A 121,896-nucleotide genomic window follows, 5' to 3' on the forward strand; every position below is an offset into this window, starting at 1 on the left:
ATGGACCATAATAGAAGATCACATAATTAATACCCCTCCGTCGTTTTATTGATTTCAAAGATAATGTAAAGGGAGAAAGCAAACAAATGAGGGTTGCTCCTGGGTAGGCAAAGAGTGCCGCCGCCCAAGGCCCATTATATATAAGGGTTTAATTTCAGTGTAATTCGTGAGCTTACAGTAGAGAATTTTAGGAAGAAGTTATGTTTAACAATTGACAGAGAAGGAAGAAGATAAATCTTAAAAAACTAATTTATTTAAATATAAAGAGATTGGTCACTAATATTATCAAGTACTTTTTAAAGATCAAAATCGATCTTCTATATGAAAGATCCATATTTATTATTTTTCCTAAGGCCTATAAAATTTCAGAAAAACAATGAAACAAATAGGAGAACAAATAAGTTTAAGGATTATAAAGTAAATGACAAATCAAAATTGTTATGATCATAAGCAATTTTGCATTGTGTATTTGAGAACATTAGAAATTACATCTAAATATGAAAGATGAAAGGAAGGTAACCAAGAATATATTGCTCTATTCTAACCATTTAGCATTATTTGATTTCAAAATACACAATAAAGGATTATGTATAATATATTTAAAATTGAAATAAAAAATATAATAGTTAAAATGAAGAGTTCATATTCAAAAATTAAAAAAAAAATTTATTAGAACAAATCAAAATAAAAAAATTAGGTAAAGAAAATAGTACTTCACTATTCATTTATTTAGCATTATTTTATATTTTAAATTGTCTTATATATTTTACATTTATCCTATTTTTGAAAATATATCCTCACTTTGTTTAATCTCATACATAAATTGTGTTTTTAATGCAAATTCAATGAGATAGAAGAGTACAATACTCCATTAGTACTTCCTCTCACTATATAATGATTTATTACATTATTTATTGTTTAAGCTTATTTTATATATTGCAATTAATCTGTAAGAAAAAAACATAGTCAAGTGAGATATTATTTGAATCGTCTATCACATATTTTCATTATATCAACATTTTATAATTTTTAAATAAATAATCTAAACAACACATCGAATTGCATAAAAACTCAAATGTAATAAATATAATGAAACAAAATAAGCATACGGAAGAGCGGCACAAAGGTAATGATTTTGTCGTGTACAGATGGGAAAATCGAAGACTCTCGTCACAAGGCGGGCTAACGGCTAGTAGATTTTGTTGATGACATTTGCCACTTGAAAGTTAGTGGCCGCCGTGCTTGTTCTTGTTGACTTAGATGGGTGTAAGCTTATTTTAGTTCATTTCAACTTTGTTTAATTAGTTCTTTAAAAAAAAACTGTTTAATTAGTGTGAGATGTTTGGAAACGATTGATAGCTGGTATCTGCTAGCTCATAGTTAATTACAATGGTTGATTTGACCAGTTAATTTTATTTACGGGTTAAACTAGTTGATTTTGAACCGGCTACTATGAGTAGTTTATTCAAAAACAAATTATTCATACCAATAAGTTGTTTCAACAAGCTAATTTACCAAAAATTTTGCATTGACTTGTTTGACCACCAACTCTCTATTTATATCAAAATAAGCTAAAATTGTTTAATAAGTTATTTTGCCAAACATCTCCGGTAACTATTGAACCTAAATTTCCCTCTTTCCTTATGAAAAAGCAACTAAAGCTTATTGGTCGTAATTTGCTTATATGGTTTTACTGATTTATTTTTATTTTATAACTTATTTAATCTATAAGTTATATTTAGAAGTATTAGTAATTGCATAATAATATTATAATTATGAATTTGATTGACTATAAATTGAGATAAATATTCTAAAATGGTACTTCATTAGGAATATTGAGAAAAATTTTGTGTATGAATTACTCCCTTCAATTTATTTTAATTATCCTATTTAATTTTGGAAATATGCTAATGCATTTAGAGCTATATAAACCTTAATAGATCTAATCTAACATAATTAAAAATTATAAAAAGTCAATTTTAATAATCATTACATTGAGACGACAAATAAAATTTCATGTGACTATACTTGAACTTATAGTAAGATATAAATTAATAGCGGTTGAGTTTCAAAAAACCAAATAAGAGAATTAAATTGAATTGAAGAGAGTTCATAATTTAGAGTTGCTACGACTTATAAATTTGAAAGATATTGTAAAGAAATAATCAGATCATCAATCTGTTATATTTATAGTTATTTTGATTTTACTAGAATTGACTTAAGTACTAATTGCCTAATATATTAATAAAATAGTCTTATATTTTTATTGTTAAAAATTAATTTATCACTACAACATAATATATATTAATAGTCGATGATAAGAAAGTAACCACCAGCTACTTTACATTAATTAAGAGTATAATACTTCGTGTGTTCCATTATATTTGTTATAATTGACTTTTTACGCAATTTAATATATTATTTTGTTTATTTATATGTTGAATGATACAGATCTAAAAATTATAAAAAATTAATATTATGAAAGTATGCAATTAGACGATTCAAACAATATCTCACTTGACTATAGTTTTACTGACACATTACTTGTAATATACTCCCTCCTATTCATCTTAAGTGTCCCATTTACTTTATGCACTCTATCCAATGCACTTATTCAATCCTTAATATATCGAGTTATTTATAATTAAAAAATATAAAAAGTTGATATTAATAATCTTTACATCAAAACGAATCAAATAAGATCCTATATGACTATGTTTTAACTTATAGATTAATAATAAAATGCAATTTAAGAGTGATAAATGAATAGTATCTCAAAAGTAAATGGGACACCTAAGGTGGATAGGAGGAAGTATAAAATAAGCTTAAACGATGAATAGTGTCCATAACAAAAATATAGCAAGTATTTTAGAACGGAGGAATTACAATGTTTATTTAGGTTTTATTGTACTTTTTATACAAAAAAATGTATAAATTGTCGATAATTATTTATTCAAGCATGAAAACATTATGTTGTTATAAACAGTTTATATCGATTACTATATTTTATATGTAATTATAATAATGCTAGTATGTAATTATATCTTTTTTTTTAAATCTATATTTATATTTAATTTCATATTAACAAACTTCATACATTTTATCAGTTTTAAAATAAGACAAAAAATAAGTAGCTAGTAAAAATGAACATCTATGGTGAAGATCAGATGATATATATATATGATAAGATTAAGTTTGTGGAGTTTGCTTCAACTCCACTCAGTCACTCAGTCCTAATCGTTGTAGGAACTTCTCTTTATGAGGATTTTTCTCGATTCGAGTGATACTTTGGCATCGCTTTTCTTTATGGGTATGAGAGTGGTCTTCTTTGCATCCAAAGACCCTGATCATAATTATACATGGAGGGATACACTGAATATGATGATGATGATAAACTGAATGAGATAATTGACAAAAAATAAAATGTAAATCGAGTGGAATCGAATGAAATTAAATAGTAGGGTTGGAAGAGGTGCCATAAATTGCGCGTAATGTATGATATTTAGCGATAAAATCAGCAACAAAAGCGGTTATAAGGCCAGAGAAGTGTATGAGTGGATATACAACTAGCATTCACATTCCACCACTCCTATTACTTCATATTTAGGAGAAACGAGTAACGTTACAAAATTTAGTGAAATATGTACTCAACTATTTATTTGCCCTCGGTGAAATGAAAAAAATAAGTCTCTATATGTAAAAGATTGATTTGGTCTTTAATGAATGTTTAGAAAAATGATAAAGATGTGTTTTATATCTTATGTGATAGCATTGTAAAATTTAAACTTCTTTTTAACTTTGCGACAATTAACTACCTTATCTATGGTTAGGAACGACCTCGTACTAATTACCATATTGTGCGTTCCTCATATGAACTTCCACACCCCCATAATTGCCGGAGATGGAGGCCCACCTAGGTATGTAACCGTAGAGCACTGCGTTACTATTTTTGTTACGTTATTCTTTTTTGGCTTTTCCATATGTTAAAGGAGATTGCCAATTTATTCATACCGCTTTTATCACTAGTAGGATCTCATGTTCACACTTTGTTAAAAGAATATGACACAACGGAAAATTTACCAATTTATATGCATTTTTTTTACTTGAAATGAACATAAACGGGCCGCTTTTGGGTAGTATTGAGGTGTAATTATTTAGGGCTCAGCTCATAAAGAGGTTTAAATTAATTTGTACATAAGTACCTTTTAGCATGAATATAACCTATAACATAGGTTTATTAGTTGTATACATCACCAGTGAACTACAGAAATTCTTATAAACATAAGTTTTTTAGATAAATAATAGTCATAATTTATTTGGTTGAAATTGCAGCATAAAAGAAGAATCTGGTAGGAACATTTATGAAGCATCAAATGTTATTAACATTTTATATTTCCTTTATAATTAATTTTGTTGATTAAGAAAGTTTGCATTACTCATCATGTTTGTATTTTTATTTTTCATTTGTTAGTTCAAACATATTCAAATTAAATCATGTTTGGTTTTTCTGAATGCATATTTTATTAATATTAAATATTTTATATTCTTCTGAATATATATATATATATATATATATATATATATATATATATATATATATATATATTATAATTAATGAGTGATAGAAATGTCTTAATATAATTATTTATATTTTTTTATGTTGTCTTTAATTGTGTGTTGAGATTTGTGTATGTGTTGATACTCATATTTTGATTATTTCATTATTAAGAATAATTTGTGGTAGTATGTGTTGAATTGTAAATATTGGAAATAGAAATAATTGAATTTAAAATAAAGGAATTAAAGGAATATAAATATTTAAATGAAATAATTTTTTTTTTTTAAATTCTGAATAGTAGGTGTGCCTCGACGGCCGCGCCTCAAACCTCGATATTCGAGTGCGTTTTTTTTGTCGCTTCGTTCACCGATTGCATTATAAGTAACTTAAACGCTAAAATTAGTTAAAAATAGTTAATGGGCGTTGAAAATTTTGAAATTTGGTACGCAACATAATTGATGTCTTCCGGACGCAGTAATGAAGTGGATTTTTTGTTTGAATTTACAAAACTGTCCAAAAAGGCCAATAAAGTTTCTGGTTGCATTTTAAAATTTAGAAGTTATTGAGATTAATATTTAATCATTTAAAATTATGAATTTTAGTGACGCCTTGATAGTATAAAGTGGATTGGTGTGTAAACACGTACAAATACGTGATTTTTGTATGTGTGGTTGTGTTTAGGACCTCGATTCATAAGAGGTTGAGATTCCTTTTGTGGCGTGCTTTTTTTGTATGTGTGGTTGTGTTTAGGACCTCGATTCATAAGAGGTTGAGATTCCTTTTGTGGCGTGCTTTGATTAGTTTACCATGCTTTTAAGGTACACGCTTAGACCATACTTATTTAATTGGTTATGTACATTAATGTTGTACTCATTCTATGATGTGATTTTGTGTATCACTTAAGGCTTAGACACCAAAAATAATTGGGAAAGAGTTTAACTTGAAAATTTGAGGATGGTTATGTTGGTTACCCATTTGGGGTTATATACTGGATTGGAATTATTATTATTTATCGTTCCCATGGCAGTTTTGGATCATTACGGTCACCATAGAGGTATGCATACTTTACCTTTGACGACCCGAGTAGGACGTGCAACGTCTTAGGCCGGAGTTTGCCTTAGGATTAGCTCTCCCATGTGTATTCCTCCAAACTTTTATATTACTCTGGCGACCCAAACTGGATGGGCAACGACATGAGTTGGAAATTGAAAAGACAATAATGATATCTTAAATATTAGAGCCTTTGCATGTTAAAATTAACTCATTGTTTGTATGTAACCTGTATAATGCATTATATGAAGTCTCTGACGTGTGCTGGTTTATGTTCTTTGAACTTGCTATAATGTTGCTTTCGACAACTAGCAGGTCGATTTGCAGGCGGGAATAGTGTGTGAGGACTCCAACATTAGAACCTGTAAATGAGCTGATTGTCGTACACGATCTATGATATTTTGTGGTTGAGCTTGTTTATTTATTTTAGCAAGTGCGTTTATATTTTAAACTAGGATATGGTTTTGAAGAGGCCCTTTGGCTCTCAAGTTGTAACCTTTAAGACTTTCGCTGAATTGTTGTTGCTATCTTTATTTGCTTATTTCTTTATCACTAGAACGTCATCGATCCTATATACAGTTTAACTTAAATGTCCAAAGCATGACCCGGAATTTATATTTACATATAATTATCTGGTTCACTTTAAACCAGACTATTACACTGCTCGTCTATTAGGCGTTGCACCTCTGCCTCGTGCTTCTCCCTCTGCTGACTCACCTCCAGCCTGAGTTGGGAGCAAGTCTCTTCAAAATGATTGCATCTGCTCACCTGCTGCTCTTTCTCCTTAAGGGCACCTTCCAGAAGAGCAGCATCCTTGAGTTGAGCAGCATGCACAACCTTCAAATCAGCACTTAGCTTCGCATAAGCTTCGTCCTTGGCAGCAGCTTGAGCCTCAAGGTCCTTGATTTTCTGCGTGAGCTCAGGAGGAACTACTGCCTCAGAAAGCTTCTTTTTCAGCTCCTCAGCTTCCTCAATAACCGAGGGAAACCTGGACTTTAAGTCTTGGTATTGGGTTTCCTTGAGCTGGAGGGCAGCTTGAGTCTGAAGGTTCCTGACCCTCGACTCATTGAGCTTCTCCAGAAGGCCTAACTGTTCAGCATGAACGACTGTAACTACTAATACAAAATGACTCCGAAGAGTCTACGAGATAAAATACACTTATGTTAGGTATAGATGCCAAAACAAAAGGAACATTTGCTGACAAAAGACAAAGAAGATACCTGCTTAACAGCGTTCTCAATCTGACTAAAAGAGGGGGCAACCTACACCTCCTCTCCATCAGTCACCAGGAGCCCCATGGGCTCATAAGCCTCCTCTTCAGAAGGATTGGACCTTAAGAGGGAGGCGATTTCCTCATTAGTGACAGGCTTGGCCACTGACGGAGCGTCTATATCCCACCTTGAATCCACGTACATCCTCTTTGAGAAAAACAAAGATCAATGTAAGAAAGATGACCCCTTAAAAAAAGCACTATTTAACTAAAGCTAAGCCACGTACCTGAGTGAAGAGGAGAAGGAAGTGAAGGAGGCCTCTGCACCGCTACAGCCGAAGTCTTATCCTTACCCATTTGATTAGAGGCTCAAGAAGAAGTAGGGGCAGGGGTTTCAGCAACAACTTGTGTCGCAGGGACCATAGGGGAAACCACCACAGCTTTAGAAATTACAGCTTCAGGAGCCATGTCCCCCACTGTGACTTCCTTTAACACAGCAGCTGGCTCAGCTACTGCAAGAGGAACTGCACAACCATACAAAGAGGGATTCAATCATGAACACATTAGAAACTAAGAAAATAAACATAAACCTGGTACATGTTTTACGAACCTGCAGTAGCCAAGTCAAGGTAAAGAAATCCTTTGCCGTTATCGTCTGACACGTCACGAAGGAGTTAAAGTTGGCAAACTCATCATCAGGAAGATGCACTTCCCTAAATCAAAGACCTCAACCGAGAGGACCCCACCCTCGGTTTGAGCCTCAGGTACCAACTCTAGTTCCTCAACCGGTGGGGGAACTAAATCAACGGAGCCCTTGGCTGCACCCACCATAGCATCAGTCACCTCTGTCAAAGAAAGAGAAGTAATTAAGAGGGAACAAATCTCTTACCCTATAAAAACACAGAGATATAGTTAACAAATAAGAATGAGCCTATAGAACTCTGTAACCTGAAGAGGTAGGATTAGAAGCAGTATTTGTAAGGTGGTCACGTCTTCACTTGACCCGACGTTTCTAAGAAGGATCGATAGGAGGAAGATGAGTGACCACAGCAAAACGAGGGTTCTCCCTCTGATTCTTTTCCTCCTCGCCCTCGCCAAGGGCAGGCCTTTAAAAGGGGCCATTTCACCAGATACTGGGGCTGTGGATGGAAGAGCCCAGAAGAGGACACCCTTTAATCTTCCCTAGGCGGAGGGGGAGAGTTGGAACAGCCGGAGCAGACAATCTTAACCCTTCTCTCTCCGGTTTTGTCAAAAACTCTTGAGAGAGAAGGTTGAAATCAAGATGCACTCAGCCTGGCACATCATTGAATTCACTCTGGAAGTGGGGAACTCTACCCACTCCATAGAGCTGACGATGCTTACCAGGGGGCACCACATGATCTATATCAAAGGAGGCAACCGCCCTGTTTCCCATCAAAGGATCTTGATAGTAGTCATCAGCGAGATGTGATGGAAGTCAGCCACGGTCACGTGGGCCGGGGCCTTAGAGATCTGGTCCCAAAGTTGGTAGTCATTCGACAACCTCCTCTTCCCATCTCCAAGACACTTAGGAGGACCCGACCTGAAGAAATCCCCATAAGGGGTTATACCCAGGTTGGTGAAATGAACCTGACCCCCGAATTCCAACAGGTATAAAGAGTGAGTAAAAAGCCAAAAAACTTTCATTCCATACACTCAAATAAAACTTACCATGATTACCAGAGGTTAGGAAGCTTGAAATTCCCACCAAGGACAAGGTAGGCTCCCTGCGTAGAACAGCTTCGCGGCAGAACCACTTGTGGTCGTACTCTAGCCCGGTGAACTCATTTGTCCACCTCTGAAAATGGAGAAAAACATACCTCTCCAAACGAGTCAACTTCCTGACTTCATCCATTGTTAGGAGAGGATAAAGTACAAAGGTGGTCCTGTAAACTAGAGGGTTGTAACAATAAGGATGGTCAGTAATAAGAGGGACCCTCACCCATACAGTTCTGTCGAAGTAATACTTCGAGTCAGACAAATCAGGGATGACCACGGTCGCCCTGTTTACTATCTTCGCCGAGTAGTAAGGCTTGTTACCCCCCTGCTCAATCTTGAACAAAGACCAAAACAGGTCTAGAGTTAAAGGATAACCCAAAAACTCACAGTGTCAGATGAAAAAAATGATTTTCCTCACAGCTTAAGGCATCAACTGGTTCAAAGACAGCTGGTATATAAACACAAAATCTTCTGCAGAAACCAATGCATATGGTAACGTAGCCCAAAGACAAAGTGATACAAGTTTACAGGAATGTAAACGTTAGTAGATGGAGAAGTGGTAACAATAACTTGGGGTGCATGCATGCCAGGTTCTCCTAAACGACACTAGTACCCTTGTTCACGGGATAAACAAAATCTATCCTTTATAACAAATTATAGTCGCCCTTTTACCATGATATCCAAAATCTTCTCAGAAAGCGTAGATTGTTGCAACTTACCCTCAGACTCGTCTATGTCTAGAATGCTAAAAGTCATTGAGGACTCAGCAGATGAGTCTAACGAAGCTGAAGCTGGGAAAGCATCATCCTAGTACAGATGGTCCCACTCAGCGCGTACCCAACCAGGAGGAGCCCTTTCAAAAAACCTGCAGAATTAGACACCCCAACTCTGAATAGTACTCAAAAGAAGAACATAAACCAAAATCAGACCAGGTGACTTATTCTGCCATGACTCAACAGGCTTAAGGGGCAAATTGTATGTGCCTGAACAATCCCTTAACCCCTAGACCGTAAAAGAGGAGAAACCCCAAATCACCACCATGGACGAAAGGCGGGATGAAACGACATGGATCCCTTTAGAGGTTCCAGCTCCTTGGAAAGGATAACTTACCCCCTGGAGGACTAAACATACTCCTCAACTAAGTTGTAGGACGACAGGACTCACAGAAGCAGCAGGGTCATATCAAAAGGACCCTGACAGAGAAAGAAGAACTATACCTGTAGGATGGTTACAATAGAAACGATGATGTGTCAGGAGACAACTGCAATTATGCATAGAAAAGCTATACTAAAAGACAAGGAGGGGGGGACCATGGTGTGAGAATCAGCAAACCACCAAACGCCATGTAGACTTGCGGAATATTCTATTTTCCTTTCTACTTGCCCAAGAAAGATTCTATCAAGGTAAAAGCCTAAACTACCAATAGGGTTTTGGGGAGACCTTTCCCAAGGCCCACCACTATAAATATACGATGTCTTGCATCACCAAAGGTATGACAACTTTTTACACTGAATTCGAAGTATTATTCTCTTAGAAAAAGATAACTCAATATCCCTAAAAGCTTTACCAGCAATTCTTACATAACCCATACGGACTTAATCATCAGAGGAAGACCCCCGGAGGACCCCTCTCTGTCCCTCGTTTGCTACCTTGTGCGGGAATACGGAGTGAAACAATTGGAAAAGCAACTCAGACCTCCCCAGTAGTTCATAATCATTGTGAACCCTAAATGACATTCTCTTCAACTTTGCTGAGAGTGTTGATTGTTCTCTTCACAGCTGGAACAATTGCTATACTTAAAAATTAAGAAGTCAAGAAAGTATTAAATATGGAAACTGGGAAGGAGGATTCTTGAAAAAGAAGAAAGTAATAATCAGTTATCACTACAACATAATTTGCTTTTAGTGGGATATATTTAGTGACATTTAATTTAAATGTCACTATTTCAAATTTTTAATATTATATATAGTGAATTTAGTTACATTTATTAGACCCATTAGTTGCATAATAAAAAATCACATTAAAGCTTTTTCGCGACATAGGATCTAGTGACATTTCTCATAAATACCACTATAGACTATAGTAACAATTACATATTCCACTAAAGGTCAAAGAAAGTACCACAAAATCACTTTATAGAGGAACTTAAAATAAAAATCAACAATTATTACACTAAAAATAAAAATCAGTAGTAATTTTTTGATGCCACTAAATCTATTGTCGCGAAAAATTAAATTTGTTGTATTGTATATAACTGATCAGTAATGAAATTGGGAATTTGAAAAGTCTTTACGTACCAATATACCATTATGCCAACAACTTACCCAATGTATGTCTGCCACTCTGTCCTGTACTCCTACTCACACTTTTTACTGTTTTCTGTTTACCAACGTCAACTCGCCGGCAATATCAAGAACCAGCACTCCAGCAGGCGGCATCATGGCATCTCGCCATCTTGGCAGCATTGTATTGTAATTGGCAAACCGCAAAGGTAACGCCATTTTTAATTCATTATGTTTATTTTGTTATGCTTAGTTCATAATCATAATTCTTAAATTATTAAAATTTGATTTTAATTTTGGCAATTATACTTTGATTTTTAATTTTATGTTTAATTCATAATTAATGGTTATATCATCAATTAAAATTTGATTTGTAAGCTGAAACCTAATAATCACAACTGACCTATGTAAGTAATTTTTATTGATTAATTTGATTATTATATTAGAAAATTTTTAATTTTAATTTTGTGTTAGTGTGTTACCGTTAGATTATTAATTTATGTTATAATGTTAATACTTTTGATTTAGTAATTTTTCAATGATAAAACTTTTATTATTATGATTGAATTTCTTGATTTAGACACTATTATTATTGATTTTGTATTGAAAAATGCTTGTAGAAATTTTTGTTATTTGATTATATATTTATCGTTGATATATACATTTTTTTATTACGACAATAAATATATAATTTATTTATGTCTATATAATAGTTAAGGGCCCATAAAATCTCAGAGCTAGCCCTACCGTCCTATATTCGATTATCTTGTGATCATATTATATCACTTTATACTATAAATTTGTAATAAAGTTTGACAAATTTTAGAAAATTTAAATAATAAATCGGTCTAACTAAAAATGACCAAAATAACAATTTGGTGTTTACAGTTTTTGGACAACTATCATAATTCATAATTAAGCAGAATTGAAATGAGGCGAGGATGAATGGGTTATAATATAAGACGAAGCGTAAGATGAATATGACTTTAAATCTTTAATGGGTATACATAAATTGAATAGTAAATGTGAACGAATTTAAATATGTTTATGTGGGGATATGTAGGCATCAAACAATTATCAACATAAATTTTTATACTTTTATGAATATATAAGGGAGAGGTTTCCATTTATCGACTTTTTCAGCTCGTTTTGTAAGAAATCGTCTTAATGTGAGATCGGTCCATACAAATGTTCATTAGTTAAAAAAACATTAAAAAAACAATGAAAATTCAATTTCCAATTGTACAGAAAGTGGTTATTTTTTTAATAGTTTGGGCTGATTCAATTGAAGTCATCTCACGATAAGACAACCTCAATAAAGATTAGTGTAACTTTTTTCATCATGTTTCACACATTCACATGTGATTCATGGCTAAGGATTTTGTTGAGTAAGTTTAATCAATACATATTGAGTGCTAGTTTAGACTGGACTCAAGATCTTAATGAGTTTGGGTAGGTGCAACTTCAATAGTTTTTCCAATTTTAATTCTTTCTATTTTGAACATGGAACGAAATCAAAAAGGATAATAAGTATGGATAAATTGTAATTATTTATTGTTGGGAGTAAAGAATGGATGTTTTGAAAATCATAAATTGTAAGTTTGTAATTATAAGAAGAGTAAAAAAAAAATCTTGACATTTATTTAGAGGAGGAGAAAATCGTAAATTATGATTAATTGTTAGCAAAATCTTTCAAAATTATATATATTTCCACAAAAATTGCTACCAAAAACCTCATAGTTCATCAAAGAATGAAGAAAAAAAGATAACAAACGTATAGTGTATCCTCTATTCTAATCTAGACACTTGATTATATTTTGCAAACTTGTATTTATGTACAAATATGGAGTATCGTTCTTCCTTTTTGGACCTTTTTATGCTCCTCTTCCCATGTGGTGGTGACCCGGTGAAGGCGAATTAAGCCCATTTCTCAAATTTATTTGTACATTTGAATCGAAATTTACCTTTGGTGCCCTTAAACGACTTATGTCGTGGCGGCGACGAGGGCGTTCGCCGCCATTTTCTCTCCTTGTTGGGCCTCCCACTTGATCATGAGAAGGACTTTGTTCACTAGGTGCTGTGTAAACAAAAGGCCCAGAAGGAATATCATGGACTAAGTCCAACAAGGGTTCTAAAGTCTTAACGACGACACTCATTGTGGGCCTACTTTTGGGCCTGTGGCTCAAGCATTGATAGGCTAGTAAAGCTGCCTGTTGGGCCCCATCTTCTGAGTATTGGCCCTCTAATCTTGGGTCCATTAAACGTGCGAGCCTTCTTTGGCTTTGTAGTTGTGGTCTAGCCCATTCCGCTAGGTTTTGTTCTCTTGGTGGCCGATTTTTGTCCATTGATCGTCTTCCAGTAAGAAGTTCTAATAGTAAAACTCCGTAACTGTATACATCACTTGCTGCCGTCAAATGACCTAAATCAACAAACACATTAATTTAATATTATCTTTGTGTAATACTTACTAACTAATAATATAATTAAGAGTTATTCTTGTGAGACTATTTCTTGGTGAGACAACCTCAAACAACGAGCTTTTATTTTTATTATATATACGAGATGAGCTATTTAACCCATATATGAAGTTCAACTCTTCACAAAATTGTCTAATACAATAAGTTGTGTATAATTAAAAATGTTATTATATAGCACAAGTTTTAACATAATAACAAAAAATCAAGAGTTCCAACTCAAGTTGAATTTTTCTATATATTATCTTGCTAAATTGGATAATCTATTTTCACGCGCCAAGTTAGAGGAATATTTCTTTATTTGACTTTGAGTTATCTTTGGTTGGAAAATAACTTGTTAACTACTCCCATAACATTTCAATTTTAGAAGTTAGAAGATAATTTAATTAATTATAGCACAAGAAAAACATGGTTAAAATTAGAACTAAGATACACGAGTTGTTCTTGACTCTAGGTAAAATAGACATTTTTTTAAGGCCCAAAATTAAAAAGATGTTCAATATCTCAACTCAGCAATGTTATCACAAAAACGTAAAACACCGTTAGTAAACTGTAACTATACTTCATCTCAATGCCTCAACTATAACATGCATTTCATTATTAGATTAACTCTTTTATCAATTATGAATTACATAACACATCTATATTTATAATGATAATTAATATATAGGGGTCCCTCTAATGTTATTTCCAAGCATCCGTTAAAAAAAATCAACCCTCTATGTACTATAAGTTACTCTTGTGAGAGGCCGTTTCTCGGTGAGATGACTTCAAAACAAGGAGTCTATATGCTAAAGATTGTATTAATTGGGCTAGAGATGACTTCAAAACAAGGAGTCTATATACTAAAAATTGTATTAATTGGCATTTTAGCCCATAAATGAAAATCCTCTTAAGACCGTCTCACACTTGTATTAAAACAGTTGTCTTGTATGAGAATGTTTCACAGTAAGACGGACCCATACAAGCAGCCCAAATCATATATATTTAAAAAAAATAATTTAAAGCTAAATCTGATCCCGTTTTTTTTTTAATAAATTTAAATAGGGCCAACCCATATTAAGCCGTTTCACAATGAGAGGTTATGAATAAAAAATATGTCATAAAATATTACCTGTCATAATGTATTCAGGAGCAGCATAGCCTTGTGTACCCATAACTCTAGTAGAAACATGTGTATCATCTCCCTCAGGCCCATCTTTTGCCAACCCAAAATCAGATAGTTTAGGAGTGAAATCCTGCAAAGTAACATAACTATTAATAACATTTCTTTTTACTTTATTTTTTTAATATACTACTATATACTTTCTTTATTTTTTTGAATTTGCACTATAAAATTTAAATAATTCTGACAAATTTAAATTTTATAGTGCAAATTCAAAATACAGAGAGCCGAGAAGATGTAACAACATTATATGTAGCTACTTACTGAATCTAACAATATGTTGGAGGCCTTAAAATCGCGATAGATGATTGGTTTTTCGGCTTCATGTAGGAATGCGAGTCCTTTAGCAGCTCCAAGCGCGATTTTGAGTCTTGTTAACCATGGAAGTGATGCAGAAAATCCTGTAAATGAAGATTATTTACGTATTCATTAGATCATGAATTGTGCTTCTAATAAATAAATGGCTTATTTATTAACCACATTCGGATTATTAGTCAGGAATAATATTATGTAGACTCATAAATACAAAAATGTACTAAACAACGAGTTAGTAGTCAGATTAATTAAGGTGTCCAATTATATTGAAGATTCAGGAAATCGAGTATATTTTAATACTAATTTTAAATATCTCATCATACTAGCTAGTTGTTATATTTGTAATTTGTGCATAATTTAATGTGAAAAGGTTAATTGTAGCAACTATTAGGCGCAAATATTTAAATGTTTAATTCATATTACTATATTAAAAAATTAAAAATTAAAACTAATTAATAAATGCATTTCCTTAATTTTCTTAGAAAAGTTAAACGAAAAAACAAAACCATGAAAATGAGACATCAATGTCAACACCTAATCCTATTAGATGAGCCAAAAAAAATACATTATGATCTTAAATCTTGTTTGAACACTATTGAAAGCTAGTCACCCACCAAGAAAAAAAAAATTGGAAAAATTATAGAAGTTATAAAATCAATTGAATGAATCAAAGCAATAATGAAATTAAATCAAAAAATCAAACTTAAATTAAATTAAGAATACTCCCTAATCCCTCTATCTTATTTAGCCATATTTATTAATTTGATTCATCTCACTCATCTTACGTCATTTTTATTTTTTTACGTTGATGGCCCATCATTTTTCTTTAATTTCGTCAATACTTTTTAATTCTTCTTTAACTAAAATTTACAAAATTAAATCTTTCTTTATATATTTTTAAATATTCTAATTTTCTAAGACTAACTTAATATTAAAAAAAATTAATTTAGTTGACTTACTTCGAAAGAGTTGATTTTCAAGGCTACCCCTAGGCATGTATTCATACACCAAAACTCGATGTTCATCTTCGCAGCAATATCCTATCAACTTTACCAAGTGTGGATGTCTTAGTTGTCCAAGCACCATCACTTCTGCCTGCACCAATTATATATATATTCCTTTATTTTTTTATTTATTATTTTCCCACTACCAAACAAATCTTACCAAATTCATGTTCTATTATTTTCTCCTAAAAACAACCAAAAATAAATCTTGTCTTTTGGGGGTGAAAATCAAATTATTATCATAATTATGAAAACTTTATCATAAATTAAAAAAAAAATAGTTTTTTTTGAGAGATCGTCTTTTTATCTCAATCCAACCCATTAAAAATTAATGTCAACTTAATGTATTTTTAATGTTTACTTACATTATCTTTAATGCTTACTTATCATATCCTTAATGTCTATTTTCAATATCTTAAATGTTTACTTACATAATTCTTAATGTCTACTTATAATATTTTAAACAATATATAATAACCGACTAAATTAGAAATGATCTTTCAAAAAATCTCTCACAAGAATTTGTGAAAAAAAAAATGTCAATTTCGTTTTAGCTTTTTTTTACCTATTTATTAATAAATATATATCCCAAATTAAATACTTATTTGGAGTAGTTATTAATCTATCCCCACCCACGTTAATTGACCATTGTTCAAACTAGTCATGCATTTTTACAAAATTAAATATTTTAGATATTATGTAGTAAATTTAAAAGACAGATAGAGTAATAACGTACCAGCCATTCACGATGACCTTGTGTACCATCTAGATCAAGGATTTTGACAGCAACAGGTTGAGCCTTCAAACCGGGTCTAATTTTATCATCAATAAACCCTTTATGAACCGGACCAAAACCACCTTCTCCAAGGAAGTTACTAGAAGAAAAGTTCATAGTGATCAACCTTAGTTCATTAAGATTAAACACATGAATATTTGAGCCAGCTAAAGAAATGGATAGATCTTCAGATAATGTAAGTGAATTTGGGTCCTTCAAATTCGCAAATCTTTGAAATGGATTCACCTGATTATTATTATTATGATTTTGACTATGACTATGATTACCATTATTTTTTGTTTTTGGAATTTCTTCTGGTATAACCAAGCCACAACAAGGCAAGAAATGTCTCCATGAGATCTTGTTATTGTTGATTGTCATTGTATGAAATGATCTTGCTTTATAATACCCAAAAAAGAATTAAGCTTATTTTAGGTATGTTTATGTGAATCTTTACTCTTGTATTGATATTTTTGTGACGGGTTTTTATAAGCGATATATACTGAATATGAGCGAAAATGATTATATAAATAAAGTATATATAAAGTAGTGGGAGAGAGAGTAAGGAGGGGTTGAGGGTGGTGAAAAATGAGAAATGGTGGAAAGGAGTTTTAAAGGGATGAATAAAAGAGGTTAGAGAAAGAGAGTAAAAGGAATTGTCATATTTGCCACTTTCTAATATTCAAATCAACAACTACTACACAATACAAACATTTAGATAGAGGTTTACAACTCCTTTTTTGAATTTTTCTTTTTTTAAATTAAGGTAAACTTTTGTGGAATATTTCTTGATTTGATAATAGGGAAAATAGGAGTATCTTTATGATGTAAGAGCATATTGAGAGGTCATAACTCATAAAGTCTATGTATTTGGTTGTAATAAGACAATGACATTGCTACCCTTCCCTTGACTTTGCCTCTTATTTCATCACAAACTTGCTTCCTTAGAAAGTTTTGAAAGTAGTCATTTGTTCTTGTTATTTTTTTTTATTTAGGTGAAAAATTCTTATATTATTTTATAAAATGATATAAAATGTGTGAGATAGAGACTATTTGGTAGGGTTGACTAATACAAACTATTTCAAATTAAAGTATTATTTAGTAGTAATTCGAAGTAAGAATCTGAGTTTTTTGGGTTTAAATTTCTGTGTTTTTATTGTATTACTTACAAACTGTTTACAAGGTAATGTATATATACACTCATGACAATTTAGGGTTACCTAAAATAAAGATTACACAATATTACATTTATGTAAACTTCCACAATTAATGATTTCTGTGATATTCTGTGGATATTATTTTTATTCTCATATTCTAACAAGTAGTAGTTGATTTATCTTTTTGTATTTTAATAAAAAGCTTCCTTTTGAACCACTTTGGCTTAGCCGATTGGTTAAAATCATATCAAATTCCAAGTTTGAAATTTGCAATTAGTTAAAACTCATTTCATTTTGTAAGTAAATAATATATATATATATATATATATATATATATATATATATATATATATATATATATATATATATATATATATATATATATATATATATAATGCTCAATCTCAATTTATTTAAATATAATATTGATTTTAAGCCTAGATTATAAGTATGCAAGTTCAATTTAAACAAGTATGTTATGTAATAAGTGTGATATTCACAAAAGTTAATTACTAATAACACCTTGATAAAAATCACAAAAATGTATTGTATACGTACAAACGTTGAGATATCTTTGTTTAAATTTATAAAGTTAATTCTAATTTAAAAATTAATAATTAGTTACAAAAGTACTTCTATTATTTTGTTTGATTTCAACATTATTTTGAATGACATCTCAGTGCATTGCACTAGCATTAACCTATAAAGTAGCATAATAAAACAAAAACTGGTATTACAGGTATCGATGATGCAAAGTTATAGTGTACTTACACTAAAAAACTATTTGAAAAGGTTTATGATCACTCAAAAATGTGGTATTAAATGATAACGAAAAATTTAAAAGAAAAATACATGTATGAGGGGGAAAGTTTTAATAACATGAGAATGACATAACATATTTTACGCAATCAAAACTAAAACTCTTACTCTTTGCTATTACTGCTATTTATTTAATATTATTAATAACCTAATGCCCCAAGAGGATAATGGGAAAGCTATTATAGTTTATATAGTAAATTTATAATTGTGTTTGTTAAGATTTCAGAATTTGCATATTATGGAAGGCATTATACTATAAAAATAGGGTTTTACTTTTACCCTAACAAGTTAGTTAATGTCTAGTCAAACCAATTTAGTACTTCATCCGTTACTTAAACAAGTTCTCATTTAACATTTTAATTGTTTCATTTGTTGTTTCAATAAAAAATCTTTCTATTTATATCATAAATTTTGGACAAAAATAATTTTAATTATTCATTTTCATTTTAGTATTTTAATAATGTTTATGGTTCTTACATATCGTCCACTAATTTTATTTTAACATTTTTATATTTCTTATTTTATGGTCCCCACATGTTTCCCGTTAACCTTATAAAAATATTTTTTTATTAGTTATAGTTTCTATATTTTTTGCACTAACGTTCTTTTAATATTTTTTTAATATTTATGGTCCCTACTTTTCTTGTATTAAATTTATTATTGAATAAAATAATATATCTACTATCTTAAAGATTCTATTTTTCTTAATTCTAATGTCTTAATAGAAACTTCATTAAGGGACGGAGAGTGCCATTATTAAAAACAACATGCTATTTGTCTTTTTGTTAGCTAACCATTTATTGATATAATTAGCTCATTATTAGCAAGCTAATGTTAACACTTGATTATAGCTATAATTAATAATTATACATACATTTTATTTTTAATGGTGTTAGTCAATTGATTATGGAGAACGGTCACATAAGACGAACATCATGTTTATCACGAAAGGTAAAAGTTAGTTTTAAATTATGATCACACTTTTTATTCTTAGAAAAGTACTATTAAGAAGTTCTGACTTCTATATATAATTGATTGAAATGTCCAAGTTTATACAAGTTGAAACACACGCTTTTTTTTTTTTTAAAAAAAAGGAAATATATATATAGAACAAAATAATATTACCTCATATTCAACATATGAGTTTTATTTGACTTTTAACACTATTCATCAATTACTTTTAAGTGGAACTTTGTTTGATTCGACCAAATACAAAGATTATTAATATCAACTTATTGTAATATTTAATTATGGTCATTAAAGATATTAATGATAGAAATAGTGCTTTGTTAAAAATTCCCAGTCAAATGGTACATTTAGGGCAAGCTTAGATTGGGTGTAAATATTTAAAGGGGGAAATAAAGTCAAACTAATGAAATAAAAGCAAATAGAGATGCATTTAAAGTAGTTGTGATAGTTGTGAAGAAGGTAAAATGAGTGTGAAATAAAAATAATGAAGAAAAAAGAAATGATTTTCCTTATTATGGAGGTAATATGTTCCCCACCCTCCCCTAGTATAAATATTTACCCCATAAAATTAAAAGCTCCCTTCATTTTTTTATCACTTTACAACTATTCTTCCACCTCTACAACAATCAAATTTCACTGTCCTTAGGCCGACAAAAAAAGAATAAAATACAACAACATTTCATTGTCCGAATATCATTTACTTAAAATGGAATTTAAAGGTAGAATATTTACCACCTTACTTTTTTATTACTGAAAGAAAATATCATATTATCTACAACTTGAATATATTAAAAGGGCATATAATTTAATAATTCTAAAAAAAAACACAGTTAGCTGGCGAAGATTGGAAAGGCCTGCTAATGTGCCAAGGCTTAGTCAAGGGGTAAAATGGGAACTAAAGAAATGTGGTGCGACTCTGTATGTTGGTAGGTTGAATATCACTAATGCGTGAGTTCTAGAAGCTTTTCGTCCATTAATCCAAATTATTGTTACTTTCTGTCTCACTAATTTCGTTCCAATGATAATTAGTAAAATAACTAAAAAAAATAAAATGGGATAAACAAGTAAATGAGATAAAAATGAAAATTAGATGTATGAATAAGAATTAAAGAAGAATTATTAGACATAACTACAATAAAATTAAAGCAAATTTAATAAAATAAATTTAAAAAAGGTAAATTCCTTATGACAGATTGAATATTAATTTAATTATATAAGTTTTTAAATTAAAATAGAATGCGGATGATTATGCAGCTTGGTCACATGGAGAATTACACTAGCTAGTAGTTAATTAAACAAAATAATATTTCTAGATCTTGTGGACAATAATTAAAAGTTAATGATTGAAATTCCTTTAAAATTGACAAATTTTTTAAAATTTTAGTTAAAATTATAAGATTTCCTAAAATCAGGTGAATTAATTATATATATATATATATATATATATATATATATATATATATATATATATATATATATATATATAAGTGACATAATTTTCCTACAAAAATGTCTATGTGCTATATTCTCCAAGGATATGGGTCATTCTAAGGATGAAATAATTTCATACAAGATAAACTATAAATATATCGACAGCCGATCTCTTGAGAAACCGTCTTTCAGACCCAACTCATTAAACCTTAATGTCCACTTATTGTATCCTTAATGTCTACTTATATTATCCTTAATGCTTACTTACAATATACTTAATGTTTACCGAAAAAGTACTTAAAATGTGTACTAACAATATTCTTAATGCCTACAGAAAAACTTAGCCTACTAGTCTACTTATCATATCCTTAATGCCTACTTACAATATATTTAATGCCTACTTACAATATACTTAATGCCCACCGAGTAAGTACTTAAGTATTTACTCGGTTTTAAATGCTTACTTATAATATCTTAATGCCTACCGAAAAACTTACTCTATATTTTCCCTTTTACGCCAAACCAATTAGAGGTGATCTCTAAAAAAATTCAGTCTTACAAAATTATATATATATATATATATATATATATATATATATATATATATATATATATATATATATATATTGGGGAGCTGAATATGTACACCTTTATTAATTGCAGATGTTTACGAAAATTTCATTGGAAATATGTACGCCTTGAGAACGAATATGTACACTAATTTTTTTGGTTTTCACCATTTAGCTATTTTCACTTGATCTTGCCCCTTTGACCTTTAATCATATATTTTTTATCTCTCATGACTTTATATGTTGAATATCAAAAAATATACTCCGACCGGAGTTAAAGCTAGCTGGAGAATCTCATAGATACATGTAAGGCAAAGGAGAGAAATTAGTCCTTATAGATGCTGAGAATAAATTATGGTTATAAGAATGAAAGAAAAAGTCTTCAACAATTAAATAATACACTTAATTAATTAATATTTCAAATTAAATTCAAATTAAAATTAAAATTAAAACCTTTCATTTTAAATGTAAATCAAAATCTAACCCATTAGATATTAATGAACTAACAAGTTGTGCTGTCTCACAAGCACCCCCTTTCTATGTCCTTGAAATGAGCTTAAATTAACCCGTGATTTGAGCTCTGATACCATATTAAGAAAATGTCTTGAATAAAAGTTAAATTGATGGTTGAAACCCCTGTCAATATATATTACATATTCTATCATGATATAAATGGTCTTGAGCAACCCAAACAAAGAGAAGAGTCGGTAATTTACTTACAAACCCAAAATATAATCACTACTAAAAACAATTGATAATAATAAGAATCACTCCTCAAATTTATAAAACACAAATTCTTAAATGAGACAGTATCATATAAAACGAAACAACTCATAGTAATAGAGTATATCATATTCATATATGAGCAACAATGTTGATTTCAATAACCTTATATAGCAAATTAGCAATCCAAGAATGGAACACATACCATACTATTACTACACTTCTAGAACAAAAACTCCAAGGAATATATCAAGATCCCCATGAAGGCATATATTCAAAACAACATTTAGTAGATAAAAACGTGTAGACTAAAACAGGAAATTTGTAAAGTGGGTCCAAAGCGGCTACTAGGACCTGGTAGGTGGGGTAGAAGCCCAACATCATGTAAAATGGTGGCTATACAGGTTGCTTATTTTATTGGGTAAAGGTCAGCATAGAAGATTCCTAGCTAATCTAATCTTTTCTATGAATTGTCCAACTTTGTTTATAATCAAAATCAACTAATCATGCATGATGCATCACAAATTATTTTTTGTGACAGTGTACTTTATACAGAAATTAAATTAAATTGTTCATATAATATATTTTATGAAAATATGTGCTTTTTGTTTGATGTCGTTTCATCAAGAAATGTTCTCTTATAAGAATTGCGCTGCATGGATTTACTCCTTAATTTTTTTTACTGTAATATACTCGCTCCGCCCATTCAATTGGCATTATTTTTTATGTTATATTTTCTTACTTAGTTTGTATTATTTTCTTATTTTGAATATACCCTACTACATTCTTTTATTCTCAACCACACATTAACCTTCTTTTAATTCATTCTTTCTTTTTGATTCTATTTTTTTTAATTCAATTTGCATTATCCACGTAATTCATTATTTGTCTTTATTTAAAATCACTTTTTTACATTTTTTAATACTTTTCTAAAAAATAATACTCTTTCTCATTGGGATGCGGAGGAAATTGCAAAATCTATAACTATTACTAAAACAAAACATTGCTGAGATTACCATTTTAATTACTTATCTGTCACTTTCTCAATAAAAGTTTTCTCTCTAAAATTCTATGATGATGTCCTTATCATTATGACTTATGTTTATATTTTTGACTTTACTATAATTTAATTATTATTTTTTACTTTTTAAGTCACATCATTTAATGTATTAGAGAATTGTATATTTTATTTCATTTTTTTCAATTATTTACGATATCTTTTCAGTTTTATTTATAAAATGAGTATTATTTTAATGCATTGGATATTTTGAAATGATTAAAATATAATATAATTTTTGTTTTTTGTTGTGATTTATTTGTCATGAATTAAATTTTCACAATCACCTGCGCGTACAATGCAAAATATCATACAATGTACATAATGTATACAACTGTTCAGAGTAATAAAATATAACTATAATGTAAAATTCATTTCTTAAAATCTTAATTTCTTAGTTTATACACATATCTCAGAATATTTAATAAAGTCATGCATCGCACACACTATTTATTTCTATTACTATTGTAATAAATAAATATACACAAATTCATGTATGAGACTGTCTCACCGTAAGATACGCCTCATACTTGGGTTAAATAGCTCAATAATTGAAAATTTTATCTTATAAGCTTCTTATTTTGAGGTCATCTCATCATGAGACGATCTTATACAAGACGGATACTATTTCTTGCAAATTTTACAAAAGGCAGTTCGAAAAGCTTGATCGCTAGCTTAGTTACACCTGTCATCAACTCTAATTGGCCGCTTAAAGTTTAAAGTAACTAAAAAATTAAATATTATATACATCAAAGTCAAATTCAATACATAATAATTAAGACCGACTCAAAGCAATCAAGTCATACATACCGCTTCACTATTACTACTACATACACGGCACTCTTCTCTCCTATCAGCGATTTTTAATTGGGTCAGCCTATAAATAAAAACATAGAGTAAGAGTAAACGTTATGATTTAATGGACTGGGTAAGAGACGTCTCTTAAAGAGACTATCTCTTAAGAGACTGACTGTTTGCTCAATTAGCTTAATAAAAAAAATTCATATTAGTAGTAAACGCTGTCCAAGACAAAGAATATCTCCTATGCTACCCTAAAATTCAGATATTGTTTTTTTAAAACTTATTTTTGCAAATATTTTTACATGACTCATTACCCTATATTTTTTCAAAATAAAGCTAAGAAAAAAATATCAAACTTGTGACTATTTAGATTTTGTGACTAAGGGCTTGTTAGTTTATTTTACAATTGTTTAACGCTAATCTCTGTCTAGCTAGTCTAGATTGTTCAAGGTCTAAATGGACCAAAGTCCAAGAGCGCGTCAGAGCGTGTTTGTTTGAATCTGGTTTGAAATTAAAACTCGAGACAATTCTAACCCAAATTTTTTTTTCGGATCTAAATTCAAACTTAGACCCATTCAGTCACGTTCTTATGCATAACTATTCTAAACATAACAATATCCATTCAAATTAAAAAAAAATTTCATTAATAAAAGTAGAATAAACTTTTTCACAAATACAATAATTAATTTAGTTTACTAAAGCATAGAATAGGCATATAACATACAATTAAAATTCAATAGAATTGATCTAATAAGTAAACAAATCATAATTAGGGTCAAAACTAGGTTTAAAGACTCCAAAAATTTGTTCAACACCTTCGGGCTTACGATTCTCACCAATCAAAGCAAAAATAAAGCCTCCAACAATAGACCCTTTCCTTTTAGGAGTACCCTTAGTAGTAAGGATATAATGCATTAGATTCTTATTATAAATCCTTGCAAATTCCGGGGTTGTAAGGTTACCATTTCCTGCGTGGGGCCACCCTGTTTCGGACACTAAAACTGGCACATTAGTAATGTAAATTTTTTCTATGGCCCAAATGAACCTGTCTACCATTGCTTCGAACATGTTTATAAAGGTTCTGTCTGTGACGACTGGTGGGCCAGTAGCGGTGAATTGGGCGTAGTCTAAGCGGATTTGGACCGGGTTGGATGCGTAGGCGAAATAAGGATAGACGTTGATAAAGAGAGGAGTGCGTGTAGACGACAACTGTTGTAGAATTCCTGCCATGAAAGGCTTTGATGCGTCGGTAAAAACTGAGGCTGATGGTGGGTATGTGTTGTTTAGGACTTGTCCGTGCACCACTGTTGATACCCTCATGCCCTATATATTTAAACAAATTAACTTATTGTGCTTATATTACGAAAATTAAATTGCTATCCATACATTAAAATTGCATAAATAATGGAACTTGTATATAGTACCTCGGGTTTCTAATAGTGGATACAGTCACTTTAACAAATAACTATTATTTATTAATTAATTAATCTTATTTGACATATATAACTATATGTTTAATGTAAAATATATGTTCAAATGAGATTTTGTTGAATTCATGTTAATACATATTTTATTGATTTTTCATAATTTTTTACCACATGAAATTAATAAAGATATTAAGGATTAAAATTGTGCTTTAGATAACATGAAAAACATAGGTGATAGGTGTAGCAACTATTAAAGACAAGAGGAAATACTTATTCCGTTTCAAAATACTTGCAATATTTGTTTTTTCACGTGGTCTAATTCAATTCTTAATATCAATAATTATGTATGAATATCAATAATTATGTATGATAAAAAGTTATAAAAATTTAATATTAATAATCTTTACATCGAGACGAATCAAACAAAATCCCACTTGACTATGTTTTAACTTATAGATTAAAAATTAATCACAGATTAAAGAAGATAAATGAATAGTGCAAGTACTTCCAATATTGCGAGCAAATTGGAACGGAGGAAGTATATCTATAATGCAGTCGTAAATTATTCATAATTCTATGGTGGTTGATCTTTAAAAACAATCACTATAATTAGTTTCCAACTTCGGATTTTAACTATTAAGGTAAGAAGGGTACCACAATAAAAAGTGGGCACCAATGCAAAGAGGTGTCCATATGAATTAAGGAGGAGTCAGAGGATCACAACAAAAAGGTATAAACATGTAATATCAAAAACATTACTCAAAATAATAAATTAGACATTTAGGATGAACCGACCTAAAAAGAAAACACGACATTCCCTCACTAAATTGTCCGGCACAACTTCATTTCCAATCGTAATAACAAAATTTTTTTTATCATTCACATATGGCAACCCATTTGTTGCGAAACATTGTCTTATTTTATTTGGATATAAAGTTTTAAAAGGTGGAGGGGACCACTATAAAGTGGTACATACATACTTTGCTAAATTATTAGTAAAGGACAATAAGAGTGGAGGGTCCACTATAAAATAAGGGTAATTAAGGGTAATATTATAAAAAAGACCTAATAAATAAGAAAATAAGACAAACTGAGTAAAATGAATAAATTAGGAAATAAGACAAAGTCATTGAAATGGAGAGATTAGTAAAAGAAACAAAGTTAAAAAAGGTAAATGAAAATCACAAAACTCTTATTACTCTATCAAATCCTACCATATAAAGAAGATTTATCAACCTCATAAATCATCGTTATTTACTAAGACCTTCTCTATATATAACATTCATATATAAGTAATTTCTTTGTTTCTTTTGTTTTTGCAAGGAATACATTGTTTACGAGAATTAAAAAAATCAAAATTCTTAGATGTTGAATATATTTTTTTATTAAATAATAATTTTAATGGCGAAAAAGTGAGAATAATAAGCATTAAAAAATAAAAGTATTAAGATAAAGTCGGTGAAAATTTTTGGGACCACAATTATCGAAAAAAATATTTAAATAAAGTTTGTGGGAAACATGTGAGAAGCACAAGTATTATAAAAATATTAAAATAAAGTTTGTAGAATATATGTGGAGACTGGGATCATAAGAATTAACAAAATATTAAAATAAGGATGGACAATTTTAATTGTGTCCAAAATTTATGATATAAATAGAATGATTTTTTAGGAGACAATAAATAAAACGTCTAAAAATTATAAATTGGAACATCTTTAAGTAACGAAAAGTGTATATACTCCCTTGGGTACTTTGAAGTTGTTCGCACGATGAATGTTCATGGAAATTAAGAAAAATATTATCTTTTAGATGGTGGATATATTATTTTATTGAAAAATATAGCGCAATAATTATTAAAAAGTATTTAATTAAAGTTAATGGGAAACATATGGGGCCATAAACAATACTCTTATAAAAATGTTAAAAAAAAGTCAGTGGAAAATATGCGGAGATCACATGTAAAAATAAAAAATTAAAATGACGCTGAACAACGTTAAATATGCAAAAATTTTGTTATATATATATAAAATATTTTAGAAAAATAACAAATAAAACGATCCAAAACGACAAATGCAAACATCTTAAAGTGGAGAATCATGGGTTTGCTATAGTGGTTGAGAATTTTCCTTTTCATTTATATAATGATAAGGATTTGATTCTTACCACCTACATACTACATGAAAGATTAATTCTCTTTTCCCTTTTGCCTGTAGAGATTCTTACTCCACATCAATTATCAAAAAGAAAATTACTCTAATAATTAGTTTTGAAAGTCAACCACTAATAATTAGTTTTGAAAGTCAACCACTATAAAAGCCGCCAATCGATTAGCATTTTAATTAAAAAATTGTATGATATAATAAAAAAAGGAAGAGAGGAAAAACTTTGCGCAAGTGTTACTTGCCAGATAATATCCAAAAGTGTGGTGTGTTATAATTTGAGTGAAATTATAGTCCCTTATATAGTGTAACATCTGGCTTACAATAATTAAAATAAGTATATTTTGTATAATCAGTAGGATATAGAAAATTAGGATATACAAAGATTACAAGTACATGTTTATCCAGTAATCAGTATTAACATAAGTTTGATTCTGTATTTTATACAATGTATTAATCACCCAGAAAATAATTATCTTTTGATTTGTAAAGAATAATACCTAATTAACAATAATAGGAAGTATAGCTTGCTGGAAAATGTCATCCTTTTCAAAATTGATTCCATTCTAATTTTAGAAGATATCAGTTTCAAGATGTACTTGAATTATTCTTAATGTTTAAGTTGTGTTTTCTTGAGAATTAGGTCTTATTTCAGTTAGAATGAGTATTATTTTTTTACGGGTATTTTCAGTTTGATTTTCACATATCTCTTTCTTTCGTTGTAATCAAAAAGAAAAATAAGTCGGTCAAATTGGGATGTTGAAATCTTTGAGAGGTAATAGTTGTATCTTGTCCGTCCTAGCCATTTTGCTCTTTTTACTTAATGGCACGGGGATTATGACATTAGTGGAAAAAAACGTATCTGCTGCGTGTCATTTGTTGCAGTTTTTTTATATACGCAGCAATAAATAGGAAAAAGAATTTAGAAAAAAAAACCTATTAAATGCTGCAGTTTCTTCATAGACCGTAGCAAAATAAGCATTGAAGACACTCAAATGTTGCGGTTCTTTGTGTGCCCGCAGCAAATAAGACTCTCAAATGCTGCGGTTGATGCTATGCCCGCAGCAAATAGTCCACGAAGAAATCAAATGCTGCAGTTCTTGTTATGACCGCAGTAAATAGTCCTCGAATAAAATGGCGCCTTTTAAATTTTAACGTATATTTTCATAAGAAACCCTTCTGTTTCATTATACCACAAACGAACACACGCACAAACACAAAGGTTTTCTTCTCCGTCCAGACTTCAAACTTCAAAGTTCTACTGTTCTTGTTCATCATCAAACTTCAAACTTCGAATTTTCATAAACCCCCCACTATTCTTCTACTGTTCTTGTTCATCATCATTCTTCAAAACCGTTTGAAACCAAAGGCATTTGGTCTTGTTCATCTTCAAAACTCACGAATTAAGGTATTATTTCTCTTTTTAATTTCAATACATACGAAAAACCTTTAAAATGTGGTTTGTTAATTAATTATTTGCATATTTAGTAATTATTTATGAATGTGGTTTGTGTGGTATGTTAATTATTTGCATATTTTGTTAAAAATGTGGTTTGTTGTTATACTTATCTTTAATTATTAGAATTAGAATACTTATATTTCTAAGGTTAAATGATTTAATTTTATTATTTATATTTTGAATATGATTTTATTTACAATGTAGTGCTTAATATTGAAGTATGAAGTATATAATTAGAATATGTTTGGTTATATAGAATTAGAATATGTTTGGTTATATAAAATTAGAATATGAAGTATATGAAGTATGAAGTATGCAATGTTAATTATTCAAAGTATATATTTTTAGGGTTAAATATGTTTGTTATAAATAAGTATATATGTTTAAAAGTTGTGTATTAATTTTGTTTTGAATTAATTAATCACACTAATTAGCATGACAAAAGATCGTTCTTGGATGTATGGTAGCATTGAATCGTCGAAATTTATTGATGGCGTATTAGAACTTTGTAGTATTGCGGTTGAACATCAAGTTAGGACGGGGGGAGTTGGTTTTTATTGCCCATGTGTCACTTGTGGCAATGTATCAAAGGTAGATAGTGTTGATATCCTTAGGGAGCACATACTTCGACGTGGGTTTAGGCCTCAATATCATGTTTGGGTTTAGCATGGTGAGGAGGGAGTTTACAAAGAGAAAAGTGTTTTTGAGGACGTCAATAATGTGGCTGATGTCAATGAGGATGTAGTAGATCATGTTGATGGGTATGAGACAGATGAAGAGAATGTCAATGAGGATGTGGATCGTGTTGATGAGATGATAGAGGGAGTCGAGGATGAGTTAGGAAAACGTCCTCGTGTTTTTGACTTGTTCACAGAGGCTTCTCAAAAGCCTTTGTACACTGGATGTACAAAGTTCACCAAACTAACAGCAGTGTTGAGAATTTTCAACATTAAGTCAAAGTTCAATTGGAGTGACGCTAGTTTCACAATGTTATTAGAAGCGTTAGGTGAGATGCTTCCTGAGGGAAATGAACTTCCAAAGTCGACATATTATGCCAAAAAGCTCATGTGTCCTTTCGGCTTAGAGTACCAGAAGATTCATGCGTGTCTGAATGATTGTGTGTTGTATCGGAATGAAAACGAGAAATTAGAAGAGTGTCCTAGGTGTGGGTTATCGCGCTACAAGCGTAATGGGGCTCGGGATGCTAAAGGGCCCCCGGCTAAGGTATTGTGGTATCTTCCAATAATACCTAGATTCAAGCGCTTGTTTTCTATAAAGAAAGATGCGTTAAATTTGAGGTGGCATGCAGATAGGGTGAAGAAAGGTCACTTGCTCACACATCCATCTGATTCTCCGGAGTGGAAGAGTATTGATAGGTTGCATAAGACTTTTGGGGTTGAGGTTCGTAATTTAAGGCTTGGACTGTGTACGGATGGAATGAAGCCATTCGGCAATCTTAGTTCTCAACATAGTACTTGGTCGGTACTGTTAGTGATCTATAATTTGCCACCTTGGTTTTGTATGAAGCGTAAGTACATTATGCTTTCGCTTCTTATCTCGGGTCCTAAACAACCTGGCAATGACATAGATGTATATCTTACACCTCTCGTTGAGGATTTGAGAAAGATGTGGGATGAAGGCGTTTCAGTGTTTGATGCATATGCTAATGAGGAGTTCACCTTGCGTGCAATGCTTTTATGCACCGTTCATGTAACACCCCGTAATTTATCGGGTTTAAAAAGAAAATATAATAAAATAAAATAAATAAGTAATATTAAATTATATTATTTTACATAGATAATTATAAGGAATAAAGTAAGTTAAATTTTAACGGTAACGGGTTTTATCGCGTACGATGTTATCACGTGGCGTTTCTTTTCTGTTTTAACAATAATATAATAATTACTTAATTAATTAATTGAAAAAAAAATAAAAATTAAGGGAAATTAAAGGGGGTGGCCGGTTGTGTGGGCATGGGAGGAGTCTTGTAACTCCTCTCATAATTGTGTATTATGGCACAATTATGATCATTGCCTTAAGTTGCTTATTAATCCTTAAACTTCCTTTGATTTCATCACCTTTCTAACTTTTCAAGAGCACACAAAAAAATTCAGAAAAGTTCTTCCTTTCTTTCCTCTTGTTTCGGCTCACTTCAAAAAAAAAATAAATTTTTTTGTTCCATCCAATCTTTTGATCAAAGGGACCTCGATTCATAAGAGGGCGAAATCTCTATCGTGAATAAACATCGTTTGGTTGCAGCGCTTAAAGGTACACGCTTAGTTCATACTGTTTATGTGGTTGTGCAAGTAGTGTTGTTTCATTTCTAATCGAGGCATTGTAAATCACATAAGGATTAGACATCTCAAATAATTTGACAGAAGATAATTGAAAATTGAGAATTTATGTGTTTGTTACCCAAAGGGGTTAATGTTTTGGTTTGTACCATGTTACCCAAAGGGGTTAACGTATTGGTTTGGATTATTACAATTATTGTTCCCATGACAGTTTTGGATCATTACGGTCACTATGGGGATATGCATACTTTAGTCTTTGACGACCCGAACAGGACGGGCAACGTCTTAGGTCGGTGGTTGCCTTGGGATTAGCTCTCCCAAGTGTATTCCTCCAAAAGATTTGGATTTATACTTGAATGACCATAACAGGACGGACAACGTTACAAGTTGGGGATTAACTAATAATGAATGTATTAGAGCCTATGCATGCTAGGATAAACACATTGCTTATTTTCAACTTGTTTGACATTTGTATGAAGTCTCTGACATGTATTGGATTGTTTCTTTGGAACCTACTGCGTGTTGTCATACGACGACTGGTAAGTTGATTGCAGGTGGGGACTGGAGTGAGGTCTCGACTTAGATCCCGTAATCATCAAGACTATGCTTTGTCTTTTGTATTTAGATTATGAATAGAAAGAAACTCCGAATTTATGTAACAAGAGATAGAGTTGTTTTCTTTTCGCTTTTGTCAAATTCCTTTAGTTGATCTAGAGGCCAGTAGGCTCTCGAGTTGTACCTAAGAACTTCCGCTGACTTATTTTCTTTCACGCTGGTACTGTTTTTTTGTTTTAGTTATATTTCTTTATTAACGGAACATTGACGATCCTAGAAAAGTCTTCTCTAGAGTCCAAAGAGTGAACCGGAATCTGTATTTTCATATGGATGTCCGGGTCACTTAAACCGGGCCAGTAGGCTCTCGAGTTGTACCTAAGAACTTCCGCTGACTTATTTTCTTTCACGCTGGTACTGTTTTCTGTTTTAGTCATATTTCTTAATCGATGGAACATTGACGATCCTAAAAAAGTCTTCTTTAGAGTCCAAAAAATGAACCGGAATCTGTATTTTCATATGGATTTCCGGGTCACTTAAACCGGGCCGTTACAGTTAATGATTTTTCGGTATATGGCAACTTATCGGGATATGAGAACAAAGGGAAGAAAGCATGCCTAATATGTATCGATGACTTGGAATCCACGTGGATTCCTAAGTGCAAACACGTATTCATGCACCATCGAAAGTACCTCCCACGAGATCACCAATATCGTAAGAAGAAGAAGATGTTCAACGGAGAGGTTGAGGACCATGTAGCTCGTCGACCGTTGACTGATTATGAGGTTTATGAACAGGTTAAGGGAGTTGAGACTGTATTTGGTAAAACAGGGCAAGTGCAAGGGGGTGAAGACCGATTATGGAAAAAAGAATCAATCTTTTGGAAGCTTCCATATTGGAGAGATCTACAGGTTAGGTATTGTCTTGACGTTATGCATATAGAGAAAAATGTATGCGATGCCATACTCGGGACTCTCATGAACATTCCGGGTAAGACAAAGGATGTTAGGGCCGTGCGAGATTGGTTTGAATGTAAGGGTCTTTGTCCGGAGTTGTGAGCACATGTTAAGGTGAGTAAGAAAAGAAATAGAACTGATGAAGTTGGTGGCAGTAACAAGGGAAAGGGCGGTAAGAAGAAGATGAGTAATGACAAAGTTTATTTGCCTCCAGCTTGCTACACATCGTCCAAAGCATAGAAGCGGGCATTTTGTGAGTCTTTGTATGGCATTAAGGTTCTGTCTGGGTACTCATCCAACATGAAGGGATTTATGAGCCTAAATGGTGAGCTGAAGTTGGGAAGCATGAAATCTCACGATTGCCATGTAATGATGCAAGTGTTTTTTACCAATTGCAATCTGTGGAATACTGCCAAAACATGTGAGATATGCTATTACCGAGCTATGTTCGTTCTTCAACACAATTTGTAGTAAAGTTCTTGATCCCTTTAAACTTGATGCTCTGCAAGTCGACGTGATTGTAACTTTATGCAAGTTTGAGATGTATTTTCCACCTTTTTTCTTTGACATAATGGTTCATCTTATTGTCCATCTCGTTCGTGAGATCAAGCTTTTGGGGTCCTTTTTTTAAGGTGGTGTTATCCTTTTGAAAGACACATGGGTGTTTTACAAAACAAGGTGAAGAATCTAGCACAACCCGAGGGGAGTATGATTCAAGGCACTGTGAGCAATGAGATTAGTAAATTTATAGCCGAGTATTTGGCCATGGCAAAGCCTATTGAACTTCCTACCTCTAGACATGAAGGAAGGCTTGAGGGAAAAGGAACAATTGGCTCCAAATCGGTCACACCTCCTCGAGACAGCCTTCTACAAGCACACTTGTATGTGTTGCATCATATTCCGGAAGTTCATCCTTTTTTGAGTGAGCACTTTGATATATTGCGCGCAAAACATCCTTCTAAAGGGGATAGGGCATTGATACAGTTGCATAACAAGACTTTTATTAATTGGTTTCATAATCGAGTAATATGCGAAGAACTCAAGGGTGTATCTGAAATTGTTAAGTGGTTAGCTTTTGGTCCGCGTGATGATGTCAACAAATATGAGGGTTACGATATCAATGGCTTCACATTTTGGACTGAGGGTCAAGATAAGATGACCAGACAAGAAGTCATCTTATCTATAGAATAGTGGAGTTTCTATTTTGGCGTCATCTACATTTTACGCGAGTGCGAAGGATCAAGCGCCGGTTGATGCTAAATTGGTATACTACGGGCGGGTACAAAAAATATGGTAGCTTGACTACTCTACTTTCAATATTGGTCTTTTCAAATATAAGTGGGTAGATAATAATCGACGATGCATAAAAAATGACGACCCTTGTGGATTCACTCTTGTAGACTTAGCTCGTTTGCGTGATAGTGAGGAGCCATTCTTACTAGCCACACAAGCCAAGAAAGTATTCTACACTGTAGACCCGTCTGATAAAAAATGGTCTATTGTTGTACTGGGAAAAAGAAGCATCCTTGGTATAGGTGATGTTGAGGATGAGGAAGAATATGAAGCTTTTGAAGACTCCCCTTCCTTTATCAATCCAAAATCAGTGGATCAAGATGATGTAGATGTTGGTTATATGCGTGAAGATCACACGGAATGAATACATTTGAATTAAGTGATTCACAAGTATGAATTTTAAGCTTTTTAAAGTTTTTTTTGGCACTTTCGCGCATAAAGTAGCTCAAACGTGGTTTGTTTTGCATGAAACTTTGCACACAACACTATTTGTTATATATTATTGTGTTGAACGTATTAGAATTGTAAATCATAGTCATACTCTTAATATTACTTAGCTTGTGTTCTAATATATTTCTATTCATACTCTTTCAGATACTGATATACAATGCATCTATTCAGAGACGAAATTGTCCCCGAGATTGAGACCTCGGATAATGAGCAACGTGGTTACGACAGTGAAGAGGACCAAATTGTGAGATACGAGCGTATGGCTGAGACGCTCCATCACTTGACAATGATTTTGAGACTGAAGACGCCCCACTAATAATGGATGCTCCCACTACCAGTAAGAAAAGAAAAGGGCGAGGTCCTACGAAAAACCTCAAAGTCACAGAACCCATGCATTTGGAATATAATGCATTGGGTCAACCCTGCGGAAAATGGCGTAGGCAATATGGAAAACAAGTGGGCCTATGTATCCGTAAGATTTCCATATTTCACGCATAGAACGAAGTTTCAGAGGGTTTGAAGAACTCTCTATGGAATGATACTGTGGTAAGCAACTTTACTATTTTTATTCATTTAGTTTTATTTTAAAATTAATTTAATAGACACTAATAAATATAATTTTTATTGTAGAATCTTTTTCACATCGATAGCGATGAGGAGAAGAAGAATGTGTTTCTTTCAGCTGTTGCTGAAAGATTCAGAGATTTCAAATCCAAGCTAGTTACTGGCTGGATTACGAAGAGGCGTGCCCGTACGACCAAAAAGGTCAAAACGGGAAACGAAGGTGGAGAGCAAGCACCTTCGAAGATGCCCTACGAAATATGGGGTTACATATCGAAGAGGGAATGGGAGGTTTTTGTTGCCAAAAGAACAACTCCCATTGAAGTTGTAAGTATTTCATATTATATTATAGCTTTTGATTTGAATTTACTTCTTTTGATTCAATCATTAAACTAATATATGACATTTGATTTCTATTGATTAATTAGGAAAAGCGTGGTAAAGCTTCTGAATCAGCAAGCAAAAGGAAGTTTTACCATCGCTTGGGCCAAAAAACGTACGATGAGGTCCGAAAAGAGTGGGTGGATGCGGGTTTATACTCCAATCAAAGTTCATCCACGCCCTCATCTACAACTACCTCCGCATCCTTGAATACTCCTGCTGGAGATCGGGTGCGAGATTGGTATTACGGGCTCCATTCCTGAGATGCAAGTGGTAAATTTACCATTAATAATCCGGGAACGAAAAAGATTGCTGACGCTGTGGTGAGTTTTGAAATTATTAATTAAGTATATTCTTGATTTGTTTTGTATTTTTTGGCTTCGATTTACTTATACTAATTGTTATATATGTCACTTTTTATTTGAACAGATGGGCTGGAAGGAAAAAGAAGCTACGGGGGAGTTTACCCCCAAGAGGCAATGTTGAAGCATTGCATATGGTCTTAGGGAAAGACCATAGTGGGCGGGTAGTCGGAAAAGAAGGCGTCCGTGTGGGGTTACAGAAGGCATTCGGTAAAGAGTGTGTTGCTACTCAATCCCGAACGATGCTGCGGGATGAAGTAGAAACCCTCAGAGCAGAAATTACGAAGGCGTTCTCGCCAAACTAGCCGTCGTGTTGCAGAAGATGCGAGCACCCACTGTTGACTTGGCAAACCTGATTGTCGAGGATCAGGAAAGTCAACATGGGGATCCTAATGCTTCGGTCGAGCCAACACCCGAGCCCATTACCCCCGTAGCACCCCAGCCCATTACTACCCCTGACGGGGAAAACCCCACACCGGAGACCATAAACTCCGTTGCTCAAAATCCGGAGCCAACTCCGGAGCCAGTGGTACAGGTACATAGTTTTTAAATATATAAGCACTTATTAATTTAAATTGCAATGCGTTTTAATATTTTTTTATGATGTTTATTATACTAAACGACACAATTTTCAGGAGGCGACTCCTTGTTCTCTTTTGCTGCCTCAGTTAGGTGTTGCTAGTGATGGCGACTTAACTGAGGTTGCATATGATGTGGCCCAGCCAACCAAAGAGGGCCAAACAGTGCATTCGATGCCTGTTACAAGTGGCCACATCAGTGTGACCGTGGAAACTATTCTAAAGGGGTTTGAAGATTTCTCACTCCCGGTTCCAATGCCAGAATAGAGCCTTGAGAAACTATCAGACGCCCTAGGTAGTTTCGTCACATGGCCATATGCTTGGGTCCGATTCACTAACATTGTAAGAATCATTTGTACCTTATTTATTTTTATTTTTTAATTGCACGCTTACACTAATTTATTTGTATAAATTGAAATAGCAAAAGAGTCCAAAGAGATCTTGGAGAGAGATCGGTTCCTCAGCAAAGGTGTCGACTGGGTCAAAGTCGATGCCAAGCATTCCAATTTTGACTGATGCGGAGCTAAAAGATGTCTCTCAAAATTGGAAATGGCCGCACACTTTGTGCATCTTGCATAAGTGAGGAGGATCCAATCATTCTAAACCTGCAGAAGGAACAATTCTGCTTTTTAGAGAGCCCATTTGTAATTATTGGTCCTAGTGACATTGGGCAATTTTTGAGAGGAGAGATGTTGAACGTAGCTCTTATCCATGTCTACATGAGGTGATGTTCATTATCTTACAAGTTAGGCATTGTTGTTTAATTGTTTTAATAACCGAATTATTGACAAAATTTTCTTATTCGTGAATTTAGTGCGGCTTATGAGGAGCTAAATTCTTGCGAACCTCCAATAAAATTTGGATGGTTTTGTCCTGAGTCGATTTGGGGTACTAATGTGTAAATGATCCAGATGACGTCAGAGAATACATTGAGACTTCTTTGGCTAATTCCCTTGCATCTAAACACACGTTCATTCTGGCTCCATATGTGGAAGAGTAAGTTTTATTTTTGAAATTGAACTTATCTTTTGATTTTTAAGTTCACATAATCTCTAATTTGTTGATTTTAACTTTGCGTTTGTAGTTTGCATTGGATACTTTTGGTCATTTGTCCTTTAACAAACATTGTGCACGTCTTCGACTCATTACAAAAACCTCAAAGCCCGCCTCACAACACAAAATTCAAAGCGTTGTTGAATGCGTACGTAATATTAATTATTTTACCAATTTGATTTAATTAAGTGTTATATATGTATATAAATAGTATTACTTTTCCCATGCGTTTCAGCACAATGAAAAAAGTGCGTGGACAAATGGGATCAACATCCAGAGCCACATTTCCGAAATGGACAACAATAAAGGTACACAAATTCGATTTTATGGGTTTTTAAGCTTTTTTTGGACTTTCGCGCATAAAGTAGCTCAAACTTGGTTTGTTTTGCATAAAACTTGGCACACAACACTATTTGGTATATATTATTGTGTTGAAGTGGTTAGAATTGAAAATCATAGTCATATGCTAGAAATTACGTGTTAAGTTGCGATTTTAAGGGTTTTAAAGCGTTTTTGGCACTTTTGCGCATAAAGTAGCTCAAACTTGGTTTGTTTTGCACGAAACTTGGCACACAACACTATTTGGTATATATTATTATGTTGAAGTGGTTAGAATTGAAAATCATAGTCATATGCTAGAAATTACGTGTTAAGTTGCGATTTTATGGGCTTTTAAGCGTTTTTGGCACTTTTGCGCATAAAGTAGCTCAAACTTGGTTTGTTTTGCACGAAACTTGGCACACAACACTATTTGGTATATATTATTGTGTTGAAGTGGTTAGAATTGAAAATCATAGTCATATGCTAGAAATTACGTGTTAAGTTGCGATTTTAAGGGTTTTTAAGCGTTTTTGGCACTTTAGCGCATAAAGTAGCTCAAACTTGGTTTGTTTTGCACGAAACTTGGCACACAACACTATTTGGTATATATTATTGTTTTGAAGTGATTAGAATTGAAAATCATATGCTAGAAATTACGTGTTAAGTTGCGATTTTAAGGGTTTTTAAGCGTTTTTGGCACTTTTGCGCATAAAGTAGCTCAAACTTGGTTTGTTTTGCACGAAACTTGGCACACAACACTATTTGGTATATATTATTGGATTATTATTAGTATTAAACGAAAAAAGAAAAAAAAAATACCAACTATTTGCTGCGGTCAACCCATAACCGCAACAAATAAAGAAGAGTATTTGCTGCGGTCAGCCTCAAAACTGCAACAAATACTCTTCTTTATTTGCTGCGGTTATGTGTTGACCGTAGCAAATAATGCCCTTTTTTGCTGCGGTTTTAAACCGCAGCATTTAAAATAGGCCATCTGCTGCTATCACTAATGCTTGGGGCCAAAACCGCAGCATATTATGGCAAAAAAAACCACAGCAAATGAGGTTTTTTCCACTAGTGTGAAATTGATTATAATAATTTAGAATTTTGGAATATTTAGATTTAAAAGAGAATGTAGAAAGTGAAAGTGGTAGAATCATATTTAAAAATATAAACATGACAAATTATATTTTGCACGAATTGTAGTGTGTACCAATTTAAAAATATTAAATATATTTTAATGATGGTACATGATTGTATTTGTCTACTGAAAAAAATACTATTCTCGTAAAATCCTATTGGATATGCTGAAAATCCCTTGACACGCTGTAAAACGCCAACTTGAGGAACTCTAAATCTCAACTTTGTAAGCAAATAGTAAACAAACCATATACACAACCCTAAAACCCTACTTGAGACATCCTAAATGTCTACTTTAGCTATCTTAAAACACCTGCTTAAGATATCTTAAATGTCTATTTGAGGTATACTAAATGTCTACTTGAGGTATCTTGAATTCCTACTTGAGGTATCCTAAATATCTACTTACTTAAGGTATACTAAATGTTTACTTGACATATTGTGAAACCCTACATGACGTATCCTAAATGCTTACTTGAGGTATTCTAAAATCCCACCAAGTAAGTGTATAGTACTTACATTATATATTTTTTTTTAAATACTGGGCCGACCCAATTAGAGACGATTTCTTCGTCTCGCATAAGAATTTGTGTAAAATACATGTAAATTTATGCTTAAAAAATATAGTTCTATTAGAGTTAGAATCTCGTGTAATGCAAGTTGAGATTTAATACAATTTACACATAATAATACATTCACTTAATATTATTTAAATAGAAAACATAAACATATTACTTAAAATATATCTACACTTTTATATCAAATATGTGTAAACACTTGTATGAACAATTGAAGATACAAAAAAAATATTTCACGACTAACAAATGGGTCGCCTATTAATAGGGAAAAAAAATTAGAGACTAAATAAGGACAAAACACCCAAGTCAAATTGAAAATAGTTGTCAAAAAAATTTGATCTCCAACAATTTATTTTCTTTACCAGCAATCTAAGTTCGACTATTTGCTTCTTCATATTATAAAACCCAGTTGTCATGGTATTTGGCTCTGGTAAAGCCTCCTTCATCATGTGGCAAAATTCATCATGCAACCTTTCGGAAATGCAATAATCGCTCTTTAGATTTGTTGAGCGACATATCATCGACATTTGTGTATATGTTTTGCATCAGGGATACAAGGAATTGTTTGTCGCATTTAGCATGTCGAAAAACTATCTCGCATGGGGATTTGGATCTTCAAGCAATTGCAAAGGCAAAGGTTCTTCTAAATGCACATCAATTTCTTCGATAAAAGTTTGGTATGTGTCAAGGAGTCTACTAGCAACAACATCATGCACCATATGCACATACATTAAGTTATATTCATTATTTTGTATAGGTGAAAATAACTGCAATTCATCTGGGTGGGCCTAAAGTACGACTTTCATCAGGAAAGACATACAATGACATCTCCAAACGTAATAATTCTCCACAAAATCCCTCCGCATCAAATGTTCCCTAACTTCATTCAGACGTTTAAAGACACGATTTTTGCATTTCATACACGGACATCTAATCTCTACTACTTGACTATTACTGATTGCAAATTTCAAGAAAATTATATTCCTTGCATGAATTGTATATTATAAGCACCATTGATACGCCTTTTGTACATCCAATTTCTATCATTTGATAAAAATTTATCCATTGCGCAAGCCTAAATTAAAAGTTTATGACTTTTTATTAGAATTATATATATATATATATATATATATATATATATATATATATATATATATATATATGTATATATATATATATATATATGTATATATATATATATGTATATATATATATATATATATGTATATATATATATATATATATATATATATATATATGTATATATATATATGTATATATATATATATATATATATATATATATATATGTATATATATATATATATATATATATATATATATATATATATATATATATATATATATATATATATATATATATATATATATATACATATACATGTATATATATATATATACATGTATATATATATATATATATATGTATATATATATATATGTATATGTATATATATATATATATATATATATATATATATATATATATATATATATATATATATATATATATATATATATATATATATATATATATATATACATATATACATATATATATATATATATACATATATACATATATACATATATATATATATATATATATATATATATATATATATATATATATATATATATATATATATATATATATATATATATATAAGAAATGTAATAATTAAAATAACATGTATTAATTAAACAACGTATTATTAAAATAAAATGTAATACTATATTTTAAAAAAATTATTATTACGTACATAAGAATGAAATGTTGTTCTTACGCAATACCAATTGTATGATTTTGTATTTTTTTTAAAGAATAATCAAATAGTTTTTTACACTTGTTTTCCTACTCGATCAATCGATTATATTTTCATCCGCTTAATTCCACCCGCATTTTATAGCCGAAAATTTCAAAAGTCCTTTAAAAGTTGGAAACTAAATATTAGTAGTGATTTAGTCGTTAGAGTATTCAAATTTTGAATTTGCCCATTGGAAAGAGATGGCGAGCATATGGAGCCCTGGTTTTGGTCGCCAATTGGTGACTGTTGAATAAATGGACCTTTAAAGATTAAGAACTGATCGTGGTTACCGTTGGGACTTTATTGGTTTGCTAATTAATCAACACTAGTGGAAAAAACCTTATATGTTGTGTATCATATGCTGCGGTTTTATAAAAACGCAGCATAAAAGTAGTAGAAAAATTAGGCAAAATACTCTATTTTCTTAATAAAATCCCGCCTTTATGCATACAATAGATTCAAAACCCATGAAAATATATTATTTGTTTTCAAAACCTGCCTTACTTCGACATTTGCTCATTTCTCTTCATCTTCTTCAACCAATGAAAATCTGTTGTTCTTCCTCTTCTTCTTCTTCAACCTTTAACTTCTTCAAAAACCCACGAAAATTGTTGTTGTTTTTCTTCTTCAAAACCCACGCCATTGTTTTAGGGCCTCGTTTTTTAAGTATAATTTCTTCTTCAAAACCCACGAAAATTGTTGTTCTTCTTCTTTGTTTTTTTAGTTTTTCAAGCTTCATGGTGTTTTAGGGCTTAGTTTTTGTATGCTAGTTATGTGAATTTCACTTATGTTTTTTGATGGTAATGGTATTCGTTGTTGTCTTCGTTTTTTAAGGTATATATTGTTGTTTTCGTTTTTTGATGCAAGTTATGTGAATCTCATTTAGGTTTTGACAAATTGGTGTTTGAAGATTGGTATGTGAAGGTATGTGAAGCTACTTTTAGAAGCATACAATATGAGCGCTTTTTAAACAATCTAAGGTATAATTTTTTCAAACTTTTAGTTTTTCAAGCTTCATAGTAATTTAGGGTTTATTCAAGCTTCAACCTAATTTGGATATATGTTGTGTATGAGTTTGTTTTTGTATATACGTATGAATTTTAAAGTATAAGTTTATAAATTGAATGTTGTGTATGAATTGGAATGTTGTATATAAGTTTATTTTTGTGTAATATAAGTATGAAATTTAAAGTATAAGTTTATAACTTGAAATGTTGTGTAAAATGTCATATATAAGTTATGTAAGTATAAGTTTATAACTTGGAATATTGTGTATATAAGTTTGTTTTTGTATGTTGTAAATATGAATTTCAAAGTATAAGTTTATAAGTTGAATGTTGTGTATAATTTGAATATTGTTTATAAGTACGATTGTAAGTATACATTTATAACTTAAAATGTCATTGTGTATAAGTTATATAAGTATAAGTTTATAACTTGAAATGTTGTGTATATAAGTTTGTTTTTGTGTATTATAAGTATGAATTTCAAAGTATAAGTTTATAACTTGGAATGTTGTGTATATAAGTTTGTTTTGCGTATAAAAGTATAAATGTTGGCGTTTAAGGCATTGTATAATTTGCAATGTTGTGTATAACTTAGATTGTTGTGTACAACTCATTTGCGTTTTGTAAGTAATTTATCCTCTTTCCCAATAATGTTTTTAAATATTCATAGTAGAAATCAAAATTGTTTGTGCTATGTGAATTTAAGTTCGTAATTCGAAGTTTGTTTTTGTTATGGATTAAATCACGGGTTGTGCTTTTATGAATTGTTTTTGTTATGTGAATCTCATTTGAAATGTTGGTAATTTTAAAGTATAGTGCTTTTATGGATATATAATATAAATAAGAATTATAGTATTGTACATGTATAAGTATGACTTTTAAAGTTTAAGGCATACTGAAATTGTGTTGTATTTGGTTGCAAATTGTAGTAGGTTGTATAAGTATGAATTTTAAAGTTTAAGGCATATTATTTTTGTTGTAATATTAAGCTTGGTATGCACAATAAATTTCTTATGTTTTGTGTTCTATGTAACTACAGTGTTAGATTGCGTTCCTTGACGTGCATCAAGTTATCAATGAAATGAAGGCCAAGTTAGATCGTTGAGTTTCAATTGAATTTTTGCGTAAGGTATTAGTAGATTGTAAATATATATATATATATATATATATATATATATATATATATATATATATATATATATATATATATATATATATATATATATATATGTATGTATATATATATATATATATATATATGTATATATATATATATATATATATATATATATATATATATATATATATATATATATATATATATATATATATATATATATATATACATATGTATATATATATATATATACATATATATATATATATATATATATATATATATATATATATATACATATGTATATATATATATATATATATATATATATATATATATATATATATATATATATATACATATATATATATATATATATATATATATATATACATATATATATATATATATATATATATACATATATATATATATACATATATATATATATATATATATACTTATATACATATATATATATATATATATATATATATATATATATATATATATATATATATATATAATACATATATATATATATACATATATATATATATATACATATATATATATATATATATACATATATATATAATATATATATACATATATATATATATATATATATATATATATATATATATATATATATACATATATATATATATACATATATATATATATATATACATATATATATATATATATATATATACATATATATATATATATATACATATATATATATATATATATACATATATATATATATATATATATATACATATATATATATATATATATATATATATATATATACATATATATATATATATATATATATATATATATATATATATACATATATATATATATATATATATGTATATATATATATATATATATGTATATATATATATATATATATATATATATATATATATATATATATATATATATATATATATATATATATATATATATATATATATATATATAACATTGTTAGATTGTAAATGTGTATATTTTCGCAATTGTATGTGTAAATTACAATTATTGTAAAATATATATTATTATATGTTAATTTTGAGTTGTATATAATATATATATATATATATATATATATATATATATATATATATATATATATATATATATATAAAAGTGATGATTAATTTGGATGATGATTGCGGAAATATGGAATGATTATTAGTGTAATAATTATTATGTATATAGTTATTAATATTTAGTAGCGAATTAATATAAAACGAAAAGACAAAAAAAAAATGTGTGTGGACTATATGCTGCGGTTCTAGTAGAACCGCAGCATATAGTCTCTTATATACTGCGGATTTGAACCGCAACATATAATATTGTGTCATATGCTACTATCAAAAGTGTTGCGAGTCAAAACCGCAGCATATAACGGGGATAAAATCGCAGCATATAAGCTTTTTTCCACTCGTGCAATTAATTCCATACTAATGCTTTCAACAACTATATTATTAGTCATGGGGGTGATTTAATATTATTAAATCATATTTAGCTCTTCGACTAAGGTTAATGAGGTTGAAATATGACCGTTGAGTGTACAATGCTATTAGTGGGTGTGTTAACCTTGAAAAGTCCCGTCTATTTACACTTAGGATAGTCCGAAAATATCTTTCTTAATGCAATGATACGTTCGTATCACACCATACCTTTCCATATCAAACACATGCCAAACACAACTCTAAACACATTTCTAATGTACAAATTTTATACATATTATCACTAATGTGTGTTGATGATTATAGCCATAAGAAGACTTTGTAAAGATCTAAAAAAGGCCTATATTTCCAACAGTAACCAGTTAGGGACAAATTTTAGCGTCGTCAACTGGTGACTAAGAATTGCATTATAACCGTTAGGTAAGCTTTGGCGACTAAATAGGTCATTGGGACTCAATTTGATCGCCAGTAGGCGACTAAATGGGGACAAATGGTATGAGTCGCTTCACGCGACTTTAATATCCTTTATAATTGTTTGGTCGCAAGTTTTGGTGACTCATTTTTGCTAAGTGAGCAACTATAATCATCATTTCATTAGTTATTTATTGTTACATATACAACTACAAAAATGAATATAATTGAATCAATGATAATAATTTCATACTTTATTATATCCTATTACGTGAATTGTTCATTTTATTTGTTAAAATTTATTTTTGATATATAATTGTAGATAAGTCGTCAGGCTTTTTCAAATTATACTTGTGAGACTATAATATTACATTTTTATATTTAATCCCAAAGTCAGCGACGTATAGCAAGTCTAATTGAATAACAATCAACATCCATAGATCACAATAATCACAAGTAATTCAATTTGATAATGCAAAAAAGAAAAAAGAATATAGATCAGCATCCACATATGCTCCACTTAAGATGTACACCGCCTTTGTTCCGAATGTTAACATCTAAAAAAATATAGTCAAATAAAATTTTGCTTTAATCTTCTAATTAAATATGTTTAAAATATTTTTTTTATAATTTTCGATTATAAATAATTTAAAATATATATAACCAAAATAATACACTATATTGTATGAAAAATAAAACACAAATTCTTGTGAGAGACGGTCTCTTTGAGAGACTAATTGGGCCGGTTCAATATATATTTTTTTAAATTTTTAAGTAGACATTAAAACTAATATAAGTAGCCATTTAAAATATTGTGAGTAGGTATTAAGGATACGATAAGTAGGCGTTAAAAATAATATAAATAGCCATTAAATTTTAGTGGGTTGGGCTTAAAAGACATCTCTCAAAAAAACAATCTCTAAAAGAGACGATTTCTCAAGAGACTACCCGAATATAAAATGTAGTCCATATGATAATAGAATTGAGAAAGTATATGAATACTTGGCCCACATGCCATAAGGACACAAATGCAAAAGCAAAGCATCTACAAGAATCAATTTCATCTTTGAAAAAGCAAGCAAATGCAAAAGGGAATCTTGCATTTGCTTTTATAATTTTTGTAGTTTTATTACTCCCTTTTTTTTTAGCCTATTTATTTTGCTATATTTTTATTTTTTTTATTGTGATTCACATTATTTTTCTAATTTTTATTTACATATTTTTTTTATCTCATTTACAATTTTATTCCATTTATCAGGTAAATTACATATCTTTTTATCTCATTTCTCCTTTTACACAAATTCTTATATAAGACGATTTTACCGTGAGACATGCCTTATACTTGGGTTAAATAGCTCAACTCAATAATAAAAACTTTTAACTTATAGACATCCTGTTTTAAAGTCATCTCACCGTGATAGTCTCATACAAGACGGACTGCTCCTTTTGTTAGTTTGTATGAAATATATAATTGTTGCAAAAGTCACGAGACATACAAATGATAAGATAGAATGGCAAATATGGCCACTTGGAGGTGATCCGTCTTGTCTATTTCATGAGCAAAAGAGCCAATTGGTGACCATGTCGAAATGAAATAAAGAACCTTCAACATATATACAATACAATAATAAAAAAAAGCTAGATCATGGTTACCAATTGCAACTTTCAATAGCAATTGTCATACTACTATAAAACCCTTCATATGTCCAGATTCATAGAGTAAAAACTCTTTCTCTTCGATTCAATTTCTTTTATTTACTTTTTTTTTTTATTCAATTTCAATAGAACAGAAAGAGTAAAAAAAATATATAAGTAAGTATAATGATGGAAGAAATGTACTTAGATTATGTATTAGTTCCAGCAGGATTATTAGTGCTGGGCATATACCATATTTGGCTTCTATTTACCATAATTAGGCGTCCAACAACAACCGTCATTGGTCTTAATTCTTTCAGCCGTTACCAATGGGTTCACCATATGATGAAAGTTAGTCCCTTTTTTCACTTTTTATTTATTTATTTATTTACTTATTTTCCTTTTCATTTGATAGAAGTATATTTTTGATTATGATCTACATTTTTGAAACGATAGTATGTACGAAATTTTTTTGTTGATTTTATCGTTGTTGAAATGATTTGGTTTTTAAAAATGTAAAGGATATGTCCGCGAGTTTATTTCTCCCATCTTTTTTTTTCAATCTAAATGATGTTATGTTTAAGGTTAGATGTAATGTTAGATCAACTTTGTTATCAATCATTGAGAATAATCTCAATATGTGAATTGTTTAAAAAGTTTGATTAGAATTTATTTATTTTGGGTAAACGAAAAAAGAGGAGAGTTGGGTGAGAATTGAATTCAACCTTACAATGTAATTTATGCGTTACTCATTGTTTATATTTTTGAGTTTGCTATTAAAGGTGACATTTTGTGAGGAAAAATGTCAATTTCAGTAGTAAATTCAAATGAACGCAAGAAATATTTCTTATTTAAGCTTTAATTTGTTTGATGATATTTAAAAACTAAATTTAATTAAATTAGGTGTATATCATAATTTTTGTTGTAATATTTGCCAAAAAATGAATCAATTCTAAAAGAGATCGTAAAATTAGAAAAAGTGTAGCTTTTTTGAAATAATTAAATCGTACATTTCCTTTCAAACAATTTTAAAAATAAATGAATTGATCATTGGACATCACCATTAGTTTTTTTTTAATGAATTGTTAGGTTGCATTATCTATTTGTGGACATACTCTAAAACTTAATGCATCAATTTCATATTGTAGTCCCGATTCTATCATCATAAAAAGATACATATAATAAAATAACTAAGACAAATAATTGTTACGTTGTTGTAGTCAAGCATACATCACGACATATGCAATTAGTTTTGTTAAGATTGCTTGTAGAAGTAATATATAGTACTAAAATATTTGGAATGGATGCATAACAGTAGAGATGGCAAAATGGGCGGACGGGTGTGACATATCCTCTGTCATATTCATACTCATCATCTACCCATCTCTATGACAGAGAATCACAATTACATCTATAAAATTGTAACAATAGCTAGCACTTCAAATATTTTTCATAAGCAATTCAATTAAACAATGTAGTCTAGCAACTTCAGTAAGGCGAGTATCAATAGTAATCAAACACATAATCTCTTATTACATTAACTTCTAATATTATATTTAGAACTCAAATTAACTAAAATCTTGACATAACGTGCAGGAACCAGGAAAAAACGGAGTATTGGCAGTACAAACCATACGAAACAACTTAATGGCATCAACACTATTAGCAACAATAGCAATAACACTAAGTTCCCTAATTAGTGCCGTAGTTAGCAGCTCAAACAATTCTCTAATTTTCACAATCCACACATCCAAATACTTCTCAGTATTAGTATGTTTCCTTATAGCCTTCTTCTGCAATATGCAGAGCACCCGATACTACGCTCATGTTAGTTTCTTGCTCAATGTACCTTCGTACGAATGCGAAGATCGACAAGAGTTTATCGAGTATGTGGCCCAACAATTGAACCGCGCTTGCTTATTTTGGTCACTCGGCTTGCGGGCTTTTTACTTCTCTTTTCCTCTTCTTTTGTGGATATTTGGGGCTATTGCTATGTTGGGTTGTAGTTGTTTGATGGCTGTTTTGCTATATTTCTTGGATACTGCTAGCTCTTCTCCAAGGTTTCTTCATAGTCGTGACTTGTTTGAGAATAAGAATCGTATTGCTGATATTGAATCCGCTGCTAATTCTGTGTAAGTAACTATTGTTACCACTTAATTTTGCTTAGACGTGTTTAACGGGCCGGATCAAGGTTGGGAGGGTCAAAATTTAAATGGTCCGAGTCAGGGCGGATCATGTCAAAAGTTAAACTGACCGAGCCGGGTCAAAACCCATTTAAATCCGACTCTCTTTGACCCATTTTTTAAAAGTTAATAAAATAGTTTTTTTATTATACTTTATGACCCGTTGGGTCGATCCACTTATGTATATAATAATATCTTTTAAAAAAAAAAAAAAAAGTGCTAAAATTTTTTTCGCAATTAATTCTTATAATTATCCGACCCGCCCTGACCCAACCCTTTACACCAAGGCCCGTTATTGACCCGACCCGCTAATGACTCGTTAAAATATGACCTGACTCTTGACCCGTTGGATCGCCCCGCCCCGTTGAACACCTCTAATTTTGCTACATATAGTATCTTATCAACCCAATTGAAACAAGAAATTTAAAATGCTAACGTACTGTTTGAGAATTGGTACTCAATGGTGGAAATAATAATGGAATGTTAGTGTAATTTGGTAAGTATATGTCTCGATAAATTTAGTTATCATACTTATTTTTCTTCAAGAAGCTCATTTTGTTCCCAAAATTCATTCTATTACATTACCAATTAACATGTGGTATTATGTGGTGATGAAAAATTGTGGATAATTTTTTTTTTCAATGATCAAGCTTTCATTATCATGGTAATAACATGATACATATCATGAAAACTTACACTATAAATTATTCTCATTACCAGTAATTAGTACCGTTAATCAAATTGGCTGTAATAGTAATGAATCTTACTTTTACAATATACTTGGAAAATTTAAAATGACAAACTAATGATGTATATTTGTCATAATATTGCTAAAATCCTATATATGTGTCAACACGAAAACACCAAATTCTACTATATACTAATTCTTTGCTTGAAATATTTATATGGTTTCAGGCGAAGTATTTGGTCAGAGGACTCGAGTAACCTACAGTGTTCGTTATTGGAAGGCACTAAACCAAATTCTATTTCTGATATTGTATTGCCTTCTGGTAGATAAGATTGATGATTACTAGATATTGTGCAACAATTTCATATACTTTCTCCATTTCTGAAATACTCGTATCCTAGTGATATATTATGCGAAAAATGTCACTATCAGTAGCATGTATAATAAAGTGGAAAAAGTACTAGTATATGCAAATCCAATGAAGTAAAACTCCAACTAGTACAGTTTCCGAAGATTGCCACATTTCACATTAGAAATATTTTTTATTAAAAGGTAGGCCGAAGGAATAGTAGTACTTGTTCTTCAACTGAGATAAGATAAAATATGATTCTCAGATGAAATAATTAGATAACTGAGATAAGGAATAGTAGTACTTGTTCTTCAACTGAGATAGTATATGTATTTTTTTTATCTTTAGTCACTAATAAACAATTTATGCGATCATAATTCAAATTTTTCTTCCCTTATATTGGTGTAAAAAGTATGCGAAATTGTCAATGATAAACTGACTTTTTATTGTTGAAAATAAATTCATCTATTGTTTAGTTTTGAATAAACTCAATTAATGTAATAATATGTATAATTGCTGAAAATAAATCTAATTATTTTTTATTTACTTTAATTGCTTGAGTTGCAAAGAATATATAAACAGTATTATAAACAACAAGTGAATATAATTTATTTTTTGCATACCGATTGGTGAATTTGTTTAAAAAGAAACACCAACTACATACATTCCGATAATGTTAATACCATCTCTAACTTGCATTATTATAGTGTAATTGTAAGACTCACATGAGTACAAAGACAACGGAAACGAATCTAAAACCTTATCTGAAAAAAATATTATTTGCTCCAACAAAGACAAGACTTGATTCTTAAACATAAGAGTATTGTAGTACGTAAAATTTTAAATAGTAATACAATAGGATGATCATGGATCGAGTCCATTCATACTTGGATCCAGACCCTAAAAGTATGAAAATTTGGACTCAGACCAAATACCGTCGAATTTGACTGGTCTAGGGTCTTAAACGGATCCTAAATGAATCTTATTAATACTATAATGGGTTTATAGATTGTATATAAAGCTAAACCGAGTCTAAATAAATATAGAATCATGTTTAGAACGAATTTAAAGTTGATTTTGAGTTGTGTAATATAATTAATCGGATATAGATAGAGTCTAAAGAGAGGGTCTGAGTTGAATCTGGGTCTGAATCTGGGTCTAAAAACCCTTATTCTATTTATTTTTAGACACTGAACCGAACTCAAAACCTATAAATAAGAAGGGATTTAAGGTGGGTCTAATATATTCTTGGACCCATAACTATCTGTATTCTATATTTCTATACATGACTTTGAATAAGCAAGTAAATTGACAGTTGATTCACACTAGGGCGATGCGATTATGTAGAGCCAAGGGAAAGTACATCTAATCTAACATCTGTTTTCTCATATCTGTACCATATGTAAGCAAAAATTGCAACGGTCAAGACTCAAGAGTATAAACTCTAACCGCGTCACTATTGATTGTCACACCACCTTTTAATTCGAATTTTTCTATTTATGTGCTAATCCTAAAATTTCGACTTTTCCACGTGATATACAATTAATTTTTTAATCCACGCAGTGACATTGGCCTTTTAACATTCCATGTGATAAACACAAGGCCGGAATTTTTTTTTTAACTTTAACATAATGATATTTTTTTTAAAAAAATTGTCGTGATCACTTTAATTGATCACATATTTCAAATTCAGTTAAAATAAGTACTAATTTAACCAAAAACTTAATATTTTATCTACCACAAGGAAATTTTGGATGTTAAAGTTCACCACGCGAATTTAAAAAAATTTCAACTCTTTTAATATCATACATATAATTTAAAATTTAAATTTTATCATTTTTTGAATCGTTTTTAAATCTTTATGCAAAGTTTTAATTTAAATATTATCATTCATAATCATGTGAGAGATCGTCTCTCGATAAGATGACCTCGAGAAGCCTATAGAGAATGTTTGGCAAACAACTAGTAGCTGGTAGCCTAGTAGCCTAGTAGCTAATTGCATTGACTGATTTGACCTGTTAATTTTATTGACTGTTCGACCAGCTGATTTTGAACCCGTTACTATGAGTAATTTGTTCAAAAATAAATTATTCATAATAATAAGCTATTTTAACTAAATAATTTACTAAACATTAGCATTAAATGGCTTGACCATCCAATCCTCTATTTATATCAATATAAATTAAAATTGACTAATAAGCTATTTCGCCAAATGCCAAATAGAAGAACTAAAGCAATGTATAAGATGCGCCCGGTTTGATAAAAAAAAAAGATTGTTATTTTACTCCATGTCATGTGAAACCAGGCCCGATTCTCATCTTTAACCAACACCTGAGTTCGACTTATTTGATGGATTTAACACTGACAAATTTTGCCCCTTTTTTTGTTTCATCCTTTTCATTCCAACCATTACCCAGATTCCAAATATCTACTATTACAATCATGCCAAACACTCGCAATTCTTCATCGCCTACTACCGCCGAAGAAAACCTGTAAATCTCTCTACCTTTCCCTCTCTCTCTCTCTCTCTCTCTTTCGCTCTTTCTCAATCTCTTCTTTATGGTTTCAGTTTTCTTCTTCGATATTTTTTATGCCATAATTGATGCGTAATGTTGTTTTTCCGAATTTTATTTTTCAAATATTAGTCTTTTTTTGCATTGATAGATTACAGAAATTGTCAAATCCATTCATCGGTGTGGTTAATTTTTGGTGCAATTTAAAATTTGATGAAAGTTAAATTTCTCTACTACGCCAGTTTTGTTGTTTAAAATGGAGTGTAAAAATTGATATTTATGTAAATAAAATTATTTTATTTAGTTATAGGTTATTGTTGATTGAGATTTCACCGAGATTGATCTTTAGCTTGTTGGTTAAGCGCAATTATGTGTTTGAACTTGGAATTGTAACTTGTAAGTGTAGGATTTGCAATTAGTGTGAATTAGGAAAGTGAGCAAATTAATATGAAAAACATCTATTTAATTTAAGAAGTAGTGGCTTTATTACTTTATATAATATAATTTGCAATTTTTAGTTCAGCTATAATTGTTTAAATCAAGTAGTGAGCAAATTAGTCTCTTCAAGTAAGATTTTAACCGTAAAGACTAAGTTTACAGTATACCTTTTGACTAAATTTTGGTGCCTTTCTCTGACTTTGATCTGTTCTTGTTAGGTTCTTGGATATACTGAATGATGCTCCTTTAGCTGCGCATCGAAAGCCTACCAGGATTTATGGAAGTATATTCTATTGTTTCTTTTTGGCAAGTGAACTCTACTTATTGAATTTTTGACTTATCAGATCAATGTAGACATATGATACAAAAGATGTCTTCAGTTAATTTTGAATTAATGAGTTACCAGCTAATTTTTGAATATCTGTAATGACAAATTTCTTCTAATTTTTGATCCTGTTCTATATGAATTTATTCTAAAGAAAAATCTACATGTATTTATTCTAAAGAAAAATCTACATGCCTTTGGTTCAAAGTTAAACGATTCATTGAGAACGTTGTTTCATCAAAAGTTATCTTTGTTAGGCACAAAATCACGACAATGTAAAAGTAGTGTTTTTTAAACTCTATAGGCTGTTGGTTGTTTCAAAATCCTTGTAAAGCCTTTGGAACTCTTGGAATTTTAGACGCAATAAATTTTGAAAATACAAAAGTACACACCTTAATCTGTTGATTGGATTGATTCTTAAAAACATTTTCTTATTGCTATTTTGCTAATTATAAATCCTAATTTGATGTTACTTTTCTTAGGCAGGTTACGCCACCGTTGGGATTGGAGCCCCATGGATTTTTGAACCTCTTGATGCCTGGATCTCACCACTTCTTTGCAGTTGCAATGTTATTCTTTTACTGATCACAGGTACATCCAAGTAAATTTATCTCATATAGGGCTATATATGTCATCTTGCTAAGAATTGTTGAATTTGTTCATCTACTTGGTCTTTTGGCTGACAAGATATTTCTTCATTTCCTTTTTATTAAAATTAGCCATAAAAAAGTTTTTAAAATTTTCCTTTCTAAATTTATTTAATAATTAAGATGGGTCCAAAGGTTAACTATAAAATTATTGTAAAACAATGTAAAATTTATGTCAATTTTTCATTAAAAAAAAAAAAACTTTGGAGATCTAAGTTTATGATCAATACATTCCACATGGGCCTTACCCTATCCTACCCGAAGGGCTAAGGGCTCTAAAGCCCCTCCCTACCCTCCCCTACCCTATGAATACTTTTGTTTTTCTTATGTTCTTAGTTAAGGACTATTGGGTGTAGAAGATGTGGTGCAAGAAGTTGCAGCTTAAATGGGAAATCAAATTCCATTTTTAGTTAAGGTAATATTTGTAGACCCAAACACTCACTTTACATAATTATATCTTGAATATGAATATTAATTATCGGGTCTATATATGGGTTTTGGTTATTGGTTGATAATATTCTAAAATGAATGTTAGTGACTACAGTAGATAAGGTGCATGACAAGGAAATTGGGAAATTGGGGTTATAGAGCCTAGTAACAAGGCACATGCACAAGGCACAAGTACGAGGCTTGTGCCTCATTGAAGTTAGGCGCCCTGTATGAAAAGTTTAAGCAAAAGTGTTCAAAGTTTTTCTGTTGAGCTTATGATGTGCTTTGGTGCGCCTTTTGGTGTGCTCTGACTTTTTGTACCTCAAGTAAGCCTCTGATGCCTTAAGTGCACCTCTTCAAAATGTAAATTATAAAAATAGCAATTTGAGGGTCCTAAACAAATATTAAAAACCATCAATTCAGGCTATTGGTTATTAAAAAGCTGAGAAAGGGTCAAACTTAAGACCTTTGATATTGAGTGGCTTGTATTTAACCAATAGGCTAGCAGTGCAATAGAGCATACACTTCAGAAAAAGTCATAAAATGTGTAAAACAATTTTACTTGAACTCATTTTTTGGTTTTTGTATGGTTCAGTTAAACCCACTAAACCAATACTAAAGCCGCCCTTGGGAGTAAACCTTCAAATAAACAAGCTTTAAGCAACCATGAAATAAATATGGTTTTATTTGCTATCTTGGACAAGCTCTGTCAAGTGCTTTCTTTCTTTTTTTTTTTTTATTTTTTTTATAGAATTATATACTCTTTGTTCAAGCTTGAGCTTTATAGATAATGAGTTAAGCAAATTTTTCATTGACAACAATCACTTTTATCATGTTGGCAGGGATCTTTCAACAATATCTTGTGTACCAAGTGCAGAAGATACGATTACAGGTACTATGCTGATCCTTCCCTTAGCTCCCCATTGATGAGAGTCCTGTTAAGGTATTGTGTTCACTTTATGCCGGCCAAAAGATGTAATAGAGCGATAGGAATAGGAAGATTTGTATTGTTTTATAGTTTTGTTTTTGTTTAAATCAACACATCTATCAGAAAATTTGGATCCTTTTGTAAAGAATGGATTTGTTGATCAGTATATAAACATTATTTTGTTTAGACTTCATAGTTCTCTTTATACTCTTAATTTGTGAAAATTTTGACATCTTATGCTACCTTTTTTCTTAAATGTACAAGGCGACTTATTTTTTTGTGTGTTCTAATTGCTTATCTATAATTTTTGTTAGGGTTACTACATACTCAGCCAGAAGTTGAAGCATATTGTTCGTCTACCATTTGCAACAATTTCATATGGTATGTGTGCATGTCTGGTGTTGTTTCTTGAAGATCTGCTAACGCATTTTGATCTTTTTATTCTCATCTCTAGCTGGCAATTTTTTTTAATAACAATCTTAATCATCTGGTCAATTCTGCTGACTACACCAGAATGCCCAATATTACTTGTAATTCTTTTCGTTTCAAGACTCAACACTTTAAAACTCAACATATTCTCCTTAGAAAATATAAGCAAGAGTGATTGTTCTCTTGTTCATGTTCATGTTGTGCTACTGATTGCCTAAATGGTAAGAATGTTACGACATCAACAATAAAGGTATACATATAGATGTTCTAAAAGTTCCATTGGAGACAAATTGAGTTAGAGGATAACTAATGTGGCCTCTAAGAAGAAGAATTATGGAGAATATAGGAAAATGGTAGAACATAGTAGAAGAATACATAATAGAATGAAGAATGGGAGAGGGAGAGAGAGAAAGTGAGAGTTGTAGAGAGTATTTTTTGTTATTTCTTGAATTCCAAAATTTAACCCAAAGCTTTTTTTTGATAAATACTGTTAAAAAACTAGTATTATGTGCCTAGCACATGATTACTAAATCTTCGATAACATTCCACCCCTTTCAAAAAGATTTGTCCTCAAATCTAGTCTAGAACTGAAAATTCGAAGGATAAATGAGTGCTCAAACAAAAAGAGACCAAAATTTCTAGATAATGCAGATGCAATAAGAAGGGTAGCAGTAAAATTCAGCTAAGGATACTGTAAGAAAATCTCTTTGGCAAGTTGCGAATTCAATAGCTAGTCGTCAATGCTTCGCAACAACATCCTCAAAGGTTTGCTTGAACTCAAACATGGTGCAGAAATAGAACCAAATTCCATTAATGCTGTCGTGTTGCTTAAGCAAAAGTAATTTGATTTTTGTATCACATCCTTTTAGAACATGCATGCTTCACATTCTTCCAATATCCTCATTTTTTCTAGCCATGATGGAACAACAAACAATCGGTATATGAATGGAGAACAGTAGACTTCATTATAATAATGGACAGTGAAGCCAACATCAATGCAACTGCTTTTCTAACTTCAAAAGGGTCAAATATGTGCCTTTCTCGACTCTTCAAATGAATAAACACTGGATTTCAGATGCTGGCTCTGGAGAATACATAAGTACATGACAGTCTAAATCGAAACAATGAGCTACTTGCTCTAACTCCACACAACTTGGACCAACTGTCCTAATGACCATCAAGGTATCAAATCCAGTATGACCTACATTTGACTCAAGGTCTGCAATAAAAGACATCTTTCCAGGGTGAAATACAAAGACCAAATAAGCCCCCAAATCTAAGAAAAGTTAGGTTTAAAATATGCTTTACAACTTGCATAAAGTCTATCATTGCTATCCAAACTGATCCATCATTGAACAAACAATACGTTCCCCAACTTTGTTCTCTATAGTCAAGATATGCATCACATTGTTCTTTCAACTCCATTTACATAAGAAATCTAGTAAGTTCATGAACATTTCTTATGTTATTCAAGCTTTTCTCATTATTATTAACTTCACCATTGGACAAAAAGAGTTCTAATTGATGCCGTGGTTGATAATGAAACCTTCAATATTCACATCAAGAACATTATCATTGGATAAAGAATTCTTAATTGTCTACCTTCAATAACTTCATTAAAAATCTTTATTGTTTGAAACTGTTGAACTTACTTGAATGGTAGTTGATTAAAGCATTTTTCCAAATATCTCCAACGCAATCACATAATTATTTTATTCGTCATTTGCCACAATAGTTTTATATTTGTCACAGCTTTGCTTGCATTTGTGCTCAACAATTGGCTTATAACGCCATTTGCACAATCCCTTATCCAACTATCAAAACATTCAACAATCAAAAGCTTTTTAAATGATTTGGTTATCTTTAGGTTGTGAGTTGGTTCTTCAAGTTGAAGGGTGTTGTAAATATCAATACTTCTCATGTTGTAATGCACGTAGAAGCAAGAACTAGTTCACAAATGAAATATAAAATTGCCAAAACTTAAGGATTTGACTTCAAATTTTGTTGAACAGGTTGTGTGAAAAGTATTGATAGTTTCACTTTCAATATAGAAGAGAAGGATGAAAGAAGGGTTTTGTTGCTCTTGATAATAATGTTAGAGGACAATCAATATGACTTCTAAGAAAAAAATATCAAGAATAAAGGGAAAATAATAGAAGACAGTAGAATTAGACATAGAGAGAAATGTTTTTTTTGTTGTTTCTTGAATTCCAAAATTCTGTAAAAAGCTATTATTGATACAACGAGAAAACTACCATTATTTTCCTAGCACATGACTACTAAATCTCCTATTATAAATTGTTTGGGTATATGTGCATTAATGGAGATAAAACTCAGAACAAGAGTGTCTTTTGGCAGAGGGTCAATTGTAGTCTATCAGTGAAGAACAAATGACTTAGTTTACGTATTATTTTACAAATTTGATCATCACAGAATACTGAAATGGTCATTGTTATACCCACCTTGCAGTAACCTCCAAATTTCCAAAATTCAGTCCTCTTTGTCATTTAACTATCTACTTTCACAATCCTAAGTTACGAATATGTCATAAAACTTGAAAACCAAAGGAATTAATGAGAAGTGAGCTTATTATTTTCTTAATATACAAATCTCTTCTCCAATTATCACATTTTTCATCTGAATAATTGTATGTGGTATTTGTCTTGATTAATTATCTTTACTGGTTTAAAAAAGTTCTGTTGAGTATGATGAATAGAGAAAGTATTTGAAGTGCTTACTAGTCAATGGAAAGTGTTTTAAACTAAGTTTTGGAATAACAAAATGCAAGATTCTTAAATTATGGAATAAATAACCAATTGGTTTATCGAAGGAACTCCTTGATCATTTTGAATTTGTAATATTGTTCCAAATGTGAGAGCCTTTTGGCCACAATATAGAAAATTCAAAGGGACAGTGGGTTCTGGATACACAAGTATTCTCGATATTTTATAGCCGTGCTCACTTTTGCCCTTAAATTTTATGTTTTTTTTCTGTTTGGTGATGTAATCTATGTTTGCAAAAGATTTAACTCATGGTTCTTGGAACAATTTTGTAGGGACTGCTGGGATGCTGCTTCTTGTGGCCTGGGAACCAAAAATTAGTTTCTTGTCATCGTCTGCAACACTTAGGTATGCTTGATATTCAACTTGATGCCTGTTCTTTAGGGCTTCAATCACTGCATAAATTCAAAAGTGTTGCTAGTGTACAAAGCGTCCCATAGAGCTGACATCATCATACCAATACTGCATGTCTAGTTTTCTCAAGAAAAATTTTCCCTCCAAAATGAAATGATGATATCTTTTTATTATTTTATATTTATTTCATGACATTAACTACACAATTATCCACGTTGATTTTTTTAATTGATTGAATATTTAGTAAGCTTTTTTCAATGCTATTGTTATTATTACTATATTTGTATATTTAATTTAATAATTATCCTATGAAATTAATGACAATAGCAACACTATATTTTTATTTTTCATAAATTAATCAGAAACAAGTCTTGTATGAGAGTGTCTTTTAATGAGATAAGCCTATTAAATTAACCTATGTCTCTAATTCTTTACTTCAAAATTGTAAGTGATTACTTTAAGGATATAAGTGATCACTTTATGACTATAAAAATGATCATAAGACTATAAGATTGTAAGTGATCACTTTAGGGTTATAAAGGATCACTTTAAGACTATAAAATGTTCACTTTAAAAATATTAGCGATCACTTTTAAGGTTATAATTTGGCACTTTAATTTCGTAAGTGTACAATGGGCCAATCCAATAGAGATGATCTCACCGTGAGATCGTCTCATTTGAGAATTTGTGTATTAGAATTAACTATTAAAGTCGTGCACCACACGGTTATTATATAGTTAATATCTAAGAATATCGACGTGTATAGCAACAGAAGCATATGCCATTATTTACATTTGTATTTGTTATTCTGCTTTTGTTTTTGGGTTATTGGATATAACTTTTCTTTATTAAAGAGTTGCACTTTCAAAATTGGTTCATTCTTGATAGATCACAGGTTCCAGCAATTGGTTTTTTACCCATTCATGTGAGCTTACGTGCTTGATAAAGTTAGTCCTGCACTATGTTGGAATTTGGGGAGATACGTTTTATACACCCTTGTTCTGGAAAAGTGATATGATATAGCTGACTCTTTATTGAGCACTATAAGACTATCTGAGTGATAGAACAAGAAGACGAAGCAGGGAAGTCTTCACATAAAGAATTATAGAACAAAGAAATAAAAGAATGGGTTTGTTTTATTACTGAAAATTGATAAGAAAGTAAACCTTCATGTGCTTCCAAACTCCTAAACAAGACTAATTTCTTAATTCTTCACTAAACCAAACTCAACCGACCCCTACACCACTATATGTATACAGAGGATCCCACAAAACAGAAACCAAAACTAATTTTAAACCATAAACCAAAAGACCAAACTACCCTTACTAATCCCTCTTCATGTTTGGTTATGTGAGTCATATCATTGGCCATTGCCCAAACAACCCTGTCCTCCAGGTGGGTAGATTGTATCTTGGGGTACGGCAATGAATGGAAGTAAATGTTGCTCAAATTGGGCGAGAATCTCTTGATTGTATGATGTCATTATGTGCCGTATCTTCTTGCTCAGAACCCATATCCATGAAGCAACTTGCTATGGAATACTTTTCAATAAAACTGAAATTCTGAATACAACACTGTAATTTTTGGAGTTGAATGAAGAATTATGAAAATTACAAGCCCAACTAAAATTAAAAGGATTGGTAGCCATTGAAAGGCCTTGTCCTCCAGATAAAGAAAAGTGGATGGATGGGCTAGGTTTATGAATTGGGTAAGAGACAATAATCAAAAATCTTAACAAGTGGGAACCATGCCTGTATCTAGATTGAAAGGAAATGTCGCAATTCTTGAATTTCTTTGCCTTGTGAATCCAAACGGGCTGGCTGTGTGGGAGCCATGCCTGAATCTGATATCAAATGATATAGATGACTCTTGATTGAGCACTGTAAGACTGATTGAGTGATCCATCTAGAAAGCAAAGCAGAGAAGTATTACTGTAGATAAAGAATTATAGAACAAAAGCATTCGAGAACAAGACTAATTTCTTAATTTTTTGCTAGACAAAATTCAACAGACCCCTACACCACTACGTGTACACAGAGGATCGCACAAAAGCAGAAACCAAAACTAATCTAAAATGACAAACTACCCTTACCGACCCCATTTCCTATTTGGTTACGTGAGTCATATCATAATATTTAGTCATCTGTTAGAGGTATATATAATTTTTATGTCCATTTATATTCTTTGTGTTTGCAAATTGCTCGTGAATGTTGATAAATGTAGTATTTAACCAGCATTTCAGGGGTTTGTGGATTCAGAAGTCCCCCCCTTGATTCATATTCAATTGTCAGGAACTGACAGTGAGTCTTACTTGACTGCTTTATTATGTAGTGCATCCAATCCAGGCTTACTCTGGTTGTTCCGTTCTAGATTGGAGTCTTAAAGAGATTTTCAGGCTTGAAACTCATTCGTGTTCAATAAAAGATTTTGTTGGTTTTCTAGAAGAGATGTAGATATTTTTAAAGTTGCATTTTATGCTTTTCTTCCTCTCCCTCTGAAATCTGGATTCTGGTGGTCAACTTTCGGTCATCATAAGTAAATTAATCTCAATGTCGATGAAAATTCTGGAAAGAACCATTTGAATTTTAATTGACCACCAGTGGTATAGTGGTTAGTATTCTTTCCTGAATGACTATGATACCTTTTGAAGTATGAGAGTGGACTGCCTCTGATGATAGAAAACTTTGGATAAAGAAGAGTGAAGACCTAAATATTTAGTAGAACAATGTATCATTAGAAGAAATGTTAGGACTTAGCAGTAACCAACTCTGATTTTCTGCAGTCAAACTGGAGCGAATTTTATTTTATTTTATTTTTTTTTTTTTTGAGGAGAACGAATGTAATGTCTAGATCAGTGACTTCTCTGTTAAGTGATACTGCTAAAGTCTTGATTGTTTTCATTTTTATTTAGGAACTAAGTTGGGACCGTGTTATGCACTATGCTTCCTTCTTAAATGCCAAAATATTAATTCATCATGGCTTTCTTACTCTTACCTGTCATGTTTGCAGGATTGTGATGCTAGTTGAAGTAATTATTGCTGGCTCTTTTATGACTGCCTACATTAGTAAGTATGCTTCTCTTTGGGCATCTCTTTGTTTGGGGGTGTGTTTGTGTTGAACTTAGCTGAACATAAGTATGTTTTATATTAGCTGAACTGAACTTTATACACTCCAATTCAACCTTGTAATCAAGTTTTTAATCACAAGAGATCGGAAAGCCATCCTATATAGTTCGGATTATTCTTGTATGATAGTTGCATATTTTTCTAATATTTTGCTGAAGTGAGCTCAGTTAAAGTTGAAACTTGAAACTAAACTTATTGGTTACTGTAAGAACAAAAAATCCTGTTTGCTTTTCTTCCCTTGCAGCAAACACACTATGTTATTCAGTTCAAAGGATTTCAACATCTTGTAGGAATTTTCTCATATCACACACTTGTGTGCATGGTCACTCACTTGTTGTGTGGGACAACACTACTCCAGTAATCATATTGTTTAAGGGGAGATCTAAGCTAACTAGTTGATGGAGCAATCAAATTTTCTGCGAGTGTTACTCGAGACGATTAAAAATAATAAAGGAAATTTGTGTGGATGTTGAGTTATTTTGGTTCACTTGATATAGTTTCCAAGACTTTGTTCATCAAGAATCTTAATATCCTTGCTTTAGCTTAGTGCTTGTGCGAATGAGTGTTATTTTGAGTTGTTCTTCTGCAGAATGGATTACGTGAGACCGTCAGACTGATAATTTAACCTGTTTATCAGGCTATGTTCACCAATATAATTCATTAAATTCTCAGCCAGATGTGTTAAAATCATTATACACTCCACTTCAACCATCAAGCTCGCTGGAAGGTTTAAGGTAGGACAAAGATAAAATGCTTGATGTTTCATATGGAGACACTTGAAAGTCTGAGATTGATCTCTATTTGGTGGAACAGGTATCATGATGGAAGGCTTTCTGATCAGCAAATGGCATTGCTGCAGTACCAACGAGAAAACATTCATTTTCTTTGTGAGGAGGTAATTGTATACTCATATCCTCAGCCTTTTAGTGTTAAGTTTTACATACTCCCTCCATTCTTCCACAATTTGCCTCGTTTTCTAATTGAGTCCTCCCATTTATTTTCCCTTGTTTCCTTATTTGGAAATTGATCATACCACTTTCTTTTAATTTCTTCCATACATTTCAAACTCTCCTTTAATATCGTTCACACAATTTAATCTCTCTCTTCTTTGAATACCAAATTTCGACCTTCTCCTTAAAATGTCTCATTTGTGCTACACAGTGCAAATTCATAGAGATGAACGATTACATAGCTATTTCATCTGTGGTTAAGGAAAATACATTTAAGTAAAGGCTGATAGTTTTTTACTATGATTGGATGTTTTATTAATTATAATCAAGCTTAGATGGTATTTGCCAACTGCTTATCTGGCTCTACACCCAAGCCTTCAAGATCAAACTTATTAGAAATTTATGTTGGTAATTGGAGCTCTAGACAATCTCAGGATTTTGATTCTGAAGCTTTTTTAACTAGAAGAATATTAGGGACAAGAAGTCCAAAGGAAACCTTTGCATGTTTTTTGCTGTGACATTATATGGCATAACAAAGGCAAAGAAATGATTTGGTGTTCAATAATCATCATCATAATTGCGGTTAGAAAAATTATATTTGAGTAGCTGCTACGTGTCTTGCAATATGCTACATTCATTGTTCCATAAGGTTTTTTCTTCATCGTAGTATATTGTATCATAAACTTGAACATATGAAGGGTAGAATTGTACGAAATGAACCTAACCAGAATTTTAATTTGCAACCTGCCTGTTTGTTATCTGAAAATTAATTGAAAAAGTAAATTGAGACAAGTTATCTAATAGACATGATATTCACCAAAATTACATTGTGATCTAAAAGGGTGAATATTCGAACCGAAAGATAATAGATGTTTGGATAATAAAAACGGACATGGACTCGGATTTTAGTAACCCAAACCCAAATTATATCCAATGTTGATCCAACCAAGTCCGAGTTAAACCCATTGAAAATCAAAGTCGATCCAACGTTTAAAACTCATAAGCGAATTATGATTGACTCGACTATTAACCGACCTTGACCGAGACTGAGCTCTTGAATTACCAACTCGAATGGAAATTTGAACCAATGTTAAATCAACGTGGAAAAACTTTAAAATGGTGAAACACAACTCATTTTGTAACCAACTTTATTTTGACTTGAACTAATTGTGAATTATTTGTCTTCAATTCAAGATGCATGTGTTAACTAACCCATATATGACCCGAGTTAAAAGATGTGTGACTTTGAACCCATCAAGTGCTTGATTATCTTATATGTAACCCAAATTAATTATCTGATAATTTTTGCAATATATTTTGTTATTTGTTTGTATGAAATTGTGTAACATTGCACATATTTCTTTTATTGAATTTGACTAACCTGATCTGTATCTTCTACCTCGTTTTTTAAACCGAGCATGTACAACCCAAAATCAATTATGTACTGAGCTCATTCTTATATGAATCCAATTTTGACATGAACCGACTCTAAATGAGACCCAACTCGATCTTTAACAACCCGTACCTGTTTTTGTTCAGAACCATAATATTGACTCTAAATTTAGACCTGAGGTTACACCTATCCAAACCTAAATCGAATGGAATTTATAGCCTACGGAACCCTAAAAAAACTTGAATGCACTCTTATGGAGGGTTGTTGAATCACTATCATTCTGCCGTCACCGTATTGATGTTGTAGTGCACAAGAGCGCAAAATCATCCACATTGACCGTAAAAGCTGTTTTGCGAACATTACTGTTGTGACCAAAACCATATGTTTTCAATATGCTCACTGAGTAAATACTAATGTAGAATTTATGTTAGGGTTTGTATTTGCCCTTGGTGTGTTTATTTTTTAAGTTTTTGAGGCAGCTAGAGTATGTTGTAGATTTCTGTTTTTCATTTGCTGTTTTAAACTCTAATTACCAAACAATGAAGCTAACAATAGAATGTATAATTTATACCAAATTTCATACATTTTTTTGTTAGAAGAATTACTAGAAAATGTTTCTCTGTAGATTTTGCGGCTGCAAGAATGTTTGAGCAAATACGAAAGATCTGATGATGGGATTGCTCCTCAGGTAATGGGTTGTCACGAGACTTCAGCTTTTCTTTAATTTAACTTCTGGTTTGAATATATTCTTGGCTTTTTTCATTTTATAGGTCCACACTGCATAGTCCTTTCCATGAAAATGCTTTTATTGCAATACTAAGTTGAATTTTCATAACATATACAATTACTTTGTGGAAACATGTACTGAATATATTGAATCTATGTGGCCGCAGGCCTGCATAATACCCCCTTGGTCCCTCTCATTTTGCACCAGTTGCAAATAGGTGAACTTTAATGGAAATGGTTGGAGAGTTTAACAAAAAACGTTTGGAGGATAGAAATAAGTGGTTAAAATGGAGAGAGAGTATAAGTTTGTGGATGAGATTAAAAGTAGGAGAATGAGACCATTGCCAAAAAAGAAAAGGGTGCAAAATTTGTAGGATAAATTAAAATGGAAAGTGTTGCAAAATGAGAGGGACAAAGGGAATATCAGAAAACAACAGTATGAGAAAGTCACCTAAATTAGTGTAGGCTTGTTATGAGCTATCCTAGTGTGCTCAAGACAATCAGTCTAGTGAAGACTGATCTGCTTTTAGCGTAAATCTCTCTAGTAAAGTGTCAAATTATTTGAGTTTGGTCTGTCATGATAAATGTTTTGATGAATGTGGAAATATTGACAATTGCCAACACGATGCCTATTATCATGAATGATAATACTAAAAGGTGCTAAGATGAAATATTATTTCAAATTCCATGTTTATGTTCAAAATATATATATAAAAAATGTGTTGCATTTTGGTAGCAGCTTTAACTAGTGAATCTGTTTATGAATTTAACCTGTATTAAGTAGCATCTTCATAAATTGGGTTTGGTTAATCATTTATCATCTCAAAGGAGATCGGAGCTTGGTGGTGTGTTTTATGATTTGGTTTAGAGGAAAGCCATAGATTTGTTTCTTTATGGATTGAAGTGCCGAAATTTCCCTTGGAAGGCATGATGTACATAACTTTCTATATGTTCTCCATACATCTAGGGCCCAATATGGCCCTTATTTTTTTGATTCGAAAATTTATGTGTGTGGAGTAGGGTTTACCAAAATTCATGATCCTCCCATCGAATTTTGATCTGGACCGAATTGATCTTTAATCGGAGATCATGTCATATTATTTGGAACATTAATCGAACTCTTCTGAAGAGAAGAAAGGAGAAATCCTAGGCCTCTTGATTGAAGGGCATGGTCCAATGTGCTTGTAAATTGTGGGGTTTTTACTTGTGATTTGGCCTTAGGCCTCTGAAAGAAAAACCCGAGGCCTTTGAATGGAAAACCTTGTGATTGGGTTTAGGCCCAAATATTATAATCTGCACTAATTTTCTTACTCAAAAGTAGAGGGATGATTAGGTTTTTGTATCAAATTTATTCTCACAACGTCAAATTTATTGAGCTATCCCTAAGGTATGACTTTCGATTTCGGACTTTATGATCTACGATATTGGTAACCATGGTGTGGAAGAACCCTTTGATTAAGTACTAAGACTAAAACACTCAAGAAGCCAAATAGTTGGAATTAGGGCTCAAGGGCTAGGAGCAGACTGCAAACCCTCCCTGAAATATGTGAATAAGATTATGACAATCAATGTAGAAGAGTAATTTTCTTTCTTTTACTCCCTTGCCTTACTATATCAAGATTAGTGGTTGATTGTCATTTGTCAGAGATTATTGTCAGTATTTTGTAAAAAGCTTTATTTCTCTAGAAACCTGTCATGGTTTACGAAATTGTTAGTTTCGAAGATAATAAAATGGTTGAGATTCTGAGTTTAGATTAGGAGGTAGGAGCTGATTTTTAACCTGTGGAAGAAGTTGCAAGGCTATTGCATGTATTTTGGAGTGTCATACGACCAAAAGTTCTTGTGTACACCTTAGGTTCACAAAGGATGATGCCTGCACTGATTTAATTGTGACCAGTGAATCCAAGGCCGTCTGATGCAATAGGGTGTGGTTAAAAATTGGATGGAAGATGATAGAATCGTAGAGTCTCTGCCTGAAGGAAGAATAGGTAAGAGAATGCATGCCTTTTGATTTCCTTAATAATTTTATTGTGAAATCGCGGTTCATGTGTGGATGAGATTTGAAGATTAATACAGATAATTTAACCAGAATGTGTGACTTTATGTCTGAGCTGCAACAGCATATATTTAGGAGAAAGAACATCATTATTATTTCTGATGTTTCCAACTTGCCAAAGACTATTTTGCAACAAAATGTGAATGCCAAATCCTTAATTCCAACGATATGGAGTTGGCTATATGAATCAAAACAAATCAACATGGGAAATTGTGGCCAACAACAAAGAAATAAGAACTTGTATTTTTTTTTTGTTAGCTCTTTGTGAACATTAATGGGGATCGGTCCAATTTAGACTTCACCCATATCCAAGAATCCAGCTAGAGCTTTTTGTCAAAACGTGAAAAAAAAAACTTGTCCTGTGGCACTTTAGTCTGGCAGCAGAGACATTTTTTTTTTATATACAAAAACAATTACTAGTTTCCCTATGTATTCTTTTTTCTTTGCTCTTATACTACACAATGCAGGATTAATATCTTAATTACTTCATTGGCAGGTTGACCTAGCCCATCTTTTGGCTGCTCGTGATCAAGAACTCCGAACACTTTCAGCTGAGGTAATGATCAATCATTTTTCATATATTTAAATTGTTATGGTACATCTTTGGTTAAAATTAACAGAATCAAAAGCTCAAAAATGTTTTTTGGCTGAAGGGATTAGTAAATAATCCCATCTTGCTAGCATATAATAGTTTCTTGATAGATCGGACCTGCAATTTTTCTTTTTTTTTTTACAGACATAATTCTTCCTAAATTAAGTTATGTTCTTCCCTGAGTTTACTATTTGCATTCATGGGGGTTAAGTAAGTCAAAATTTTGATGCTCTTTTACCGCCAAAAAATATCATGATTTTGAAAAGGCTTCACATGAATAACATACTTACAACTCATAACAAACTAATAACAAACTAACAGAAAATATTGCAAAAAAATTTTTCGGGCTCTTTCTAAGGCTCTCAAAAGTCTCTTGTACCCCCAGTGTATATTTCCATGCATGACACTGCTGTCTACATTATTGTGATCATCATAAATCTTTGCAATTGGAGCTAATAAATTGCTGTTGCAATTCAGATGGATCAACTGCAATCTGAACTACAACTTGCTCGATCTTTAATTGCTGACAAGGATGCTGAAATTCAACGTGTTCGCAACACAAACAATCAGGTGAATTTGTACCTTTGTTTACTATTAATGTTAAAATTATTTTGGTTATAGTCATGGCATTTACAATTGATATAAAGATCTAATAAATAGAAGTACTTATGAATTTGAACCAAATAAATCTTATCATTGGCAAGCCCTCTTTCACATCCTTGCTTCATACCAGAGGTCTCTAAATTTCTTGTAGTCCTTAAGATATTGATCAGATTCATCCCTAGTTTAAAAGTTGTGCAGTGAACAAGAGCCTTGGAGCCTAGGCTAGAGTCCAAGGCACTGTCTTTTCCTAAGTGGCGCACTTCTGGGGCGAAAAGCTTAAAAATCAATTCTAAAGCATTTTTTATATTTAAAAACAACTTGATATTCATGTTATAACTGCATAATACATCAAAACATCCCTTATCATTCCTTAAAGCCACGTCTAAACAATGACCATCACATCTATCATATTTTATAGCATGATCCAGAGCTTCACATGATCTCCTAGAAGCTGACACGGTATTCATTTGCTTAAAGTTTCAATTATTAACTGAATTACAAGCTAGGAAAAGAAAAAAGACTATAATTTAATTATACCACAATGTAAGGACAATTGGTTCAGCGAATTAAACGCAGAGCTAAATAAAAAGACAACAAATATAAAACCTAATTTAAAGGAGAAGATAAGAAGATAAAATATTATTAAGCCAAGGTATAAAATAGCGGAAGAGTGTATACAAGAGAAAAAGATCCAGAAAAGAACACACAGAAGGAGAGAAAGAAGAACAAAGGAGAAAGAAGAGAAGATCCTAGAGGAAAAAACAAGTAAACAAAGATTTTAAAAAAAATCTAAAGAAAATATCTACAGATCCAAAAGAAAGTATTAGGAGATCCGGTGAGGACGAGGCAAATGTAACTTTTTTTTAGGGTTCTTCCTCCTGTTGTGTCTCTTATAAAACTTTTCTTCTCTCTTTGGAGATTTTTTTGTCTCTTGTTCTGATTCCCACTTTGCGGCCTTTTTGCTGCTTCCATTTTAGATTTTCGTTTTTTGAACCTCAACTTCTTCTTTAATGGCCACCCACTAAAACATAAAATGCCTTATAGGCCCTTAGCACACAAAGCGCATGCATGTGGTCACTTCTTCGATTTTGAATCTACTAGTCTAAGAATAGTTACTAACTTCTTTTTGCTCAAGAGGCACGCTTTTGATAGCTAAGGATTCATTTGGTTGTAGATTTAGATTTGACGTTAAAATCTAACTAAAAATTAACTAACTGAGAACTTAAAAAAATAGTGATACTACACTCTCAACTTCTAAACTTATTGAAATATAAAGACAAAAACTCAATCAAATAAAGGAGCAGATATACTCAAGTCTTATAATTTTTGACTACTTTTTATATTTTTTTGGGATATGTACTACACTTTTCTCTTTATCTGTTGTTTTATTGATCCTGAATTTCTGTGTGTATGTTTTCATTCTCGATGGAGGCAACTATATTTAGTGCTTTGGTTAGTGTACAATAGTAAAATGACTCGATGAATCATGTAGACTTCTTATATATTTGAAGTTCCTGGTGATGTTTGCTACTAAGGATGAATTGGAAATAATTAACGTCTTTGTTTTTACAAGGGTAAGGTTGCGCATATTTTACTCCCCTAACCCATGCATTCTCCTGCAACAAAGGCAGGAAAAGGTGTGTTCTCAGGAATGTGGATTTAAATATATGGAGTGGAAATCAGTTCCTAATTTGAATGTATGGCAGACAACTTGGCATTTGGAGATTAAAGTTCTTTGAACTGTAGTTAAATAATGTCTTTTAAATTTAAAACATCATTTGACAAATGCCAAAAATATTGTAATATAATTATGAATTTTGAAAATATAAGGGTTGCATACCTCCAAAAACCCTCCCCTAGTCGGGTGGCAGTGCCACTGGGGATATTGTTCATGTGTTGGTTACCTTAGAATTTTCAGTAAGCTTTGTTGCTTACTGCATGCCACACTTTAAATTTACTTGCATTTTACTGGAACAGTATATTGAAGAGAACGAACGTTTAAGGGCAATTCTAGGTGAATGGAGTGCACGAGCCGCAAAGGTAACATCCTCCCTTTGATCATAATTCAAGATATCATTTACCATGTACTGATAGGAACCTTTCATTATATGTACAGCTTGAACGTGCATTGGAGATTGAAGGAATGTCGAATTTAGATTTGCAGAAAAGAGTTGCCACCCTTAGGAACCAATTAGGTGAACATTCACAACAAAGCCAACAGCATTGAGGTTGAAGGCTTCTGATTTAAAGCTTTGTAAATGGTTTGATTTTTCAATATGTACAGACATGAACTCTTCTTAAGGTCTCCCTCCTCTCAGAATTATGTAATTAACTGATGATGTACAGTGTAGTTTGTGGTTTAGCTACAAATTATGTCTATTTGTACTATTATTTATTTATTTATTTAATTTTTTCATTTCAATCTAAAATTGCTTAAAAATAACGGAGCAAGGAATTGAGGCGACCTGATAAACATAGACCATATCGTAGTATTCGTGCTATAGTAGCCAATACAGACCGCAGACCATAATGTCGCCTGGACACAGCCGCCCAGACTCAACTGTAGATGGTTTAAAGCTTTGTAGATGGTTTGGTTTAAAGCTTTGTTCCACATGTATGCAGAAATATTTGTCCGTTGGGTTGGCTTTTTTTCCACGTGAAGTACAAGTGAGTTTTTGTTGTTTGACGTTTCTTTATGATGATGTGCAATTCTTGAAAAGCTACGACAGTAGGGACCTGAACTCTTTTTTAGAACAGTATGCCACCTTAAAAAGGTATATAGACTGTTGACATAGTTGTTAATATTTTCAGACTAAAAGTTCTAGTGTAGAAGTTTTGCTCCCTTTCATTTTACCTCCAATTGTCTTAGAATTCTTACATTTAAAAACGTTTTCTATTGTGTTTATCACTTACACATAAAAATACATCACTTGCTATATTATAAGTATTCGATCTTTATGATGTGCAATACTTGAAAGCAATGACAATAGAGACCTGAACTCTTTTACTAGAACAATATTTTCAGTAGTTATAGTAGTTAAGTTAATATTTTCAGACTATTAAATTCTGGTAGAAGTTCGGCCCCCTTTTACTATATATACAAATTTTGCTATTAACATGTCAGCATAATAACTATCCATACGTTTTTATAATATAAACTTAGACATTTTATTGAAAGAAAAACTTTGTGAACAATAACAAATTGTTGTCTTAGTGTGTTTGTACTTGCTCTTGACTGACCTAGTTTGCCTCCTTCTTAAAGCTTTTTCGCCTTACTGCACTTTACTAACTTGATTCCCATAGTCCCTGTGGAGATGACTCTTACCACTATTACTTTTATTAGAGTTCGAAATAGTTTTATAAATTTCTTTTGCATAAATGAATTTTAGCAAATTTACAACGATTTAAAGTCTCCCTCTATCACTTAGCACTCTCCGTATCTAACCTGTTGCAGTGGACTATATGATAACTTATGTTACTATTCATAAATTATACTTTAATTTGGTTTGATTTCCAAATCATAGATACATAGTGATGTCCAATTAGAATGTTCAATTTAACCTTGAAATCAGCAGTCAGATAATGATGAAGATATACTAAGTATAAACGAATGCGGTTTAAGATTCGTTTAGTCCAAAAGCTCATTTGATGCTCAAGTACCTGATAGGAGACATTAGAGAGCTAAACGAAGTATGAATACTAGAAAGAGAGTCATAAAGTGGGAATTGCTCAATAGTTGTGTACAAATCTACCATGGTTATTGTGTACAAGGCTAATTATAATAATCAACTGACTGGTTGATTTTATCCGAAAATGTTATCACGTGACATATGCTTATGTGACATTGGTGCTTTGCTCCTTCAAGAGATTATTGTGGGCTTTTAAAGGAAGTTTCAAGAATTACGTCTTTGTTAGGAATGTGATACACTTAATCCTAAAAATACTAGAAAAGTCTAAAAGGTGTAAGAGGATGATTTGGCAATGCTCCACCAAGAATAGGAAACAACTAAATTAGGCGAAGGGAGAAAAGGAAAACAGATATTGAGCAGGACAATATTGTCCAATCGGACAAGCATTCCACAAGGAAATTGGACGCCTAAGTTGTCTGGCTAGTGCATTGTGAGGAGGGTTTGAACTTAGGTTGAGGCTTGGGTCGAGCTCAATCAGGCCAATTAAACAAACCGTCAAAACTTTTTGCCTTCTCAATTTCAATTCTCTCGGCCAAACCTAATCGAGGACCCTGACAATTTTCCTTTGCTTCTTTGTCAATTTTTCTTGCAAAACTTTTATGTTTCACAAATTGTTGTATGGGGGTTTCACTATGAGATGCGGTTTCATATACAGGCGACAATTAAAATTATATTTCAATTAGAGTAAATATTTTCAACCAAGTACATAAATGGAATATCACGTGATCTTTCGCTTCTCTCAATCTATCCAATAATTCAAAAGAAAAAGAAAATAATAATAATAATATCGTTAGCGGGCTAAATCGTTAAGAATTGCATCAAACGTTATCCGGAGAGGAAATCACAAAACTTTCCTCGGTACGAAAACCTTAGCTTTAACACCCACCCCTTAGAACCAGCAAAGCTCTTCTCGTCCTCCAATGGCGATGGCGGTCTCAATATCATCTCTCACATCATCCTTTACATCTCTTTCATTCTCTTCAAACGTCTCTTCGAAACCCCAAACATCTCCCATGAAATCTGTCTCATTGTCGAACCCTACTTCTGGGAAGCCCCTTTTCATCACTGCCTCATCAGCCGTGGAAGCAGCTGAGTCTACTGACCTTGAGAGTTTGGTGAAGTCGCGTCTTCCTGGTGGGTTTGCAGCTCAACCTTTTTGGGGTACTGGTCGCAGAAAAAGTGCCATTGCTAGGGTTGTTCTTCAGGAAGGAACTGGAAAATTTATCATTAATTATCGTGATGCTAAGGTCGTATTACATTTTCCTTTAGCTTTCATTTTGAATTTTCAACTCCGGTTTTTTGTGATTCATTTCAATTTGGGTTAATTGCAGCTTTCATTTTGAATTTTCAACTCCGGTTTTTAGTGATTCATTTCATTTTGGGTTAATTGCTTAGCGTTTATATACCAGTTTTTTTATATTTCTATGAATTACATTGGATGTTTGTTTAGTAGATGTATATTGGTTTGTTGGAGAGGAAAGAATTGACATGGGATTAATTTGATGGGTTTGTTGACCTTACTTTGAAGTCTAATTTAGACATTTTGGCATACATGGGAATTGAGATGTATCTATCCTATAAGAAACATATTGGAAAGATTAAGGACACAATTTGGAGAGATGAAATTTAGAAAAGTAGCATGTTTTCATAGGAATGGAACATAATGAAAGAGTAGTTATCCAATGGAATGAATTTTGAGAAGTAAAAATGAGATTTTTAAGGTCGGACAAGCATGAACACGAACATGAACATGAACCCTTATAAGTGATTTTCCAAGCAAAGTTATGAAATATTAAAATTTCATTGCCATTATCATTTTTAAACACTTGAAACATTGGATTCTTCTAACCTCAAACCAACTTTTCAATGGCCTATATCTAACTAGATCGTCTTGTATGAGATCGTCTCACCATGAGATGAGTCCATGTAATTAGCTTTTCTGTAATTGGTCACTTTAAAATAGTTAGTGATCACTTTAATAATATGGACCAGCCCGATATAGATGCTCTCACCTAGAGCTGTTCATGGGTGGGCTACCCGCCAGGCTTGACCCATCAGGGTCGAAAAACGGGCGGGTATGGACAACGTTTTTCAAAAAAATTTAAAGTTTGGGCGGGTAATGACACCAAAAAAATACCTGCAGGTATACCCGCCCGCCCGCTTAGTTTAATATATTATTTATTAAATAATTAATTCTATTAATTATTAAACTAAATACTACTACATGACCCGTACCCAACTTTAGTTTATTACTCTTGTACTAGTCCTATGGTTTGCTTCTTTTTAGACTTTAAAGTTTCTAATTCTCCCGTCTACGTTTAATATTTTTAATCCTCAAAGCACTCAAGCAGTCGACTATCAAAGTTCAAATAAGTAGCCGACTCTACCGTCTATTTCAATATTCATGTAATTTGAGTATTTATATATATTTAAAGTATTTTAGACAATATATTGTATTTTAATTGTTATTAAAACTTAACTTTATAATATGATTTATATTTTTAATGTTTATATAAGAAATACCCGTGGGTCCCGCCCGCTTTAAAAATGGGCGGGTAGCGACAAAAAAATATGCCCGCAAATGCGGGCGGGCTATTTAATATTTGAGCTTGCGGGTAGAATTTTTAGGTACTACCCTGTCCGCTACCCGCTCAAGCCCGCTATGAACAGCTCTACTGAGTCTCACCATGAACGTCTCGTTTAAGAAATTGAGATATTTACCCTTTCTTTCGGTTTCTTTTGTTATTTGGTATATTTTGGTGATGAGAGGATGAAGATGATGAACTATGAACTCTTAAGCAATGATTGCCTTTACTTCTCTTTTCTTGGAAGTGCATTCACAGTTTGCTCCTTGACAAAAATAATGTACAATCTATCGCAACAATTATGCGAAAGCCCTAATGCCAACAACATAAGGCGGCTAGATGAACCAAAACACATTAGTGTGAGAGATCGAAGAGAAAAAAATATTTGGATTATATAACTCATATTTGTGCATCCGTCTGGTAGATTAGATGGAGACATCAGTGCAAATCTGTCCCTTTTTTGTGTGAGAATTACTCTACTCTGGAAATAGTCTGCATAATCTGTCCCTTTTTGTGCAAAGTTGTCACATTTCTAAAGCTGTTCTTTTTTGTTGCACATGTATGCAGGAATATCTTCAAGGAAACCCATTGTGGCTCCAATATGTGAAAACCCCACTGGCTACTCTAGGCTACGAAACTAGCTATGATGTGTTCGTCAAAGCGCATGGTGGTGGGCTTTCTGGTCAAGCTCAGGCTATATCTCTTGGTATTGCCAGGGCATTGTTAAAGATTAGTGCAAACCATAGATCTCCTCTGAAACAAGAAGGTCTTCTGACTCGAGATGCCAGGGTTGTCGAGAGGAAGAAACCCGGGCTCAAAAAGGCTCGCAAAGCTCCTCAATTCTCGAAACGTTGAGTTTGGAGTTGTCATTTAGTCCATACTTTCTGTAGATTCATTTGTTGTGTTCCAAAATGAACAACATAGTCTGCCGTAGTACTTTTTTCCGTCTATGTTTTCATGTTTACAAGGTCTAATGTTTTGAATCGGATCAGCTAGGCTATGTTCTATCAGACACATCATGTTAGAGTAATTTTGGTGTTGTAACTTTAAACCACATTTTGTAGATGGCACTCTAAAACAAGAACCTTGTTTCTTTGAATTTGCTTTATGGGTATGGATTCCACCCCTTGTGGGTGATTCAATACCCAATTTTTGTATATGTGCTCTGCTGGGAGTGGGATTGAATCTTTATTTGAAGTGTATTGAATGCTGGTTGAGATTTTACAAACTTCATGAGATGTCCAATTTGGGTGACAAATAAAGTGAATTTTTTTACATTTAGCATTATTTAGAGAAAAACACAAATTCTTGTTTTTGATTTTTAGGACGCTATTTTTTATGTGATCACTTTGTGATAATTTTTTTATTAGGTTGATGTGATCATTTTTTATGTCTATATGTACTATTAAGGTCTATATAATCACTTTGAAAGGTCTATGTGTTCATTATTATAATCACTTTTGAAGCTTATGTGATCACATTTAAAGCTTATGGAGATTGACGTTTTGTGGTGGTGGTGGTGGTGTACTTGAATATTAATAAAATTATATATGCCTTAAAGTAATCACACAGGTCTTAAAAGTAATCGCATAGGCTTTAAAAGTATTATTTATAATAGTTAAAATGATCACACATGCTTTAAAAGTGATCACATAAGCCTTATAACTGATCATATATGTGTGCGGACTGATCTTAATTTTAAGACTGCCGCATATGAGATTGTCTTATACAAAAATTTCCCTAATATTCCTGTTGCTAATTTTCAAATTCCAAACTACGAGGCTCTACCACTTTAAACCAAAAAGGAGGGAAAAAACGTTGCAAGAGTTTCTTATATGGGTTCCAAATACACATAACCGTTACACAATTCAACAGCCAAAAAATCTCCCAATTATTATAAAACCATTCAAATCCTTTCCCAATCATCATCATCATCCAAATTCCCTCTTCCAAACAAGAAATTAAAGAAAAATGGCAGCATCAAGTAATTCAAAGTTAAGAAGCTCTGCATTTTCATTTCCAAATCTCATACTTTCATGCCTAAACTTAATCCTCTTCACACTTTCTTGTACATCACTTCTTCCAATCCTTCTCCTTAAAACACCTCCAACTTCCTTAGGCTATGCTCTCTTAATCTCTTCCTTTGTCTCAATCTTATCTTCCTTCATGGGCTTTTACTCTCATCTTACTCACTTTTGCTTCCTAACCCATGTCTCCTTCCTCTTCGCCTCGCTCGCTAGCCAAGTCCTTAGCTTCCTCACCCTCTTTCTAAAGGAAAAAACGAGCCTCTCGATGCTCGATTCATCGAGAGACCCGAGAGAGGCAAAGGTGTTAGTGTGGTCAGAATGTGGGATTTTGATTGTTATGTTTTGTTTACAAGTTGTTGTTTTGGTGTTGAGTTGTGGTATTCATAGGTGTTGGGTTAGGGAGTATGAAGGATGGGAGGAAGAAAGGGAGAAAATGGAGAGGAAAAGGAGTATAAGGATTGATGAGGAGTCTATGGTTAATTTGGCTAAGATTTCTGAGGTTCAAGCTAAGAAGTTAGATGAGAAGGTGAAGACTCAAAGTAAGTTTAATGGAAATGGAAATCAATGGGTTAAAAATGATTTTGAAGGATAATATATGTGATTTATTAGATGATTAAGTTGTGTAAATTACATGTTTGTTTGATTGTATTTATTATTAGTTGTTTTTGTATTACTTACTAGTAATATATGCTAGTACTATTATATGCTTTTATGCTTTGTTGTATATTGGGTTTATATATATATATATATATATATATATATATATATATATATATATATATAGGATTGACCGAGTGATGAGGAGACCTATGTAAAATTGTACCTAAGACATTTACTGAAAAGTGGTATTTGCTCCTTAAATGAGACAAGATTCGATTCTTTTTATATTTTTATTGTTTTTAATAAAGTGTTCGTTAGACATCCGAACGAAAAGCAGTTTTTTCATTTTCTTGATGAAGTCTTTATTTTCATTAAGTTTTTAAATTTAAATCGTTAAACTAAAATTTTTTTTATGTCTATCTAATCATTAATTTCATGATCATCTCCATAGAGAGACTTGAAAAAGAGACCTCCAAGGCAGAAGAGTTCAATTATATCATAAATTATATCAAAAATAGTAAGTTAGATCAAAATTCAAGTCTTAGAATCACTTTCTCTAAGTAAGATTTTAAGTTTAATTTTTATCTAATTTTTTTTTAATCCGAAATTTAAATAAAAAAGTTAATAAGTTGGATCAATGAAATCAATAAGTGAACTCTTACTTGCCATTTAATACACATGGCATACATGCTTAATTACTTAATTTGTAGTTGTACAAAATCAACCATTAACATTAACAAATTACAAGTTTCCCACAACAAAGAGAGCATCACATGAAAGTACCAAGTTCAATAATAAGAATCATGTGGTAGCAGATAATTAGGACAAAATTATGTTATGGTGGGAAACTATAAAAAGGTCCACTAGTGAAACCACATGCCCATACAATCCAGCTCAAACTTATGGTGAATCTGCATGTTACAAATCACATATCATTACATTTGGGCCCCACCATAACCCCCTAAACAAACTCTTCAAAATAGACCCGATTAATCAAAATTAAGTTCGACTTAACTCGACCTTTAATAACTCCATTTAAAAATCAAATTGGATTGACAAAATATTCACATAAGCTTGAAATTACCTGATCTGAAATATACTTATTACATTTCACTTTTTATGTAATTCAATTCGTAACTTTGATCATTTAGCTATGCTTAACTAAAAATTATAAAAATTTAATATTATAAAAGTATTCGATTAGACGATTCAAACAAGATCTCACGTGACGATATTTTTTCTAACACATTAGTCGCAATATATAAAATAAGCTTGAAAGATGAATAGTACAAATAATTCTTATGTAGCGACTATTTCAAAACGAAGGAAGTATATGAGACGATCTGACTGACAGACATATGGGTTAATAGCCCACCTTATACATGTTATGACAATTTAAACTTATTATTTAATAATCATTTTACCGAGAGACAGTCTCATACAAGAGTAACTCTTCATCTACTGGTTAGCAACTAGAAACGTTGCCACTATCCTTCGCATCACGTTTGTTTTTGGCAATATCTGTAGTTTTATACATGACTCCACCAATCTAATCTGTTCAAATTCACAGTATTTATTTCTATGAATTTCCCATATCCAAATCTAAATCCAAACATACATTTTAATAATTATAATGTTTTCCAAACTTGCTTTCACTCATCAACCAATCTGTTTCAAGTATTTTAGCAACACTAAAACATGTCCTGCAAGACCTTCCGGCTTTCTCTGCAAAATGTAAGTTTTACATGTTTATTTTTCTCTATTTATGTCTATTTTTTGGTCAATTGTAGCTACATTTTTTGTAATTTAAAAACTTTTACGGATAAATGTAGCAAATTTATTTAGTATTTGTTCTACAATGTTTGAAACTCGCATTATATGGTAATTATAAGGACGGATTTTTCTTTTTTTTTTTAATTTTTATTTTAGATATGTTGATTTTAATATGTAAAATCTAAATTCATTATTTTTTAAAATTTAATTCATTTTCATTCATATGTAAAGCTATTTTAAAAAGTATAATATAATTTATTAGTTAACTCGTTTTTTGAATTTGTATTACATTAAAATGGCTTAAATATAGCTTAAAATCGACCATCATATTATATTTCAAACGTAATTGATCAAGATAAAATAAATTTAATTCTTTATATCCACGAAAAAACCCGTTTAAAATTTATCTCTCCATCTGCATAATACTTCAAATATAATCGACAATATGAAACAAACGGTGTAGCAAAATTAATTAATACAATGAAGATTGATTTGACTTATTAGGGAAATTAAGTCAAGAACTCCATTAATAGAAGTGGAAGAGGAAGATCTAAGAAAGGAAGGAGAAGCAAATTGTATAGATGGAGTTCCAAAAACACATACATTAAAGAGAGCAGAACTTGAGTTTACAAAATTGCAGCAATTAGGTTTAGAGATCAATCATGATACCACATGCTACTATTTTGGAGATTTTGTGGCTCGTCAACCTTTCGTCGATGAAGAATATTGGGTATTGTACTTTCACTTTTTATTACGTAACTTATTCATTTTGCATCATTTTGATCAATAAGATCGTAATTTAAAATAATGCAAAATGAGTGAGATAGATGAATATTTTTCGATGCTTCTGATACATATTTATTAGTCTCTCATATTTTAAGAAAAAAAGGAAAAATAACTGCATGAGACTATAGAAAAAGAGTAAATAAGAAAAAAAAAAAACCATAATTTGATAGCAATTATAGGTGTAAATAAGTGAATTACTATACACATTTAAAAATGTTTAATGTTAAAATAATAAATAAATATCATAAAAACTAAATGTGTGACTATTGAAAAGAATAGAAGGAATCATTACTCGATCATTAGTATACCTTTTCTTTATGGGCCTCTCCTCTTCTTTCCTTTTCTCTAGAGGGGCATAAATATAATTTGTCTGCTATCTTTTTTCTCCGAATTTTAATTTGTGTGGAATATTGAGTTGATGATGATCGATGATGAATACTCATTAGTATGATCAAGATATTTAGAGGTTTATAATAACTTGATTGTTTTGTTGTTGTGGTAGACAGCAGCCTGGCTTCGTGCGGAAAGTCATTGGGAAGATCTACCCAATCAAAGGTCTTATTTGATCTACTCCCTGCTTTCTTTAGGCCTTGAGATGTTTGGCAATTAACTGTTGATTGTTATGATTACTTATAACTTTAAAATAATTATTTATGACTTTAAAGTAATTAATTAAAAAAATGGACTAATTTATGAGTCCGTCTCATAGTGAGACAGTCTCATACAAGATATTTTGGGTCAAACAACCCCTTAGTAACAAAAACTTAATTATGGGCAAGACTAAAAGAGCCCAACTATACCAAATATTTTGGGTAAGATGAATTTGCAATAATTTTCAATATCTTTATTCTTTTTAATTAATTTCCTTCCTTTCTTTTCCTTAATTTTATACTCTAATTATTTTGAGTGTAATTTTGTGTTAATGAATATATCAGATATGCTGATAGCTACAAAAGGCAATTTGCGGAAAAGGTAATCGGTTCAATCAAATTAACCATCTACAATACTACAACTAGGAATCTTCTAATTAAATTTAATATTATTCCCTCCATTCATATTGATATTCTCTTTACAAGACAAATATTCACTAGAATTATGAAAAGTTAAATTTTTTTATATGGTAAAAATATTATTTTATTTAATAATAAATTAATAGAGAAAAAGTGGTGAATATAAACATTAAAAAATATAAGATAAAGTTAGTAAAAAATATTAGGACCACAAACATTTAAAAAATGTGAAAAATATGTGGATAACATAAACATTATAAAACGTTAAAATAAAGTTTGTGAGGGGACCATAAGTATTACTCCTAAAAAATATTAAAATTAGGATGATTAATGCTAATTATGTCCAAAAATATGTTATAAATAGAAAGATTATTTAGGTAATAAACAATAAATAAAATTGTCTAGTTTGAAAAATGAGAACATTAAATAAGAATGAAGAGTATTGTTACACTCAATTTGCCTCATTTTCTATTTCAGTTCAATCCAATAAATTTACCTCACTTATTTTTTTGAATACGGTCTTACCATTTATACTCTATTTTTTCCCTCTTCTTTCTATACATTATACTATGTTAATTCATCATATTTAATTTTTTTTGTTTTAGTGCAAAAAGTCAAATGGAACAAAATGATCGAAATAAAAGAATATTTTTTTAATTACTAATACCTCCTATATATCATTATATCTTGATTAGGAGTACAACGCTTTAAAACGGAGATGCAAAGGAAACCATGAGCAGCAGTCTACATGCATCATCACGGTAAACATTCTTACAAGTAACACCCAACTGTACTGACGAATTTATCATAATTCACCATTTTTATCACCACAAAATATTATGTAACACCTATCAAATTTCAAGAATGCATCAACAACAATTATATATTAAGTCGGAGTTAGAATGATAGAAACAAGAATCGAAGTCACGAGATTTTCAATAAAGTGTCAATTTAGCACAAAACAACCGGTCTTCTGAGAAACTATCTCTCTAAGAAACGTCTTTCAAGTTCAGCCTATTAGAGCTTAATACTATAGGCCGATTCATTTAGAGATAGTCTCTTAAAGAGATCGTCTCACACAAGAATTTGTATAACACAAATGAGATGAATAAAGATGCTATAAAGTTGAAAGAAATATAGATTGGTTCAAGAGTATGTATTAAATATCTTGGTCCATATTCTAGAGTAATAGGGATATGCAATACGACGTGGCATATAGAATTAAGTTTGGGTAGAAAAAATGAAGAAGGATCGAGATGTGTCCCTAAAATTAAAAGGTGCTTGTGTATTGTTCGAAATGTTAGGTTTTTAGAAAAGAATATAGTAGGCAGATGGGAGTAGTGGAAAATAGAGCTAGTGCTTTAATCGATGAGTGGATATACATAGCATAGTAGAGTGTATAGGTTGAATTTCAAATTTTGAGTAGAAGACGAGAGAGAATCGTTTATGGTGGTTGGGCATATGCAAAGACAGGTATCAATAAACTGATAAGGAAAATATAAAATTCAAACTCAAATTACTTTTAGCGAAAAAGACCGAAAATACAAAAATGAAATAATCAATCTTTGGATTGACTATAATGGTATCACAAAAGATTAAACTATTTATAATCAGTTGTTTTAAACTAATAATCTGTTTGGTTATTGGTACTAAATAGTGGTCATGAAAATAATTTGCACAATAAATTTTCTTGAAATGTATTGGAATTCTTTTTTCAAAATTTTTCACTAACACCTAATACAACCTCTTCATATGGTAGTGTATTGAAATAAATTTTAGGATGAAAAATGAAACGATGAAAGTTGAACAATCGTTAAGCTTGCCAAAAAATATTCCTATTAACTTATTATCATTTCTATCATTTAATACCGATAATCAAGCTCCATGTCAGTGTACTTGACTTCCATATTAACATATAAATAATCTATTAACAATTACTCATCTAAATGATTTATGCAGGTAAAAAAGGAAGTGAAGAATGTTAAACATACCATACTGAAAAGTGTGGTAGGAACCTTAGATTTGAATGTACGGTATTTATTGCAAGGTGAATCCTTCCCTGGGGTAAGAAAATTCAGCTCTAAAGTATTCTTAAGCAAATAATATCCTCGGTTTCTTTAAACTCGCAAATAACTCTAAACAAATCCAGTGATCTGATATTCATCCGACCTAATAATCTTATTTGATTTGACCTTATTTAAAAATAGATTTACAATTAAGTAAAAATTCAACATGGGTACAAAAACCCGATTTTAAACCGATCTGAAATACTTGACCCAAAATCAACTCGATGACCCGAAAACATTTAGGTAGGCATTTCGACAAATCAGCTCTAATTAGCTATTGATTTTTTTTTAATAAAGTATATATTTACATTCATAATTTCTTCCTCTAATTATGACCATACAAAATGGATTGCAAGTAAAAATATAGAAGTAAAAGATAGCTTAATCCATCTATATTCTAATATTAAAACAGATATCACCTAAGTACACGTGTCATTACTGATGAGTTTAGTTTCCGTCTAATAAGTAAAGTACTAAATACGCTATTACCTCAAATAGCCTTTAATATCTAGATTATCTACTATAATAATCCCTACAATTAAGGAATTAATTACTGCAACATTAATGACTTTCTATGTCTCCTTAAACTAATTATCACATTTTTTGAAGATCATTGCAACTTGTGATGAAAGATTACTTCTATCTTTTTCTCATAAAAATTCCATATCTTTCTTCTATTCTCATATTTAAAAAATTAGATTATTTTATTTTTAATTATCTCTCTCTATAGATTTTTTGGGTTTAGCTAATTCGAACCAAAGAGAGAAGTAAAGCATGTAACCAATCTCGATGAATGGGTCATATCTCCTGCATTACTCTATTTTTATCTTTTATTTTCTTAAATATTTTATTTATTATTTTTCATATCATATTTTTCTATGTGTGTGAATGATTTATTTATAAATTTGAATTTTAATTGCTTTTTATTGTTATTATTTTGATTGATCAAACCTGGATCTCTTTTTTCCTAATTTAGCAAAATTTAATTTCTTTATTCAAATTGAGGGGAAGTAACTCGTGTTTAGAGATGGACAAAATCTACAGAGGAGTAATTAAACTTGAGAAGGATTGACAATAACAATCGTGATATTGTTTCCTAATACTAAAATAGAATTCAATCATTTGATTATTACCTAACATAAATTTTAAATTTTTTCCAATATGTATTAATGCATGATCAATCATATATAGTTGTTTCTTGGGTCAAAAGTAAGCAAAAACTAAAGATTATAATATGTGATGATTATGATAATATTTATACTTTAACATAAAATATTATACACAAAAAAGGGTTCAATATTTATAGTTGATAAAAGTTGTTATAAACGTATCCATTTCACTAAGTTTATATATGGTTTAACTTTATTTTCTGTCGTAATGTATATTATGGTACACAAACCTATATTTTAAATTGGGTACCAATATTATTTTTTTTATTCATCTGTTTTTGATAATTTTTATTTATTTACGTAAAAATATATGTTAAATATGATAAAATATTAAATAACCCGTGTTTAGCACGGGCAATCACCTAGTATTATCTCTAATTATGTGTATTAAAAACTTAAAAAATTTTGAAATTAATAATCTTTGTATTGAGACGATCAAACAAGATCTCACTTGACTATGTTTTAACCGATAGATTATAAACTAAACACAAATTAAAGATGGTGAATGAATAGTGATATTTTTCTAATGTTAGAAGTGGAGCAGTGGAAGTATATACTTTTTTTTTGTTTCAAGAAATTCTTTCAACGAATTTTCATGAAATTTTAAAAACTTATAAGCTTTTAGATGTAGATATATTATTTTATTGAATAGTAAGTTTGACGGAAAAAATGGTAAGCACCATAAAGGAACCATAACTATTAAAAAAATGGTTTTATAAAGTTAGTGAGAATACATGTCGGGACTATTAAGCAATCTAAAAATGTTAAAATAAAGTTAGTGGAAAATATATGGGAACCATAAGTATTATTAAAATAAATATTTAAATGAAGGTATACAAGGTTAATTTTCTCCAAAATTTGTGATATAAATGAAAATATTCAAATAACAAATTGAAATTGAAAACAACTCTAAGGAATGAGGGAAGTACAAATGAATTTTTAATGATTATACTTCTCTGTTTCATTATACTTTCACATTTCATATTTGACATGATTCAATAATGCATAATTTTGACCATTTATATTTTGAACTATGCATAATTAAAAATTGAAAAAGTTGTTAATACGAAAGTATACGATTAAACGCTTCAAACAAGCTTCACATGATTATATTTCTTATTACACATTAGCCGCAATATATAAAATTAATTTAAACAATAAAATGTACCAATAAGTCTAATATAACGAATATTTTTTAAAACGAATCAAGTATGAAATAAAATAAAGCCTTTTTAAATGAAAAAAATTGTGTAGGAAAGAGTGGAGGCACCTCTGTTCTGCAGCATTGACAGAAAGGGAACAAGCAAATATGGCTATATTGCTAACTTATGTGTAGCAAAATCAGCCCGCCGCAAAGGGATTGCCATCAATATGTTGAAGTATGCTATTGAATCTGCAAAATCTAAGGGTAATCACACATCTTTTTAACTATAGTTGGTTAATGATTTTCCTAATGGTCTTAACTCTTAAATATGTCACTTATTTCGATAGACCCAATATCCATAACTAATTGGTTTTATATTATACGGAACTATACTAAAATGATTAACACAAATTGTTGTGAGTGACTGTCTTTCTATGAGACGCATTAAATATATTAGCTAAATAGCCTATATAAATTAAAGAGAAAATAAGAATATGAGTTTTTTGTTTTGAGGTGGTCTCTTTGAAAGATAGTCTCTCACAAGAGTAGTTGGCTTACTTATTAAGTTATCTGCAATTCTATTTAATGTAAAGTTACATGTGATTTTTGTTTCACAAAATTAATCGAAAATTACCTCTAAATTATAACTAACAAGGATAAGGTTGCTTATATTCCCAAAATACTATTATCGAATCTCTATATTCCTTGTAGATGAGAGTCATTTAACGACTTTGCGATAATAAAATATTATTCGCAATTGTCTTTGCTTAGATGGCTTATTGATATTTTCGACATGTAACAGGTGCTGAGATGGTATTTGTTCATGTTTATAGGAAGAACATACCAGCCCAAAAGCTGTATGAAAAATTGGGATTTAAGGTAATACAATTTTTAATAAAAGAATTTGATAAGTGTTGCAGGTGTCTTTCTAGACGCGATGTGTCTATATGACAGTTGTTTTTTTTAATCTGGAATCTATTTATTTGAGGATAATTGAGTGTGTATTTGTCTTTGTCCTATCCGTAAAGAGAACAGGGGTATGATCTATCCACTATCCTCATCTTCAATTATTGATTTGTGCGAGATACTGAATGAATGACTGTGACCCTAAATCTGAATAGTGTTTATATATCCTTTAAAAATTAAATATTAAATTATGATGATGAGACATGGATGCAACAGGTAGTAGAAGTAGCAAGTCTACAATTAGTGGAAGAGGGAATGTACCTGCTATGTTGCAAGACATAGAACATAATTTGGCAAAATGAAGTCTTCTTGTTATTGTAGACTTGGAGTACATTATATTCTCAAATTAAATATTTATACATCATTACAAATCATTTATACAAGCAAGTGTACATTCTTAATTATATTCTTTATTTATATTCATATTTTTAGTGAATAAGTTTAAATAAAAAGATGTCAAGTTTTTTAATCTTTAAAGATTATTTATATGTAAGATATTAATTGTTTCTTTAATGGCAATGAAGAGGCCTTGTATTTTGGTGACTTGGATAAATAAATTATTGTGCGACAGCGGAAGCAAAGATCAAAAATAATAACGAAAAACAATAAAGATTCAAACAAACAATAAAGAAAATCACATCGAGAAATTAACGTGGTTCACTATCAATGTGATAGCTATATCCACCGACACCGAGAATAAACTTATCATTAGAAACCGGAAAATTACAAGGTGCACAAAAGGCCACAACAATGGCGTTCCAAGCTTTTTATCTCTTAGTTTTCCTCACTTTGTGTTTTGCATTGCATCTAAGACAATATGGCCTTTATATAGTATACCTCATAAACAAAGAAATTAGGTTAACAATTACAAAAAAATCGGCCCAAAAAACTAAGCAACCGTCAAAAAACGTGGAAAAACTAAATTCAAGCACAAAACGCACTGCTCCGCGCCTTGCGTAGATCTACGCGCCCCGCCTAATACTCCGCGGCATGCGCTCCAGGCTATTCCAAGACACAAGCTTTTTCGCGACCCGCGTGATAAATTTTTGACCCACACGTAATTCATCTTTTTTATGATCTTGAACTTGGTTCGAGTTACAAAATCCCAATACAAGTATAAATAGATTGAGACGGGTGGTTGACCTTGAGATTAGTTGAATGGAGACAAGATAAATAAAATTTTCAATAAAAGAATAATGTGATCCAAAATCAATATTTTGTTAAAAACAAAGAAAAATCTAAAAGGATGAACTCAACAAGTCTGCAATAAAATACATCTGTTTCGAAATACCAAGTATTTTTGATATTCTTCAAAATTTTATTTAAGCTTATTTAATATTTTATGTTGCAAAATATATATGTAAAAAATATAGTCAAGTAAAATTTTGTTTGAATTTTATTGCATAATTTCACAATATTAAATATTATGATTTTTATTAAAATAACCTATTCCCTTCGTTTGTTTTCAAATGTATCATTTGCTTTTGGATTACTATTCATCAATCGCTCTTAATTTGTTAATTATTCTTAATCCACGCATTAAATCATAGTCAAAAGAGATCTTGTTTGATTCATCTCAACATTAGGCTTGTTAATATCTAGTTTATATGATATTTAATTATACACAATTATCACTACTTAGTATTAAATTAATATATTGACAAACATATATACAAAAAGCAAATTGGACATTTAAAATGAAAACAGAGGGAGTATTAAATTGCGTAATAGAGTGAAATGTGACAAGTACTTTTATAATACTTCGTCCATTTCATATTAGTTGCATCAAACCAACTTTTGCACTATCTATTATTCTATGGTAATTTATATATTTTGGCTAATATAAGAGAAAAAACATAGTCACATCTGATTTTTTTTGTCTCGTCGCATATATTCATATTATCAAAATTTATAATTTTTAGTTATAATTAACTCTACCTAAATAATCCGACAAATATATTAAATTGTATAAAAATATGTTTTGTACAGGTATTTTAAAACATGAAAATATAACGGGATAATTAGTTACCATTTATCATAAAGTCACCTTCTCTTCCGTCCATCAAGTATCCATCATCTCTACCAAGCACTCACTCATCATTAATATAATCACAGAAAGGCAGAGTGAAATTCAATTAATTCAATTCAAATCAAATTAAATCAAATCAAATTAAAACGACAAAAATGGGGAAAAAAGCAGTGTTAATAGGAATCAATTACCCAGGAACAAAAGCAGAACTCAAAGGATGCATCAATGATGTTACAAGAATGCGCCAATGTTTACTAGAACGTTACGGATTCGACGAACAAGATATCACAATTTTGATCGATACTGATAGATCGTATGATCAACCAACCGGCAAAAATATCCGGCGAGCACTTCAGGATTTGGTGCGATCTGCTGAACCAGATGACTTTTTGTTCGTTCATTATAGTGGTCATGGTACTCGTTTACCGGCTGAAACTGGTGAAGATGATGATACTGGTTTTGATGAGTGTATTGTTCCTTCTGATATGAATCTTATTACTGGTAATTCACTTCTTTTCATGATTTCGTTTAATATAAATTTTAAATTTTAGGTTAATAGATTATTGATCTGTGATTTTGTTTTGTTTTAGGGGAAATTTGACTTTAGTGATTTTGATTATTTTGCTGTAGTTGTTTAGTATATTAGTCTTGGCTGCTTTTTTTGGTTGAATTTTACTGGGATGTGAAAAGTGGCAAAAGAATTGACGTTCTGTTTCGATTGATCTGAGTCGCATGATGAATAATCTGTTCCCGAATTACGAATCAAAACAAATGAATTAAGATCCATTTTGGACTCTCTTTTTTTCCATTTCTGAAAATTTGCGAATTTAAGAATAAATTATGTTAAATATGAAGGAATCAAAAGTGCAAGGTGATTATTGAGGCTCAATATACGATGAATATTCTATTATACTTTTTTTTTCATACGAAAATATTTAGATTAGAAGCGTAAATGCAACATATCACAAAAGTCTTTCATATTCAACACTAATAAGTCCACTTGAAAAGTGTTGGTTGGATGAGAATCATATTAGTGACTTGAGCTTTGGATACCATATAAAGGCAACAACTCAACTAAAAACGGATAGTTCTTTACATAATTTATAAATTTAAACCTATAACTTATTTCACATTAGTTCAACAATTCGAACTCTGAGGTTAGGATAAAGCTTAGCGTTAGAAATTTTCTTGAATAATCGTTTTTTAGATGTGGATAAGGCCCTTAAAATAGCCTTGAGAGATCGCTCATCGTGCTCCTACCCTTCTGCAAACAATGTTTAATGCTTATGGCTATAATTCTATGCAAACTTCAGAAAAGATGTCAATAGGCCATGCTGTACTTAAAAAAAAAAGAAGTGTTGATGCTAAATATAATGTTTTCTGGGAGATAAGCTATTTGCATCATGTTTTAGAGAATCTTAATCATTTTCTAAATATTGCCCTGGACCTCCTTTGAAAAGGGTATAATCAGTCGTCTTTCATCCCTCTCTAGACCCTATTCATAGCTTCTATCAGCGGAATATACAGAGTATGATGATATGGGGAGGAGGAGTTATTTGCTTAATGCCAATGTCACTTTGTGCAGATGAAGATTTCAAAGACTTGGTGTGTCAAGTGCCAGAAGGTTGCCGGATCACAATAGTCTCTGACTCATGCCACAGCGGAGGCCTAATTAGTGGGGCAAAAGAGCAGATCGGAGAAAGCACACAATCCAATTCAAATGAAGGCAATACTGGCTCCTCGCAGTTCAGCTTTTCAGGCTTCTTAAAGAATGCAGTTAGGGACACTGTCTCTGACGCAATTGAGTCCCGTGGAATCCACCTCCCTCATCACCAGACCAGGAACCATGAGCCTAATTACAGGGTGATTGAAGATGACAGCTACGAAGGGGATAGAGACTATGTACAAAGTCGATCTCTTCCCCTTTCAACTTTGATAGACATGCTCAAGGAAAAGACGGGAAAAGATGACATTGATGTTGGGAAAATCCGTCCTACCCTTTTCGATGTGTTTGGAGAAGATGCTAGTCCAAAGGTGAAGAAGTTCATGAAAGTCATCCTTGACAAACTTCATGGAGGAGAAGGCGGAACAGGGGATTTGCTAGCGGCTGTTGGAGGACTCGCGATGGAATTCTTTAAGCAGAAGCTAGATGAGAAGGACGAGGATTATGCTAAACCCGCAGCTGATATTGAAGTGCAGAGCAAAGAGGAGGTTTATGCAGGTGCTACGAAACGGAGTTTGCCTAGACATGGGATACTTCTTAGTGGATGTCAGACCCATCAGACTTCTGCTGATGCTAGCCCTGCCGGAAATGCTGATGAAGCTTATGGAGCTTTTAGCAATGCAATTCAGACTATACTTGAGGAATCTAATGGAGAGATTAGCAACCAAGAGATCGTGTCAAACGCTAGAAAGTTGCTCAAGCGTCAAGGTTTCACCCAACAACCCGGGCTTTACTGCTGTGATGACTATGTTGATGCTCCTTTTGTTTGCTGAGTTGATCATGTTGGAGTTTGCTTTTGCTCGTATGAGTTCAGGGGCAGATGTAGCCATTATCAATGCTGTCAACCGATAATATTTATCAAGTTATATATCTCTAAATATGCTGATAAGTGTAATGGTTAAAATGGTTAATACATTATTGTGTGACGACATTATCCTAAGTTTAACATTACTGTCAATATTTTTGAAAACAATACTTAATATATTGACATAATTTAATTTTATTTTGAATTCGTTCCTATGAGTTGATGTCATAACTCATATATTATTTATAGTTATGTTCTTTGGCCGATATTTTCCGGCTGGTTGTTTTATTGAGAAACACAAATTTGATCATTACTTGGGGGTCATTTGCTAATAATGGATATTCATTTGGTTTATTAGCTTGTGAGGAATTTTCTAGAATTTGATATTTCCTAATTAGAGCAGGTCTTGTTTTGTTTAAGTAAGATCCTAAATTTAATTTTCAATTAGTCTTCTTTTTATCTTAACTTAAATCGTAACGATGATTAAAAAACAAATCTTCTCCCAAAATAGCATTATTTTGGTATAAAAATTCTAAAACAAACTAATTATTTTTAGTTTCATAATGATAAATACTCCAATGTTCCAATTATTTTACCTTATTGGCTTTTGATACAAAAACTAATAAATATGATGTAGTGGATTAAAATGACGAAATATTTAGAAATAATTAAGTGGGAGAATATAAAAAAGTTGAAAAATTATATATAAAATTAAAATGAAATAAGTTTATTAAAACATATTAAAATAAAAAATGCGGCGCACCAAGTAGGATTCAAGAAATAAGGAACTAAGTCCCTTCTTTTTTTTATCTCAAAAAAACTCTAGTCTACCTCCAATTTTTTTTATATTATAGAGTTATTTAATCCAATTATTGGATTATATAGTCATATATTAGGTTTTAAAATATCTGATGGTGAGAATTTAAAGTCTAGATATCAATTTGACGGCAAAAAAATGTATGACGTCACTGTGGGTGTCGATTCTGCTCATACAGTTAATAATATTAAACTTATATCTATTTTATAGCTACACACCTACACCAGATCAAAAGATTCCATCGAAAGAGGCTGTATCAAACAACGATGTAATAGAGAGAATACTTCAGTGTCAAATCTGCTTAATGATGATCATGACTTTTTCTATGTTTTATTTGATTAAATTTATTATGTATTTGATCACATTTTATTTTATTATAAAAATCATATAATATTTTTATCAATAAATTAATTAGTATTCAAGATTAGCAATAAAAATTCAATGTATTGGAAAAAGAAAAAAAAAGGTGTAGAATATTTATCCGTGTTGGTCATTAAACGAGTCCAAAATGATGAACTCTAAAATACCAGCAAATGAGACCAAAAGTTAGACCTCTGTCGGTCACACCTCCACTTGCCAGCTCACCTCCTTACCACCTCTTTCTCTCTCTTCTTCCCATAAATCTTCTCCTAAATCTTCTCACTAAACCCATCAGAAACAATGAAGAAACAACCAGCTCTCCCGCTCTCCGCGGGAAAATCCGTCGGAAAATTCTCTCTACGCTTTGAAACCAAACCATTTTTTGTGACGCTTCTAACTCTCACTCTATTCATGGTTGTTTGGAACCTTCAACCTTACTACGATCATCTCCTTTCTCTTTCCTCAACTTGCAATTGTTCTTCTTCTTCCTCCTCCTCTCGTTTTACCACTTCAAACCATCTTCTTAACGCAACACTTCCAACCAAACCAACTGCCTTACTTTCTCTTGCCACAATCCACCAACCCACCCGTAAACTTCCGCCAAAAGACCCTAACAAACGGGAATTCAAACCATACGGAAATGCCGCCGCACTTTTCATTCAAATGGGTGCTTATCGGGGTGGACCCACTACATTTTCCGTCATCGGGTTAGCTTCAAAACCCATCCATGTATATGGAAATCCATGGTATAAATGTGAGTGGGTCCCACAGAATACATCACAACCTCCAGTTCGTGCTAAAGCGTATAAAATCCTTCCTGATTGGGGTTATGGAAGAGTATATACTGTTGTTGTTGTGAACTGTACGTTTCCGAGTAACCCGAATATTGATAATCTGGGTGGGAAGCTTGTATTATACGCTTATTACTCTCTTTCTCCTAGAAACTTCGAGAAATTCACAGCACTTGAAGAATCTCCCGGTTCTTACAACGACGCCGTTTATACTTCGCCGCCGAAGTATGATTATCTCTATTGTGGGTCGTCGCTTTACGGGAATTTAAGTGCGTCGAGGATAAGAGAGTGGATGGCTTACCATGCGTGGTTTTTTGGGGAGAATTCGTATTTTGTGTTTCATGATGCAGGGGGAGTTTCGGAGGAGGTTAGGAAAGTTCTAGAACCTTGGGTGGAAAAAGGGAGAGCTATAATTCAGGATATTAGGAAACAAGAGAAGTTTGATGGGTATTACCATAATCAGTTTTTGGTTGTAAATGATTGTTTACATAGGTATAAATTTGCTGCTAATTGGACCTTCTTTTTTGATGTTGATGAGTATATTTACTTGCCTCAAGGAAGAGATGAGTTGAAGGATGTTATGAAGGAATTTGAAGGGTTTACTCAATTTACTATTGAGCAAAATGCTATGAGTAGTGTTCTTTGCTTGAATGATTCTTCCCAAGACTATTCAAGGTAAATCATTTTGGATTCATTTTCTTTTGAATTTATACTTTTGGGTTATTGTTTTTCTTTATCTAATTTAGTCAATGTATCAATTCTTTATCTAGTAGTTAAGGTCGTTATATACTCCACCATGCCCCTCTCACATTCGGGCTAGGAGTGTGAATGCGGTCCTTCTTATACTATGGGTTGAGGGTGATTGAAATTCGAATCTATAATATCTTGTCACGCTGACTCTAATAGGGCTCTAATACCATCTTAAAAAACCACTAATACCATCTTAAAGAAACCAACTCTAACCAATGCTTAAGACCATTGTTAAAAAAAATACTCTAATAGAATTACAATTGAAGTATGTATGATTTTGGGTTCTTTTAGTTGGTCTTGATAGGAGTATGAATTAATTTCTTAATTCTTTGACCTTTATTATAGTGGGATACATTGACTATGATAATTGTATTTTTGTTGCTTGATTAATAAGGAAGGGTTTATGACTGATTATGATTGGTTGTGTTGAGTCTTTTTTAATGAATGTTATAGAGGATTACTAGTATTATGAGGAAACAATTTCTGTTGGTAAAGATTTGTAAGAGGGTCAAATTAGAAAAATCTAGTTGGATTAAGATACAAGTGGTTGATTAGTTAACAATAAAATATGCTTAGATTTGATGATGAGGACTAAGATTAGTTAACAATCTCTGCTGATTTGGTTAGGTAAAATTCCATCTTAATATATAATTAGTAATTAGCAATTTAATAATTGAGTAAAACCTTATGGAATAATTTTTCTGCCTCCCATGAAAGAGAGTTATCAGCTTTTTCCATGCTCTAATTCTTTGTTATGTTTTTTGTCAAATTAATATTAGCTACTTTTTACTTCGTCCAATTCTAGTTAAATATTTCATTTGTTTTTTTGCAGTATTCACCAATTACTGTTAGTTCGTATTTTATTTTCAATTTATAAGTTAATATAAGCTAAAATATACTCAAGTGAGACCTTATTTGATTTGTTTATTAACGTTTAACTTTTTATAATTTTAAACCAAATACAATTAGAGATCATTAAGATTGAAATCGAGCATTGATAAGTGTGCAAAAACCAAATGTAGCATTGAATTAGAATAGTATGAAGTATACCTAAAGAAATTGTTGGGTTTAAGTTTGGTATTTTTTTAAGAGTGGGGCAAAATGCAAAGTGGGACAAATATATGAATGAAACTTAATCACTTAATTATTAAAGTTAAGTTAAAATTTGAGTAAAAAAAGTGTATCATGGCCTAAAATAGAATGGTAGTATATATTGTCAATCAAACTTGTCAAACTAACCAGCATGCTAGCTAGGATTTGTTGACCAATAGACACCGACAGATTGAGATTCATAGGGATCGAAATATAGAATATACAAAAAACTTCTATCTTCCTTTTATGGAAAGTTTATTCTGGCATCTTAATACATGAACATCCCAGCTGCCAAGCATTGAGCATTCTTCTTTCAATGGGGGTGTCTTGCATTGGAAGCATCATAAAGCTCAAATCTTTTAATGGCTCCTTGTGGAGGTGAAAACAAATTCTTTTGAAAGCATGATAGTTCTCAAATAGGAGCAAATTGCTCATATATGATCCAAAATCATAGGTTTTCTAGCATAGTACTGTACAACTATTGCATAGTGCAAATTATATAACGAGTGCTATCGTGATAACGACGCAATGACCCTCAAAATGGCACCAAACGTGGTTTTTTAAACTTTTACAACACATTAAATATTAGTTTTCTTTTTAAAAATAATTTTTACAACTTGGCTGATGTGACATGATGTCGTTTCGTTTTGGTGATACAAATTGTTGAGACTTAGAATGTTGAATGACATAATGGTCTTTGTAAATTGCCCACAAGCAAAATTGGATTAGAGAATTCCAACTTGGAGATGTGGGTTTCTTGGTAGTTTCATGTATAACACTTAGTTGTTGGTGCTTCTTTTAAAAGAGTGTAGAAAGCTGGCCCATATACCCGGATTATAAAAAGGTTCTAAAAAATTAGCAATTTTGTAGTATGTTCGTTTTTTGTTTGAGTTAGCTACATTTAGCGATTTTGTTTCTCCTCGTATCTTTGCTGCATTTACGCTTTTAGCGATATTTATATATTTTTTCTTATGATCTTCTTTACAAATGTTTTCCTTCACATAATTTTATCTTCTATGGAACTACTCTAAAACAAAAATAAGAATCCAATCAAATGATAAGTGTTTCCTCTATCTCACAATTTCTATTTATGGTTGTTCATCTATTTTGTATTTTTTCCGCTCTTGGTAATACTTTTCGTAATTCTCTTTAAATCTAGTTTAAAAATTAAATCTTTTTTATTCTCATTCATTCATTTCTTCATTTCATCACACTGATTAAGTACAAATTAACATCTATCACATGTATTTGGAAGGACAAATTTAATGAGACGGATTAAGTACCATTTTAGTCTTCATCATATACAGTAAAAGTTGTCTACTTGTGTTCTTTGTTAGTACTATATACTATGTACTGCGTTCTAGAGACTGTTATTTTGTTTATTTCTGTGTATCTACTATATAAATAGCCGTTAGCTAGTATTTTATTTAAATTTAAAAATTCAGTGGACCTTACCATTGGAGAAAGTTTTTAACGTAACTAATCCATACTATTTTAGTGTGCACCAGCCTTTAAAAGATTTTTTCTATATTTTTTTTACTTGCACCCAAAGGCACTTTCGCACTATTTATAAATGTCATTTAGTTTTCATATTGTCGTTAATTTATAGGTTAAAACATAGTTATATTATATCTTATTAGAATCGTCTCAATTTTAATTTTATTAATTTTTAGTTTCTATAATTTTTTGGTGTGTATAATTGGAGATAGGTGTAAAAGAACGAAGGAATAATTAAAATAGTAAGTATTTTTACTTGGCAAACGCAATTAATTATAATTATTGAAAAATACTTGCTGTTATTAGGTTTGTTAATACACACTAAAACAGTGTGGACCTAATCTATACAACGCTTTTACTGACCATTAATTTTGATCCATGTGATGATGACCCGAATTCTTGAGATGTGTTTGTTTCTACTCTTAATTGTTATGTCCCTTTAGATTGAGTTTTTTAATTGTATGTCCATGCCCACATTGTTTCCCTCCATCTTGGTTCTATTTATTCGCTCAAATGTCATTTATTAAGTTTTACTTGATGCAAATTATAACCTGTTTCAGGCAATGGGGCTTTGAGAAACTGTTGTTCAGGGACTGGAGGACCAAAATCCGAAGAGATAGAAAATACGCGATCCAAGCTAGGAACGCTTTTGCCACTGGTGTGCACATGTCTGAGAACGTTGTAGGGAAAACGCTACACCATACAGAATCTAAGATCCGATACTTTCACTACCACAATTCGATCCAAGTCCTAGAGGAGCCTTGCCGAGTACTCCTCCCACCTTCGGCTAAGGAAAAGATCACTTTTAACGATAAACTCCCATACGTTTATGACGATAGCATGAAGAAACTCGTCGACACCATCAAGCAGTATGAGCGTGACACCCTTGGAACTTACTCCAAGCTTCCCTCATAGTATCTGTCTCGTTAGAATTGCAACATTTCTTTTAAAAAGTTCTCATATTAGATGGTAGTTAGGTAGTGGGCCCACACTATGGTCCCAACCCCTAGGACAAGGATGGGTTGGAGGAAATAATATAGTTGATATTTTTGACCCATGAGAATCTCGATGTATGGTGAGAAATCAAAGGGATTGATTTGATAAATAAAGGATGACATTAACATTGATGGTGGGATATGTTATATGATGGTGCAAGTCGGTGTGGTGGTAGAGATCTTGTATGATAAATGATACTCTCTTCGTCCATCTGAAAAAGCAATTATTTTACTGTTGTTATTAGGAAGGGCTTACTTTAGGTATTTTTTTTATTTTCTTATTTTTTTCATTCTTATATTCCTAATTAAATAGAGTATAGTTCTTCTATCTTAAGAGATTGTAACACTTTACTTTTAATTTTAGGTGGTATTTTTCTTAGTATAAGTTCAATGTTGGATTGATGCAATCTCTTAGGGAACGGAGATAATATTCATTAGTTTACATCTTTTGTATCAAAGATGCAAGTGTAGTTGTTAATATTTCATTGAGAATTTCAAATTATATATTTAAGTACCATTGTGGGGAAATATCATAAAATAGAAGTTTTTATACGCATATAATCATATATTATTTTTTCGTGGGACTTAATTGTCACAAACCAATTTTTCAGTTTAGTAAATTCAACAAAAAATTTTATTGTCATACATACTCAATATATCGTGCTGATACAAATTTTAGATGGGGAAGTATATTTGCTTATAAGTTACTTCTACAATATACTTTTTCCACAAAGCTAAATACGATAGTAATGAAAGAGGAAAAGAGTTATTTGGGTTTGCTTTGGCTTTTACTTTCATAAAAATTGATACTCCTTTAAAAAGTCACATGGATTTCTTTAGGTTATTAATGATTAAATTGCTAACCGACACATCCATTTTTTTCCCCATTTGGAAAGTTGGGTAAATACAAAAATCTTAAGACTTTATTTTTCTGATCAGTACTATTTTCTCGAATTTAATTATATAAAATTGTCAAAAAATGTAAACTCACAATGACAAAAATAGGAATAAATATTTAGGACATAGGGTGGGGTAGAAAGTTGTAGTTTACAAAATTGCTATTCCCTTCCATTCAGAGCTAATATCCCATTTTTGCCTTTTGCGCACAATTTGCATTTTACGCTTAATTTATTTATAAGTTTAAATATAGTCGAATAAGATTTTATTTGATTTGTCTCAATGTATAAATTATTAATATTAATTTTTTATAATTTTTAATTATGCACAGTTAAAGATATATAATTTGAATTAATGCATTGTCAAATGTATAAAAAGCAAATAGGACATTAACTCTGTATTGAAGGCAGTAATATTATGCGCCATTATTTGTATCATATAATACCTCTTCTAGTTGAATACTTTCTTCATGATCTTCATTAATTGTTGTATGTACATAACTCTTCTTGTTAGGAACTTCTTCCTGATCTTTACATCAAATATGTTTCATACTCTAAATTGGATTGGACATTAATAGCCTATGGTAGTAGTACGAATAATTTATAATGTAAAATTTCATCAAAAGTTTCATATCATTTCCATAATAATAAAATTTTGATCACAAAGTTTTTTTGTTTACAAATTTCAATTACTGCCTAATACCACCTATCTCAATGGTAATGCATTAGAATAAATTTTATGAAGAAAATGAGATAGTTTTTCATTCTCATTACTACCGTTTATTACTAACTACCAAACGGGCCGTAAATACATGTTAAAAAACAACTCAAAAACATAGCAAACAAGAGTAAAACAGAACAAAATTTGTCTTGTATATTATGGTCATGAGGAGATAATGAGTCTGAAATCTACACTTGTTTTGAAAATCGGGGCGGTGTTCATATCCATTCTAATTTGCTTCTCTACACTTGCATAATAGCCTTAATCAGCAATGATTCAGCAGCATAGAACAAGTTCATTCTTCTACAGCATGTATATGAGAGTTGAAATTAATTCAATCAAGACATACATCTCGATTTACAAGTTTCCAGCTCTCAAGGGTGACAAAAACGACTTCTATACATAGTCATGATCATGGATCATTTAAGGGTCAACAACATGGAGTTAACGATATGCATGACCACACGGATGCTCGACAACTCTACAAACGAGTTGTTAAGGAGGCTTCGTTGATGATTTAATATCTGGTAAACCTGCTCCAAAATCGGACGCACATGCACTACGATCATCGGATCATGCGGGTTTATGCAAGTAGCAACATCAGTCATCCACACCAGCTTTCTAGTTGTATCTTTTGATATATCACAAGCGAGCTGCTGCAGAAGAGACAGTAAAACCCCTTGGCTCAAAGGCAGAGGAATTGTTGACAACAGTCGCTGCAGGTCAACCTGGCACATGAGGCATAGTTTCATGTTCATGAGCTTGAGAATCTTTCATATGTTGCAGAAAGTAAACTAACAAAACTAGTACAGAATGTCAAGGGCCTACCAGGTCATGGCACAAAGCATGTACAAACAAAAACTACTAATCATACAATAAGGCAAAACTAATTGTATGTCGGATAGTGCAAAAATACGGCTTCGATCACAAAACAGATGTCGCAGTCAATACAGATAATTTCGCAGTCAATGCGTATTTTGATTGCGGTAAATTCAAAAACCTTTATAATACGGTCGCGACACGGTGATGCAGCATTATTTTTGCACTATTCCATTTCATCTAAAAGTAAATGGTTTTCGTAAGACAAAAAACACAACTTCCAAGACTAATATTATTTGTGAAACATAATATTCAACGGAAGATTATTTTCTTCACAAGTACACAACTTTGCAAGTTAGTTTGGATGAGCGAAAATAGAGGGAAGAAAATACACATGAAAAGAATGTTGTTCTTCGTCTAAATAACAAGGGGGTGGGGGGCATTTGGAAGGAGGCTTGTCTAGAGATGCATTCCTTCATGATTTGCAAGAAATATGACTATGACAACAGATAGATTTTTAAAGGTAAACTTATAACTCTTCCTCTCCCTCCCCTTTTCCTTCCTTTCCTTCATAAAGGGTGCGACTTGTTTGACTTGACAAATTTTTTGGAGCTAAAAGATAATTTAAGACAAGTAAAGAATTATTTTGAGAAACTTTATTTAATTAGCAAGGTTTGGATTATGATATTTTGGATATGCAAGTGGGAGGTTGAAGAGCTGTGTAACTTAATTGTCATCTTCTAAAACTGTTTCGAAAATATATTCAATTAACTGTTAACATATTTCTACTTCTTTGATTGTACTTTTTTAAAATTGAACTATGCAAACTAGAATCTCTTTGATTATGTTGCTTGATATGGATATGATTAGTTTTATTAACTAGGGCTTAGTGAACTTCATGTACAAGTTAAACAATAATTCTTAACCCCTAAATTGGCTTGTGCATTAAATTGAATGGTCTTGGAAAATTTGTCATTCCTGTGATATTATTAATAGGAGGATAGGAATCAAATCTTAAAAATAATTTATGCTTAGAAAATTGTCATTTCTGTGATATTATAAAGAGGGTGATAATCAAATCTTAGAAAATATTTATGCTTAGAAAACTTATCCCTGTGAAATTATTCGAATTCGTTAATCTGTTCAATCCTGTGGGAATTATGATTATTCATGTTTAAGAAACTAATGTTACTTGAAAAAGAGCATTGGTATCTAAGATGAATTTGTGTCCTCTATAATAGTTTGTCAAGTCAAATTGGGTGGGAATGAAATGCTTGATTACATGATGAAGGAATTTAAGTCCTAGATTGTTTTATCTTGATTGAAGAAGTTTTTTGTCGGTAGCTTTGTAGTCAATTAGTTAGTTTAAATTCCCGTTGATTGCATTTAGTACTTGCATTATTCTATTTGCCACTTACATAATCCATTAGATTTCCGTCTGTGAGTACTTATCGTTTTTTATCAGTACCAAGCCCAAATAAAAAAGGGTGAGCGGCAGGTAAACCAGCTCAGGTAAATTTAGTCACATCCTATAATCATGAACCAAAAAACAATTCTCGTGGGGGCCTCCAACGACGTGGAAAACTTCTTAAGCCTAGGTGTGGTTAAACATGATTCCTCGTACTTTTCTTTATATGCATTTTTTTCCTATTTCTTGTTTTTATATTAACTTATTTTAGCCCAAGTTTTAATACTAAGATAAACAAAGTTTTGGAACTACATTTTCTTAACATTGCCTTTTAAAAGATAAAAGTAAGTTTCATTTTAATTTAAACGAGTCTTTTGGGTACTAATTTGGGGTGTATTGTTTTTTATCGTGTATACGTCAGATTCGTAGATGAAGGTTACTAGGAGCGCACGTTAATATTCTAGGCTCACTTCACAAGGTAATTCTCAATATCCATCTAATTAGTGTTTTCCGTTAGTATGATGTGCTATATGGTAATGTGTATAAATGTGAATTATGATTTTTGATGATATATATTATAATGTTCGTACTTTATTAAGTAATATTATATCTAGGATTACTTTTGCTATTACTATTTATGGTTTATATTATTTGATGATGAAGTAATAATGTGGTTGAATTTGAAGGAGAAATATTTATGAGATTAATACTATTGTGACCGAGGTAGATGTAGGTATAAGGGTAAAGCCTCGGCCTATTGGCGTCTCGTTCTCTCAAATAAATAATTGCAATATGTAGGTGTCCTTATTAAATATCAATTAATTAATTGACTTATGTGATATTACTATATGTGCACAAATTGATTTCAACTCGACTATATTATTATTTTAAATTATTTTCAACTTAATTATTTCACGGGACGTAGTTGATTAAGAGAGTCTCTACCTTGATATTCTTTACATTCTTATTTTGTAGGTTAAAGATTGCTTAGGGACTGTGGAGTGAGATTTACCTAGAAAGTACTTATAGTTGTTGCTTTAAGTATTAGTCTAAAAACTATTTATGTTCAGGTTCTTTTAACTTTTATAAGGATGTTAGTTTGGGTTTAAAACTTTACTAAGTTGTAAGATTTGTGTACCTAGTTAATTTTTATTAAGTTATATTATAGTTGTTTAGCCTTACATCCACCGTCTACGTGTAAGCATGGAGGATTGTCACCTTAACAAATATCATCGTAACTCAGACTACAATACACTACCAAAGCAAGCTGATGTATTATTCTGTACTTTAGGTGATATATAACCTTACGCTGACCTCAAAAGGGAGTACAATGATATAATAAAAAATGGAAGGCCCAATTGGGAGAGATATTCAGATCAAAATGAGAAGGGGTTCCTCACTTTAGATAACTTGGAAAAGAGGATGTTCAATGTTAAGGCAAAATAGTTTTCTATCGTGGTTGGGGATTCTTATAACAACAAGGATGAAGTTTGAAGAAGATGAAAATACCTACACCTTGCCTAATCCTATTCCATCAATGAAGAATATGAACCTGAGGAGAAGCCTGATAATGATTGAAATTGATGTTTACTTGTCAGTTAAGAATTAGGAGAAATATAATCTCGTTAGCTTTTGAATTTTGTTACTTGTTAATGGCTTTCTTTCTTTCGAGCAATGTTTATTTTCTTTGGTTGTTTGAATTGTTATATTAAAAGCTTACCAACCAATGAGAATTTCTTGAATTCCTCATAATTAAAAGTGCAACTATTGCTTTGACTCGCATTTAACTATAAGATTGAAACGAGTTCATGTGAATGATACAAAAATCAAGGGTGGATGGGGCTTTGAAGAAAATAAATTTTAAAAAAGCAGTTGGACCAGATGATATACCTATTGAGGTATAGAGATGTCTAAGGACGTTTGGATTAACTTGGCTAACTAATCTATTCAACAAAATTTGAAAGACAAACCAGATGCCCACTAACTGGAGAAGTACTCTAGTGTCCATTTATAAGAACAAAGGAGATGTCCAAGATAGCTCTAGCTATCGAGGAATAAAACTCATGAACCATACTATAAAGTTATGAGAAAAAGTGATAGAAATATATATATGAAGAGATGTACCACCATGTCGAGAACCAATTTGGATTTATGCCATGGAAATCTATGACGTAAGCAAATCATCTTATGAGATAAATGATGGAATAGTATAGGGCTAGAAAAAGAGATTTATACATGGTTTTTATTTACATGAAAAAAGCATACGACAAGATACCAAGATAAATACTTTGGTGGGGCAATGACAAAGAAGAGTGTTACCAAGAGTTGGAGTCATGAGATTTCAAATTAAGTGGGAAAAGATAGATTAAGTACATGGTGTGTAACTTTAGTACAAACAAGATGAAGAGATACACTATAAAGCTAGAAAAGAAGAAATCGCTCAAAGTGGGTATTTCAAATACTTTGAGTGCATATTTCAGAGAAATGGGGATATCCAACAAGATGTGACCCATAAAATAGAGTGAGGGAGGAAAAAATGGAAAGCAACTACTTGAATATTATGTGATAGAGGCGCGCCCTTAAAAATATTATCGAACGACCATTAGACCAACACTACTATATGGATTAGAATGTCGGCTTTTCAAAAGGCTCAAAGAAAAAGATAAGTGTATCGAAAATGGAAATGCTTCGATGGATGAGTGGGTATACCTTGAGGGATAGAATTCGATACAAAGAAATAAGAAAGGGTTTTAGAGTTGCAAAAATTAAGGATAAGATGAAAGATAAACGTTTAAAGATGGTTTGGGCATGTATAAAGACGGGGTATTAGCGAACTGATATGGAAAACAAAAAGTTGGAGCTTGAAAAGAGGGCGTGGAAGACCGAAGATGAATTGGAGGACAAAAGTGGAAAATAATATGAAGGATCCACACTTATAAATTGAGATGGTTGAAAATTACAATGGATGGAGAAGTATCCGCGTGGACGACCATTATAATTGATATATTGGTTCATGTAGCTGACCCCAATATTTTGGGATTAAGCTCTAGTTTTGTTCTTGTTGATAATCCATAGCATCAATGTTTGTCCATAATCAACCACTAATTGAGAAGCATCAGTAGTGGTGATTGTGGTAACGGTGATGCAGTAACATGAGTGATGCGGCTATCATAACGCCTAAATATTGGTTGATCATAGGATATCCCTTGATACGGCCAAATGCGATTTTTAACACCTATACAACACGGAAATATCAGTTCATTTGTTTTGAAAACCTTTACGATGCAGCCGATGCAAACGATGCGCTTGTTTTTTCACTATGGCTCTACTACAAAAGAGTTGTGCACTTACAGTAAAGTCAAAACTAACTCGAAAATAGCAAATAAAAGTTCTACTCACAAGCTAAGCTAATATCCTTGAGCAAAATTAGTAAAGTTTTGAAATGTGGGGTGATTGAATTTTTTTTCTATGCCATTTTGTCTCATCATACCCTTGTTTTGTTGTCACAAGTTTGCAACATTTTAAAAAGTATAGGTGAATTAGTAAAAGTAAGTAGTGACGAAATAAAAGGCTCATTGGCTTGAATGGCCGTTAGATCAGGTGCAAGAAGAACACACAAGTGATCTAGCAAGCAAGTCCATTGCAACCTCTGTAGATCCATTATTAGTGAGACGCTAATTTAAAAACACTAATAATTTTCTATCCAACACCTTTAATTTATGTCCATTTAGAAACAAGCACGAACCATCTTTCAAATTTTCTTTCATCAATTAGCAACCACCTTGTATAACATGTTATTTGCAAACACCACCTTTGAACAAATTGATCTATTTTCCATTATTGTCATTGCTTGTCACTACATTATCCATAGGAAAATCATTAAAACTAAAAATTGCATTCATTTTTCTTGCAGACAGGATTTTAGATTGTCGATTTATATTGATCTCACATTCCCAGGGAATCCAAAAAGCATGTGACTACAAAACTCCGACTGAAAGTGAGCAAAGACTTGGACCGACTATAAATAACTCCACATAATTATCAACCATACCTGTGAACATAGCCAGGAGACAATAGATACATCGCTTCTTTGCAAAGCTGCAGTGAATGCCTCCTCATACTTGTGTTCAGAAACTAGCCTAGATAATTCTTTTGTTGGATCGAACGGCTGTTCAACCTACAAGACACATGAGCTTGCTCAATATCCAAGATAAAAAGATATATTTTTTAAACATAATAAGTGTCAAGAGGCCCTAGCAACCAACAATCATGAAAAGACTAATGGTAAAAAAAATAAAATTTACAATTGAGTAATAAATTTCAAAGTTCACATAAAACTAATTAAATCAAACCTTCTCATGCAGACCCGCCAAAGGACCATTGCTCAATTGGGTAATCAATGAATTTCCAGAGTTCGAATTCGCTCCAGCAGCTGCTAGAGCTAATAGCTTCCTCTGATTATCAGCCAATTCTCCATTCAAAGTTTGAGCAAGAGATGATGCTGAATTTAGAGCATCCTGCATAATTAGACAATAAGTGGAGTCTCAGCACTAATAAGAGCAAAATTTATCAAATAGCCACACAATAATATCTATTAAAGGCAGTTCATCTTCCTTCCATTATTAAATGTTTTAAGCCATCAGTTAGGAGAGGAGACAAGTTAAACAGGAAAAAGATACAACATATCAACTTCTAATCAACATGAAATAATACAACAATGCCAAATCTTTAACCCTAACATATGGGATCTGCTACAAGAACTAAAATAAACCAACATGAGGGATTGTTAGTTACAAATATTACACTTAAGAAAGTCCAATATACCACAAAATCGACAACTAGGAAAATCAATTTATATTTCACATATATTCCCCTTGTCCATTCATTCATTTCTATTGTCATATAAATTTGCAAATCCCAATTCTTCACGTCATTTTTATTTCTTGTTATCAACTTCATCTTTGGCCTACCTTTTCCTCTTTACTACACAAACATCCAACCTTTTAGTTCTCAAACATGAAAGAATAATGAAACAAAATGAGTAGTCATTGAAACTTACAATAAAAAAAACTTCAACGAGGTTCTCAAAATAAATTATTGTGGTTTGTGGACCATGAACCCAATTCATTTCACATTCATGCAAAATTTGTTCAAAAACTAATGTTTTTAGAAGCTCAAGAAAAGATAATTGAAGAAAAAAAAGATCATAATACTCAATATAACACTGCATTACTCAAACTAAAAACAATCAGAAGAGTTGTTAATGGAAAGAAAAATGATTAAAAAAAGAAATCTTTCGATCACGTAGCAAGAAGAAAGTGAAATCAAGTCCAAAAACCAAAGTAATCATTTTTTAAAGGCTATGAGTCAATCTCTAATAGTAATCTGTATACATGCTGATGGTGAGACAGAAAAATAACAGAAGTGAGCTCAAGACATCTGATAAAGCATATGATCAAAACAAATCCACTTTAATCACTGACACAGTAAGGACATATACCCTCAGGGCAAGAGCTAACTGGGAATTCGTTGATTCTATCTGATGTGTTGCTGTAGTCGTATGTTCAGCCATTCCCTTCTGGAATGCAGAATTAACTTGCTCAAACATTGCTTTGCAGGACATCTCAAAAGCAGGGATAATAGAAGCCTCTAAACAAGACCTCAACCCATCCTGCAAACATATGAAGTAACTGTCAGTGTGTCACAGTGCAATTACCACCCACAACAAGCATCAACAATCTAGAAGTTTATACATAAGCAACTCATTGAATATGAAAATTCCATATACCTGAAGTGCTTGTTTACCAGAAGTCTGAAACTGCACTTGGATTTGCCTAGCAACAGTAGTTTCAAGTTTTGATGTTACAGACTTTTCCAGTTGACTCGCTGCCTTGTCACCAACTCCTCTCTGCACAAGATGCAATTAGTGAAGAGAAGAAAGCACTACCATCCGAAAATGAAAAAGGGAAAGACACGTCTACAAAAAACATGACAGATTTGGTTCAAACCGGTCATAGCAGTAAAGTCAAGACAATGTACAAAAACCAAGATGGTATGCAGTGAATATGCTTGTGTAGTTGTGTAAGAACCATATAAAAAGTTGGTAACATTTGTACGGCATTCAACAACAATCTCAACAGCTGAATAAAGCCTTTTCAAATAAACAACCACGCACACTGCGGCACCAACTCCCTATAATAAGAATGAAGTTCTAAATATAAATAACTTAGGCCAAACGATCCTTTGGCGCACAAGAATTCATTTGGAATAAATTATATACCTAGCCCGTCAATGATGACAGTAAACCAATTTTGTCCCAGAAAGAAAAATGCAACTCTTTCGATTAGCAAATAGGTTATGCGCAGAAGTTTGTTCACACCATAACTTTATTTATAATGCACCTCTATGAAGTGAGAGTACCCATTCAACCTAAGTATATCTTTAGAAAAACCTATAAATTGTAAATTTATAATGCACCTCTATGAAGTGAGAGTACCTGGTCACTCTATTCATCACCATTAACCGTTGTACAGCAGAGCAGCGTGCCTTCATCTACTGAATGCCCATGATTAATGATTCCCCTCTTCATGATGTCAAGCTTAAACTTTTGTAGGACGGGTTCCAGCTACACTTTTTTGTTAAACTCATCCCTGTCACTCCGCAAAAAGAGACAAAGAGTCCCAACTCCACTAGTTTCAGATTTGCGTGAGTGTCAACAGCCTTGTTGATATTTATAGGTTTGTAACGTTGCAAAATGTAATGGGTTGTAAACTCGAACCCAATAAATTTGTACACCCACGTCATAATTCTTGCCCACTTCTCGTTGACCCATTCTGTACTTAAAACTTTGTTGACTATATGTACCATAAAATGTCTCCTAAATAAATGTTTTCATATTTGAAGACAATGGCAATTATGTCTCCATTTCATGAATGGCTGCAAACGAAAAGCAAGGTCTAAATATTCTATTAGATGATGGTCTTGTAATAAGACTACCCCCAATACTATACATGACCCATTGGTCTCTATTACAACAATAATTCCAACGCCTTAAACCCAAAAGATTGGGATAGACTACATGAACCACAAATCAGTCTCAGTGATTGTCCACACGGATTCTCCTCTAATTCATTCTGACTATCTACCATCTCAACTCATAAAATTAGATTCTCTATATTCTTTGGTTGTTGTATATGCCCAAACCACCTTGAATGATTTTCTTTCATCTCATCCTCAATGTATATGATGCCTAAACCTTTCCTTATGTCTTCATATCGAATTATATCCTTCAAAGTATATCCACTTATCTATCTAAGTATCCGACTACTCCCATCTTCCCACATAAATATTTCCTAATATATTCAACATTTTGATCCCTATAATACTAACTCTTAAGCTTTAGGGGTGCAATTGCACTTCATCACATAAAATCTCGATTGTTGCTCTTCATTTTTGTCACCCATACATCATCCCATGGGTCACATCTTGGCAAATCCCACTACTCAAAGATGGACCACCACCCTATGTTTTTAAAGCATGGACTTTTGAGAAAATTCATTATTTTCCGATTTAATGGCATCCCTACTTAAGTCATTCGTGCTAAAAAGACATTCATGCACTCTGTTTACCTCCAACTTAAATTATATCCTCATGGCTCTAATTTTTGTGTCCATCATTCTAACTTAGCATTTACCTCATCTCTTTTCTCATCCACTAAAACAATATCGTCCACAAACAACATACACTATGACATGTCTCTTTTAAACAATCAATTCATCTCATCTAAGATATGATTGGAAAATCTATGTTGCTCCACCACATATTAACATATATCTACAAAAATCCTTTTTTGTCATTGCCAACAAAATTACTTCTCTTTTACCTTATGGTATGTCTTTCAGGTCAATAAAAAACATGTGCAAGTCCTTTTCTTACCCTATAGTACTTCAAATGGATTTCTTACATCATAGATCTCCCTTACACAAATCCAAATTAATTCTTTGATATATAGGTACTTCCCCTCATACATAATTATATCTCTTGTTCCATATCTTCATAGTATAGCTCATTAGTTTCATCTCTCATTAGTTAGAGCAATCTTGCACATCTTTATTCTTATATATGGATACAAGATTACTTCCCCTTCCTCTTCATCCACTGGGCGTCTTGTTTGTCTTACAACTCTTGTAGATATTCTCAAATCTATAATTTGTAAGTTTTGATTTTTTTTGTTTTCTCTTCTTTTCGTGTGTGGTTCCTTCACGTGTTTGAGGAATTGGAACGCACTCGATGGTGACTAAAGACGAGCTCGACCCGTAACTGTAAACAAGCAATCAAGATAGTATTCAGAGCTTTGTTTTGCGATCCAAATAACACTTGTTCGAAGATCCGAAATTCCAATCACGTAATTAAGTGAGATGTCTACCTAAGGCGGATCTAAATTGTCATCGACTCCTTTTTCTTGCTTTTGTTGGAATTCCTAGTTGGTGAGCCTTCTAACCTTTCCCCTTATTTGGTAATTGGTATTTTTAAGTGAATATTGGATTGAGTAAGGCTTGGAATATTTTTTGATGTTGTGAGGTGTGTTCAGTTTGTGGCTATAAGTTTTTCGAGTGAAGGTTTTTGAATAAGGTTTTGAGTATCGCAATCGTTTTAGGGATAATTAGAAATATCCAATGATCTGAATATCCAATAATCTGATCCAATATCCAATCCAAATTTTAGGATATATCGAATACCAATCCGGATATCATCTTTGAATTATTTGGATATATACTCGATACTATTTCGGATACCGGATAGTCAATTGCGGATATCCAAATTTTTAAACAGTGTCGAATATGAATCTCTAAAAGCTTTTCATAAAAAAAGTTAACATGGGCAATAAAGTTTGGCAGGCCTAAGTGAAATACATTTTAGTCCATTATCTTATTTATTTCTTACTACATGGAAATTAGGGTTTTGTGTTAAGAGAGAGAAAATCTCAAGAGTAAGTGAGTTGAGTAAGTAGGCGATAATGGCTCATCTCTTAACAGTGTTGTCCTCCACATCTTTAAACCTCTAAAGAGTCAACATCAACATCTACGTATTTTTCTTTCTAATTATTTCTTAACCCAAAAACCCATGTGTTTTTTTAGTGTCAAATCTTAACTTTCATTGATTGTCGATTTTACTATGTTTAAATTGACTTTACTATGTTTAAATTGTCAAACTGTATAGTCTCTAATGGTGAGATCAAGGAGCGACCAATCGAACATTAAAGATATTTGGCACATTTGATAAACTTTCGGTGATTTAGGATGTAAATACCAAATTTAAAATGGGTTTTTCATGAAAAGTAAAAACTTTTAAAGAAAGGTATGAATAGTGATTGATTTGCTACTCCATTAATAATCACTTGTACTGTCTTTTTTTCAAACTAAAGGATGAAAAAATGAAATTCATACAGGGATATGAATCAGATGAATAGCCAGCTCTCTTCTTTTCTAGTAAAAATGATAGCATTAATTAGATAAGCCATTGTTTTCTTTCTTCCAAAATAAAATACAAATGGGTTCTTTTTTCTTTTTTATGTTGAAAAATATTCTGCTTGTAGATAATGCTCCATTCCGAGTTCTTTTTTAAGACTTTTGCTTTGAAGTGGGATCGAAGTCTTTCAAACCATAAAAAAAAGCGAGGTATCAGAAACCAAAGGTAATAAGAGTACTTAATGTAAAATAAATGTGTGTAATGACTCTATAAGTGGCACAACAATTTTGAAAAATCATTTGTTGAGATCTATACTTGGACTCGACAACTGATGCCGGATACTGGTACGTGTCCAAGTATCGGATACATCTAAATATTCAATTTCATCTAAAATGAAGTTTCTAAGTGTCATACCAATGTCCGAGCATCAAGGATCAAACACGGGTACGTGAAGAAAAATGAAGAGTCCAAGTAACACAGGTCGAAATGTAAGGAATACTCGCCAAAACATTGATAAGAAATAAAGTCATTGCAACGTGAGCAAACTAGCAAAATTCTAGTGTAGGTCAAAGTTTAGCAAATGTAAAAAAGGGGGAACTTGAGTTTTGGAAGTTCAAGCAAGATGATACTAAGAATGCTTTTGCAAAAATGATTATCTTCAGGTTTGCAGAGTGAAGGATTTCGTCTTTTTATGTCGGTTTCACAACCCAATTTCATTATTCCCTCTCATTACACAGTTGTTAGGATTGTTATCAATTGCTTCTTAAAGAACAAAAGAAAGTAAGAAATTTCTTTAGTAAGTCTTTTTAACGAATTACCTCACAACTAACACATGGACATGATTTCGTCGATGACAATTTGATTTGCAATAAAGGTTATAAACGTCTGTCCTGTAAGTGGTCATTCTGGTGAGATTATTGGAAAAGTTGTTGAAAAATGCCTTCTTGAGGAAGGAATCAGTAGGGTGTTGACTATAACAATTGATAATGCTAGTACAAACAATGTTAAATTAAATATTTCAGGAGTACGCTCCAAAAGGTGAACTGTTTTAGGTGGTGAGTTTGTGCATATGCGATGTACAACTTATATTCTTAATCTTGATCTTAATCTTAACGTGTGGAATCAATAGGATGTTGACTATCACAATTTGTGCAAATAATTGAACATTTGCTATAAAGGGTACATATATGCTTAAAAGGTGAACATATTCGGGTGACACTTGAGAAAATAAGACAAACTTATCCTTCACAAAAATATATACAACCTTAAAGACAACATGTATACCTTTTGCCATATCTTAGTCTGATTTCAGTTTTCACCACTTTAGTTGTTTTTACCTGCAACTATGTATATATATGTGTGTGTGTATTATATATACACACACACTCTCCCTACATTATTCTCATTGCATAGCTAACTTACGATATCATAACAAATCATATCATCTCATTACATTTAATTTCCATTCCAAAACTTACCCCCATCCCATGTCTTTGGTAAGTGGATAATTAGTGGCTTTACTTAAGCAATTACATTCCTCAACATATACAAATGTTGCACCAAATATTCTCACATTCGCATGGAGTCAACGCCCTAAGAGTTTCACGGTTTAGGTGCACACGACTAACCAATCCCTTAGGAATAGGCATGTTACAAGCACAATTTTTGTGTTAAGAAAACATAATCATACAATGTCGAGGAAACGGGAAATTACCATCTCAAGAACCATCACGTGTGCCATAGTTGTTCTTGAACATCAAGTAAAACAGCAGACAATTACCCATAACGACTAGCACATTTGCAAAACACGGCATATATTATAACATTTTCCTTAGAATCTGAGCATAACTAATAAGGGACTAACCTGAAAGGAATCCGTGATAGAGGAAGAAATACTTTTCTCTACAGCCGGAGCTAATGCACGAGCTACATTTGTTCCAACAGCAGCCAATTCTTTTTTCAATGTTTTCTCAAGCACAGCAGGCAGCTCCTTGTTTACAATGTTACTTATAAGACCAGGAATTTGTGTCGTACGTTCTCGTAATGACTTTTCGAGTTTAGCATTTTCTTCCAGTATACGTGCCAATAAAGCATCAGTATTTGCCTTGGAATTCTTCTCTATGCTACGTCCTAGAGCTGCCTCCAGTCTTTTGCCCTCTTTGGCAACTGGTGCAGCTACCACTGTACTCATCTGCTTCTGCATTTCTTTTTGTGTAATTAATATCTGCAGAAAATTTGGAAAAGAAACGTGAGACAGCAAGACAGAAGACAAAATAGTTTGATCAATAACTAGAAAGTCAATCATCAAACACTACTAGCTAACACAAGAAATTTTAATAGAGCATCAATGCAAAAAGCTGCTGAAAATGGATATGAATGACAACACACACAAACACAAAAGGCAAAGAAACTGTGCATGTCTTTGTATAAACAAAACCACCTCGTTTCATAAGCTCCTCTCCATCAACCTCCTCCCTCTCCTTTAACCTATCCAAAACCAAAAACAAATAAAAGGACAACAAAGAGAAGTGCAACATCAAAAGCCACAAATACACAAGTAACCACGATCAATCAGTATATCCAAAGAATAAGATGTATTGGAGGAGAAGAATTGACAAATCTAAGATCGCATGCTCCTGCCGAAGAGATTGAACATATTCCTTCACATAAGGCTCTCTTAAATGTTTGTCCCATGCGATGCCATTTCACGCTGGACAAATCAATGGATAAAGAACAGAGTCCAACAGAATCACGTCTCGCCAAATGAAAACATTCCAAAACATCACCTCAAACAGATCTGATATCAGACGTCTAAACATGAATTTATATAATTCAACCATGCAGGCTTGATTATCTGATCAAATTTCCTAATACAATAGAAGAGGACAGATTCTAAATTCTGCACAACAAAACAACCCGGTCTAGGGAACTAAATCTATTTAAAAAGGAAAATTTAAACTCTTGGAGTGGCCAACTCATTTCGAAATGAAGTCTAAATGTCATCAATTTCGCAACATCAAATAGATTATTCCATGAGGACACAGAACCACCTAGTAATATACATTATCAATACTAACCTCAGAGCCCCAGGAAGCAACAGATGACTCATATATCTTCCCATTTCATTTGGGAAACTAAATGAGTAACCCAACCAATGTTGAGCATCTACCCAAATTTGAGGGAGTAGATAATATGGGGAGGTGCCAAACCCCAAACAAGTAAACAATGGGTGGCATGCGGTGTGGAGACTAAGTAAGTTTTTATTGTTGGGGATTAAAAAATTCAGATTATTGGGTATATAGAATAGAACAAAATATGTTGGTAAGCATATGGCTGCAGGGAAGTGAAATATGGGAAAGATAAAGGAGAATGATGTAACAAAGGAGGGAAGGCTAGAGAAATAGGAGTGTATTTGGGGTTACCCACCATCATAGATGCTCTTAGGGTAGAGTCAAACATACAGGCTTTTACCCATGCAATAATAAACAGAATGTTCCAAAATGAATAATGATTTAATATGCAATGATCATATCATACTTCACATCATATAAAAAGCACAATGTTACTTTGGTGGTGAACAAGCACAGTACTAAATAAGCCATTTCAAAACAATATATCGTCCAAAAGCCAAAGTATTTAGAAACTTTGACGAGGTTGGACTTCAACGAACATCTATGATACTATAAACATTAAATTCGATTTGTGACCTGATTAAGAGTTTCGTACATAGCCAGCATCTGTGAATTATTAGGCTCCATTAATGGCACACTAGGACCTGAAACAGGCTGCAACAGTTCTGTGGAATTTGAGAAACTATGTGAAGGAGACAATGAACCAGATACTTGAGAATTTTTCCCTTTATGCTTCTTCGCTTTGGCAACAGTTGTAGAAGACTGTCGCACACTCGTCGAGACAGAATTTGATGGTTGTGCTAGAGCCTCCATAATGCTATTTCTAGCTTCTTCCATAATAGATGTTTCAGATGGTAATGCACAATACTCTCGACTCATATCAACCCCAAGATCAGACGCCTGAGAAAAGAAGGATTTCTCCTTCCTGTCTGTTATGACTTGAGAATCTGCTGTACGAGTAGACTCATCATTACTAGCAAACCCAGTTTCACCCACAACTTTAACGTCCACTTCAACATTTCCAGCGTCATTATTAAAAACATCTTGAATTTTAGCATCATTGTCACTTTTTTCAGAAACACGGGTTGAATCAGGTGATGAAGTAGCCATAATCTCAAAAGGTGTAACAAGATGAGTCGGGTGTTTAAATGTGACAGGCGGATTGACTATATCAGAACCATTCCCTTGTATAGCTTTTTTATCAAAATTAGAAGAAGGCAAGGCTGACGAACTTGTTTGTGCAATATCAAACTCCCCATCAACAGGATAATCAGTAGGGGCTTGAACACTACGGAGATCACTGAGTTTTTTCGTCAACCTTGGACTAAGAGGAAGAGTAGGAGATGGAACAGAGGCCACATCAGCGTTGCTAGATGCAGATAACAACGAAACAGAATTGGAATCCACATTTGAAGCAGTAATTTCCTGAATGGAGGTTGTATCAGAAGTGGCGCTCACAGGACCCTTAATCTCAGATGAGCTGCCAACGCAACTGATACTTGGTTTGGCTGCAGAAAAGGGAACTTCAAAAGATTTACTTCCAGATGGCTTTAAAGCAGGAGTTCCTTCAGCAGCGTCACGAGAATCAGTTGACTCTGACGTCTCTAATCTCAAGTTATCCAATGGCGGTGGTAGGCATTGTGAGAGGTCCAAAGCATACTGCTGTATGGCTTGTGTCTGGACACAATAAACCTGAACAAGATGTTCTCCATGTGGTAATACATCGCTTGTCCCAGTAAAGCTCAAAATAGGCATAGTAACAGTAAACTCAGCTAAATAATCCATTCGCGTTACAGCTGGGTTAGCACCATATTCTAAGTGAATTACATATATAGCATTCTTCTTCGCATTTGCGAGTAACAAAAGTCCTCCATGTGAGAGAGCTACAACCTGATTGAAAAATGCTTCCTCGTTTTGAGACTCAACAGAACTCTTCAACTCTAGTGTTTGTATGCACCTCCAAGATTCAGAATCACTGGGCAACAGCCATCCTTCTTCATCAGCTGAAGCCCAAAGCTTCACCTCTCGGTTAAGTGGCCCCTGTATCCCAAAAAAGTTCATTTACAAAAGTTACCTCAAAGGAGAGCAAACAAAAAAAAGTCTGATGGAATAATTTCAGGCAATAAGACATCCTGGAGATCAAATAATATGTATAGAAATCAGAAAACTCTGTACACTAAACAGCCTCTTTGTTCTTACAAAGGTGAGGTTGTGTACATCAAACATTCCTAGTATAAAGTACCTCCATGGGAAGAGTGACTTTTTCAACATTGGGCCGGGGTAATGTGTTTTTCTTTTTGTGGGAATTGATAGTACTAAAAAATGATAAATGGAGCAAAGAATACTACTCTACTCCCAAGGATAAAGTACAACTTCAATCAAGAAGCCAAAAAAACTCAACAAGAACAAGCCATATTTTACCAAGAAAGAACCAAATAAAGGAGTAATAGCATACAGCTGTAATAAGCATGATGTGGTCTGGACGATGTGGGGCAGCCAGAAACTTGGCTGCATCAACAGGATGACCATCATGGGGCCTCAATACCAAAAGTGGTTGTGCCTTACGATCTTCCCAAATCTTAATCTGAAGACCAAAGAAATTATTAAGCATGATGTCCTATAATCACTTGTTAAGAAAATCACAAAAGACGAAGATATATTGATACACAAACTTTTTTTTAACTTGATAGCTTAGTTTTCATAAGAATACAAAAACATCAAATTATGTCAATAAAAATTGCTTAAAGTATATAGAAAAAGGGCAAAGAGTATACAGCATTGAATAGAATGAGTGTCAGCAACCACTTTAACTAGTAAACTAGACTTAAATCACAGGGTTGGTCCTTCATCTACATCCTTCAGAAAAGTTTATTGAGCAAAAATACCACAAAATAGTCAAATGCAAAAGCCTAGTCTGACATACATACGAGTATTATCTTATAATGTATGTAACACAACAAGACAAGAGCTCACAACTCGAAAGAATCCAGACTAAATGAGCAAAACACCGGACATCTTGAAACTATGAACCAAATAGCAACAAAGATGTGATTTTCACAATATCAAATCCATAACAAAAGGAAAAAAGTTATTTATCATAGCCTTCATCCAAGAACAACTCTTGTAATAATTTTACGTATTTTAAGGAAATAAACACAACTCATATGCACACACACGCACACAAATACATAATAAATGTATACATACACACATAATAAATGAACAAGCATACAGCAGGGCAGATGACACACCGTTCCATCTTTTGAAGCAGAAACCAAACGAGTTGTCATCCACTGGCACATTGATAAATCAGTAACTTCCCCTTCATGTTTACCAACAAGCTGAACCCCATTAATTAGCTTATCCAAAGGACATACAGAAGGTTCCTCAGCAGAAAACTCAACACCCTTGTGGACTTTGGTAGAATCAATTCTGAGCACACTTTTTCCTACGGCTACAACAAGTATTTCCTGCAAAAATAATAGTTCATACAAATAGCACAAATTAGTACATGCTATAACTGGGAACGATCATCAAATGAAAAAATTACTAGTGGCTAGCAAGAAAGCTTAAAAGCTACTAGTTACTTGTTTGTGACAATGCCAGCAAACTCGTGGATGAACAAATCCTTCATCCCCAGTTATATGAATAGCAAGCACAATATGTCCAGAAATTTGTGGCTTTTCTTCCTCGTCTGGACCTTCAGAAATATTCCATACGTAAACTCTTCCCTCAATGCTAGCACTGCATGATATAATATCTGGTTAGTAGATACAAAATAAACCTGATATGCAATTAGAATTATAAATTAACCAATACCTAGCTAATAAAGGAACATCCTCTGCAAAGAAGGCCATGTCTGTAACTCTCTGTAAATTAAGAAAGGGAAAAAATTCTATCAAAAAAAAGAAAAAATAATAAGAAGCTTAAAGTTTAACATAGCAAAGTTTTTTAGCTTCTAAAGAAAAAGAAAATTAAAAAATAAATGTGACACATACATTTATAAGGTTTAGCTTCTACAAAGTACAAAAGTGGAAAATTAGATTCATTTAGCATGATCAAGAGCCACTTAGTGTCATAGAATGAAAATGAGGTCGTTTGAATGAATAATGCAAAACCAAGCAACATCACATCACATTGTATAAAGGTTTTAAAATTGGAAACTTATACATTGTAAAGGTAAAAACAAGTCTTGTATTTAGGAAAAATTATATGTTGTGAATTTTGGATCCTGATAAAGAAATGGTCTCGTTATAGGAAAAGAATATTCCCCTTGGATTTAGCTCGGCTCAATTTAATGACTTGAAAGTCTTTGGCTTGGTCCATTTAACTTACCAATTGACCAAGGTATTATAACCCAAATATATTTTTCAATTTGATTTTGTTTATATTTTCATTATAATGGGCCAAACAAAGAAAATTGCTCTAAATGTATTCTTTCCGACCCTAAATAATCAATATATTTACAATTTCACACTTATAAATTTTTCGATCCTACAAAGTCCAACTATTTATAGAGCACCCACAAAAACTTGCTATATCATGAGGGTAAGATGAAGATTTGTAGATGATATAACCATGAACATAAATTGTCAACAAAGACAGTCATAGGGCTTGCCACATAAGACCAGATTGGGGTTCAACACATATATTAAGTGTAATCTGTAAAAGTAAATTAGAAATTTTGTAGTGTGGAGAAAGAGAAATTGACAAGTGTTATCATAAAGATTAGAAATAAAGATTGATATAATTGAGAAAAAAAAATTCACTCAAAAATACAAGTGTGACTTCATTCGACATGAGTCGAACAAAAAAAGATAAAATTGGTTATAGCGTAGCTATTAACATGTAATAACCTCTTTTATCCGACCAGGACATAGCTCATTGACCGGTCCAAGAATATTATAATCAAGTCGATATAAGAATGTTTGGCAACTATGTTCCTACATATATGGAAACCTTGTTTTAATTTTCACACACAATGTGTTTAAGCAATCCAATGAAATCTTATGCCTTAAGCACAACCATTGTCACTTAGATATACTCTACATGACACAAGATTTTAGTCCCAGGATACAGATTTCTTAAACTACGAATATTGTGATGAGCATTTGACTAATTACACTATAAAGAAGATGAAAGGTATATATACAATATTAAAAGCTTTCCAGTGATAAGATGAACCGCATAACTCTTTACATGGTAATAAACGAATAAATAAATCTCATTAAATTCTTTGATCACCTTTATGTCATACAACCACAAGAATCAAGAGTATGGTTGGTTTAGGAAACACAAAGAGGAGGGGCAAAGAAGAAAAGGTTGATGTGGTTTTCCTCCAAGTCTTTCTAGCGTTGAGGAAATCGGTTTTGTACAATATGTGAATTCTCCCCTCCTTGTTTCTTTCCACCATTAAAATTAAGAGTATGTTTGGATAACATTTAAGGGAAAAAAGGAAGGAAACTTGATTTATTTTTCCTCCAAGTCTTTCTAATGTTAAGAAAATTTATTCGGTACAAAAGTAAAAGAGTTTTCCCCTCCATTTCCCCTCCTCTTTTGGTATCCAAATGAAATAAATTTCATCTTACCACTTCCCTCCTTTTCTTTTCCCTCAATATCCTACAATCCAACATAACATAAATAAACTTCAATTAACGATGAATACAATCCATAATGCATAAACGCATTCTTGCATACCTAATCTAAATTCACAACATGATTAACATGTGTTTTACATTTGAATATTGTCTGCACGTATAAAAAGAAAGTCTTTCCTTCTTCACTTGTTTCATCAACGAGCTAAGCAGGGATGACGGCCCAAATGAAGGGGTCTCAAATAGTTTACATTTGTCATTTACTCTTACTCTAGTTCAATTATTTGTTTTAGGTCCCAAAACCAATAAACTCCCTAAATATTTTGTATTTTTGCTTCGCCTCTAGGGTAAGAACATGCCAAGAACCGTTTTTGCTATTTAATCATACTAAACAGAGCTTGTCTTAAAGCAGGGGAGGTTCTCAGCATATTCAACTGCATAGGGCCCCAAAAATTGGGGCCTCAATATTAAATTATATTGTATACACAGATACAAAAATATCATAATCTTTTAAATTGCAGAGGGTTTTCAAAAGAATTTGTCAATTTTTACTCCACCTCTGATCTTAAGGCCATATAAAATCACACAAACCCAGTAACTTATTAGCATAAAATGAAGAATCTAACAGAAACAGCAAGTGAAACAATACCAAAACAAACAAGAACCAAACACAAGAATCGAAAGAGGGCAAAACCGAACCTGGGTATGACCTCGTAGGAGAGACCTCAAGGCAGTATTAATGTTAAGTACACGAATATTTCCCATCTTAAGACCATAGCAAATATAGGTTTTGTTGACTGCAACTTGGTGTCCAAGAATGAGGCCAGGATCAGATACATACTTAGTAATTGGAGTAACCTCCAATTGAGGCTGCTCCTCACCTTGAACCCTCGTATCAATATCATAAACCATATGATTACCCACTATATGACGTCCCCTTGGAAGCTTCCTACTGGGCATACGAATTGGAGTAGGCTGAACATTGGACGCCATTGAAAAATCAGAAGAACTCGATTGAGTTGCGTTTTGATGAGAGTAATTAAGATCCGAAGGAGGGTTACTAAGCAAAGCCATTAATCGAGCACCTGGAGTTGGATTGTGAGGTTGAAGCGGCGGTGTTGGGAAAGAAACAGATCTTTGATGGTGTAAATCTTGAGAAGGAATTTGATTGTAATACGGTAATGGCGGAGGTGGGTGGTTTTGTGGAGGAAATGGATATGGTGAAGCAGTTGGTGGTGGGTATGATGCTGATGGAGTTAATGGAGCAGCCATAGTTGTAGGGTTTTGCGGAGAAGATTGAATTGGTGCTAGATTTGTGGGTTTAAATAATTTGTTCATATCAAAATGATTTTGTTGATTCGGATTTGGATTCGGATTTGGAATTCCACTGGAAGCCATTGATGGTCTGAGTTCAAAGCTTCATGAAAGAAAGAGACTGATAATAATAACAATGGAGTATATAACGTCAGTTTGCCGTATAGAAATCAAATGGACAATCAAAACCTCAATATTTAATTTACATTCACCAACTTTGAGTTCACCGCACCAGACGGAATAAAGTTTGGTCTAAATCGAAAATTAAATGAATCAAATCATACTTTTAGTATTTGGTTTACATTGAAATAGTCTACTCCAATTTGTTAAAAAAATTCGATTTTCGATTTGGTCTCGATTTTTATTTTATATGATAGACCAGATTGCAAATCATACTGTGATTGAAAACCATAGTTTTATCAAAAAATATAGGTCGTTACCTATATATTTTGAGATGTAGTTATTCTTTATAGTAATATATATACTTGATTATTGCTGATGCAATCATTTAAATGCAAATTATTATACGTGGTGATTGTAAATTACAAAATATTTGGTAAACATACATATTAATTTGGAAAAAACTATTTAAATAAAAAATGTAGACCATACAAGACCAGAACATTGTAGAATGATTTAATCCAGTATGGTCCGGTGGTTTAAATTGTCTAATCCGATTTGTATAGTTTTCGGACTAAAATTTTTTATTTGGTTTAATTTTAATGTGAGACCAGACCAAACTAGACCATATGCACCCCTTCACCACTCCTAAGTCCAAAAGTCCAGATTACATTGACTACATAGTTAACTACTAATTAATCATAAATCATAATTATCATATAAATAATAATACATTATATTACTCCATATACTAATAAAATATTTTAAAATGACAAAATGTTATTTTCAAGAGTAGGATGGAATTATATTAGTTGAATGATAGTTGATTACATAACAATTTTGTCATTACATAATACTCCATAATTTATAATTTATAATTTATAATTTTGACAAAATGTTATTTTCAAGTGTCTTGACAAACAGAAGCATAATCTGATCGTGATTGCGAAAAAGTCATGTAATCAATAAATAATATAGAAAAACCTTAGTGTTTTTTTGTTAAAAAAGTAATATATTCGATAAATTATGATTAGCATATATTTGCATCATTCATTAAAAGTTATATTTTCATACAACGCAAACCAACAATTT

General features: G+C 31.9%; 10 protein-coding genes across 14 annotated transcripts; 7 read left to right on the forward strand and 3 right to left on the reverse strand.

The window, feature by feature from the left end:
- Positions 1–12,453: 12,453 nt before the first annotated feature.
- On the reverse strand, positions 12,454–17,362 carry LOC130824175 (serine/threonine-protein kinase RIPK-like). The gene is made up of 5 exons (XM_057689072.1): positions 16,532–17,362; positions 15,751–15,886; positions 14,741–14,877; positions 14,426–14,549; positions 12,454–13,256 (listed from the first exon to the last, which is right to left on the reverse strand). The coding sequence occupies exons 1-5, from the start codon at positions 16,949–16,951 to the stop codon at positions 12,712–12,714; spliced, it is 1,362 nt and encodes a 453-aa protein (XP_057545055.1). The 5' UTR covers positions 16,952–17,362; the 3' UTR covers positions 12,454–12,711.
- Positions 17,363–24,812: 7,450 nt separating this feature from the next.
- On the reverse strand, positions 24,813–40,187 carry LOC130823409 (probable glucan endo-1,3-beta-glucosidase BG4). The gene is made up of 2 exons (XM_057688028.1): positions 40,023–40,187; positions 24,813–25,419 (listed from the first exon to the last, which is right to left on the reverse strand). The coding sequence occupies exons 1-2, from the start codon at positions 40,185–40,187 to the stop codon at positions 24,844–24,846; spliced, it is 741 nt and encodes a 246-aa protein (XP_057544011.1). The 3' UTR covers positions 24,813–24,843.
- A 6,835-nt stretch (positions 40,188–47,022) lies between these two features.
- On the forward strand, positions 47,023–50,831 carry LOC130824187 (uncharacterized). Its single transcript, XM_057689084.1, has 3 exons — positions 47,023–47,502; positions 48,748–49,283; positions 50,250–50,831. Exons 1-3 carry the CDS (start codon positions 47,338–47,340, stop codon positions 50,350–50,352), a joined length of 804 nt encoding a protein of 267 aa, XP_057545067.1. The 5' UTR covers positions 47,023–47,337; the 3' UTR covers positions 50,353–50,831.
- A 1,851-nt stretch (positions 50,832–52,682) lies between these two features.
- Positions 52,683–71,085, forward strand: LOC130823168 (protein FIP1). 4 transcript variants are annotated; one of them, XM_057687791.1, is made up of 14 exons: positions 52,683–52,863; positions 53,541–53,605; positions 54,134–54,238; positions 55,566–55,615; positions 55,966–56,032; positions 59,136–59,208; positions 62,224–62,279; positions 62,977–63,073; positions 63,153–63,234; positions 65,308–65,370; positions 67,961–68,020; positions 68,534–68,626; positions 70,637–70,699; positions 70,776–71,085. In XM_057687791.1, exons 1-14 carry the CDS (start codon positions 52,721–52,723, stop codon positions 70,884–70,886), a joined length of 1,128 nt encoding a protein of 375 aa, XP_057543774.1. In that variant the 5' UTR covers positions 52,683–52,720; the 3' UTR covers positions 70,887–71,085. The 4 variants fall into 4 exon arrangements, with proteins under 4 accessions (XP_057543774.1, XP_057543773.1, XP_057543775.1 ...); XM_057687790.1 differs by having other exon boundaries at positions 52,685–52,863; positions 53,541–53,632; XM_057687792.1 differs by lacking the exon at positions 52,683–52,863 and having other exon boundaries at positions 53,536–53,605; positions 54,130–54,238.
- A 1,985-nt stretch (positions 71,086–73,070) lies between these two features.
- Positions 73,071–76,090, forward strand: LOC130824161 (30S ribosomal protein S9, chloroplastic). Its single transcript, XM_057689053.1, has 2 exons — positions 73,071–73,595; positions 75,501–76,090. Exons 1-2 carry the CDS (start codon positions 73,269–73,271, stop codon positions 75,786–75,788), a joined length of 615 nt encoding a protein of 204 aa, XP_057545036.1. The 5' UTR covers positions 73,071–73,268; the 3' UTR covers positions 75,789–76,090.
- Positions 76,091–76,904: 814 nt separating this feature from the next.
- LOC130823410 (uncharacterized) lies at positions 76,905–78,124 on the forward strand. The gene is made up of 2 exons (XM_057688029.1): positions 76,905–77,499; positions 78,012–78,124. The coding sequence occupies exons 1-2, from the start codon at positions 76,905–76,907 to the stop codon at positions 78,122–78,124; spliced, it is 708 nt and encodes a 235-aa protein (XP_057544012.1).
- An 867-nt stretch (positions 78,125–78,991) lies between these two features.
- On the forward strand, positions 78,992–87,016 carry LOC130824280 (GCN5-related N-acetyltransferase 6, chloroplastic). Of its 2 annotated transcripts, XM_057689219.1 has the most exons (9): positions 78,992–79,294; positions 79,838–80,063; positions 80,622–80,674; positions 81,055–81,091; positions 81,825–81,890; positions 83,089–83,193; positions 85,619–85,772; positions 86,311–86,387; positions 86,691–87,016. In XM_057689219.1, exons 1-9 carry the CDS (start codon positions 79,194–79,196, stop codon positions 86,754–86,756), a joined length of 885 nt encoding a protein of 294 aa, XP_057545202.1. In that variant the 5' UTR covers positions 78,992–79,193; the 3' UTR covers positions 86,757–87,016. The 2 variants fall into 2 exon arrangements, with proteins under 2 accessions (XP_057545202.1, XP_057545201.1); XM_057689218.1 differs by lacking the exon at positions 86,691–87,016 and having other exon boundaries at positions 86,311–86,684.
- Positions 87,017–88,482: 1,466 nt separating this feature from the next.
- On the forward strand, positions 88,483–91,385 carry LOC130824168 (metacaspase-4-like). Its single transcript, XM_057689061.1, has 2 exons — positions 88,483–89,004; positions 90,089–91,385. Exons 1-2 carry the CDS (start codon positions 88,659–88,661, stop codon positions 90,997–90,999), a joined length of 1,257 nt encoding a protein of 418 aa, XP_057545044.1. The 5' UTR covers positions 88,483–88,658; the 3' UTR covers positions 91,000–91,385.
- Positions 91,386–92,303: 918 nt separating this feature from the next.
- Positions 92,304–97,894, forward strand: LOC130824399 (galactan beta-1,4-galactosyltransferase GALS1-like). Its single transcript, XM_057689399.1, has 2 exons — positions 92,304–93,674; positions 96,899–97,894. The coding sequence occupies exons 1-2, from the start codon at positions 92,509–92,511 to the stop codon at positions 97,251–97,253; spliced, it is 1,521 nt and encodes a 506-aa protein (XP_057545382.1). The 5' UTR covers positions 92,304–92,508; the 3' UTR covers positions 97,254–97,894.
- Positions 97,895–98,848: 954 nt separating this feature from the next.
- Positions 98,849–120,848, reverse strand: LOC130824398 (enhancer of mRNA-decapping protein 4-like). Its single transcript, XM_057689398.1, has 12 exons — positions 120,070–120,848; positions 117,596–117,645; positions 117,364–117,520; positions 117,028–117,246; positions 116,232–116,360; positions 114,353–115,816; positions 112,510–112,869; positions 106,966–107,085; positions 106,678–106,848; positions 105,530–105,694; positions 105,229–105,354; positions 98,849–99,678 (listed from the first exon to the last, which is right to left on the reverse strand). Exons 1-12 carry the CDS (start codon positions 120,766–120,768, stop codon positions 99,370–99,372), a joined length of 3,969 nt encoding a protein of 1,322 aa, XP_057545381.1. The 5' UTR covers positions 120,769–120,848; the 3' UTR covers positions 98,849–99,369.
- Between the last annotated feature and the right edge of the window lie 1,048 nt (positions 120,849–121,896).

The sequence above is a fragment of the Amaranthus tricolor genome, chromosome 9 (genome assembly GCF_026212465.1).
Source record: "Amaranthus tricolor cultivar Red isolate AtriRed21 chromosome 9, ASM2621246v1, whole genome shotgun sequence".
In the NCBI taxonomy this organism is placed as follows: Eukaryota; Viridiplantae; Streptophyta; class Magnoliopsida; order Caryophyllales; family Amaranthaceae; genus Amaranthus; species Amaranthus tricolor.

Coding starts and splice junctions, on each gene's coding strand:
- LOC130824168 (XM_057689061.1), top strand. CDS start 88,659: ATGGGGAAAAAAGCAGTGTTAATAGGAATCAATTACCCAGGAACAAAA. Junction 89,005..90,088: donor TGATATGAATCTTATTACTG/GTAATTCACTTC, acceptor CACTTTGTGCAG/ATGAAGATTTCAAAGACTTG.
- LOC130824398 (XM_057689398.1), bottom strand. CDS start 120,768: ATGGCTTCCAGTGGAATTCCAAATCCGAATCCAAATCCGAATCAACAA. Junction 116,361..117,027: donor CTGCTTCAAAAGATGGAACG/GTGTGTCATCTG, acceptor TTTGGTCTTCAG/ATTAAGATTTGGGAAGATCG. Junction 105,695..106,677: donor AGTTAGCTCTTGCCCTGAGG/GTATATGTCCTT, acceptor CTAATTATGCAG/GATGCTCTAAATTCAGCATC.
- LOC130824280 (XM_057689218.1), top strand. CDS start 79,194: ATGTTTTCCAAACTTGCTTTCACTCATCAACCAATCTGTTTCAAGTAT. Junction 80,064..80,621: donor TCGTCGATGAAGAATATTGG/GTATTGTACTTT, acceptor TTGTTGTGGTAG/ACAGCAGCCTGGCTTCGTGC. Junction 81,891..83,088: donor AGTCTACATGCATCATCACG/GTAAACATTCTT, acceptor TGATTTATGCAG/GTAAAAAAGGAAGTGAAGAA.
- LOC130824161 (XM_057689053.1), top strand. CDS start 73,269: ATGGCGATGGCGGTCTCAATATCATCTCTCACATCATCCTTTACATCT. Junction 73,596..75,500: donor TTAATTATCGTGATGCTAAG/GTCGTATTACAT, acceptor ACATGTATGCAG/GAATATCTTCAAGGAAACCC.
- LOC130823409 (XM_057688028.1), bottom strand. CDS start 40,187: ATGTCGATGATATGTCGCTCAACAAATCTAAAGAGCGATTATTGCATT. Junction 25,420..40,022: donor TAGTCGAACTTAGATTGCTG/GTAAAGAAAATA, acceptor TTAAATATATAG/GGCATGAGGGTATCAACAGT.
- LOC130824175 (XM_057689072.1), bottom strand. CDS start 16,951: ATGACAATCAACAATAACAAGATCTCATGGAGACATTTCTTGCCTTGT. Junction 15,887..16,531: donor AAGGTCATCGTGAATGGCTG/GTACGTTATTAC, acceptor TAATTGGTGCAG/GCAGAAGTGATGGTGCTTGG. Junction 14,550..14,740: donor CCAACATATTGTTAGATTCA/GTAAGTAGCTAC, acceptor GTTACTTTGCAG/GATTTCACTCCTAAACTATC.
- LOC130824187 (XM_057689084.1), top strand. CDS start 47,338: ATGATGGAAGAAATGTACTTAGATTATGTATTAGTTCCAGCAGGATTA. Junction 47,503..48,747: donor GGGTTCACCATATGATGAAA/GTTAGTCCCTTT, acceptor CATAACGTGCAG/GAACCAGGAAAAAACGGAGT. Junction 49,284..50,249: donor GAATCCGCTGCTAATTCTGT/GTAAGTAACTAT, acceptor ATATGGTTTCAG/GCGAAGTATTTGGTCAGAGG.
- LOC130824399 (XM_057689399.1), top strand. CDS start 92,509: ATGAAGAAACAACCAGCTCTCCCGCTCTCCGCGGGAAAATCCGTCGGA. Junction 93,675..96,898: donor TCTTCCCAAGACTATTCAAG/GTAAATCATTTT, acceptor AACCTGTTTCAG/GCAATGGGGCTTTGAGAAAC.
- LOC130823168 (XM_057687790.1), top strand. CDS start 52,721: ATGGATTTAACACTGACAAATTTTGCCCCTTTTTTTGTTTCATCCTTT. Junction 56,033..59,135: donor ATTTGCAACAATTTCATATG/GTATGTGTGCAT, acceptor ACAATTTTGTAG/GGACTGCTGGGATGCTGCTT. Junction 63,074..63,152: donor AGCTCGCTGGAAGGTTTAAG/GTAGGACAAAGA, acceptor TTGGTGGAACAG/GTATCATGATGGAAGGCTTT.
- LOC130823410 (XM_057688029.1), top strand. CDS start 76,905: ATGGCAGCATCAAGTAATTCAAAGTTAAGAAGCTCTGCATTTTCATTT. Junction 77,500..78,011: donor TGAGAAGGTGAAGACTCAAA/GTAAGTTTAATG, acceptor TCATCTCCATAG/AGAGACTTGAAAAAGAGACC.